The sequence below is a fragment of the Leuresthes tenuis genome, unplaced genomic scaffold, assembly GCF_036924035.1.
Source record: "Leuresthes tenuis unplaced genomic scaffold, fLeuTen1.0.hap1 SCAF_12, whole genome shotgun sequence".
NCBI lineage: Eukaryota > Metazoa > Chordata > Actinopteri > Atheriniformes > Atherinopsidae > Leuresthes > Leuresthes tenuis.
The window spans coordinates 16,541,664-16,685,842 of NW_027325366.1; the positions used below are offsets into that span (position 1 = coordinate 16,541,664).

Genomic DNA, 144,179 nt, shown 5'->3' on the forward strand with positions numbered 1-144,179 from the left:
GCGCCTATCAGGCTTTCACACAGGAGTGTCGTGGCAAAGCCCCCATACATTCACATATAGTGATGTACACTTATGCCCAAACATGTGCACGGCCTGTTCGCCGTGGTCTTTCCATTCCACATGTTAAAAAGCACACATATGCAGCACCTGGCTTCCAATCTTTCGACCCACTCAACAGGCTGTAACATTACGGTGTATAACCCGGGACTATCTGCTGATGACATCACTGCTCCCAGAGAGATGGGTTTACAAGGTTTAAGGTTGATTGGTGGGTCAGAAGTGATTCAAGAGTTTTTCTTTTTTATTGTTGGTCACAGAAAAAATCTATCTATCTATCTATCTATCTATCTATCTATCTATCTATCTATCTATCTATCTATCTATCTATCTATCTATCTATCTATCTATCTATCTATCTATCTATCTATCTATCTATCTATCTATCTATCTATCTATCTATCTATCTATCTATCTATCTATCTATCTATCATTTATAAAATGAAGCTCACAATAAGCTGACCAGCAGGGGGCAACATATTTGATTGTAAAAAGAAGGCAGTTTGCATAGGAGTCTTTGCAATATTAAGCCTTCTTATTGCCCGATGTCTTACCCCAGTAAAAATGTACCTTTGGTCCATGTTGCCAGTTTCATAATTTCCTCAACGCAACATTGGTGGTCATTTTTTGAATAATGTCACTACAAGCACTACCCAATGAGCATTCTTCTTGTGTCAGGTATCACAGTATAAAGAAGATGATGGCCAAATTCAAGGCTTTAAAAATGGGAATCCACAAACTAATGGCTGACATCATTGTGGCTATGCCTATCTTTTACATGTAGCCAATTATTTATGAAAACATCCAGTTTTGTTAGGTACAGAAGTTTTTAAGCTTGCTTGGCATCCCATTTATTCTTAGTGAGCTAGTTCTACCTTAAAGGGGAACTCCGGTATTTTTAAACCTAGAGCTTATTTCTGGCATGAAATACTTTTATCTACTCACCGAGAACAGTTTGGCGAAAGTCGGCGTCCTTCGGAAGATATTTAGATAACTCGCGATCCATTTAATGGAGTGAACGGGGCTTAGACGATGCAGCCTCTAAATAAGGCATTATCTGTCTTTATTTCACCAATACTTTAAGACGACTGAATGAAAGAACATGTACTATAGCTCTGTTAGCTCATTGGTGCTGTTATGTGGCTACTTGCGGCTATAGGAGAGCTAACGGAGGGATTTCTACACAGGCATTCTACTGGGACCACTTCATCCACACGACCCCCTGGAGCACAGTTTATTTACTCCTTGCTCTGTGACGTTGACTTTCGTCAAACTGTTCTTGGTGAGTAGATAAACGTATTTCATGCCAGAAATAAGGTCTAGGTTTAAAAATACCGAAGTTCCCCTATAAGAATAAACACTTAGTCTTCCAGCTCTTCTAAAACTGATGACAGAAATGTAATTCATTTTGTCAGTTTCACAGTGAAATGTAAAAATCAGTTTAATTTGCTTACCAAAAAAAGACCCAACAACCCAAAACTGTCAGCTAGCAACAATTAGTGTGTCAACAATGAACTATTGTTTTTCTATGTTAACTGGAAATACATCTATTGCAGCCTCACACATATGAAACAAATCAATTAAAGAAGGGAACAATGATATATTTTTTTAAAACGTTGAACCATTCATTTTACCCTTTTCTGCCATTGTGGCCAATGTAAACATGTTTTGTCACTTCAAGAAATTATTATGGGGATGTAAAGTCACATGTTCTGGATAATCTTAAAGACCTCTCAGTCAAAGTTATGTACATCCTTCATACTCCCTCCTCACACCATGGTATGACTGTCTTGTCTCTATTTACTAGCATGCACAACTGGGCAAACAGACATCATTCTATGAGTGATAGGACATGTCAGATGGAGACAGGCAGTCTGTTGATTCCTGCCATGTGTGATTTTATTTTTGTCAGATTTTAGGTAAGTGGGAGAAACAAGTGAATGATAGATGAACATATTTATGGCTGTCGTGGAGGGTTGAGCAGGTTGACGAGGTCAGACAGAAAAGCAAATACATGTTTTGAGCCCAAGGCACAACTTGTTAGGTCTGTTTTCTTTAACCTTTTTTTTTTACTATGTAAGATACATATCTTGTAAGATACATATTTACATACTAACATGTCCACTGGTGTCTCAAAAAACCATATTAAGTACTGTAAACCAGTTATTTTCTGTAATCATCTGACTTAGAATTCAGAAATTGCATGTTAAACTGATTCATGACACAGTGGAGTCAGACACGAGCACACCAGCACAAATGGGCTTCACAAATCTATTTTTTCCATGCTGGTCTTGTGTGAAAAATAGTTTTCATAGCTTTGTGCTGATTCTTACACACTGTTTTTAGCTCCAACCGCCCACACTCGGATATAGAAACTATTTCCCTGAGTTCATTTCTCCTGTCAAAGGTGAATTTAAAGGCAGGAGGTTGTTCAGTCTTTAAGGTGCCTTTTTGTGTCAAAAAAGGTTAAAAAATTTGGACTTATTACTTTTTACCGTGCAATTTTACCTGGAAAGCTAAATTGTAAAGAAGTAAACATATAATATTTTATATAGAAAGCAGAAAATATGACTCTTTGTGTATGGCACAAATACGTCATGTTAATTTAAGTCTAGTGTAAAGTAAGTGTATTTATATGCACTCCATTTAATTTCACACCACATTATGTATTATGGTCCAAATGTTTCACAATAAGGTCTTAAAGACAGTACAATGACTGCGATCTGCTGACTTCTTTTTCTGAATACGGAGCAGCTTACAGCTTGCTTTGTGATAATGTGGACATTCAGCATCTCTCCACTTCATGACTTTGACGCTCCTCGTCTCCCTATGCCTGCAATGACGTCCATGTCTGATGTCTCGCTATGTGATAGTGGAAATGTTCTGTCATGCAGTGTGGCGTGTTGAGAGGGAATGCAGCACCCAAATGCAGCCATAAATTTGGAGGCAGGTGGGAGCAAATAAAATAACCTTACTTAGTTATACAAAAGACACTGCCGTGACAGAAAATCCAAACCGGGGGCAGAAAGCAAAACTACCGGACACAAATCATGGAAGAGACTATGGAAATAACACAAGAGCACAGAGAACAAAAACAGAAGGTAATAAAGTAGAAAACCAAGGTGAACTTAACAAAACCCAATGCATGAACCAAGAGAGACAAAACATGAAAATCAGGGCAGCAAGATCACACAAAACCAAAAGAATAACAAAAACCCATTCATCACACATTCATCATTGCTGATATGGCCACAAATTAGGCCCCCAGATTCCATGTAAGACACCCAGTTCAAGACCCATCGCGCAGTACATTTTCTTCAGCCCTTTCACTTTTCTACTTCACTCTCACTCGTGAATCGTTAAAACATTAAGAACATATAGTAAGGGATAGAATGAAGAAACATGGGTAGATTTAGATGTTTTAGATGATACAAAATACATGGTTAGGGTTAGAAAAAATCATACAAGGCTAGGGGTTACCGTTATGTTACACTGACACCACCCTACACTAAGCAACATGCCAGGAATGTGTTGCCATGTCACAATTTCAGCCCATGGATTGCGACACTATTACATTTGAGAGATGTGGACAAATTACGCATTTTCTTGTGAGACTGGGCTGGGACTATAAACTGGTTTTATAAGAGGGCGTATTTACCAAACAGTAAAGGTCTGTGTTGCATCATGGGAAATGTGGGACGTATTTATTCAGGTGTACAGTTGATCTTTAGCTGTTTGACTTTATTTATAGTATTTTCAGTGATTATTAGACTCAACTCAACCAAGTTTAAACATAACAAATAATTCTAGGAAGCTAGTGGTCTCAGTCTTGGCACACCTTTTCTTTTCTCCCATTCTACATTCATTCTAGCTCAAGCTGTGTGAATGGGGAGCATTAGTGCAGAGCCTTTTTAATGTTTAGACAAAAATTTCCAACTGATTTTAGGTTCTGATTTTAGACTGATTTCAAATTTCTACCTTAATGCTAATCTAAACTTTTGTCAAGCTTGAGTGCGAGCATCCTATCTCCAAGACCTGGCTACAGTGATGCATGCCCACAACGATACTACCATCATGAGGTTTGCACTGACGGCGGTCCCTTTGTAAGGTTCTCCCATTTCCACTTAGAAACTCTTCATCCATCATCCATTGTGGCCATTGGCCCGCTGGTTACCAGTGTGCCCAAGGCCTTCTGTCTTCAGTCACTCAGTTGGGCTTGGCAGCCAGGTCTTGGAAGAGCAGGTCTTAGAGTTCAGTTTAAGACAAGGCTGGAAAGCAAAAAAATTAAATATTAAAAAAAAAAATTTACATTTATTAAAAAAAGGCTCTATCTTTTCATTTGATTCAACTGGTGCCTTTCTTTGCCTTTGCATGTTCTACTTTTGCCTCCAGTGTCCTCCTCCAGTCAACATGCATGAAAGGCACTTTAGGGTAACTGGTTAATTCAGATTGACCCTAGGAGTTAATGTAAGTGTGCATTTTTCTTTATATTGGCTTTGTGATGGATTGGCAACCTTCCCAGGGTGTACCCTGCCTTGAGTCCCTACTGCCCCCCACCTTGAGGCAGCGTGGGCTTCACATTGCATCTCGTTGCACACATCTCGCAATTTTTAGGCTGACTTTCTTCTCGTTACCTCATTTTGCGATCATAATAATACATAGTGTGTGAATACAGCTGTAGTTTAAAGGGTACGGTATTGAGCCATACAGGTGCTTGCAGACATGCATTATAAGTAGGGTATTCAGCAAAGAGGTGATAATATGTGTGGAATGCTCTTAGGACTCCGTATTGACCAGAGACAAACAGATAGCACTCTGGGATACAGCACGTGGGACGAAGACGGCTCTGACTTCATCAGTTAGCTAGGCCCACTGGATGTTAATCCCTGGTTAAAAGCGTCACTAAAAAAAAAACATGAAATAAAATACTTCAATAAACAGAAAAATATCTGTGTATGTGCATCTGTGCCCTAAAATAAGAGAAACACCCTGTAAAATAATGCAAAAAAGTTTCCCAGAAACTAAATGCATTCTTTTTTTTTTTGGACAAAAGTCAGGAATCGTTATTGCAACAAAGCTGCAAATGGAAAAAGGAATTTACTCTCTGCTCCACTATAATAATGCATGTAATACTGTGAAATCATAGTAAACAGGGACTTTTGCTTACACAAAATAGCTACTTAACATCTACTGTACCCTCTGATTAAAAACACATTAAAACTTTGTGTGTAGTGAGTGCAGATGTTGGGGCTCCTGGCAGTCTGGCAGAACAGTTCGTGTACAGTCCAGAGTCCCAAATGGCCCATATATAGTATTACGCAGTCTATGTTATTCCTTCATACAGCCACCAACTTTAAATGTCACTTCTCCAACATGACACTCAGGCATGTCTTTGAAATATGCTTGAAAGAAAATTAACCATGACATTAGATAAAAGTTAAATAAAAGGATAGTTTCTTTGTCTAAACTCAGCATGAACTATACTGTAGTTAATGACTGTGGTGTATACAATAATTTCCCCCTGGACCACATATTGTCCACACAAATCCCACACAAGCTATCATTATCTGATTTTTTTTCCATTGTATGCTCACGTCAGTTAGAAGCAAAACAACATTAAATCCATAAAGCAATGTCATGGCCCAAATAAAGTAGCTGCAGAATGGTGGTTAAAGTAACAGTATTCGACGATCATATTTAGCATTAAACAATGACATCGAATGTTTAAGTTGGAGAAAGCAATAACACAAAATATGGTCCACCCACTTCCGAGCAATAAACTGCATCTATATCAGTAGTAGAAAGCAAGAGTGACACTTCTCTGACCTTTGTTTTTCTTCAAGAATTTCCATCTCGGAAAGGTCACACCAATTTTTATTCATATTAATTGCCTTTGCCTATCTAGAATTTGGTTTGCATCTTCATATTTTTTGCTTCTGTGATGGGGTCTATGGCTGATAAGTATGATCTCTCAACTGCGTTCACTCAAACTTCTCACAAAGCTGTATCTTCAGCTGATTCCTCCTCTTCGTTCTCTTTTGTCCTCTTCTGAACAATACTCTTCTTTGAAGTGCCTTTCTATTGCTGAGATATGGCCATGGGCCCAAATAGGGAGACCTGCTGCACAAACTGATGCAAAAGGTTCGCTCGAAGGTAATAAACACTTCATTGATTCAGCAAAGCAATAAATAATTATAGAAACAGTCAGCATGGTGACATACACAGTTGAATGAAGGTCCAGTTAAGAGTTTGAACTGGCCATTTAACTGGACCACAGGATTTTGTCCCAGTATACATGCACCATGTGTCTGATGCTGGGATGCTGTGGACTGGAAGAAAAAAAAAACATCTTTCTCTGTGGGAGATTCTCTTCCAGCTGAATTCTGAATTCTCTTTAGTGAGAACCATTGGGCCTCAGATAAGCATTTATTTTACTTTGGATCACTCAAAAGTGAACAATTTCACTCACTAAAGTGACAATTGTATCTTCTCTTTACTGGACAGCTGTAAAATCTAGGATAGTATCAAAAATTATTTAAATGATTCATTGCCTTGTAAAACTTAAACGACCGAACTCCATAGTATCTTAAAGATCTCATAGTTTGGTAGTTTCCCAGGGGAGCACATTGCTCTCAGACTGCAAGTTTAATTGTGGTTCGTAGAGTTACTAAAATGGGAGACAGAGCCCTCATGTTATCAAGCTCCTGTCTGATGGAATGGAATTTGCTCTCAGTTGGGTTTAGAAGGCAGACCCCCTCTCTTGCTTTAAGATTAGGCTTAAACGCTTCCTTGTTGATAAAGCTTATAATTCTGGCTCACTCGGGTGACTCAGAGCCGTCCTTTTGGTTGCTATGTGTATAAACTGCTGGGACATGCACTGATGATCTCTTTTCATACTGAGTCTCTTCACTCTTTGCTCCCCATGTATGTAACACAAGTAACTCATGTTTCTCTGTTTTCCTTCTCAGCGGGTATCCCTGGCCTGGTGTAATGGTGCTTGTTGATGTCACTGCCCATCCCGCTTGAGTCTGGTCCTGCTGGAGGTCTCCTCCTATTAAAAAGGACTTTTCCTCTCCAAATGATGCTCACTGACTGAAGTGAAGATTTGATGAGATGCGCTTTTTTTCCAGAGCTTGGCAATTTTTTATGAATTGGCATAATTTGAGTGCAATTATCGTGAAGTGGAATCATTCAGACTTCGCTGGCCTTTCTTTTTAAATATCAATCAAATATTAATGGATCTTACCCTGTTCTAATTAGTCTGCACCAGCATCAAATCTGAAGTTTGGGAGTTTTAGGCAGAATAGCTCAGCAGGATCAGAAGGCTACTGCTTCATTCCCCTTTGTCTTATACTTCCTTAGGTTTTCTTACTTTCAATGCATTGCAATGAAAAATACCTGTGAACAATGAATACTGGAGCAAACAGAAGCATTTTGCAAATAGAAGACCACACACTTTGCATACATACACATGCAAACATGGGCCATGTACAGTTCAAGGAAGTTGAGGGAGGCCGAGGGGACCTCCTACAAGTTGACCTGTGAACCTCAGAAAATACAGATATTGCAGTTTATTTGCTCTGTCCTGGAAGATGAAACACCCATAAAATATACTTCTTTTCCCTCATTAAAAACTAGCACCAGAACAACCTATACACACTAAAAATGTCAGCTTTGTCTAAGTTTAAATAAAGTAGTCTCCTGCTGTTGTCTGTAAAAAAAAAGAAAAAGAGAAACATTTTCCTGTTCTTGATGCATTTTATTCTTCCTCTGAAGCCGGTTAAATGAGTGGATGATTTCACCGGAATATCTTAAGTCCAGAGTCTAAGTCTCGGGCTGGTTGCCTGAGAGATGAAACCTTTTATTGTGTGTTTGAATAATGAATGACTTTTGTCGGGGAACGTTTATATGGATGGGGCTCATGCAGAATGAAAAGAAAATATACAGCATCTGGACAAGGAATGTGTCAACACAGCCTGGAAAAGGATAGTCGGCCATCGGGCAGCTACAGCCCAGTTCAGGCCCAAGTACTGTAGCTCAGCCACAAGAAAAGCTCCAGGCCTTCAACCAAGACGAGATATTACTGAACACTTAGAAAGATTCAGTTTTAAACAAACTGTTCCAGTTCCAGAAGCTTCAAACTCAACTACTGTCCCTGATCCAAACCAGAGCCACAGCTTGTGAAACTCTTATGTGCTGAAAGACCAGAAAAATGGAAGCATCCGTTACAACGCCGCAAGCCTCAACCTAAATGATTGACAACAAACTCAGACATATGTGCTCATTTATGCAGCTTAAAATGTCCACTTCTAATCTTATAGCAGAGTTTACGTAAGATATAAACAGGGACACAAAGGCAAATTAGTTTATTGGCTTACAGTGCCATTCATTTGTTATCGCTTACAGTTAAAAGCTGTAAGAGTAAAAAACATATACTCACTCGATGATGAGAAAATGATCAAATTTGCAACTGTGTAAAAGTTAGTTCCAGTTTAACTGACGTTTCCCTTCAGTGAGAGAAATGAAAGGTCATGCAGGACCTACGTAGCCTGAGCACCAGTGCCAATGGTAAAATCTTTCTTACGGGATAAACTGTTACTTGAATGTATCTTTTTTTTTTTTTTTTAAAGCTGCAGGTAAACAGAGTTTTTTTTTTTCAAAATGTTGTGGATAGTTGCTATTAAGTGATCTTCTCCAAAATGAGCTTTGGTGCTGGAAAGGCACCGCTATAAACACGGTAACCCAGCTGAACAAACAAACTCATGCATGCTAGTGGTAGCCAACTTATTCCTGTGAGGTTGTAGCATAATGCTAACTACATACATTTATGTTAATGTGAATTGTCATCAATCAGCTGACAACTGAATCCGAACACTTTAGTCTCTCTTCTTTGTTCCGGAGACCCGTCTGCTACTGCATCCTGAGAGGAACAGAAAACATAAAGAAAGCTGTACTATCATTCTGAAAACAAGAATCTTGATTTATTGTGTCTCTGTTTACTGCCTTCTATAAGTTTGCATCTCTAATGTTGACCTAAATGGGAATATCTTTATATATGCTCTCTGAATATAACGAATAAGATGTTTGTTGAGAATCATGCAGTCTCTGATTTACTTTTATGGAAATAACTGCAATATGAGGAATTACTGAGGGACTAAAAGTGACCTTGACTTTGGATGAAGGTACGCAGAAACTGGAGGTAATGGTAAATTAGTAAAAAAACTAATGAGTAACTTATCGATATGATGCATCACTGACGGTACAGAAAAAGAGTGTTGAATGAACAGAGGATTATTCAGTACTCTGTAACCTTTATTCAACTTTATTCATCTTTATTAAAGAGATTCCAGTGCTGGTTCAAGGCTGGTGCTAAGTTGGTTCTACAAAGAACCATCTAGAGAACGTTACGTTAGGCTACTTCAAAGGTCTCTTCCGATACATGTTTAAACTCTCCGATATTATCATAATACTCTAAATTCCTTTAGAGGACAATTTATCCTCATAGTTCACAGTGTTTGATTCTTTTTTCTGAAAACTGACGTCTTCATATCACCAGTCTAGTTTATAAATGCTGTTTTAAAGATAGTCATCAATGTAAAAGCTCTTTGCATTGCTGGCAGGTGTCTCCAAATGCAGTCCGGTACACATAAATGGTGCGTCAAACAGGATTTCTGCACGTCTCAAGCAGGATCTTTACATCCCAGCTGACAATGTTTGTAAATGCAGCTGCAAAATTTGGGAATTAGGCTGAAAACTGGGACTGATAACGTTGCTCTGTGTGGCACACTGGTGTTCAAATACGCAACCGCCGATACTGGAACATAAACGGTGGGGAAAAAAACAGAAGAAGACAGTATCTGGAGGACACTCAAACTAAGAAACTTAAAGGTGTTCATGACTGAGAATTAACTCCACACTGGTAGTCTAACACTCACCACACTGAGCATAATGAGCAGAATTGAGATATTTGAAAGTGAAAGTGAATAATTTTTATTGATGTACATGAGAAAACAAACATATATGCAACGTGTACATCTAATGAAACCCATAAAAGTCCTGATGTTTCCCTGCACAGCAGAAAGCATTAAACTTTAAAGTCCCGATTGACGTCTCATTCACTGATGTAGTTTAACAAGCAGCAAGCTCTTGTGAGACTAAGTTAAGGTGTTAGTCTAATCACATGTAGTATAGAAAGAAAATCAGTACAGATTGTTGTTAGAAATTAAGGCTAAAAGCTGCTGAGACACATTTTAGTTACTTGAAAAGAATGGAAAGTTATTGACTGGTCAAGTTACCATGAGACCCTCGATCAAAGCGGTTTTATCTGTAAATATGTTTTACACATCTGTTCAAATGATTCATTCTAAGATTAGAGCAGGAGGTCTCTGAACTTGCTCGATTTTAGTTGAAGATTTATTTTGCACGCTACCATACAGAACACCGTTAATCATTCTAACATGTAGTCTTTTTTTACGCGCACATCTTCGTGCATGCACAACGATGAATGACCTCCTTGTTCGGCTTATGAGTTTGCGCTCCCAGCGAAGATGGAAACCCGGTTGAGTCAAACTGACACCCATCATTTACAGTCCCCCTTGGTATGGAGGGTCACCTTCTGATTATTTAGTCTTCAGATAAAAAAAAAAGGGGCTTGTTCCCAAGTCTGCTTGTGAAAACTGCAGCAAACTCTGTAAGTTAAAAGACAACCATCTGTGCACACTGGGTCTGATTATGCCTTCCATATATTGTCTATTTGTATGAGGAGATATGTAGTTAGCCAGTGTATGTATTCATGTTGACTGTCTCACTGGAGGGTGCAGTGGTGTGAAAAAACACCGTGGTTAACGGTTGTACAGTTGTGGACCACCAGCCACGTTCTCCCACAAGGCCATTTGGAGGATACTGAGTCATCAAGTCTCATAGTTTACCTAACGGAATAAGAAATATGGAGGAAACTGGTAGCTACAGACCGCTGTTTCCTTCCACATCCTTAAAACCGCAGACTCTCAGATACTTAGGCTGTTTTGTTCCATTGCTCAACATCTGTAACGATGGATGAAGGAGAACACATATAACTCACACGTCCTCATGTACACACTCGGACACGTGCACACAAACAAAGGTACGTACTGACTGATTTGCTCACATGGAGCTTCTGCTGTCTGTCAAAGCTACATTGATTGTGTTAAACATGAATAAGGCAGGGGGGAAAAAAAACAATCTGAGGGGATTGGATCCCAATAGAAATAAAAACACTCAGTGCTGCTATGAATGGCAGTTGATGTGCTCTTATATATTAACACTTATATATCAACTTATACTTTATACTTTATACAGCCTGTAAAATATCATCTGACAGCATTCTAAAGAAATCTTGAATTAATCTAAATGTGTCACGGTCAATCAAGTTTTTTTGTAATGTTCTGTGATTGTGGAATGGCATTATCACGTAAATTTTCCATGTTTTGTGTTCTAGTTTACTTCTGCACCTTGGTTAGACTGGCCTTCTGTCTTGTTTAATCAGTGCATTGTGTTTTGCTCGTCGTTCTTCTTTCACACCAGGTTTAAATTGCTGAAAGCCACACACCTGTGCTACATCAGTCATTACCTTCCCCCGATATTTACTGAATTTAGCTGAATAATACTTTAATCCAAAGGAAAATTCTATTAATGCAGTGTAAATTACTGTGGAAAGATAACTAAATAAACACTGAAAATGACAAAAATCAGTCTACAAACTGCTGGAGAGTTTAATGCAGCCGACTCAGCAATCACTGCCAGATCCTTGTCTTTTCAACCGATGTGTTTTCTGCCTTTTTTTTCTGAGCTTGGTTTCTGGTACAGCTCTTTGTCTGGATGTGTTTTGGGTATTTGTTTGGATTGTTTGAGCAAAGTATTCTACAGCCTCCTAATCTAACTCGGGGTCGCTGGAGCCGCCATCATAAGGCAAAAGGCAGGGCACAACCCAGGCATATATATGTATATATACATCAATTTAGTGGGTCAATTTAGAATAACCAATTAACCCAATATAAATGTGACAGTGGAAGGAAGACGGAGCACCCACGCATGCACAAGGAGAACATGCAAACTCCACACAGAAGGGCCCCAACTGAGAGTCAAACCAGGAACCTTTTTGCTGTGAGGTGAGGTGTGTGTCTCCCTATCCAACCACTACCTGGCCTACTTCTCAAATACAAATATAGATGAAAAGAGAGCTAATGAACAGCACAGTTGCACACTTCACTGCTGAACACTTTACTGACACTACTTCAATGCAACTTTATTACCGTACACACACACACACACACACACACACACATGCACGCTTCTGTTCTCATGTTGTTCACAGACAGTAGTTTGTTTTGATCAGTCATTTCATGTCTCATCCAAACTTTTTGAAAATACAACTGATTGAATCCCCCAAATATTCCTCATCGTGCCCTGAGCCTAATTTTAATGCTGATTGATGATTTAGGAAACAGTTTTTAAGATTCTGTGAAAATATCCTGGAATCATCACACAATTAAGAAATAACTCATTTTGTTATGATGCATGATGATGCATCAACACACACACATGCTTGTCTCACATACCAGACAGTATTCAATACCTGGTAGCCTATAAAATGACCTACACTATGGTATAATTTTATATGTTGACCGATTAGATTATGCTGAATATTTATGGCCTAATATCGTAACATTTGGGTTAATTGGGAAATAGTTCTCGGTCTGACTCTAATCGATGATATAAAACATTAAACAATAGACAGAGTTTGCTTCCTATTTTAAAATAACACAGCTCAAGACAACTGACAAACTTGAAGCCTGTCTCAGGACTTATTGTGATTTTGGGAGCCGTGTATCATCGTAAATCAATGAGGAAAGAAAACACGGCAGGCAAGGTTGCAGTTCTCTGTGCCCTTCTCTGTACTGACTCCCAGTGGAGATACTATGCAGTGCTCTTTTTTCGTTTATTTATGAATAAATCATTAACCGTTGTTTCTGGGGATAAAAGGTCATGTGTAAAAAGTTTGTGTAAAAAAGAAATGAAAGAATACATTTTGATTTTGTACTGTTGTTTACATTATTTTGATCTTGAGGTTAATTATTTTTGATCCATCGATTATGAGCTCACTGAGAGAGTCCAGCTCTCAAAACACTGTCATGAGAGAGTCACCGTGGAAACATGTGGAACTGTGATCACTGTCAGGTCCTTGTTCATTGAAGTCAACATTCCCTGCAAAAGAGAATGTGTTAGAATGTCATCAGGCTTGCTTTGCTACATGAAGAGCGTTAGAATGTCTGCAGGAAGTGGCCACAACAAAAGATCAATATCGTTTATAAAGATCTCCAGCGTACCACCTGTGAAGGTTGTATTGTTCTATTTCCACTTACAAGAGAGGAGCTTTAGATCATAATTTAATCTAGCTCAGACCTTACATTGTTTTGTTTTTATTTGCTAATCATTATTTGTTGTTAACCACGGTGCTCTTATTATTTCTTTCCCATCCCATCACTGAGCACTTTATGATTAGACTGATACGAACACGCACTGACATAAGAAAGAAAATACTTCCCACATATCTTTTTGCGTGGAGTTTGAGCATTCAATGTAATTCATGTCGATGTATTGAATTGCAATATTCTGACGGCGTTCCTGTACAAGGACTTAGTTTGTTTTCTGTAAGCAGATGGCCTGTTGCAGCCTGTCACGGACAAACTGACTGAATATTCGTGTGTCTGTGTGAGTGTGTTGGCGCTTGCTTTTGATTACTCTCTGTGGGACTGTGAACTGCTGATGAAACTCCCATGTCCTCCTTTCATCTTTTCCTCAGCCCTTCTCCTTGACCTCAATCGAAAACATCTCGGGGTTAAGGAAAAAAAAGTTAAATATATCCGTGTCACAAGCTGCTCACTCTCACCCTCCCTCTCTCATATTTATCCACATGAATCACAGTATTTATGGATGAAAATAGGATTGTAGCACGGAATTATCTCCTTTCTTTCGTAAAGGATGGTATCCTATGCTAAATGAGATAATAATGAAAGCGTTGCAGCTCCTTTTCTTAGCATTTGGAGAATTTAAACAGCTCTTCTGTTGGCTGCTGCTTGGATACTTCCATGTCATTTCACTCAGTTAGGAAAGCTCCTACACAAAATAGACTGTTTGACTGGACCCTCTGGCTATTCCTCTTGCAATTCTTATCCACATACGATAAAGATAGATGGAAGTTAGAGATCAGAAAGTCCAGTGTCTTTTAAACTTTTAATCATGTCAATTCTAAGACTAGCACTGAACATCATGTGCCAGTGTAAAACAGACTAATACAAAAAAAATAAAGATAGATAGATAGATAGATAGATAGATAGATAGATAGATAGATAGATAGATAGATAGATAGATAGATAGATAGATAGATAGATAGATAGATAGATAGATAGATAGATAGATAGATAGATAGATAGATAGATAGATAGATAGATAGATAGATAGATAGATAGAAATTAATCTTTGATAAAATGCCAAAAATAATCTGTTAATTAAAATTTCTGGTCCAAATCTACAAAGTTCAGCATCCATGAAATATATGCAGCAGAAATAAAACTACAGAATGTGAAAGTGTCCCCTCATAACAAATGGCTTTACCAAATGAAATACCTCAAAATTTTACTTCAGTTGGCAGCAAGTATCTCCGATCTTTCCATCTGAAATGGTCTTTAGTTTTTTCAAGCTTGTGATTTAGCAATAAAGGGAAAGCGCAAAGTTAAACCTCTTGACACCACATTGAGTAATAGCAATCAAACCGCACTTCCTATGAGTATTATTACACAGATCTCATCATTTGTGGTGGTTGCGTTTAATATTAAAACCTTCAGACATTGGTGTTGGTGAGTCTGACAAGACTGAACCAGCCAGATTTAGTTGTTTCTTTGGTTAATCTGATATTTCATGTGCTGGTTCCTGTGTCGACTGTTTTGCAGAACTGGAGCGACTGGTACAGACATAAGACTGGCATGTCATGACTAATCTCCTGTTTACTTTCTTTTTTTTTTCTCCCCCAAAAGACTGCCAAGCCCTCATCAAGCCGTCTGACATGTGAAAAGAAAGGAAACTGATTTTCTGACTGATTGTCTGATGGTTGTCAGCATCAAACCCAAACACACACAACTCTGGAAACATAAATAGATGGTTTGGCTCAAATTGAATTGACATATATTTCAAAATGAATCTCAGCTCAGATAAAATATGTAGGTAGTAGATACTGCATAATATCACGTGGAAGTATACATTATATATACAAAAAAAGGAATCAGTCCAATTTGTTGTTCTAAGACGGCGGTCAATCATCATTCCCACACCCCAGAATTTTAACATAAAAATGTTCAGAACCCGTCATGATGCCGAGCGACCACATAGTGGCGCTGTCTGATCTCACCGCCGTAGTCTGAGCAGCACTTGCTCACAGAACATGAAGGTTCCAGCAGAGTTATCACAGTCTGTTTCGTGACAATTGGCTGATAAGTGACATGAATGTGTCTTCACAAACTTCACAAACAAAACACAAGAACACACAGTGGGCTAATAATGGCAAAAATCTAGATGCTGTTAGTCAAAATCACAAACGCACAAATGCATAAAACGCATCTAAAGAAATTAAGTGAAGTAAAATCGTTACAGTATATATAATATTACAGCATCTCTGGGAAATAATGGTGAAGATGCAGCATGTCCAGACAGCATTTCTAACCAATAAGTGTTGGATATTTGTTGTAATCAGTGTATGATTAAAGCATTTGTCACATTGCACAGTGCAATAGAATCAAATACAAATCCCCCTTAAGCTGTGGTCACTATAGTCAAGTCATGTTAATATGAATCAACTCACGTCTGACACGTCTGTAATTGTCCTTTTTTCGATTCATTATGACTCCTCTTAATCTCATAGAAATAAGAATGATTTTGAACAGATAATGCCTGGTGGAAGAGAGTTTTTTTTTAACAGGCAAGTGTCTAGGTGTGTCTGACCAAGTTACTACTGTTTTCTTTTCTGTTTTTTTAATCTGAATCAAATCCAACATAACAAACCGTAATGGTAGAATTTCAACATATTGGACAGTTTTAATGTGTTTATTCTTTCACGTACAGCCAATTTAAGGTGTGAACGGATGTGCGATTATCTTGTTTTGTGTTGTAAAAATGCCTTCAGCTCAATTACCAAACCTGGGTTAATCAGAGCTGAGTAAGCAGCGAAGGTCAGGGTCACAACTTCAAATCGGGATGGCGATAGATAAGACAGCTGCTGCTGGGTTAAGTTAGAATAAGCCTCTGTTTATAATTTTTCAAATCTTCCGCATACCATGTTATCTGCATTGGGCTTTTGTGGGGGGAATTTGTAAGAATGTCCCTTTGAGTAGCACCTCGATAAGCCTGCCACTGGGAAAATATTGTGAATTCCCTTTCTGCAAATGTTTCACAGAGGTACAGATGGACAATGGAAAAGAGAAAGGCAGGGTGTGCATAGAAGAGAATGAAAAAGTGGACAGTTACAGCATGAGTGACAGTCTGGCTATGTATTCTTTCTTACACCCTCTCTGGCATCTGCCTGTAGACTGCACACACACACAAGCTGCCCCATGTATCCAGAGAGGTAAAAAAGAAACTAGATCCCGAATCCTCTGACATATTACTCAGACGCTACAGGCTAAAAACTGTGTTTGTTGCTGCATGTTACTAATGGTTACTCCTACAGTTGCATCACTTTCGAGCTCTTTGCCAGGCGAGGGTGTATTACAGAACAATAATGAGTAGATGTTTCTTAAGTCTCCGCTGAGATGTTCTGAAATGTCCAGCCAAAACCTGCACGGACGATGTGTGCCACCCTGTCATTAATCAGCCACAGTCAACAACTGGTGTCTTCTGTTGGATTCCGGTGAACACACAACTCATTAATGGCTTAACAAAGAGGGGGGCAGCTTGGGAGAAGAAAACAAATTGTATTAGCTCAAAAAGATCTTTGTGCTGAATGAGTTCCAGTGACATATTTTCAGCAACTCCCAGAAAGTCCAGAGGCGACAAAGCTACAGGATCGTTTTACTACTCTAGTACAGTGTGTGTCAATCACTTTTGCTCTTGTGCTCGCCTAGATTATAAAAGACAATGCAAGTCTTCAAATGCATCCTCTAATAGCTTTCACTTGTTGGTCACTTTAAAGCCTTTACTTTCTTACATCTTATTTTACATCTTATTTACAAGACAGATAAGGTGAGGTTCCCTTTAGTGGATATACATTTAAATTACACACATATTCAAGCCGTCCACGCCATGGTCCCAGATTCCCTCTCACAACACCACAGAGGCTGTCTTTTGCACCTTTCCCTGATAACACCCCGGGTGGTCTTCGTCATCTTTGGCGCATAGACAGCCAGATATCCCTGTTTCCCCGAAAGCAGCTGAAACATGGACTCATCTGACCACAGAACATGTGTCCACCGTCATTTTTGACCATGTGAGATGAGCCCGTAAAGTTCACATTTAAAGCTGCTCCCAAGCCCATGTGTCTGTATTGATCACAGGGGGCACGAGGGCTCAAAGGTCATCGGACTGTTGTTTCTGTCCTTTGGCTTAATGCACTGAGATTTTCCCAGGCTCCTCGAATCTTTTCAAAATATTATGCACTGTAGATATTGAAAAACATCACGGTAGGTGTGGCGGTTAGCACTGTCGCCTCACAGCAAGAGGGTTTCTGGTTCCTGGTTCGAAAGGGGTCCTTTCTGTGTGAAGTTTGTTTGTTCTCCCTGTGTGTGCGTGGGTACTTCGGCTTCCTCCCAAATCATGCATATTCGGCTAGTTGGTGTCTAAATTGTCCCTAGGAGTGAGTGTGAGTGTGCTTGGATGTTTGTCTCTGTGTGGCCCTGTGATGGACTGGACAGGTGTACCCCCGCCTCTCGCCCAATGACAGCTGGGATAGGCTCCAGCCATTCAACTTTTTTAAATGCTTCGCAGGCATCAAATTATAGATTTGTTTCATTTGTTTATTCAATAAAGTTTCAAATTGATCAATAAATGACAAATTTAGGTGATTGTTGGGTTTTGAAAAAAAAAAAAAGCACCAACCTTTCTGGAAATAAGGTTTGAGTAATCGTTGTAAATCTCAGCTGCAGTTAGCATTGAGGGCTAACTGGTTAATGTTGTAAACTAGCAAACCATACTGGTGTAAAACCTTTTTTCTGTTAGCCTTTTCAATAGGAGCACACAGATGTAGGCAGTGCATCAACATCAGTGGGATGGATTGTGGCTAATTGTTTAATCTTGACATTTTCTCACTCTGATGACAGTACTAACACAAACAGTAACAGTATTGTGACTTTAAATACAGTAACTATGCAACTGTGTGTCAATTGAAAATATTCCAATAGTTTTGTAAGGGAACAAACAGTCATAGTAATAACTGTGAAGCTTTTTACAGTATCTTACTGGCATCCAGGAACCAATAATTTACTGTAAATTTGCAGCAACCTTTTCACAGTATCACCGTTAGAAGAACCTCAATGACGAACACTTATCAGAAGGGGACAAAACGTATTTATTGGGTCCGTAAGACCGTAGCAGGCACTGATCTGAATGGGCTGCTTGCTGGTAAATCTTAATCAATCAGAGAACTTGGGGGGACTCGTGTATCCCTTTTCCAGGTCTGAAGGAGGAGCCTCGGTGGAGGAAGTAGCTGCACAGATTGGCTGTGAGAGTGTGGAACAGTTACCTCCTCCATAGTGAGCGTGTCGCAAACCACTGGATCGTTAAACGACAAGTAAAAAAAAAAAAGAAAAAAAGAGAGAATCATCCTCAGGAGGAAAGCACGCGTGAATTCGCTCTCAACGAGTCGAGGATTTCTGCTTCTTTTTGTTTCCTCGGTCCAGGTTGAAGCGGTGCAGCCGGTCCAGAAGCGAGCATTATGCATTCAGACTGCAGGCTGCTATGGGCAGAGCGGTAATGGTGGGCAGGGGACCGACAGGGGCCGGGGTTCTCGTCCTGTCGATTCTCATCATTCTCACCACGGAAGACTGTCGAGCGCAGACAGGTTTGTGCCACACAGCTGCGGTGACAACGGGAAGGGAGCCCGGTGTGACCACGAAAACACGCAGCCATGCTGGTTTAAAGTGTAACTCCAAACGTTTAGACGTTTTATAAGATGCCGAAGTGTACTGTTATTGTCCGGCTAACTTAAACCTGCCTTACATGGCCGTGTGTACGTGGAGTTCACGCTTGGTTTACACCGCTCGCCGCCGCCCGTCATGGTGTTTTAGGAGAAAGACTGTTGAAGGAAAACCAGACAGACCGGTACCTAAAACTTAGTTTATGAAGAAATACGTGCTGCTTGGTGGATTACGTGGTTGCCGAATTAACGTGCGGCCTTACATGATTAATTTTATGTTCTGAGTAACAATGTGTTGCTTCTTTGCGTTTCCCAGTAAGCTTGTTAAATTTAAATGGCCAGTATGGCTACCCAGGTCTGTGTTTACTAAAGGGCAGCTCATTTCAGAGCTCGTGGCCTTGTTTCTGGTTTCAGGTAGCCCAATTTCACTATTAAAAAAAGACTAACCCACAGCGAATGCAAACTTTTTTCATTCAATTTAGTATTTTAGACAGTTTGTTTTATCACTCACATAAATAATTGGTAGTTATTTTATAAGCTGTGCATTAAACTCAGGTAGCTATAGTTGGGGGTGGGGTGGGGTTTCAGTTGGTGGGGGTGTACGGTCCTAAACACGTGGGCAGAGATTGTTATGTCTTTTAAATTGTCCTGTAACATGAAAAGGTGGCATGTTAAAAGTTTGAGGATCATTTCTGATTGTACTAAAGTATTCTCTGACTCGTTTGTATAAGTATCGGAGTCAACTTGAGGAGAGTAATGTGGGCTCCTGTTGTGAAACCGTGCAGTTGTTCAGTAACATTTGTGAGTCAGTGTGAGGGAGGCAGTTTTGTTTTTGTCCTGTTCATCTGGATAATGTCCACTGAGGAGCTCTTGCATAACTCCAGGCATACAGAACATCCACTTAGCACCATGAAGCGTGACTGGCTGAATGTTATCTGAGAGCCATGAGTCCACAACATCAACAGGCACAATTCAGCTCTGACAGGTCAGAGCTCACCGGTCACAAAAACCGGAATTTTTACGTGGAATATTAGAGTCTTAGAATAGTCTCATTTGACAAGAATAATACAATTAGTTTTTCTGTGTTTTTACCATTTAAAAAGATAGTCAACACCACTCAGCTGAACCCATTCACTTTGGCAGTTATTCAAAGTAAGGCAGCTACAAACAGCTACTTTCACTATTGATTCCCCTGTCGTACAGCTGTAAAGCCTCTGAAAATGGTGAAATACCATTACTGTGGCTCACAATTTACCAATTGCCTTCAAACTTGTTTGACTGTCAGCCTGAAACCCAAAGAAATTCAGTTTGGCATCACAGTGACTAAAACAAAGCTGTAGCTCCTTACTTCTGATGTTCTGTAGTCAACGTTGCTTTTGCTTGAATAATTGAAGTGCCTATTTAGTGAATGCCAAATGTATCAGTAACAGTATGTGAGCAAAACATTTAAAGAGACACAAGAGAATTGGGCAACTTTGTACTCTTTGGCTCCCCCTACAGTTGTGGGATTTAACACCACTCTTATAGATAAAAATCTCTTTGAGCCCTCCACATGTACAGCCAAAAACATGAGTTTGTTGTCATGGTGAAGAGGTCACAAAGACACTATTAAAAGCCCACAAAAAATGTCAAGCGACCATATAACAAAACTGCGTGGAGCGGGGTTAGCAACCAAAGTCGTGAGCTCCTATCTTAGCTCCTAGGAGCTTTAGGGCAGTTTCAGGCTGGGGAATGTGCATAATCGAAGTTGGTGTACTTTAAAAACTAGTCTGAAGTACGTAGTTTCAAGGTCCACAAAGTTCTCTGGTGTTGCTTTAAGGCCATTTAATGTCATTTTAAAGAATTGCTCGAACGTTAAATCGATAACATTGGAGTAAAGCTGAAACATGACTGAAAAACGTGTAACGACGCACTCAAAACGAATATGAGACTAAAACTGTCACACGGCACGTTGTGATAGAGGCTGGGGGAAGTCTCCGCTGAGGAAGCTGTTAGCCTGACCTCAGATCAGCTCAAACGGGTCGCGCTAAAAGAGCAAAAGAGACTGAACTGTTTTTGTTTTAGCTGAACCACACTAATTGGATGTGAAACCACAAATCCGCCAACATATTTTGATCACCTTCCAGCTGTGGACAGAGTTACCAGCGTTCTTAAACTGCTTATCATGCAGTCACTGGCAGACGAGTCCTGCCAAACGATGCAGCAACAGATGTCCACATGACGGGAAGGTGTTAGCACAGTTTACTGCTCATAAAATGAATCCAAGTCTTCTTCATGTCATGAAGGGCTGCAGTTTATGTTGGCAGCCCATATTCGGGCATGAAACTTCCAAAGGAAGTTTGGGAAAATGCAAGATGATTTGCACAATAAATCCTTTTTATTTGTAATGCAAACATTGAAAAAGTAGCAGGTTCAAACGGGCTTTTTTGAATCTGGGTACATTAGTTTTGCTGTATCTTACTTACAGGATCAGTATACCACTAACTCCCAGGGGACGAGCCTGCGATTCTGACCATGTGACATCACACTGCATCCTGCAGGCTGTGTCGCATTAAGAGTTTCTGATCAGCTCGACTCTTTGAGATATTAAGGCTTATTTAATATTTTTTTGCATGGACGTCAGCCCCGCACTGAGTTGCCGTCAGGTAAGACTGATTAAACCGACGTTGCGGATGGTAAACGCGTATTTATGCAAACAAAGAGTGAGCTACGTCCACATTTTTTTTGTCCCGGCTGCCTCATCCAAAGTGAGAAATGGCTCGTTTCCCCACGTGTTTTGTTCCAATCAATCCCGAGCTGAGCCAAAGCCGATTTTTAAAAATAAAACAAATAAATAAATGTGATGTTTTGCGGGACTGATGCTGATTAAACGCCTTCACACTGCTCTCAAAAGCCAGATGTTAGCATGTGTAAAAATCAGCCGATGCTGTCGTGGCTATTATCGCATCCCTTGATAAAGTTAAACTAGTCACACTTCAGTCTGTCTCTGTTTTCTTTCAGTATCTGTTGTGTATCGATGCTTTTCAGATGTTGACTATACAGTTTCCTCTTTTTAAGAACTGGCTTAAGTCCATTTACAAGACGGTGGTCTATAGTGTGTTTCAGCAAACCGATGGAAGCACTTTTCGGGGGATTAGTTTTGAGAATTTATGAGATTGTGACTATTCACAATACACTTAACAGATGGAAAGTGGTTTTGACTCATGCTAAACCTCAGAGTTCATGCTTATTTTGATGTTTCAGTGAGACTCGGGAAGCTTGATCTTAACTGTTTGAAAACCTATGAAGCAGGCGTCGAATATAAGAATATTCCAGCGGGCTTCCAGCGTGAAACTTACAGGAATGTTGCTGAGGTATGGCAGTTAAGGAGAACTGCAGGAGTCGAGACAAAATTTGGAAAGGAAGGGATTAAACTGCATGTGTCCGGTACAGAAAAGAAAGGACAAACTACCACTTGACTGCACAGAGCCGCAGGAAGGCTCAGTCGCCATAGGAGCGCTTTTACACAGCCAGGGTCTACATGGAGGAGTCATCAGGTGTCTTATCTGCAACCTGATCACAAAAGGTATCATCCGCAGGGTAAAGAGCAACATCTGGAAAGATGAGGTTTAATTTGAGCTCTTTTCGGCAACTCAGGTGGTTTTAGAGAAAAAGAGGAGCAGCAGCTTTTGATGAAAAGAACACCTTCCCAGCTGTTCCGAGTAGAGACTGAAATATTCTGCAGGGGAGCAGTCAGCGGTGCAGGGAACACTGGATGGATCAAGGCAGTATTGGCTTCCCCTAAATATTATCAGATGTCGTGCAGCGAGGCAAGAGACGGAATGAGGAAGCGGACTGCTGCGACGAAACAGTGACCTGAAGCAGGCCTGATAAACTGCTGCCGACCGCTTTGAGAAACTCAAGCTGAAGCTTTCAAGATGGCCCTGACTTTAGGGCTTTTGGATCGTGCTGGAGTTTTAACTCGTTTTCCATTCTTAACCCCCCCCCCCCAAAAAAGCAATTCTTGCATTGTACTTGTTCTTTTTGTCTCTAACTATATAAATATATATATATTTATTTTTTTGTCTCGTCCCGCAGGAGATGGCTGTGGCCCCAGTGTGCTCGGCCCCAGCAGCGGGACTCTGTCCTCTCTGGGGTACCCGAGGACATACCCAAACGACTCGGTGTGCGAGTGGGAGATCGGCGTGCCTCGCGGAAAGCGGATCCACTTCCGGTTCGCTTTGTTGGACGTAGAAGACAGCGACTGCCAGGTCAACTACCTCCGCCTCTACAATGGCGTCGGACCCGAGAGGAGTGAGATCGGTGAGAGTGGCGAGCAGACCCCCAGAGGCCGAGCTCGGAATGTTTTTGAAGCCCAAATTGAGGTTGTGTGTCTTTGCAAAATCAAAACGTGGTCATCTGTTTGCTGAGGTTGGTGTTTGTTAGCACCAGCCACTTTGTTTCAGTGTAAGACAGCAGCGTCATACCCATATTTAAATGCTGTTTAATCGTCCTCCTTAGTGACAAACAGCATTTTACTGTCGGAATTAGCCAGACGGCATGTAGCATGAGCTAGTTTGGTTCGAACACGACTTAGCTCTGAGCTCTCTCCAAATCTTTTGACGCAGGTGTTCATTAACTTTCCATGTTTATACACAAATAAGAAACTTGGTCCTGTAGAAACAGGCTGTCAAGCATTTCTGAGGCCATTTTAAACCATTTTCTTGCAAATCTGGTGCAATTTGCATTTGATGGAGAAAACTAGTAATCAGATTCCTCTGTAATGCAGTACGTCAGCAGGACTTGAGTGTTGTGTTCATTTGTTGTGCTCTACTGATCCCCTGGAACAAAGTTCACGTGGGTGCTATGATAGGTTCACATTCAGCCATTTAGCAGGAAAGTAACTTCCAAGTGAGGCACAAAATTCCAGCTTAACTACAGTAGGAAACGTTGGCCTAATTATTAAGTAGTGGCTGCATTGATTGAGTTTGGATAGTTGGGTGCAGAGGTCACTCAGTATGCAAGCATTAGTGACCTGGATTTGAATAATAGGAGCCATTATGGATCTAATTGGATGCAGTTGCTGATGTGTGCATTTACAACCAGGAAAAAAAAAGAGTCCTTCAGGGAGAGGTTGCTACAAATCAATACATAGTTGTCCTCCAAACGTTTGTGCCCTGATGGGAGAGGTTTCCTCTAGGATGATTACACAGGGTTTACAAGGAGGTCTACAGTTGTTTGAGCAGTATAAAAACGAATGAATATGCTATGGCGCTATCAACTTCGTCAATTCATCAAGACTCAAACGTGACGCACTGGAGAGCAATTGATTATAGAGACTACATTAGAGTTTCAGAGACTCGTCGTATCACTGCAGTAAATTTGGTCCATTTAGTCATGTTAGTGTTTAAAGCACAGTCAAATAAGAGAGGAAAAAAAGCTTTGGGGTTTAAGTTAACATTCTGAAAAAGACCGAAACATCAAGCCGGTTTGTGTCTCTCAGCGGATTTCTCTTGTTTTCTCGTCTTTTTCCCCTCTGCTGCTGTGGAACAGTGAAGTACTGCGGTTTGGACCTGAAGATCGACGAGCTGATTGAGTCCTCGGCCAACCAAGTCACTGTCCAGTTCATGAGCGGGACACACCGCACCGGCCGTGGATTCTACCTGTCGTACTCCACCACCGAGCATGCAGGTAGGCGCTCTGAGCTCACTGTTGATCATCTGCTCGGCCTGCAGGGGATGTTATTTAATTAGGAGAGCTCGGTTTTGAGTGTGGTTGCGTTCCTGTTTTGGCCCTGGAGGGGGATAAGGGTTGCTTCAGAGGTGGCAAGCCATTGTGTTTGTCGTGGCTGTTTCTTTCTGCTCCCCTGTCCTTTTTTTTTTTTTTTTTGATTCTGGAGTAATTCTATCGTCCTGGAAAGACGGAACACAGATCTTTAACGCTTTTGGCTTGTCTAAAAGCTGGCAGCTGGTCACCGTTTCTTCGCATCTCACTTCATATCTCAGTATCAGCTTCGTGTGCTATCAAATAGATTGAGCAACGTGCGTGCCTGGGTCTTTATAAGGCTGAAACTGTTGATACCAGCCAGGTTTCTCCTTGTGCAAGGATGTTTTTTTTCTTTTTTCTTCATGTTGAAACATGAACTTGTGAAAGCTGGAGATCTCAAAGTGACTTTACAAAGTGATAGTTGGATGATTCGGTGACTGGCAGGCTTTAGAAGACGTCTTGTCCATCCATCCGTCTAGTTGTTGTCTGAACAAAAAACGCAGCGACTAACCCTCAAACCTTTCCGTCGCCCTTAGAGCTGCGTTGATGTTACGTGTGAGGATCGGGTTTTTTGTAGCATGTGCTTCTCTTTTTAGCTCATAGGTGGCTCATGCCATGTTATTGTTTAATACATTCAGCTAAGGTCAGACTGTTCTCTGTTTGCTTCACCCTATGCATGTTGGTTTTTGGTAGGTTTTCTCCGGTTTTGAAATGAACTGAGAAGAATCCTTAAGAACATACACTCCTTCTAAAATGCATTGATCTTCCATGCTGTGACAATATCCTTTTCAGTTGACTTCATGGCCAACTTGTGGTATAAATTTCCCGTTTTCCTGCAAGCCTACAGTTAATAAAAAGGAAAAATAAGCGCGCGTTAAGGATGACTGGAGTTGAACGGGTCTGAAGCTGTGTGTGGCAGCTGCGCTTGAAGCCAAATGTGTTTGCTTACCATTGAGAATGCATTAAAACAAAAAGCAGAGATAAGGAGCCGCTCTGCTGCGAATGCTGTATTCTCATCGGCCACATATCAGGAATTCCATCTGCAGGCTGATCATGGTTGTAGGCATCGGTTCAAATGATTAGTTTTACCCCCCCCAAACTCACAGTTCTGAAGACAGCTGGGACGCCAGAAGACCAGGAAGAAGTGAGTAAATCAAAGTCCTGTTTGTAGATGAAAATAGTCTTAACTTTAAAAACTCATCATCACTTTGAATTATTACGTCAGGCCTGAATGGCGTTCGTCTTTTACACTCAGTGCCTCCTATTGGAGCAGTTTTATGTCTGAACGACGGAAAAGCCTCCAGCGGCGCGTCCCAGCTGGAACTGTCAACGCCAGAAGAAGCCGAAGGGACTCAAAACAAAACTGTTGTGTGGCGTGGTCGCTCATCTGTTCAGAGCGAGCGAAACACCCGTTTGACACAGACCTCACCTTCTGTGAGCCACGTGCAAACCTGCACCGTCGCTTTGCGTTCAGTTCACGATATCTGCAGCTTGCTTTTCGTGCACACGGTGTGCAAGACTGCAGCGCTGCCGCAGAGACGCTTTGTTACGCCCGCAGGTGAGAATCCTCCGTCAGGTCAGTGGCCTGCGGTGTTTTCACACCACTGTTTGGTAACGGCTGGTTTGGGCAGCGCTGAGCTTTTCTTCATTAAAAGCTTTCCTCCTGTGAAAAGCAAAAGGAGAAAAGGAGACGAGTTGATAGTTACGGAAGTTTACCGTTTTTAAATGGGACTTTTTTTTTTTTCAAGGACCCTAAAGCTCCCTTTTATACCGCTGGTTATATGCACTTCCACCACAGTCTAAAGAAATGTAAACGTTTGGCAAATGTGTGAAATGATGCCTCAGAAACCTTTGAGATATTTGCACATGCTCGACTCTGACTGCGGTAACGTCAGAGTTTCCAAATAGATGCACTACTTCAGAGAGCTTTCAGGTTTAGAAACCTTACCTGGATTTGGATTTTGACCCAGTTCTCATTGTGGGAACGTAGCCTCTCAGCAATTTTGGTGTGTGTGCGGTTATTATTTTTTAGTGTTAGTCTGATCTTTGGCCTTTTGCCTTTACCTCAAAGGAATATGGGTAAATTAATATAAAGTGTAAACGCCCTCCCCTTTGATGCCGTTGACAATGATGTTTTATCAGCAGTTAAATCTGTAATTTGTGTTGCATCACAGCTGCTTGGTTAATATGGATAAAGTCTTAACATGTTGTCATGATAAGCTAAAGTTCCCACAATGCAATTTTTGAGCAGATCTTTATTTGTAAGAGTGATCTTGATGTTAAAGTAGTGTACTTTAGGCAAATCATAGTCATAGAATAAAAAGAAAAAGCTGACCTAGTGCTTTGTCTTGTTACAAATGAGCCACTCTAACTGATTTTGAAGTCTTTTAAAATAGCTTAATTGGGTCATTAATAAGAATGTCATTGCTCAGTTTGAGGAGGTTCTCTTTTGTGAGCATGATTGAGAAAAACTGACGGGTGAGGAGCAGAGCAGTCATTTTGTAACGCCGGCTGAACTGAATCACACCGGGAAGCAAACCAAGTCATCGCTGCTCTCAGCTCCCCTTTCCCACAACTGAGTGGATGCATGTGCTCGCTTGTCATGTAGCCGATCGCACAGGTGAGCGTGGGCGGAAAGTCTTCGCCGCAAAGTCAATCGGTAACCATGGCGACTTGAGGTGGTTTGGGGGTATTATTCAGCCTGACTCACTGGTTGGTTTTCAAGATAAATGTTTTTGTAAATGTTCATGTGGGAAAGACTCGGAGAGACTGACCATCACCACAGAGGTTTACATGAAGCACTTGGCAGGCCTCATCCTCCAGGGAGACGCGAGCGGTGTGTGTCATCGCTAAAGCGCTCACGTCATCGCCCAACGCACACCCGGAGACACGCGGTTTCATGCAATGGGGCTTTGATGTGTTTCAGAGTTGCCTTGGAAAGACTTATTCAGTCACGATGCTCAAAAATCACTGATTCGGGCTCCTTAAATGTGAAAGCTAGCTGTATTTATTGTCTCTTGTTTGTTTTTTTTGTGGTGGACTGAATATCTGAGTGATTTGGGGGAAAAACCTTTGGGGCTTGTGTGATTGCTTCAAAGCCAAAATAGCAGCAGGAATTCAGAAAAGGTTGCAGTCGAGTGGTGCCACCGGCCTCTTTTGTCCAGGCCAAAAACCCTTCTATTTTCCTTGTGCTCAGAGGAGGAATGCTAACATCTTTGGTGATTCCCAGACTTTCCCTCTGATGTCACGAATAACCTTGACGTTTCAATATTATTGATGATTTATTTCACTGTGACGCCATTTTGCTTGACTGTGTTTTAAGTGTCTAGCGGGAAAGGTGAAGAATTGTTGCCTCTATGGCCAATAGTTTATGTTCTATGTTATAATGTGTTCCATGTTTTTTTTTCTTCTTCTTCTTGTAATGGCAGCGCTGTTCTGATGGTGCATTCATGACAAATGGGAAATTGGAATTTCCACCTTCAGACTGGTGAAAAGTTGAAGAACGCCAATTAGAAGTCAGATTGTCAGACTGGAACATGAACATGCTCCTCCCACACAGGCGAATGCAGCGTGATTTAAGCTTAAGTTGGGTGGAGATGCAGCGGGAGGAGACTGGGTGTCTTTGTCTTTGCCCAGAAAACGTTTTGTCACGAAATACTTAATTGATTAATCAACAGTTGACAGAAAATGAGACTCGCCCTCCATAAATGTGAATTTCCTGTGTGTCCAGCCTGATATTTTGGTATATTTAACTATTTGATGACATTCTTGAGTTAACCAAAGAAGTTCCAGTCTTGTGCAAGCGTCTGGTTTGTTTTGAGGGTCGTTCCTTGTCTTTTAAAAGCCGGATGGAAGGCAGAGGAACGCCGAGGAAAAAAAGGGGGGGTGACTGTTTTTGCAGAAACGTGCAGAGAAACCAGTTCTGATTCTTTTTTTCCTTTTTTTTTGGTGTGTGTGTGTGTTTTGCTCCACAGATCTGATCACCTGCCTGGACAAAGGAACGGATTTCCCTGAGGCGGAGTTCAGGTAAACAACGCTTGCTTTGTGTCAGTTTTTGTGCACCGACTGTCAGGTATTCATCGCGTGTCTTTCCCTCCTTAGTAAGTACTGTCCCGCGGGCTGCTTGACTTCCATGGAGGAGATTTCTGGAACTGTACCTAATGGGTATAGAGAGGTGAGTTGTGGTCATTCTCTGCCGTGTTGCACTCTGAGGCGAGTCATGGCCTCCGGCGGTCTCTTTGTGTCTGGTCCTCGTTTTTAACCCACACAAGCCACCACATCGTCAGCGTTTGCTTACACATGATTTCATGCCCTTTATCTATTATTTCGTTTTTTGTTTTTTTTGCTGCCATTCCGTTCCCATGCAAAGCTCCCCCCCCCCTCCCTGTCTGCGGTGCGCGTGTCTTGGACCGATGACCTCACAGCACCCCCTGCTGTGCGTGAGGTCACGGGTGCGCTGAGTCTCTCGCCGATGACCTCCTCTTCCGAGCTGGAGGATTGGTGGGAGGAAGGAGGGAGTGGAGGGGTGTTGCTGGCAGATGGGAGGACAGGGAGGAGCGTGGGGGTGTGCTTCGGGGAGTGAGGCGCCTCACAGGAACAGAGGAGGGGCAGGGTCAGTGGGTGAAAGGGAGGTGAGATAATAGTTTGGCTGAAAATAATAACCCGGTAATCCAATCCAGCTGCGAGAGGGTGAGCGGAGCCGTGTGTTTTTTGGAGAGGTAGAAAGCTCGAGAGTGAGTCAGTGGGATTGAGACGTTGGAGAAAACCTTTGTGTGCAATGCTCCTCATTCATGTTTGTCTGTTGGAGTGTGTAACTGTTGGAGCTCACGGATGCAGCGTTTCATCTGGATCTGTTGCCCTGCCCAGATCTTTTTCCTTTTCTTCTTAGTCCACCTCAGTATCTTATACTTTGTTCGGCCTTTATCTTTTAAAATTTTTTTTTATTATCTCCACATCCGTCTCTTCGCGTGTGTGTGAGTGCGGTTTCCTCTGTTGGAGGCAGGGTGCTGTGGTTTGGAGCAGTGCTTTGTGTTAGTGGTTTGCTAAGGCTCTCTTCAGGATGTGGCGTGTTTTTTTTGTTTTTTGGCGGGGGGGCGTTTAAGAGTCACCGGGTGAGTGTTGATCGCTTGCGGCAGCCTTTTACTGCCGTGCAAGTGCACGTGCATGAATGCATGTGCATTGTCACTCCGCGGGTCACCAGTATTCCCACAATTTCTAAGCTGGGGATTCCAGTGTGGGCCTTCTTTCCCGGTAATAAAGTCTCGCGTCTCTCCACCAGCTGCTCATCGGAGGGAGCGCGTCGTCAGAGTGGAACCAGGTTTTGTCAGCTTTTTTTTTTCGGTGATGCGGTTGCAAGTTGGGACAGGAATGTGGCTGACAGTGAGTCATTCCCATCAGTGCCTCTCAGCTTTCTCTGTGCAGCAGAGGTGACATCATCCTGACTCATCGGCTTTTATCTGCTGGAGTCTGAAGGTTGAAACGATCGGACTGTAAAACAGCCCCCCCACCCCCCTCGTTTTCAAATAAATTGAATTTACAGTGGCGCAGTACCAGCTGCACCATTTATGAAGATTACCACTTACTGGCTGGTTTTCCATCACAGGAACTTCCCTTGATAATGTTTTTAGGAACAGAGCTCTTCCTGTGCCAAATATCTCAACCTCAGCAGTCCCTGGTCCTGATGCACAGCTGTGTTCATGGCAGGGTTTAAAGCGATTGATCAGGGATCAATCATTTAATCAGAGAACGCACCTCTTGACGCAATAATAAATACAGATGAGGCCTTTTCTGGAAAGTCATTTTGGAAATGGGAGTTTGACCCCACGTGCACTATGTCAGCAAACATGCTCTTTGTTGTTTTTTGGGGTTTTTTTTGTGTGCAAAAATGCAATCAACAGCATAAAAACACACTGTCCAAAGTCACAAGACTGCCGTGAGTCAGGTCCTGAAGCATATCAGCGGCGAAGTGGCAGCAGTACAAATGATTAACGCTCAAACTTACCCGCCGAGTTTGGTCATTCCCAAATCTAATTTAAAACATGCAGATTTGTTCCAGTTTAAATTGTGGTCGATGAGTCTCCCGAGTTTCCAGCTCTGCCCGGAGCACGACAGCCACACACAGCGGTCGGCTCGGATCTATCAAACCCCAGGCAGAGGATGTCATATATCACACTCTGCCCGTATAAATAAATCGAGGGTATTTATCCTGAAAATAGCTTTTTAATTTAATTCGAAATGTTCTTGGGCACGATCTGCTGTTTCTGACACTTTCGCACTTTTTCTGGCAGAGACTCGTTTATTCGTTTAATCAGAGTAGTTAAGAAGCTTCAACCATTTGCCTCTTCTTTAATTCACTTGGCTATAAATTACACTCTGAGGAGAACTGTTGATGCCATCACGCAAGAGCTGTAGCCCTGGCCATGTTGTTAGATATTTTTTTGTCTTTTCAACTTTTTGCTAGAAGTGTGCCTTAGATCCATCTTGTTCTCTCTTAATTTAGGTAATTTTGGGGCGTTTAAGGTTTTAAAAGGCAGTATTAGAGGCAGAAAACACACTTAAAAGGGCCTTTTTGTATTGAACAAGTGACTGAAGAAATGATATTTTCCGAATTATTGGTGTGATTTTTAAAAAAAAAAAAAAAATGTTCTCAGATTTCTTATCACTCAATCGGCTGACAGTGAGATTCAATTGAATTCAGTTGATCTATAAAGCGCTAAATCGCAACAAATGCGGCTGGGGTTTGAGAGGACAGAAAAAAGGGGACAACTAACACCGTAACACCGTTCAAAAGTTCCCTGCTGTGAAAGAGAAACACAAGTTAATGACAAATGTCATGTCATATGAGGGGAAAAAAAGAGAACAAAGTGAAGAAAAAGGTGTGTCATAGGAGCCCCCCAGCAATCTAGGCCTATAGCAGAATCACTATGGGATGTTTCAGGGTCACCTGAGCCACCCCTAACTATAAGCTTTGTCAAAAAGGAAAGTTCTAAGCCTAATCTTCAAAGTTAGAGAGGGTGTCTACTTCCCGGACATATACTGACAGCTGGTTCCACAACAGAGGGGCCTGATAACCGAAGGTCTGCCTCCGCCTCCCATTCTGCTTTTAGAAACTCTGGGAACCACCAGTTAACCTGCAGTCTGGGAGCAAAGTGCTCTGTTGGGGAAAAATATCGAACAATGAGATCTTTAAGATATGCTGGAGCTCGGTCATTAAGAGCTTTACATGTGAGAATTTTAAATTCTATTCAGAATTTAACTGGGAGCCAATGAAGAGAAGCAGTAGGGACACATTACTATGACGTGCCTCACCAACTGTTTTTTGGTCTGAACCGGCAAACGATAAACTTCTTCGCAGATATGTTCAAAAATGAAAATAATTGCTGAAAAGTCACTTTGACCATTTTCACGTGGATGTCCACCGCAGTTGTTGTTTTTTCCCCAGTTTGTTACAACCACGAGCAAAATAGCCTAGACCGATCCCCTCTGTCGTCACTACACAGCCAAGTTTATTCACCTCAAAAACAGTCACAGTCAAATCTCTCTTTTGCTTCTTTGCGGCTTTTTAAAGATCATTTGAGATTCGCTTGGTCAGGGAGTGGAAACCCAGCTGGTCCAATATATCACAGAGGTGTGTGCAGCGTTGTGCAGCGAGTATTGGCAGAAAATGCCATTATCACAACTTTAGGACCTCCTTATTAGTCTGAGAAGAGAGAGTGTGTGGGTCTGCGAGTTGTTTCCAGGTACAGCACAAGAAAGCCATAGTTTGTCCATTTTGTTTCCAGGAAAATAGTCAAAACCCACATTGTTTTCTACTCCGAGAATAGGTTTCAGACAAAGGATTGCTTCCAGTCTGTTGTCGGCCTTAATTTGCGTGCTCGTCACAGCTCATCACGCGTGGTTCCTGGTACCGATTGTTTGTGGAACTACAAAGGTACAAAACCACAGTCTCTCAGTTCAGTCTCTCCCTTCTTATCCTGCAGTCGTCTTCTCTGTGTGTGGCAGCTGTCCACGCAGGTGTCCTGTCCAACGCTGTGGGAGGGAGGATCAGCGTGGTCAGCAGTAAAGGCATCCATCACTACGATGGCACACTGGCTAACAACGTCACTTCCACTGGGTGAGAGATTCAGACAATGCAGCACAAAGAAACCAGCTCCACTCGGGTCAATTTGCCGATGTTTACTCAGTCATTTGAACTTTCTTTTTTTTTTTTTTCTTTAGAGGAACTTTGTCAAACAGCCTCTTCACCTTCAAGACAAACGGTGAGTTTTTGAACTGATATTGATGAAAGTTATGCCTTTGGAAGTCCTGTAGAATTAACTACTTTATCATTTTTTATAGGCACATTTCAAAACCCTAGAATTAATTGCTAGCTATTTCAGCTAATGTTGAATTCTATTGTATATAAATTGTACTTCTGGACTGAGTTAGGAATTTGTGAGTCTCCCTTAAAATGTAATTGTGGGCCAGTACCTAAAGTTCAGTTTAATCTCATTTGGGTTCAAAAGCATTTTTGTATTTCTGCTCTGTGTGCTCGCAGGCTGTTACGGGACGCTGGGCTTGGAGTCCGGTGTCGTTGCAGACACTCAGCTCAGTGCTTCGTCCGTGTGGGATTGGAACGTCCACACTGGTCAGCACAGTGTGTGGGGGCCATCAGGGGCCCGGCTTAAACGGTCGGGGCGACCCTGGGCACCTGCGCAGAGCGACCGGCAGCAGTGGCTGCAGGTCGATTTCAAGAGGGAGAAGAGGATCACAGGTATACAATCCTGAGATTATTATTTACCACTTACTGATGTTAAACTACAACCCCCATCTATAACCTGGATAGTCGGACTATGAAATCTCATGACTGGGGTGCCTCCCCCATAGTGCAACTGGGATACAGCTTTTTTTTCTTTTCTTTTTTTTAACAACTTCTGTGAGGGCATCATAAGTGCAAAAGAGTTTTTCCTTTATTCAAGGCTGGTGTTGGAAGTTATTAGCCTATTTAGCAAAGAGGCAGAACAAGGGGTCAAAGTTGATCTGCCGCTGATACGCTTCTGAGCCAGGAAGTGAGGTCACTCGTACCAACGGTGCTGTCATCACTGAGCTCGACGTATGTCAGGACACAGTGACGCGGGGCTGAGCCGCTTTCTGTCTGGCATGGGTGAGGAGAAACGAGGGCGTCAGGTTTTCTTCGCCAAAAAAGCACAACAGATCGTTGAAAGGGGCTATTTTAAAACTCCATTTGAATTTTTGAGAGAATTCACGTAGATGGGCAACAGCAACAATCATTGTTGTCAAAATTTTGACTACTAGTTTATGCACATAAATATCATAAAATCATATTTCTGGAGTTCCAGTCTCTAATTTCTATATTTGTGGAGCCTTCAGGTATTTCCTAACCTATTTTTAAGCGTCTTGTTGTTGAATACCATTTAGACTTCTGCTGATCCTTGCTGAAGACTCGACACCGTCACTGTAACCAATTAAATTTCATGTTTATGTAGCGGACAGTGTGTGGATAGCTCTGAGCTTGTTTGAGGTCAGAATTGAGAGGACTGCTGGCTTAAAACACGTTTGCTTTAGAGTCGCTGGTGAAGACGATGTTACCTTGAAGAATCGGAGCTCAGCATCTTCACTCAAGCAAAAAAAAAGAAGAAGAAACAGTTTCGGACACAACTGTAGCTGTGTTTGAGCTTTCAGTCGAGGCGGATTGTCATGATGTTGTCGTTTCCTCTCTCTATCCATCCAGGCATCGTCACTACAGGTTCTACCCTGAGGGAGTACCAGTACTATGTTTCTGCCTACCAGGTCCTGCACAGCAATGACTTGAAGCAGTGGTACGTCTACAGGGAAGCCAATTCCACACAAGACAAGGTAAAACAAACACCAAATCAATAAACCTGACTTTCTCAAGAATTCTGTCACTAGCTTTCGAGTGTGGACGGATAAAAATGCCACTTCATAGAGCCGTTGGGACACTCGGATTGTCTCCATAGCAACTGGTATTGACTAATAGATGTTTATGGCAGGAAGCGAGAGCAGTCAGTGGTTTCAGTTAAGTGCTGTGGTAGGCAAGTCAGGACACTTGGGCATTAATAATGAATGGATATGGATTGAATGACTGAGCTGTTAGGCTTGAGCTGCTCTCTGCTGGGAGTGTCGTGCTCTCCGATTGTGTGGAGGAAAGCAGTCAGGAGCTCGCCAGATTGAGCAAGTGGTTCCTGTAGAACCAGAGGCTGTCATTTCAGAATCCCAGCTTTTCAAAAATAGCTACCTAGGAGTACGAATTCGCAAGAGTCGAGTTTCATTTGAAAGACCTTCTTTGAGCTTCCTTTTCACATCATTTATTGACTAACTGTCGCTAGGCTACATCCCGATCTGGCAGTGTTTTTTTTTTTTTTTTTTTTTTTTTTTTTTGGACCCAATCCAGCCCTCTACTCTGCAGCTATCAGATGGCGAGTGCTTGATGCGAATAAAGTTTTATTTGCTGACATTAAAAGTCAATTATGTATCGAATTGAACGGCAAACTTAATGGTAGCTATCAGAAGTACGAGCGGGCCTCACTTTATTCTCGAATAAACTGATGTCCTTTTTGTTTAACTTGACCACACCCTTTCTAAATTAAATAAATAAATAGTAACTTCTTTGTTCGTTTGATCGTGAAAAGTGAGGGTCCTCAAACTGTGGTCCAGCCACTGTGTCCTCCAGTATTACTATTAGTATTGCCCTTTCTGGTTTATAGTTTGGTTTAAATCTGGCATAAATAATCTGGCACAAATAAGACTATTTGTGCTCATTTTCTGGTAGGTTTTTCAAGGTAACATCAACTACTTACATGAGGTGAGGAATAACTTCATTCCTCCAATTGAGGCCCGGTTTGTAAGGATAAATCCCATCTCGTGGCACCAGAGAATAGCGCTGAAGATGGAGCTGCTTGGCTGCCAGCCTCCCTCAGGTAAATGAAGTCTGTGTATCGACAGCTTAAATGACCGGTTGAAATTTCAAGGATCACAACATTTTTTTTTTTTGTCCTTATTTCCTTTGGGGACAGTGCCGAGGCTGAGGACCTTTCCCCCGTCTCGCTACACCCCACCTCCTGGAGGCACAGATCTCCCTCCTCATCTTGGCCAAACCACACATACCCCAGACATCAGAAACACCACTATGCCTCCTCACACTGGCCAAGGTACATCAGAGAGAAAAGGAAGCGGTTTGATCCCAAATGGAGACGTCCGTCATTTGGTGTTGACTGTAATATTTCTGCTTTCAGCTGTGGTGCTGGCAGCGGTTCTGGTACCTGTATTGGTTATGGTTCTGACAGTTCTGATCTTGATTGTGGTTTGTGCCTGGCACTGTAGGAACAAGTATGCACTCTTTTCACACCACAACACTGGAAAAAAACAAAAGGTAAAACGTTACTTGGCACCATCGTCACTCAACTTTCCTCTCCTCACAGAAAAAAGAGCTCGGAAGGGACGTACGATCTTCCTCACTGGGATCGCACAGGTACGTCATCTCACTGCAGTATACGCCAGCTTGTCTGAATGCGTTCTGAGTTTCCTTTTTGCCGTTGTGCGCACGGCTCTGTTCAAATGCCGCAGATTGGTGGAAGAGCATGAAGCAGCTGCTGCCCTCCAAGATGGTGGAGACGGAGGACTCGGTGCGGTACAGCAGGAGTGAAGTCGGTCGGCTGACGGGGAGAGGCGCTGTGCCAAGCCTGCATGCTGAACCTGCAGGTACGAGCTGTTGGAGTGAGCAGGTGCTCTAAGTGAGCAGTAAAAAACACCCACTTGACTTGAAACTTAAAGGCGTTTGTTAGATGGTTAGCTGTGGTTCAGCAGAATTTCTGAAGACTTCTAAATTAAAGGTAAGAGCATGAGTTGTGAAGATTACTGTGATTTTAAAGATGTCCAAATAAACTCCCCATTTGTAAGAACAGGCAAAAATGATGAATTTCTGTCCTTATAAAACACTAACAGAGGCATTTCTACTGTGATAATGTTCAGTCATCTTTACTACTCCCGCACCTCATTTGTTGGCACAAATAGTCATTTTCTCATAGACCTCTCTCTCTCTAACCCCAGGAGATGCCCCCTGCTGGTCATGACGTAGAATTCGGGTCCTATCGTAACAGCGATGTTTGTCTTTCTCATATCGTTTGTTTCTTTGTACATTGCGTCTGCCAACTTTTGATCAGTGGAATAGCATGAAACAGTTCAAAGACTGATGGTAGTCAGATACTCCACAGGCCTTCTAATTATACAGAACAAAAAGGCCAACAAAGGCAAGCCGCTCAGATCAGACCCCTGAATGACCGTTCAGCTGTGCTGTTAAAGGCAGGTGGATGAATCATCAGTTTTTCCTGATTGGATAAAAGGGGCTGGGACACGCAGGGAAGGAAGCACCCTGGACGAGAAAGAATTCCTCATCCTCTGTGTGCTCCAAAAGCATTTATTCCTACTGAAACTGTACTTAGCATGTATACAGTAATTTCCCCATCGCAGCTGGATGCAGATGTTTTTTTGGTGTATTTGTCAGGGCATGTTTACGGCTGTGGATGAACCCCAGTTCACACACAACCAGCCCCACCTGTGTGGCACCTTTGTACAACAATGGAGCTCTGTTTGACACAGGCTGCATTGATGACATTCCATTCATTTGTGTGATGGTGTACAATTATAGTATAACTAGGGTTTGAGGCGACTTCCCTGCTGGTTCTGTACAGGTAAGGCCGTTTGGGAGTTGTGCGTTTAAGCCAGATGAAAGAAAAACAATGAAATGTTCTCAAATGTGCCAAATTAGAGACCATGGCTATGCTTGTTTGTTGTATTTGTTGAGGTAGAATTACAAGGCAGGTGTCACGAAGACCAAATTAAATTATAAATCAAAGAACGTTTTTACAATTGGGGTCTTTTTATTAACAATGCCATGATTTAATGTACAGCTCTATTTGTCACACCTGGGTGGAGCAGATTTAGCCTTTTAATGACTAACTTGAGTGAAAAGAATGCCCAGTGACAGCAGTAGGAACCTTACTAGTTGCGGGTATGGTTTCTTTCCAGAATATGCCCAGCCTCTGGTGAGTGGAGTGACGACATTAGGCGCACGGTCGACCTTCAAACCGGATGAGAGGCCCGGCCCAGGATACTCTGATCCGGACTTGTACGACGCCCCCATCTCACCGGACGTATACCACGCCTATGCCGAGCCGCTGCCATCTTCAGGATCCGAGTACGCTACTCCGATCGTGGTCGACATGGGCTGCCACCAGTCGGGCGGCTCCGCTTTGAACCAGCCCTCCGCCGTGTGTAGCTTCTTGAACGCTGGCGCCAGCCCGCTGCTCACACAGACGGACGGCGGCCGGTCTGGGAGGTCGGCGTATGACACGCCTAAAAATGCCACTGGACAGGTCACGCCTACAGAGGATCTGACCTATCAGGTACCTCAGAGGAGCACTCAAATGCAAGCCGGACAGAGCTGAAGAGTCCAGATGCACATGGCTTTAATCTGCCCTTCACTACCAACACAACCCGGTGGACAAAGAGAGAGAGGGTTGCTGGACGAGGAGTGAGCCTGGGCTCAAGTCTTGAATGAACACTGCCTTTAGCTTTAGATTCGTCTGGAGATGTCTGTATTGCCTGAACGCTTCTGCCGGGCCGCAAACTGCTCGTGTAGTGCCATTACAGTCCTAATCACTGAAACCCCAAAGATGAATGTGTTGGTGCCAGGTTGTGAGATGAAACGGAGAAAGCTGACTACTATTTGATAAAAGACTTTTGTTCCCGTTCTGTGATTTGTAGGTCTTACATCCTGTGAAGCTGTGATTTCCATTCTACCGTCGTTACTGTTACATTCTGAACCATACCAGATGATTTCCGCTCATCATCACGCCAAAGGGTTTTTTTTCTTCTTCTTTTTTTTCTTACTGAATTTGCCATCAAAAGGTTCCTCGTTTAAGAAAACTCTTGCCACGGTACGTTATGGTCTTAGGTGGATTTTAAAGAAGCAAGACTTGAAATTTTGTATAGTTCTAGTAATTCCACCTCTGCGATCCTGAAAAACTCAAAAAATGATTTACTGATATATTTATTTTTTATTTCACATCCTGCTGATTAAGGAGCGACCCCACCTCCGCCCCCCCCTCCGTTAGCGGATCAACAGAAAGGCGGGGGCATGCACTGTCATGGCTGACGTTAAGCTTTTGAACTGCAAGTTGCATTTGAAGTGGTCGGAGCCGATCGGGACAGTCAAAAAGAGAAAACATCTGATAGCATTGGAGACCAAAAGGTTCTGTTGATTCACGACAGATCCAAGTGAACATCAAAGCAGTCTTAATTTAGGAAAAGCAGTTTTATTTTATTCTAATTTTTTCAAAGTCTCTCATAAGAAAGGTACAACGTGGTAGGTGCGTAAATGTTACAGCTGTGATGATGGTTGTCCCGATCATGGTGGTTTGTCTCGTGTCCCAAAATGGGTGTTTGAATCTGTTCTCATGCATTTAGATGTGACTCGTTCCTTATTCCTTAATTGTATCCATGTGCATAAATGTCTGTATGTGCGTTAAGCTGTTTCGATATTTCAGTCTTGGTGTGTTTTGACCGCGGCTTAATTAGTTGTAGGACAGCGTCTGTAGCGCCGGTAACCCGCGTTTCCCTCCCGCGCACCCGTGGTACTGATCTGACCAAACACTGGGGTGGCAGGAGTGCGGGTGGCGGACGGACCGGGCGTCGACCTCACCCGCAGCCCGGGGGCGCGCGTTCAAACGGCTGCGCCGCCGGGCGCGTTCAGTCGCCGAGGAGACGGATGTACCGAGGTCTGATGCTTCGTGGCTGGGTGTGCCTCGCTGATTGTACAAAGAGAAATAAAGATTCTTTCTAAAGGAAAGGGTTTTATTGCAGTCTGCAGCCCTTTTTTCTGAACAATTACACCGCAAATTCAGCTGGATCATGCCAGAAAGTCAATTACAAAAATAAATAACATCACACGAACAAACCCAAAAACAGTACCTTAAATCCTTCAGGAATCAGTGCTTTTGCTATGAAGTGGCGAATCTCTGCCAAACTTTCCCTCGTTAAACAGACAATGTTCTTTAGCTGAAAAGATGCCAATAAAAACCAGATCCGACCTGTTTGGAGGCTTAGTTTTGGTTTCAGAGCTGTTTGTTTTTCACCAAGATTCTGTTGCGACACCCGGCGGTTTTTACTGCGGACTGGACCTTTAAGTGGGTCCTACGCTGGGTTTTGGTTGGAAAAAAAGGAAACCAACAGAGCTGGTTAAATAATCAAAAGAAATCGGCCCCATGTAGCCGTGAGATTGAGGGGAAAACAGATAATCAGATGAATCTTAGGAAAAGAGAATCGTGCTGCAACAAGAATCGAACGCCACTCGCACTAAGCTGCGATGTGGGTCTGCAGCATCAAAATAATAGTTAGCAAAAAAGTGCTTTCGGTATTTTGCTACAAATGGATGAAAACTCTCGTTCTGAAAGTTGCAATCGCAAGGAATTAGGAAATTCCTTAAGGACAGTGCAGTGTCTCCTAAGCTAAAGGAGACGATAAAGGAGGCACCGAAGCACCTTTCCCTGAATCCTGGAACATTAGACCAGTTCTTTTGGCTGTTACTTCGATACTTTTGGGTGATTTCATTCAGTTTAGAACCTTGTTAAGCTGAGAGGGGGTTGAAGTTGGAAAAGGACGTATCTCAGATCTGACTGGGGTCAGATTCAAATGCAGCACAGCACACACAGATTTCACAAACGGCTGTTCTGAGCATCATTGTCAATAAAAGCCATCACACGTGGGTCATTAGAATAAGTTTTCCTCCACTCTCTGTTACAATTGTCCCAAATTAACAATTTTTTCCCTCTTTTTAAAATCATTCTACTTCATTTACTCACATCAGTGTTCTTGTCATTCGGGATTATTTTTTTGTTTGTCTCCTAATTAGCAGGACAGTTGGTGCTTTCCACGAGTCGTTTTCTCCGACTCACTCCCTAGCGTCACAACAGCTCTTTCATTCCTCCATGTTCTTCCCATTCTTTCCAAACTTCCACCAGACCGCCGTGAGGACCACGGCTGACACGAGGATCAGGCTGCTGGTCACCAGGTAAGCAATGGGCAGGAAATGGTTCTGACCTCCGAACCAGCTCAGGGTGGTCAGCACCACTCCCTTTCTGCCTCGGAAGTACTGCACGGGAAAGTCTGAAGGGGCAGGAGGTCAAGGCAATTGAAAATGGTCAGTCTGTCCCTTTCAGACGTTGATGTGCAACTGCTTAGACACTATGACACCCGTAAGCTACTTCAATCACACTCCCTAACACAGTATTTCTCAAATCCGGTCCTCATGACCCACTGCCCTGCATGTTTGAGATGTTTCCCTCCTCCACCACACCTGATTCAAATGATCAGCTCCTCATCAAGCTCTGCAGTGGCCTGATAAGGAGCCATTCATTTGAATCAGGTGTGGTGGAGGAGGGAAACATCTAAAACATGCAGGGCAGTGGGTCATGAGGACCGGAATAGAGAAACACTGCCCTAACAGCAGTGAAAGGATACTGTATGATATCTGGACGGTGTAGTTTCCTGCTGGAAGCCCATTTATGAAGGGTTCGTCGGCTCTGTGTAAAATCCCATAGAGCTTCTTGAAATTGGGGAACGCTGCCTCCCTCATCCAAACGATCAAATCGTCGTTGATGAAGCCATTGTTGGCCGGGTCGGAGGGATCGAGCTCGTACGCGGCCTTCTGCCAGTACGGAGGTCGCGCTGTGCCTGCGGAGAAGGCGTGCAAAGCTGGGACCTCTGGGCCTCGGATCGTGACAGAATGGAAAAACACATGCAGATGCGATGCGATGGAGGCAACGGCCCGCTTTACCTTCAAACACCTGGGCCAGAGTCAAGTTGTCCGTCTTCGGGTTGCGGTATTTGATGTTCTTGTCGGTGTACCACGTGAGGCCTTTCCGTAACAGAGGGACATTGAACACACGGCCGTTGGAACGTCTGTACGTCAGCGTGAAGGAGTCTGAGAGGGAAACGTGAGTTAATAATCCGACTAGAGGGGAGGATGTGAAGACGGATCGTGTGTGTGCGCGCGTGCGTGTGTGTTTACCATTGAAGATACTGTTGGCGACGGCGCCACAGGGAGCGATGGGGAGTCCATTCTCGTCTTTCACAAAAGGCTCACAATATGAACTGGGGTTCTAGTGAAGGAAATGACAGATAATTAGATTTATTATTATTATTTAGGCTCTCAAACCATCCAACGGTACTTATCATGCGCACTTAATGGGAATTTCGGCGTCATCGGGGTGCGTCTTATCTCAGTGCGATGTCCACGCGTCCCTTGTGAATGAAAATGTTTTGTTTTTTTTTACCTTTAATCTGTTTTTCCTGCCAACCATCTGCCCGTCGTCTCTGGAGCCCATGTATCTGCGGAGGTTCTGGTGGAAGTTTTTCAGACCGTAGTAGAAAAAGACATCTCCCTGAGATGAGAAAGGTGTGAAATAAAAGGCCATCAGCATTCTAACCTGGACGGGAGCCAAAGGGTATGAAATGGGGCTTTTTCTTTTTTAAAGTGTGAAAGCTAATGTTGATCGCTGCACAAAGTAATCTCAGCTGGGGTCGGGCCACGAGGTGCCCTCAGCTCGTTACCTTAAATGCTTTCTTGATGGAGAACTCCACCTTGCAGCTGCAGGGCAGTGCCGCGTTGCTCGCGTTTTTACGCATTTCGAAACATCTGACGCAGTCCCCGGCCTCCGTGTAGTCCAGCTGAACACACAGGGGCAGAATCAACACTTTTCAACCCTTGTCAGACTCAACCTTGGAAACTTTCTCCATCCGTCACTCCTTTTTTTTTCTTTTATTGCACACAAGGGCATTTGATCCGTTCCACTCTCCAGCACACACGCCCTGGTTGATTTTTATTTTTTTTTTACCATTTGCATACAATCAAGACTCGAACTGAGAAAGTTTCGCTCACCTTCATTTCTTGTGTGCTTTGCACAGTGAGAAGCAGCCACACTCCCAGCAGCATGCAGATCGAAGCCAGAATGTAGAAGAAGGGCAGCACAGTATTAGCCGTTAGCATCGGAGACCAGGCAGGCAGCCGCTGCTGTTTGAAGGCAGAGTTGTCTGGCCTCCGAGCCAAGGGCCCAGACTTTTTTTCTTTATCTCTGCCCATGAGTGGCACCTTCCGCCGGAGGAAAGAAGAAGAACTTGATGGATGGTTGGAGTATTAAAAACAACCCTAAAAACAGTAAAAGTGTAAAAGAAGACGCCGCTTGATCTTCTCTTCCTGTTTTCTCTTTATTGTCAACGATATCTCTGTTACACACACACAAATACTACTCTGCTTGCCAAGAGATTTTCCCAGCAGGCTTTGCAGGGTGGGGGAGACCGTTGGCCTGTTACTTATTAACCACAACCTTTTACTCAACTGCCTCTTTCCGTTTTGTCTCTTCCATTCGTCCAAGCGACTTTGTTTTGTTCTTCTTTTCCACTTCCTTCCTGCAACAGACGTCTCCAGAACAGATGAATTTCATCTGCGTCGTTTGTGTTTTTGTCATATTTAAACAGAAAAGCCATTATTTTTCTGACATTTTGATTTGCTACGGGAGATAATTTATCGGTTTTGGAGCTTCACACAATGCTTTATCAAAAGGACGCAGTGACTCCTGGGACTTCCTGGTGTGTAAGTAAACTCATGATGACCTCACGCGGTCAGGAGGACGGCCTTCCAAAAGTCAGAGTAAACAAACAAAAAGGGATGTGGGTTTCACACAGAGTCCGTTTATTCAATCCGTCAAAACTGCAACACGACGTGGGCCAACAAACAACCACGCATTTCACACAGCCTCAGAAAATATGAAAGGGTGAGCTTCATGCTGAGACAAAGGGGAAACAAACAGGATGAGGCCACCTCTGGATGTTCTAAGGAAGGTCGGCGTGTCGCCGTAGAACAATAAGCGGCCGCGCGGATTACCGACACGCCAAATCCACCGTGTCCAGTTAAAACAGTCCTATTTTGACTTTGTCTTCTTTGCAAGCAGCCAGGATTCCGCCGTCCAGCAGCTTCATGAAGTCCAGTTTGATCTGAGAAGAACAAGCAAACATGAAGTGAAACGTACAATCAAACAAACACAATGAGTGGTGTTAAATAAAAAGGAAATAAAAAAAAACAACTGAAGGTTCATTTCTTTCCACAAAACAAAAGCGAACGAACGTCATATGACCTCCAGAACACTGATCAGACTGCGGCCAAGTTGGAATCGTTGATCTGTGCACTATGCAGTGATGTCAGCCATTTTGAAGTGCTCAACCATTAACCTGTCAAATCAGCTCCCAATTTCAGTTCCTCCCCTGGCACTACTGTTTCAGTTTGAAGGATGAAGTATGCATGCAGCGCCTGACTACCTCTGTGCCCTTTCTTCTATGTTGCAAACACTAAATAGTGGGTAAGTAAATGCCCTCTGCAAACAGAGGGAATCTGGTTTAAGGCACCAAGAGGACTACAGGCACAAAAAAAAAAAGACTTAGTGGAGTCACAAATAGAAAAGAAGATGATTATTTTTGGTGAGGAAACCACGTCCCTTCAGTTATTTTGGCTGCAGCAGATGAGGCAGCAGTTCACTGAAATCAGGGGGCCACAGTCCTGCAGGTTTCAGATGTTTCCCTGCTTCAACACCTGATTCAGATGAAATGGAACTCTTCAAAAGATTAAGTTCTGCACAAGCCTGCTAATGATGCCTTGATCTGAAGCACGTGTGCAGAAGCAGGGAAACATCTAAAACCTGCAGGACAGCGGCCCTCGATGACCGGCTTTGGACATCCCTGCCTTTAGTCATTTATTATTTTCAATGTACAACGTCCCTAATAGATCATCATAAGATGCCTTTAACTTCAATAAAAATTAAAAGCAAAATGCCGCCATTTCCAAGAGGATATGGTGGCATCCTCCTGATTTATCAGCTGAATTAGTCAAAGCGAAGGAACAATAATTCAAAAACACTTCCTCTCAGATAAAAAAAACAAAACTGGTTGATTATCTTTTCAGTCCAGCAGGGGGCAGCAGCTCACCTCAGGAATGTCGACCATCCGCCTGAGCTTCTGGTCCCTCCAGTTCCAGTCCAGAACCAGGTACCTCAAAGCTTGCAGGTTCAAAGCCTCTGCGGGAACAAAGACAGAATGGGAACCTTTCGAAGGCTTTGAAGTCAAACGGGGCGACTATCACGTCCACACACCTTTCTCGATGAGAGCGCTGATCCGGCCTGGTGTCCCCACGCCGATGTGTGTGACGCCTTTCTGCAGCAGCTTGGCCTGCTCCTCTATCTGTGCGGAGGAAACAAACGCAGATGTTCAGCTGGAACCCGAGTGGGCCTCGCTATGACCTCAACCCATCTCTACTACCTTGATGTGCTTTGCAAAAAGTTTCGCCGCTTTGGCTTCGCCTTTGAAAGAGGTCAGCTGCCTGCAAATGAAGCAAAAAGCCATTAGAATTCAAATGTTAGGTGGAAGTAAAGACAGCCAACTAACACTCACTTGATAAGCTCGATGGTTCGGAGCGCAGAGCTACAGACGATGAGGACAACCACCGAACTCTTCTCTGTGTGCTGCTTTTGGATCTTTGCCCACTTCGGACAAACTTGGAATGCGAGAACGAAAGCGGTTGGTGTGAAACCCGAGTTTAGGCGCCCACAGAAAAATGTTCCTGAAAAGGTCAGAATACCACTCACCCTGCTTCAGGTAGGAGGAGAGACTGTGCGTCAAGTCGTTACTGGACAGGAAGCTGGAACCTGAAGAAGCGAGAGGACACACGGTGACTCTGAGGCAAACGGTCAGCGGATACCGGCCCAACTTGAGGGAGAATCGCTGCCGCTCACCCTGCAATTTAAGCTCCTCCAGCTCGATCACGGAGCGCTTGTCTGAGAAGTACCGCAGAAGCAGATCCTGCAGGTCGGCGGCGCAGCCCGGTTTAGGCTCGGAGGTGGCCAACACATCTGTAATCGTCTTCTTCTTCTTCTGAAAAACATCCACAGACGCAGCCCGGTGACTGTTGGGCCTCTTTGTGCTCACCTCTTACTCTGCTCTTCATCCAGATGTATCTCGACATCTCTTGCACCTTCTTCTGCACACCATGTGTTCAAAACTGCAGTATAACATGTAGCCAGATCTCTAAGTGAAGTAGTACTTGGTGTATTGAGCTTGTGGACCTAACATATGTAGCTTTCTCTGCTCTCAAGTCTAACTGAAACGTGCCATCGGACTGTACAGCTGCTGTAACAAGTTCATTTCCCAGATGCAAGATCAATCGTGTGTTTTATCTCGTCCGACAGCTCGTCTCCGTAACAGTTGTCGGTGCCGTTCGACACCAGCAGATGTCGCCACAATCACCTTTCTCTTCTTTTTGGGTTGAGCCGGCTGTTCGCCCTCCGTCTCTTTCCCTTGAGGGGTGACACTTTCTCTCTGTGAAAACAGGAAGAGCAGGAGAACATAAATCAATAAATAAATTGGGAAAAAGGCCAGAGATAGACACTTCACCCCTGATCTAACTGTTAGTTAGATTAGTTTAAAAGTTTTGAGGTTCTGGTAGCCAATTAAAACAAATTGAGAGAGAGAGAGAGAGAGAGCTTAAAATGAATGAGGCTCAAAGCAGTGAAAAGCTGGCATCTTTTTTCTCCTCGGCTGACTTTACAGAAACCGTTTCTGGGTTTCTAGTGCACCAGATGACAAAAATGGCCGATTTATAACCCCTCCCCCCAAAAATTAAATGCCACAGCTTCACATCACATTCGACAAAGAATGGCTGGACATTCGTTTCATAACACGATGTCCACACTGTCTGCTTAATGAAGATGGAAGTGTGCAGGCTGATTTTGAACAGATGGACGCGTGCTCCAATAAATGGAACCGAAGACCTGCTGTGGAAAAACAGCCCCTCTGTGTCTGCTCTCATCACAGATGAGCTGACCTTGTGAAAAAATAAAAATAAAAATCAGCTGACGCTTATTATCTGAAAAGAGTTGAGGAAATAGTTCCTGATATCACAGTTGCGCACCAGCAGGTTTTAAGATCTATCCATTTGATACATTTTCTTCTGTCTAACATGTCGGCATCACGTGAAAACAGTGACTGGGCAGCATCTACACAGAGAGGACAGGACCTGCTCGTTATTTTTATTCTTCTTTGCTTTGACGGTTTTCTCCGTTGCCCTCTTCCTCTTCTCTGGTTTCTTCTGTGTTATTTCTGCTGGCTGCGTCTCTTGCTCCGCCCCCCCCTCCTTCTCCTCAGATGCATCTGTACAAGAGAAGGAGCATTTGTTCATTAAAACCCTCAGAGAGAAATGGAGTGTGCACATCCCAAACTGTATTTAGGTCAGTTCGGGGGAGAGGGGAGGCGATGAAGGAAAAATAAGGGAGTGAATTTTGCATTCGACTGCCTGCCTCTCTGAGGAAAAGTGTGAAAATGAGGCATGTGATGCTTACTTAGTCTGACCCCTTACATCAACAGGTGAGATAAGTCTCAGACTGTTCGTGTTTGAGTGCCCTACTCAGTCAGAAAAACAGGAATGTTACCCGAGGTAACAACAATACAGCAGATCCTAAACCAAGGACCTGGTTATATTTAGCCTCCCCGTTGCTACCACTTCTTGTCGTGTTCCTTGTGTTTCACGCAGTGAGGTCACGCACAGACCCTTTGGCACATCAGGATTCTTGCTCCACAGCTTTTTAAACAGACTCCAGGCCTAACCTGATAAATCTTTAGCTTTTACTGTGCGCGTTTTCCCGTTCACCTTCGATATCAACGGACAGACCGGCAGACATGTCCAGATGTTTGTTCTCAGAAAAAAAAACAAAAAACAATCTGCTTCTGCTTGGCTGTGTGAGGTGCAATTTCAAGCATGTTTGCTCCTTTTGCCAAATCCCAATCAGGAGAGGCAACTGGGTCTCATTTCATCAGACGATAAGAGAAAGCTGCTGTGACCTCACACCGATTTTACCTTCAACTTCAACTTCAACTCACAAATTAAACTCTTTTTTCCCCCTTTGGTTTCATCTCTGATCTGCATTTTCCACAAATGTTCCGTTTCTGTTGATGCACGTTAGACGCACACGGTCTGATAGAACTCATTCTAATTGATTTCTAGTTCATTGTTCTGTCTCCTAACTGCTGCTGGAGGGCTTTCCCTGTAAAGCAACCCCAACGTACACAAGGCGGAAATCACCCATCTTAGTGATCCTAAGCATCCAATTTTGATCTATATCGCTCTTTTAACCCCGCACACAACTGCCTGCTGCGCTCATGTAATGCGGTTGAGGAAACCGAACGCGCCTCATCTGCTCCAGGCTGAGATGGCGCCCAAGAGACAGACAAACACACACACACACACACAGCATCTGACGCAAATTTTCTGCCTTGTCCTTCAATTTACCGTCTCTCAATCAATTTTGCAGCGGTTACTCTCATACACTTCCTCTCGAGTGCTGCTCTGTACCACTGTTGCTTGCGGCCACTCTAGTTGAGCGCCATGTGAAGACTATACAGAAGATGGATGGGGATTCACTTTGTGCCTCGTGGGCGTTCGTCCTTCTTTGCTTAACCCCACCCTCTGTCTGATTCAGTATGAATCACTCTTGCTTGTTAGATCCGTCTGCGAGGCGGACACCCCTCCCTCTGCTAAAAGACCACCCCTGCTATCGATGGGCCAAGCCTGCCATGTCTCCCTCGCTGCCTTTTGGGCGTCTCGACACCTCCACCGTGGACAGCTGCAGGGAAATATGCCAAAGATCAAAGGGGACAGGATGAGTGGAAAGTGAATGCAATTACTGAGGTGAGTTTGGACTTCATGACATAATGCAGACCATAAATGGCTCATAATCTAAGTCCGGGCCTGTGGGGCACCGGTCCAGATATAGGTAAGACTTTTGTTTCTCGTTGGCATTGGTAACAGCCATTTGAACCTTGCCTTGGGTTAAACTGATAACCTTGTGTTGTCAAAATCATTAAGCAGGCAGCTTTGGGTATGAAAGGGATCGATATGGAAGCCGATTACTGTGCATATTACAACAGAACGTCACTTATATAGCACGGCTTCATTTGGTTACAATCAGCAAGGTAATATGTTGAGAATGTGAACATAAATCTCTCAGTTGTTTGACCTTTATGTGACGTTTGCGCCCATCCACGGGCACAATTTAGACGCTTGTGCCGGCAGCACAAGATGAAACCACCTGACCCTGCTGTTCTGTGTTCAACGAGCTGTGAAGCACTCTAAAACGGGCCTGTGGGCACAGAAGGACGCAACCAAATGTTTAAATAAGTAAAAGGTGCCGACATGGCGCGCGGACTCTTTAAAACACGCTTCCAATTTAACAAACGTCACGATGGCAAATCAAACACGCCGGCTGAAGAATTATCCGGCGCCACTCGGCCTGCGAGAGGTTGGTTCTTCATTAATTTGCCTTTCTGTTCGATAACCGGGGAGAATTTATCTGCGTTTCCATGTACTTTAAACAGTGAAAGTGCACGTTCGCTTAGGACACGGATCAGCAACTTTGCTAATGACACAGTGAAAATGCAATCCCATTTTCTTATGACCGCAATCAATTCTAGCTGTTGCATTTAGGAAGGTCTGTATTGAATTTACAGCTCTACATTTATTGAAACGTGCAAACAAATAAAATTAAAAAATACTGCGTATAAGACAAAAACAGAGTTTGTACAATTCTAACAAGCTAGATACTTCAACATTTAGCAAGACTCCATTTATGCTTCATCAACCTGATCCCTCTGAGAGAAGCTTTCATTCCATTTCTTTATGTAGGCCTCAGGAACAGTTCTCCAGGCTTCTTGAAGGACATTTCAAAGCTCTTCTTTGGGGGTTGGCTGCCTTTTGTTCAGTTCTCTCTCTCTCTCTCTCTCTCGATGATGTCATACTGCTTCAATAATGTTGAGGTGCGGGCTCCGGGGAGGATTAATCACTCCATATGACCATAATTGGACCCTGCCTGATAACATTTCAGTGGATCCAAGATGGATCAACTGAAGGGCCAGATGCATCTTTCAGGTCCTCTGTCAGGTAATCTCTGGATTTGTTTCCAATTTTCTAATGTTTCCAAGGACATCACTCTTAGGTACAGACTCTTATTCTGTCCTCCACTTGTCCAGTTTCCTGTTTTCTAAAGGACACACTGCACAGCATGCGGAGATGTGCCACATTTTCAGCTAATAAGGTTTGGGAATCAACTTGTTTGTGCAAAAAATAAAAAATAAAATAAATACTATGTCATGTAGGTCAAACTGTGCTATTTTGACACTTTTCACAGATGAAACTAAAGTAATGGGAACCAATTATGTGTCTTTGCAACAGGCAGCTAGTTACAAAGTGCCTGAAGATAATTGTCTCTTTGCCAAGCTGCTGGTTGTGTGTGGAGCGCGACGTGTTCATCTCTTGAGTTAGCTGCTTATCTCACACCTGGATGACTCATAGGTCAGTGTTAAATGGCTAACAAAGAAGACATTCCTCTGGAAACGGCCTGCTAAAAGGACTGGACTGAGAGGCCTTCAGAAAGCCTCGAGAACTGATTCCTTGGGTTCATTATAAGTTACTTTGTCTCACGGGAAATGAACAGTGACTGAATGAAAGTTGTAACAAAGATGAGTTATACAACTCGGAAGTAGAATAGAAAACTATTTCCTTTTTACAGAGGAAGGGAGGCAAACAAACTTGTCTGAAGAGAGCAGCATCCCTCAACTCTCACCACCCTCTTTGCCACAGATGGTTCCAGATGGTGCAGTCAGTGAAAAGGAAATATATATGCTTTCAGACTCATGAGGGGCATTGAAGTTAAGGCTCAGATAACCGTAGATCAATGAAAGTCAATGGCTGTGGAGAGAAGTTGCATGCGGGGGATATAGGGCAGCCCGGCAATCTTTAATGGGCGATCAATGGACTGGCTGGTTTTAATGGATGGTCAATGGTGCTGAAGGGATGTAATGAGGATCAATCGACTTTCTGTTCCAGACTAACGGCACCCAGATTTGGTCATTGGTGTTTAAGGCTGATGTGCTTACTTGAGCAATCTGGCGCTATACTGATACAACTACATTAAAAAGTGCCGTCATGAGCCCCGAGAAGCTCAGTGAGGTTTCTATGTGTCTCAGTTGGGATAACCAAAGATCTCTTTAATCCTCCTGCAATGCAAATATGTGCCTTTTTTTCTTCTCCCTCCCTTTAAATACAAGCACAGCTATCACGATAAGCATGTTCTGTTGATGGATGTTGAGAGCGTTGGTGGTGGGAGAGTTAATGTCGAGGTTTATTAGTTTTGGAGATATACAGCTTCCTCTCTTAAGCCACAATGAATTATTGCTAAATCAATAGCGACTTAAGGCTACATGCTCGAAATCAACAAGCAGGAAAGACAGAAGGCAGTCGATAGGACTAAGACATAAATCTCAGATTACAACTTCTGTTGTCTTTGCTTTGACGTTCAGTCCGTTATCCTAATATTTCAACTCAGTTTCGAGCGACTTGTAGCCCTACGGATTGTGATACGAGTACATGAAACGCAAATAGGATTAAAAATATAACGATAATAGCAGGGAAGGCTTGAGTCAACAGTGACAACCCAAAGATTCGTATCCATCCGACTGTGGGTAAACACATTTGGCTGCAAAACCCTGGCAACAGACATTTATACTGTATGCACTCTCCTCTAAACTTTACGGAATAGGCTTCTACCTTAAAAACAGCATCATACAACCATGTATGATGTTCAGAGACCTCGGTCCTCCACTCCCTTATCTTCAGGGGTATTTGTCATCTTGACTGATCTCCGTCACGATCGCAGCCGCAGCCCCGTGTCTGATTTATGCGACGATCCCAAATCTGTCCTCCGCAGTCTGCCGCCTCAAACGAGTGGCCTATCAGAGAGAGATTGCACTGCCTCGTCTTAGTGACAGCGTTCATTTTCCGCGCCATTGACCAATTGATCCACGTGGTTTTATCTCCAACGTTAGATTGGAACACCAGCATCCACGTGTTTAGCAGTAGGTTGTGATAGCTGCTCCTAAAGACGTCGCACAGGAGGTGCTAATCAGAGAGACAAGGCTATGTAAATAACCCAAATGCACTGATTTAAGTTCAGTAGTAACACAAAAAGCCATTTTTTTCCAACTTCAACAGATAGTGTCATGCTCTGCACTGTAAAATCTGAACTTAAGAAGATGTCCCAACCAGTTTGGAAGCTCGTCGTGGTCCCAATAAACAAGTTCCATAAAGGTGATGTGGAAACACAACAGCCCAGACCGTTAAGTGAAGACTCTTTCCATCTTTTACAGAGCAGTTTGAGCATGTCTGGGGGAGCGGAGGGGCTCTTTAAAAAGTACGTCCACTCCTCATTTACCATAACTTCAGCTCCGCATCCCTCCTCGTCTTTTGCTTGATAATCCTCACATCTACTCCTTTCATATTATCCATCTGATACCTGGGGGCGGTTCAAAACCATCTCCGTTACAACTATGTGATGCAACACATGTGTAATCCAACATCTGGTCTCGGAGTGAGCGTGGGGGCTAAATATATTTGTGTGAAAAGGGCCCGTCTGTTCATAAGTATTTAGTGCTCACAAATGAGCGGTAAATTGTGGAATTTTCACATGGTCGTTTTTCAGCGAGCGATGTTCTGCCACAGAGTAACTACTTCAGGACACAGCTTGTGTCACGACAGAACAATGTGGGCCGCCAAATGGTTGTCGTTTGCTTTCCACAAAGATGGTCACCATTTGATTTATAGAACTGTTGATGTAATGGAGGAGAGACCACCTACAAGGTTTCAGCCATACAAAACACGTCACCCAACACAACAACTTGGAAAGAACACTAAAACAAACATCATTTACGATGTCACGTCAAAAAGTGTAGACTCAGCACGCCATTACTTCACCTCATACCATCGCGGTGTTCAGTTGGCCCTAACGGAGGTCAAACCAACACAAAGACGGACAGTTAACTGATGTTGATGTGTGAACCATTTCACATGGAGTTTCGAATGGCTTAAAAAAGACAGATTGGTTCAAATCAACTGGAAAAAAATGAGGTAAGTATGACCTCAGGTCCACAGCAACACATGACACATTATACTGCGGTGTCATTTATTTCACAAAAACAAAGCAAAAGTGCAGACACAGCGTGTTAAAACCCAATTTCACCCTGACCGCTTCCATAGAAATTTGGAGTTACGAGGAGCAGCCAGGTGCTGCCGATCAAACAAACTCGATTAAGCGATTATCAGCAACTGTGACGCTGTTTCTGCACAGACCAGTTGCTGGTCCGGAGCTTTCAGGCCAAGGAGGAAAGACGTCAGCTAAATGGCCTTAGAGAGGCAATTGTTGCCATCGAAACAATCTGGGAAGATGGATATCTAGTTATACGGCCATTTCAAAAACAGTTTAGAGGCCATCGTGCTGCAGTGAGAGATTACACAAAGGAGTGGATGAACCAGAAAGTTCATCCCAAGGTCAGACTGTACAATGCTCTGGCAATATGAAAACAGAGAGCTGCACCTCAGACTCAATAGGCCTCATTAAATGTTAACGTTAGCGACAGTGTGACTGAATCAGTGTGACTTGTTAAAGGTTGCCGAGGAAAGCCTCTTCTCTCTGGACCCGGGCACCCTGGCGTCACTGAGTTGACTGTGAACTCCTCTGTAAAAGACAGAATTCTAACGTCAAATGAAAGGCCATCTGTCCGACAGCAAAAGCTCGGTTTCGGTTTGGTCATGCCACCAGAAAATGATCCCAGAAACACCAGCAAACAGAATGGCTGGAAATGGCCCAAAAGGAAAGTGATTGAAATGGTGTGCGAAGGACCTTAACCGAGCTGTGCATAAATGAATGCTAACAGACGTCGAGAAACGGAGGCAGTGCTGCGAAGAAGAAACACCCACGATGATGTGAGAGACTGATAACGTCATACAGAAAACAACGGCTCCGAGTAAAAGGTGGTCCTAGAAAGTGTTGAATCATGGGGTGGACCTAGTTTTTCCACACACTGCTCCTGCAGTTTGGCTCCGTTTTGTTAAATAACGGCAGCGTAACGTGTCACGTACTGCTGACTCTGAGGTGAAGACTTGGCAGGGACCAGATGATTTTTGCTATATATTCTGATTAATTAAACTTCAGAATTCAAAGAGCGTGGGCCTTTTTTTTTCTTTTCCCCACATAACTGTATAAAACACCTGCAATGAATGTTATCTAATACACCTTCTTTATGCTATACATTGTTCAGTATGTGCAGTCCAACCGCAGCCATAATAATGACAACAGCAGCACTGCTGCTGCCAAAATTAATCGATATACTATTCAAAATCTCCCGGCTCCTCCGGATGGCTTGAAAACCGGACGAGTGCTCCACTGTGCCACTCTAACCAAACACATCTAAATCGTGGTAAATCTTTAGTCTTCTTTAGAGTAGAAAGGGGCAGATGGGCGGGATGCAGGCTTGCTGCCCTAAGCGGCGCTCAATTTAATTCAATTCAAAGTCATTTATGTAGCGCCAAATCACAACAAAAGTCATCTCAAGGCACTTCAGATACAATCCAATTCAAGTCAATTAGAATCCAGTTGATTGTAACACAATCATAATCCCATCAATTAGTCCAATTCATACACAGAAAGCCAATTAAAAAAATAATAATAAAAAAGGGGGGGGGGCAACAGATTGCACTTCTCTTGGACCCGTCCTAAGGATGCACGAGGCGACTGTGGAAAGAAGGGAAAAAACCCAAAAAGAAACTCCTGGCAGAACCAGACTCGGGAAGGGTCGCCATCCGATCCCCATCCGACCAGCTGGGGTTCGTTTGTTCTGAGGAATAAAGGAGACATCCAGTCACATGTTAGGCAGCTGCCAACCCGCCTGCCAGCTGATGGTCAGCTGACTCCGGCTCTGCGTTTTGAGGTATTTTCACATTGTGTCTTTAGGAGTGGGCCTAAACATCAGCAACACCTGGATGCTGCGCACACTGGAAAACAGAACACAGCGCGACCCGTGTCTTCTGTCTGTGCGCTGTGTGATTTGTCAGCTTTTAGGCCTTTTCACTGCGAGTCAATTGAGGGCGAAAGGCGAGGAAACGGGACGCAGTCGTCTCACGGTTTGTCTGCACACATTACATGAAAAGAGGGAGAAAAGAGAAATACATTTACCCTCTTTTCTCAGCACCATCGGCCGTGTGCCGCCACAGAAAATACGTGCCAAAGCTCACTAATCTCAACCCTCCTGCATGGCGCCATCTTGATCTCAAAACCTTCCCTGTGGTAAACCTGTTTAAGTTGAGTGATAAGTTCCTCTTTGGGCCAAAAGTCTGAGAGAGATTTGATATTGTTGTGGTGTAGCTCTGCGTCATAAATATGATTCCTAAGCGAGCCTCACATAAAGAAAACTCCTTAACAGTTGTGTTAAGGGGGGGGGGCTTTAAAAATGTCCTCCTCCTTTTCGTACAGAAGCCAAGAGAAACAGTTAAACATCTTGCTTTGTTTGGTTTGCTCCTTTTTTCTTGTTTCTTCCTCACATCTCGTGTTCAGACTCAAGGTTGCTCTTGGGCCTTGATGGCAACAAGTAGATGCCATTTGCAGAGAAAAAGTCCCACTGTTTTTCTTGTCAGTTACCAGTTATCTAAGAAGGTTTTATTTAACGCATACCTATTGATTTCCAAAAGCCTTCAGTTGTGCCCCCCCCCCCCCCCAAAAAAAAAGATAAAATCTTGACCAACAGCTTGGAAATAAAAGGCGTTCTTGGCCACTGAGGGAGCTTGGACCAGACCAGCAAAGCTGAGGAGCAGAGAGATGACATCATCTTTCGCTAATACAAACCTGCTTTCTGGAGTGAGAACATTAACTCAGGCTTAAAACTGGCTCGCGGACGGTGTTTAGCTGATGAGATTTGCTTCAATTACACACACATACACATGCTTGACACATGTCACACACACATACTGTGTAAGTAATCTGGTGAACTTGCTGGAAGCCTTTAGTCCATTTATTCAGCCAAACTAATAGCGATTGCTGTAAATGTGCCGAGAGCAGAACTATGAGATGACATAAGCCGCTCTCAAAGCAATGCCAGCCGCAGGCCTATCCATTTCAGTAACACTAACTGTTATGACAAGAGGCCTTCTGACTTTGGATTAGCCCATAAAGGCTTATATAATCTGCATCACTTATGAAAAGCCACACAATACTCACTTGTGCTGTAAAGATCCAACGCATGACCTTGTTTAACCCGATTATTCACAAGCATACATGTCCATTTGTCTCTAATGTGCAACTGCCACAACCAATCTCTTTTCCTTCTCCAGCTCCTCCTAAAAGGACTTTGTGCACCCCCCCACCTTGGTAACAGCAAGATAGGATCTTGGAATCTAAATAATACAAAAGAAATACAACACAAAGACTCCTTCTATCCTGTACATCAACCCCAAAAACATGCAAGGCAAGAGTGAGGATCAGAGGGGCAAATGCTCACGAGAAGACTTGTCCTGTGACGACTTGCTGTTTCTCCTCAGTATTCTGGAGGGAGAATTACAGGTAGGATTTTGCTCACTTTTCGTCTTGTAGCTGATGTGAAGTCTGGGTATTGTGACTGCAGCCCAAGGTTGTGGAATTAAAGCTGTTAAAAATGTTTCGTCACGCCAGGCCAGAGATGAGGTGATAGCCATTCTGAAATCAGAGAAGACAGACTCCTGTCTGCTGACAGCCCACTACGGTCTCGGCGGAAAGGAGCTGGTGCTCCGTGCCCTGCGGAGAGACTCGATTTGGGCCCAGCGGGACACCTTGCAAGATGCGCACGACCAATCAATCTCTGAGGTACCAGCAGAGGCAGGGAAGCAGACGACATAAGGAGTGCAAAATCAATTGTGTTGAGACAGCAGCAGAAATTGTCACGTTTTGAATCTGAAAAACTCCCCAAATCAAACTTAGAAAGGCAAGAGATTTGAATCGCCCGTACTATATTATTACATAACCGCCCTTTTCTCACACACCCAAAGCAGACCTGTAACAAGCCAGCGGACCGCTGACGTTTCCCCCTCACAGCCCCACGTTTTGTGTTCTTTGTCCATCAGCTCAGTCGCTTGGTGGAAGCCCGGAAGAGCTCCACCAAACAGATGATGGAGCGGCTCGAGGAGGTGTGCCGCTCTCACAGAGGGGCTCTACGTGAGCTGGAGGAGCAAGAGAGAAACCACAAGGCTTTCATCCATAGGAGCAACTGGCTTGTCACGCTACAGGAGGAAGACAGAGAGAGGTTTGTGCACCAAAACCCAGAGGTTCAAATGAATGTTCAAAGTAAGAAAAAATAAAAAAATAAAAAAAACACACTGATATTTTATTGTTCCCACAAAATTAGCAGCTTGTAATGAAGCTAAGCTTGTAGAAATATCCATCCATGATTATCTGAATCCCTCTTGATGTAAAAGAGATGAGGATTTACAGCTCAAGGAGGAGCGGCAAGAGGATTTAAGTATTCCAGCACACTGGAACAAGCCAGACCCGAGCTCTGTGATGAGCGCTTGTGCAGGCTTAGATTCTTTTAGTCTATGTTGGTCTGCAAATCTCTTTATGCCCGAGCGAGCAGAGGCAGCGTTGGCTGCTGCACCTCTACGAGACGGTGCATGCGACCTCAAGACGTTCCTCCACTCAGACACAGTCCATTACATCCTTGGACTTGGTTAGTCTATGCGGGCAGCCTGGCACTGTTCGCTCTCCCTTGTAAACACACAAACACGCACTCGCCTGCAATTACACGTACAGTCGAAATTGGCACTTTCCACCACGGTTCAACAATACCACACAGTGCAGGGAAGAAGCCATCTTCTAATCTCAGTGAACGGGGACTGAGGGTTTTGCTGGTGGGCAGAAATGATCCCCTTCCCAAATAGGGAGCACATTTAGATGTGGCCTAAAATACGGCCAAGTCTGACATGAAGGTGATCGCTGGTTCTTCTATGCAATTTTAGGCCAGCGTTGGAGTTGTTTTTGTTGAAGTCCCTGGTTGTTTTGGCTGGTGTACCGACAGAATCCGCTCTGTAATCTGGGCATGTAGAGGCCGGACCCGTACTGGGCTCGCAGCCTTGGACGGAGACTAGTTGTCTGCAACTGCGTGCCAAACTGAAAGAGCTTTACTGATCCACCACAGCAACACATGCAATTAAAGACCAAAAATAGCCATGTCAGTAGAGTGATTAAGTCTACTCGAATTCGGCCTATCCAAATAGAATGCAGAGACCTTGGACACTCACGCAGGGAGAGCGCACGCTTCAGCTCGACCTAATGATGATAAACACACGAGCAGACAGCGCGTCTGATGTGGGGTGAACCCTGTGTGGACGGTGCACTCCTGGAAAAAACAAAAGCTTTTTCACCTCCAAGCCTTTTTTTTTGTGTGTGTTTGTCTGTTTGTTTTACATCAACTGAGGTATTAGTTCACCAAGGATGAGATTAGCTCGCTTTCCATTTGCTTAGAGGAGTAAATCTGAAATAATCGTTTGAAAAGCTGCAAAAAGAAGAAAGAAATGGGAATCGGACACATTTCCAATAATTGGTTTGAAGAGAATAAACTCGGCCGTGTGGGCAGTACAGGCTAAAAAAAAACAAAAAAAAAAAACAAACTGATGTGGATTTCAACAAGAGGGAAATGGAGAAAGCTCCTCTTTGGGAATGATTGCTTTCTGGAAATCTTTGGGATATTACGTATAATAAACAGAAGATCCAGTCAGAGCTCATCGATTGTCGGCTCAAACGGGCGAAGCCACTTCATTGGCTTTTCGTTGAGTAGTAGAAATGTATGTAGTTGGTTTTTTTTTTATTTATATTTCTATTATTACACTTTCCATTGACCTTTTCTTATCAATGCACTTCAATCTCATTTCAGGTCTTGTTGGCAAGACCTGACATGAGATTGTGTCCCGTTGCTTGGTTCGACTAGACCAGCCCTATACGCCGGATCCCTTTCATCCCCCACTCCATCCTTTTCCTCTCTTCATCCGTCTGCAGTCGCCTACATTTTTCAACTGAAAGGATTTCCAACTCCTCCTTCAAATAGCTTTCAACCAGCTTCTGTTTCTTTCCAAAGCACACGCTCCGAGCCAAAAGAAGCACTCGGTCCGGTGTGAAAGTCAGGACCCGTTTCTTCTTATTTTCTCTGACGAGGCAGCCTCACCGGGTGCCATGTGCGCAGCAGATGACAGCACATTCCAGCCGTGACTTATAATCACTTCATCTATAGTATCCCTATAGCGTGTCAAAGGGTGATTACACACTGCACATCACAATACATGTGCAGAAATGTGGTTATTCCAACCTCAGCTATCAGAACATGCTCTAAGCCGGCGTGTTTCATACGATTAGCCTCCAGACTCTCAACGGTAACCACACACACACGTTAAACTCACAAAAGACGTCCACGCTGATCTGTCCATGTGAGTCCTGCATCACAACCTCCTGAGAGGCTTAACTCAACCCCCACAAAGCACTTTGAAATCCATCATGCTGTCATTTCCCAACTGATGTGGCCTATCTTTAATACATCATCAGTAAGTGTCACAGTAATGCATACCATCAAAAAGGGTGTGTGTGGGGGGGGGGAAACTGTTCTACACAGCTTCGCACAGCAGGGCTTTATGATTCATTTGCACTCTATTTGCAATTAGCTATAAAACTAACTTGCATGCGAACAGGATCCAACGAAGTTCACGCAGAGACCGTATATAAAAGAGGTGTTGAGACATTTCAGTCTGGATCAAGTTAGGGAAACGCAAAGCAGATACATTTACATTCTTAAACATACAATGAAACCATGACAGTTGATAGAAAAAAAAAAAAAAAAAAAAAAAACAAATCTTGCTTGGATAAAACCCACTGGAAACGGTCTCCGGGCTCTGCTCAGGACACAGTAAACTTGATTGTGCCTTCACAGAAATGCACATCTGTTCTGTCCATCCTTCACACTAACACTCATCCACCATTCGACTGCTCGGCCAGTAAAGTGTCAGAGAAGACGTCCATAATTTACCATGGGAGTCTGGCAGCCCATCAGTTCAGAGCTGAGCAGCAGCTCCGATCGCAAGCTGCCGAGTCCATTTATCAGCTGCGCTGAGGTCAGTTTACTCGTACCGTCGCTTTTGTTAAACAAGTTGATAAATGAGTAGAATAACGCCAGGGCGCACTGCCTGCTTTTTCCTTCCTGCCATTTCTATGACCCCCTATGCAGCGATCACTCTCAGATCTCTTTAATTTATCTTTCTTTTTTTTTTTTAAACAAGAGGTTTGAGAATCAAATGATGTTTGTAACTGAAGACAAATGAACAGATGCCAGAGCCTCCCGAAAGGGAGATATGACCACATAAACTCTAGTTTGGGAGTAGTGCATAAGAAGGAATGAGGAGGGTTTTCGTCTCTCGCATTCCACAATGAGAGAAACATCTCACAATATCTCTCCATCTTCATAAGACTTTTCCTGGAAGAAAAACAAAAATCAAGGAAAAAAAATCCAACTGATTTACTCACTAATGGATTTTTGTGTTATGCAAAGTTTTGTCATCTACAACAGTGTGGACGGGTTGCTCTGCGGTTGATCGTGTTCGGCCAAAACAGGCGTCTGGATCAACCTCCACTCAGGGGGAAAAAAAAGAAAAGAAAATAACTGAACCAAACAGAGAAGATGAGAAGCAGACGAATCCCAGATGCTTATTTCTGAGGACTTCGCAGGAGCATCCCCGCCATCAACACCTCCACAGCGTACAGCAAACCGATGACACGCTCATGTGTGGAAAGCTTCAGCACGGCAGACACAAACGGCGGCATGAATAGAAATGCATCAACATCTGCCGAATCAGTTTGCACACGCAGACCTGGAGACGATGTACCGAGTCTGATCTACACAAAGCAGATTAGCACGCCATCAAGAGCAGGAGGAACGCCACTTCAGACACAACTCAGCAACTTTTGAGAACGTTTTTCCTTTTTTTTTTTTTTTTTTAGAATCTTTTCAACAGAGCATCCAACAAAACAAAATGGAGCCAATCTTAATTCTCATTCCGTGCACGACAGCCCATCCTGCTGCAGGCTCAGAGGAGGGACAACCCCGTATGCTCTTAGGCAGCTGACAAACATAAATAATAGGGGATGAGTCGCAAATGAAGACCGCCGCTCGCTTCTATCGTGATGTCAATAACAAGCGATCACCAGAGGGAGTTTGAGTTTGTACTAACATAAAACACTGACTTTGTTGCCGCTTTATGGTCACATCTCAGCGAAACTAAAAGAGCCCACTGAAGACCTGAGGAAACACTGAAAACACCTCTTCAGACAACATGTTAACACTTCAACAACACATGTTCAGCTTTATAATCACAAACCGCCAGCAATTAGCGATCAAATGTCATTAGCAGCAATCTGTTTTTGAAACAAGCAGCCAAAGTTACCCTAAATCAATTAAGGGATTAAAGGGAATGCCAACCACTCTTACATCACCAGCTTGTGTAACGGACACGCTACATAACAAGGCAGCAGGTTTGGGATCGAGCACTCCGTGGTGTGAGAGCAGAGCTGCTGATCACTTACGGAAACTTTCGCTTTGATGATGCTGCTGCTGCTGCTTCGCTATGTGAGCCGCGACCGTCCGAGCGGCTCCTCGCTCCCGTCTGCGGCGCGTGTCGACGATTTTAACGAGGAAGTCTGCCGTTCGGGATGAGATATTCCGCAGCTTTTAATGGCGTTTGCTCTGTTCTGCTCCGCGCTTTCGGCACCGTTTCAGAAGCTTTCCATGCACATCAGAAATGGGAACAATCTGCGTAGGTATTCAAACTAAAGACTAAAATTCAAACTAAAGAACATAAATGTGAAAAAGAAGGGGAAAAAAAAAAGAAAAAAAGTGGCATTTAAGTGAACCCTTTTGGCCGTTGTGTGGATTTTTTGATTATTGGAAACATGACGCAGGGGAAATGAGGGTTTTTGTCCGTTTGCCTGACTGAAAGAAATGCCACAGGAGGTTTATTTCCCAGTCAAAGCAGGGCCTTCGGGCTGCAGCGCAAATAAGCGCTCGCAGAGGGGAACATGGCCAAGCCTGTGTTCTCCTCCAACTGCAATTCCAATGCACTCCTCTAACAAGCGAAAATATTCTGACCCAATTACAATTTTTTGGATTCCTCCCGTGACATGAAAAGACCGGTTGTGAGAGTAATCGGGAGTAGAGTCACTTCTCTCTGTTCCACTGAGCGCACAGAATTCATTCAAGCAATACCACAAAAGAGGCGACTTTGTCCAACCCGTGAACGGAGAAAAAGAAAAGCCGACGGCAGCGAGAGAAAGTCACATTGTTTTGCAGTCGCAAAGGGGGAAACTGGGACATTTTCTGAAGCAAAAGCAGAACGTTACGGCGAGGAGAGTAATGACAGAGATAGAGAAACGTTGGGAGGGAGGAGAGAGCAAAAGAGACATATGGATGTAATTGAAGGCCGATGAACTGATGATGTCATCTCCCAGTCAGATTATCAGGCCCAAGGCAGAGCAGCTCCGACTCACAAAACATGTCTTTCTTCTCCAAACATATGAGCATAAACACACAACACTAATGCAGTTCACATGCTTCTCGAGGAGCCACGTTTCCCAGGACACGCCGAGTCGGGTCTGGCACTTCTGTGGCACGGTTAACATGTTTGCTCAAACTAATCTGCAAACAGAGAGCGTTCTCCTTTTGACTTTAACTCGTGATTGAAGATTTTCTTTGCGTGCACACACACACACAAACCCCCATTCTGTCCTTCCCATTAGCTTCTTTGGCATGGCTACACAATGACCTCATAAGCAATGGGCTGAAGTCCAGAAAACACACACACACACACACACACACTCGCAGGAGTAGAGCCTGTACAGTCCCATATAAGGATTTGCTGATGATGTAATGGGCGCCACTGACTGCGAGTGAGACTCTGTGTGCAGAGCGCTTCTCATAATGTTTGGCTTTCCGGATGGAATGTCCACATCACTGGGATCTCAGGGAAAGGTGAAAGAGTAGAGACTATATATTATCTGAGGATTTAATTGGGAAAAAAAAAAAAGAGGACAGAGGCCAGCTGAACTGCACAGGTAGGAACCAAATGCTGCTTGATAATGAAAAGATGCAAACTTTTGCATGCACTCATATGTGACTGAAAAAGTTGTTTTAAGTGCAAGGTGAGCCGACCGGGACCGTTTACAAGTAAACCGTTCGCTAATTCTGCAAAGATCAGATAAAGAGATCGTCTTACAAAGCCAAACTGACACCATGTCATCAAACGGTATCCAAGCTATGCATTTAAAGAGGTCTTTAGGTAAATTAGGCCCTCTGTAAATCCTTCATACTAGATTTTGCCGGTTTTTTTGCAGTTCTTTGCTTTTAACAGGGAATTTGCGTGCTTTAAAGCACGATTAAAACCACACACAAAAAAAACAAAACAGCCCATACTGAGGTTACGCTGCGTAGTCTATTTCAAGGATTCGTGTCTTATTTTCCGAGGAGCACCGCATTCCTTTTAAAAACAAAGAAATTTTCATAATCTAGCCACCCACACGCAGTACAACTGCGGATGACAGCCCACACATCACACCGAAGGACAGCTGCTTTAAACATGGCATTCAGCTAGATTTTTCGGACAAGAAAATCTCAGATTTGTCTGCATCGATAGGAACTTTTCTGATAGAAAAAGTGAACTCTTTAAATTAGAAAAAGTATAAAGCTAAATCTAAGCACTCTGTATTCTCCTGGCATGCAACATGAGCCGCATTTTGTCCAAACTCAGTGATTTTAGACAGGATAAAAGCATTGGTGAAAGATCCCACTGATGTGCCTTATGATAAAACACTCATTTAATATTTGTTCACTTCACGTATACGTCCAGGGAAACGTTGGGGAGTGACCACACTTCAAAGAACGGGGGAGGAATTCCTGCGACTCCAAGCTGGAAATTCGGTAGCATTCGAGGTGCTCAGAGGGAGGGTGACTGGATGCAGTGTTGAGGGTACTCGAGGGTAGATGAACTTCTTAATTAACAAACACTCCCTGCCAGGGGACCATCTGCCGAGCAAGTCAAAACATCGTACGGACGGCGTGCTGCCTGAGAAAAGCGTTTACACACTTACACAGATGCATTATGGGCATACAGATGTATAATGAAGGCAGGAAAGATGACAAGCTTCTGTACAAATGTCATCAATCAGCAAAACATCTGAGGCTCCTCAGAGACAACACGTTCGTGCTGGAACTGAGGACAACTTAAGGTACAATTTTTGTAAAAAGGGGCTCAGGAGAAACACGTTGGAGGCGTCTTTGGAGAATGACAAAAAAAAAAAGGGCAGTTGCACTTTAATACCTGGACAAATTAGTCTGACATGAGTGTATTTCTGTTTTTTTCTCCCAACTTTGCAGACTTAAGCTCCTGTTAACCAAGGAAAGAAAATACCATGAAATAAAGGAGGGGAAGAACGAAAGAGAATTATCTATTCTAAAGGAGGAGCTGACAAAGCTGAAGGCTTTTGCACTGCTGCTAGTGAAGGAGCAGCGGTGTCTGAGCGAGCTGGTGGAGGAACAGAGGCGGAACATCAAAGACCTGACGACCATCACCGACGTTATAGAGCAGGGGGTCTGTGCTGCTAAACCCACTGCAAAAAAGGAGGAGCGGCTTGGATCCACGCATCTTAGGGAGGAGCGCCGCAATCGGGTTTCAAACCTCCACCTGAACAAGAGCACGATGGCGGCGTCGAGCCTGCTGACAGAGGTGGAGGTGCTCAGGAGGAGGGTGGTGGAAATGGAGGGCAAGGACGAGGAGCTGATACGCATGGCGGACCAATGTCGAGACTTGGACCGCAGACTCGTGAAAGAAACCAGCCAGTGCCGAAGTCTGAAGGTTGAGGTGGACGAGCTCAATGATAGAATCAGTGGCCTCGACAGACTGGAGGAGGCTTTAGGCAAAAGCAAACAGGACTGCAGCCTACTGAAAAGCAGCTTGGAGCGAGAGAAAGAGGAGAGCAAGATGCTGTCCGGTGAGCTTGATGCTCTAAGACTGAGGGTGAGAGAGCTGGAGGCTGCTGAGGGCCGACTGGAAAAGAGTGAAATGCTCGTCAGACAGGACCTGGGAAAGCTCAGGTCACTGACTGTGGCCCTGGTGGAGGACAGGAAGAGTATGGCCGAGAAACTTCGGCAGGCAGAGGAAAAGATCAACAGGAAGGAAAGCAAAAGAAACGAGCAAGGCAGCAATTTGGCAACAATGACAGAGAGACTGAGAGAGGAGAGGCAGCTGGCACTGAGGTCTAAGGCGGATTTAGAAGAACAGATTAAGGACATAGTAAAAGAAAAGGAGGAGTTCCAAGACAGACTAAAAACAGAGGAGGAGAGGAATAGAGAGCTACAGAGTAAAATAACCATAATGAAGAAAAAGCTAAACGTCTTTGACAACAGGAAAGAAAAGGAGGAGAAGTACACATACAGCTCCATTCCAAACAACACCACCTACCACTTCCAAACAGAAGACAACAAGGTTAAAGAACTGACCCAGGAGCGCGACACGCTGCAGAAGAGACTCAAGGACAAGGAGGAGTTAGAGGGAGAACTGATGAAAGCAAAAGATGATTTCGAGTCCTTGGAAAGGAGGCTCAAAGATGAACAGAGGAGGTCACAAGCTCTAACAGAGGAGCTCGAGGTGGCAAAGAAGGAGCTTTCCAGGTACGAGCAGGCAGAGAAGCAGGAGGTCAACCAGGAGCACCTTCTCCTCTGCTACCTTCAGAAGGAGCAGGTTAAATCCAGGCTGCTAACCAAAGAAGTAGATACCCTGAAGGAGAAGCTCCAGAAGCTGATGGGGACACAGAAGTCTATCTGCAGGGTGCAGATGGATCAATCCACAATGCAGAGAAAACTGACCCAGCAGGAAGCCAAGAACAAAGTGCTGACCAGAGAGATGGAGGAACTGAAGAGTGAGGTCGATGGGTACAGAAAAAGCAAGAATCTGACACCCGATGCCAATAAACACTATTCAGATCACCACCCGACGACCAAAGAAGTACAAACTGAACCTGCAGAGAGCATTCTTCCCGACTACAGCGGGCGCAGTGAGAGACTGAATAAAGAAAACAGCGATAAGGAAACGAACCAGAGCAAAGAGGTCACAAACCGAAGCGCTCTGGTCAACAGCCTCAACAGCTTGAACGCGGCAAACAACAACATAAGCCCGCAAAAAAGCCTCTCAGAAATAGATCTGCACCAAACGGTTAACGGAGAAGTGATGACGTTAACGCACACCCCCGGGCAGCCCCTGCACATCAAAGTAACACCACATCATACGCTCAACACAGCCATGCTGGAGATCAGCAGCCCCTCTGGGGACACAGCCACGTCTTACACCAGCACAGCTGTCATCCCGACAAGCGGAGCCTCGCCCAAACAGAGAATTACCATCATCCAGAACTCAGGTCAGCCTGCCGTTAGTCACAAACCCCCCACTGCAAGCCCCGACCGCGCCGTCTCCCCACTTAATGGAACGCCCGCCTCTCGGATGTTGAGTCCAAATTCGTCGCGCTCCGTCACGCCCGACAACAACAACTCCCCGATTCAGATCGTCACAGTCAGGACCTGCTCCCCCGAGCCCACAGAGGTTCAAAATCAGGCCGCGTTCTGCAAGACTCCCGAGCAGCCGAACAGCTGGAAAAGCCAGAAGTCCAACAGCAGCGACACGAGTCCCAGCATAATCACCACGGAAGATAGTAAGATCCATATCCATCTGGGGAGCCCGTATATTCAGTCTCTGAATGGTATGACCCACAGCATCCCGCCACCCGCTGGGCCGTACTACCTGCGACACGAACAGAGGACTCAAGTGATCGCAAACGGCTGTCACGTGAAAGGAGTTGGAAAGATTACAAGTAGCATCACCATATCCCCGGCTAATGCTTCCGCATCACACTCGTCAAATATCACAGTAAGTGGCCTTTGTGATTAGGTTCCAAAGTTCCGACACCTAAAGCGATTCGCTTCCTCTGAGAAAACCCAGCCTGGAGAAACCGCCGCTGAACAAGGCTGCCTGGTGTCCCAGAGAAGACTTTACTCAGCCTGCTAACCATTATTTACCAACTTTAAACACACTTTAAGTGTAATGTGCCTGTGGGACAGACGTCACCGGCTAGATGTGTTATGTACGATCATCATTTTGTCTTTCATAAATGCTTTTCTTCCTGCTCATTAAAAGTGTTTTTTTATTTTATTTCCCCTTATGCAGTCATCCCGAGTACTTTTTAAAGAGGATGCTTTGCTAATTTGCCAATTTGAATGTGCAATCGATGCTTAAATAGAAAAGCTTTGCGTTTGGGTTACATTCAAAGTTGGGAGACTGGGCTTTGAGTAGAACTTCCAATTGTAATTATCTGAGCCCAACTCGCTTGAAACTTACAATCGACACCCGATCAACGCATCCTTCAACTCACCTCCTCTACGTCGCTTAATCTACTTTGGACATAGAACCCAAGGTTTTCGGGCACTTGAAAAACAGAACCGAAAGACAGAAAAAAGAAGCATTGTGCTGCATTTTATGAACACTCCCCATTTTGTTGATTAGATTGTACAACTGTCCCTTATATAAGAATCCAAACACTATATTCATACTTTATATTGAACGTTTTTGTGAGTAAAGTGGTCATTTGACTTTCTACTGCCCAAACTGAACACAGGGGAATATTGAACAGTACGGACAGAGCTGAAAAACACAACAGAAAGTCATTTCTGGAAGCAGAACATAGAGGTGACCACAAAAAAAACCAGAAACATACCGTTTATTATGGAGTAATGCAGCATAACGTCTCGGCTTCCAAAATCAAATGAGTAACTGGAAAGCAAAATTAACAACACACGGTATCTGTATATCTGATATCTGCATTTAGGGCAGCCAGTTCCTTTTAATAAACTAGAGACCAGCAGCAACCCTAAAACCACAATGACAGCCTTCGTAGTTTTAAGGGAATCCAAAAAGCTAGAACCTTTTCAAACAAGTACAAGACCAGAAATTGCCCAGCTGCATTGTGTTGAGAAAAAAAATAAATCAATCGAATAGCTCAAGTTGACAAGTGGCTGTTAAATTGCTCTAATTGATAAGATCTAGTTACCGCCACATGAAGCTACGTCTTCCAAATAAGAACCCGACAGGGCACAAACGGATTCCATAACATCTCCTTACAAAGCGACGGAGAGCCAACCTATCGGCAACGAAATGTGGAGCAGCACAAACAATCCTGACATCAACGGCTGGCAAGGTGAGACGAGGCATCTGTCGACACTTTTGGGCAGCAGAACATGGATCGACAGAGGCTCTCACGAGAAGATTTGTTATCTGCGTGAACATTTGGCCACGAGACACATCCCCATAAGTCACCGCTGCCTCTTGCAAATCTCTGCTTCATTCTTAAGACTTCAAAGTCGATCTCGTGGCCGAACAGACCTCATCCCTCCTTTTCTGCCTCGTCAGCTTTCCTCCAGGCTCATAAGCTTTTCTGTCAAGCAGCTCTGTGAGATAAGTGTGGGGTGTCCGTTCAGGTAACGGGGTTAACCAATGATAAAATAACACGCAAAAAAAAAGCAGCTGCACACATCTCTAGATGTTTAAAAGTACATACGTCCATTTAAGCAACATTTCTTCTTGCCAAAGACAGACGGCTACACTGCCAATAATGCTGCAGATGAGCACTTATTACACTGTGGTGCAATGAGCCACAATGTACAGCATGCAATATCAGCCCTGTGGAAAAGGCCATATATCCCTCTGTCAAAGTGCGATGCCATTTCATCTCTACGGGACCGAATGCGCTTTGCAAGAAGTAACGAAATCTGGTAGGGGGAAAATCTTGGCCAAACCTCCAGCTCACTAAGCATGGACAGGTTTTCCGGTTTCAAAGTATACCACAAGAAGTAGTAAACATAATCTTTCCCAGACCGGGCCTTGGAGGAGGAAGGCAATGTTACATGTGAGATGTGCTCGCAATGAGCGGCTGCCAGAGGAAGCCACACCTCATATACGATTTCCCACCTACGGGAGCACCGTCCATCACTTCTAGCAAGGCAACGGTGTCTTTACAGTGATGTTTAACAGAATAACAGACTAACACACTTTTACTATACATATATGCACACAAGTATGCCGTTTAAAAGTCAAATTCTTTTGACGTCACATCAGAAGCACGATCGAATACGGCTTCATAAAACCAAACATTTACATCCACTTATGAATTAAAATGATAATTTTAAAAAAATGCAGTGAAGTAGACATGTGGATGACTTTTATTCCACAAGCACTATATTTATTGATGTGTTGACTGGTGATGAGCTGCTGCCAGTCCCATATCACAAGAGTCCCATTCTTGTGATAATACATTAATCATCTTACAGTGACAATGCCAGAAGGAATTAAAAACCTTTCCTTGATTTCCTTTCACTTTAATGTGTCAGTTTCCCTTTTTTGTCGCTCGTTTTTTTGTGTAAACAAAAGGCAAAAAAACTAACAAAAAAAACCCAAAGCGTGAATATGTCTTTGTGTTTTAAAATCCCAGATATTAACATTTATTTTGATATCTCATGGGCCTACGAGTCCTCTTACACCACAACGCATCTTTAAACTGCGTGACTGCCCTCTATCGGAATGCAGCGTGCATGGAGTGACGCAAAAAGGGAGCAGAAGGAAACTTCCACTGATCATACATGAAGTTTAACATGAGCACAACTGAATCAGTGCACATAGTTAATGCGAAAAAGACTCAAGGGGAGGCATAGGCCACGTTCGTTGATGATGGAGCAGGTTAAATAATTTGGTTAACCTTTTATGATGTGACTCACAGACAAGCGCACACACGTGCTTACACTCTCCCTGCTCACAAGACCTCGTGCTAAGGAGGTTTACTTTACTTGCTACCCCCCCAAAAAACTACACAAACTGGTAAACTACACAAAACGCTGTTTGTGTTTCACAATTGTTGCTAAAACAACAACTCGCGTTATAAGTACTGACACGGTAGCTACAGTTGGCAATTGGAGGGCCGTTGTTTGCTAGTTAGCAAGCTAGCCTTAGCTTCGGCACAACAGAGATTTCTCTCGACAGGGTAAATTAATTAGGATACTACAACACCGAGCAAAGACATTAGAAATCAAACGCGTGAGACTGACGCGAAATACCTGAACCACCTTCTTGTTTCCACCACTCATCACCTAAATCGTCTCCCATCTTCCTGAGCTCGTAATCTGTCCAATCCAAATAGACCGCTAACAGGCTATGTCTCGAGTGTGTTCAAATGCAGTAGGTCTAAAACTATGACATTGGGTTTAGAACCTCGAAATCACTAAGTGATGTCATATTTTCGTGATCTAACCATTAGATATAACTCTAAATATTATATTGTTACAGTGATGCCATAGAAACGAATTTTAATTTTCAGAAAATTTAAAACAGTATCTGTACAACGTTGGGACCATAAACGTTACACATGTTGTTTTGTTTTTTTCTTCGAATAAAGTTTTATTTAAACAACATTTACAAAACGGTACAAAAATTAACAGGTAGACTAAAGGTGATAACAAAGCTCAAAATAAAACTAACAATCGGTAAAGATTAAGATTTTGATATAATTTTGATGTTTTAGAGTTACAAGACATTTTCAGACTGTGAAACATGGTAATAGATATATACATACGTACACAGACTGTGACCTTGTACTTATGCATATATTTCTTACGCATACATATTTTGGAATTTCTCCCACTGGGGGATGAATAAAGTATTTTTCTATTCTATTCTATTCTATTCTATTCTATTCTATTCTATTCTATTATGCATTTATGAACAAAGTATGTGAAGGAAACCATAAAACACTGAAATTGGGGTTGTGATGACTGATCATAAATCAAAATCATAAACAGATTTTTTTATAGGTTGCTCTTCTATATGCCAAACAATATACATCTGACAAATATTTTCTTGGTAACCACCTTAACCATCTAAAATTGATGTTTACAAAAAGTTGGACTAGAAGAAAACATGGGATGTTAGAGACACAGTTTATTGCAGTGACACATTATATTACACGTTTGCCTTAAAACACAAACAATTCCAACATTGTACTATGTCTATTTGTGATGGGCTAAAGAGTCTGCGTCACATCACACAATTACAAAGAGCCGTAGTAATAAAAGAACATGTCTGGAACTATATAAATGGAATAGAACAGTAAAGATAGAAGATAAACAGTAAAATCTCTACAGAAACAAAGGGCTCATATAACTAGACTTTATTCAGGAAACAGAGACAGTTAAGTGGTCCCAGGGTGATGATCTAGGTATAAGTGAGGACTCAAAAACCTAGCGCTGCTATGCTAAAATGTATTCTAATAAAACAGTAAAAGTATATCCACATAGACCCTAAGCATTGCTGTGTGTCACAAGTACATACAGTACTGCCACCGCTGTAAGTGCAATGTCAAAGCTTTTCTAAGTTAGCTTGGAGGGAAAATAAAAAACAAAAACAATTTATGATACAGCATTCTTCAAAAGATCATTCTTAAATAACACGTAGAAACAAAAAGAAAACTTCTGATCGACCCCATCTGCAGCATGAAAAAAAGACCATACAGCAAGATAAATTAGAACTATCTATAAAGCAAATGATAAACACACAGTGAGTGCAAAAGTAAAAACCATTTGGCAGAAGTTGCCTGAGCACAGTGCTCTGTTTGTGTACTTTGTGTATCAATTATCCAGATAAATGCTTTGCCTGCCTTTATGTTTTTGCGAAAAAAAAGAAAGAAGATATTTCCATTTTTTGCTAGAGGCTTCCAATCATCTTTGCCACTTTACCCTGAAGGTCAGTTGGAAAATAATGGCCAATAATGGCCAAATACAATTATTTTCTTTTTAGCACATGGAGATGCTCGACACAGCTTTTTGGATGGGGATACAGCACAGAGCAGGGCCGGCAGTTATCTATTGGCAGTGCAATTGCCATTTTTACATCAAATCATGTACTGTACATTACTTTGCTTCAGTTACCTTTGTTCATCTAACATTTAATTGGATCACAAAATTATTTCTCGGTCATAACCCTTAAACGCTAGGCTTCACACAAATGACTACGTAAGTTAAGGCAACCACAGGATAAACCCTCATTAATCTTAAGGTGAATTGTATATCGGAAGTGAACACCAACCCGTTTTTGTAGACTTTTGTGCTTTTATGTGTCTAGATTGTATATTTATAAACATATACTCATTATGGCCATTACGTCATTATGGTCTGAGCTGGTGGATCTTATGTTCAACACACAGAAGAAAGGGCAAAAGAAGGAGGACGATGCGTTTGGAATGCTGCCCTCCATCCTGCAGCTGTGGCAGAGAGGAGGGACAGATCTTGCTGGAGTAATTGCATGCTGTTTTGTCTCTCTGTCGGAATGATACACTTCTGGCTGAAAGAGGGTATGTTTGATTAAAGCTTAAACACACACAAAAAAAAGAGACAGATTACTGAGGAAATTATAAAGGGAGCAGAATGCTTGTGCTGCCTGTGCCTAACCCTCATATTGGGAGAATAAAAACAAATAAAGAAAGAGAGAGAAAGAAAGGATGTAGTCAACGCATTGTGCCAAGGTCTGCCAACTATCAGGAAGGACAATGGGTTCTAAATGGCAGCTTTGTACATAATTAAGAAACATCCCAGTAAAATTCAAGGCTCATTTGTCATTTTCTTTTAGTTCATTGTTAGGCTATGTTTTCTTTTTTTTTTTAGGAAGAATGTGCTGTAGAAAGAGCAATCCTTTTATTTAGTCCTCAGGTAAACTTGTTAAACTTGCCAAACTGTGTGTAGAACACAAATCGCTTTTGTGAGAGTTAACCCACGATGTTTAAAAAGAAAAAGAAAGGCTTTAACCTGAAAGGCTTTAGGCTAACTCGGTGCAGACTCACACCTACAGCCAGTTTAGAATTTGGAATGAAGCTAATGCTTGAGTCTCAGGGCTATTAGAGGAAACCAGATAACTGAGAAAACAAATGCAGGCACGGGATAACTCCACACAGAAAGGCAGCAGTGTTAACCACTGCACCTCGTTGTCGCCCCCTTTTTTAAATTCAAAACTGATTTGAAACAGGAGCCAAGAGGCTTTTGTTGTTGTTGGACTTAGGGCCTGTCCAAGGTGCTGCCTGCCTTTCAGCTGATGAGTTTCCCCCTCAACCTTGAGTAAGTTAAAGCAGGTATTGTAAAGAAGATGTAAAAGAATCTTCTTAAAGTAGATAAAGCAAAAGAAGACAAGAAGAGTAAAAGTGAAGATAAACGTTACTGTAATTAAAAGCAGGCAGCTGCCTCGTCGAGCTTCTCTGATTGCATGCTTTGGAGCATTGATGTTAATGTGCTTATTTTGTTGTACGCAGCTGTTCCTCCACTTTCTCATTTTAATGATCACAACAAGATGTGTTATTTTTGGTTGCTGTTCTCCTCTGTTTTACTGAGGGATATTTTTCTGCTGAACATAAGGGAAGAAAGGAAGACAAAGCAAGGCAGCACGGGTACAGGCTAATTATGGCTTTGAAAAGTTCACCGCTAATTTCTACATATCCACAAAGACATTATTCCATACCTGTTCTCTATGCCACTGATGAAAATAAAACCATTCGTCTTCACAAAAGATTTGTTCGGATGAATTCTTCTCTTTTGTTTGCATTGAAAAGCATCTATTTCAGTTTGAATCATTTACTGTTGACTTGGGGAGTCGCTGAGACCTTTTCTGTTGACGGTAACGGTTGATTGATACAAGTTTCAAAAATCCAAGGACAATATAGGAAAAAAAAAAACAATATCCTTCTCAATTTGAAAAACAAAAATGATGAGTCAAACGAATACATAATCAAATGCAATACTGTCGCGTCGGCCACAGCGAGGACAGGAGGGTCAACAAAGTAAGCGGGCTTGACAGCAAGTGTGATGCCAAGAACAAATAAACAACAAGTGACCTTGAGCTTTTCAAAACTTCACCACACGTAACCCAGTTACAACTGTATTCATGAGCATCTGTCTGGGCCTGACTTATATGGAGATGTGCTGCATTCTAAACAATTTTCAAATATTAATTTGTTGATGTTGCTCTTTGTTCCGCTTTGTGTGATATGCATGCGCTTGTGTATTGGAAGCATTGAAACATAAAACCTATTCACAGGACTTAATTAAAAATGTTAGAAAAATCTCATGTTGAGCAACCTCTATAGTCTTCATTATACTGCTTATCTATATGACTGAAGAGGTCTGTCAGCGTTTGGTCCCACGTGTGTGTCTGTGGCCACAGATGGGATTAACAACTGAATGCCCTCCTGTAGATGTGTCAGGGGGTTAGAGGTAAGACAGAAGGTACCTCTGTGCAGGCATCGTTATCGCAAAGGTCCCATTTACTGTCAACCTCACCAACTGTCAGACCACATGGATCAGGCTGCACCTGATGGAAGTTTTAAGGCTACACACTGCAAAGTGTACTGGAGAGGAAACAACAACTCAGAGGTTACAGGATGACATGTCTAACTGAATTCTCAGCTGACATGCTGGCATTTCAACACACCACAGGGTCAAAAAGACTTCACAGACTGCATAAGTTATGTAATATTCAGCAAAAACTCAGAAATAAATCCCCCATATTTGTGTTGCTTAACCTCTGATAGGAGAGCTGCACTGATTACCTACATGATATTCACTCTGCATGTGTGAAAGAACACTGCTGGTATGCAAAAAAAAGTGAGTGCTTCAAGGTTTGTCACTCGATTGAGATTCTGTAGAGCTTACGTATTTGAAGTTTGATGATAAGAGAAATCAGCTAAACTCTAATTAGAAAAAGGCAGCCTGCCTAATATCATCTCAGCTTGAGGTGGTGACATTCTCTGTAAATATCGTCTTCCCGAACTTCTGTTTAATTGTTGTTTTGATGCATGTACAGACATAGCTTTGTCTGCGGTGTGTCATCAACAGGTACGTCCTTGAGCTGGGGGAAATGCCTCTTAGTTTATTCAGCTGTTATCTAAAATAAAGTAACTGAATCACCCCTAATTTGCGGTACAGTGTATGCACATACTTTCCACCATACAGTACCACAGCAGAATTTGTGAGCATGCCAAGTATGTCGTTTGATATAAAGCATAGCAAATCTGCTAATTCCTATTAAAAAAAAACTTATGAAGGAAGAAGAAAGGAAGAGAAGAAGAAATGGAGAATACAAAACTGTCAGAACTTCCAACAGTTTTGTGAAACTGTCATTGGACCTTTGCCATCAAGATATTATACGCTATGTATATATATATATACATTTTTTTTCTTGGTAATCCGCAGATGGCACAGAATATAGATTCCCATGAGCTTTCTGACACCTGCTTGTTGACATCTGAGATCACAGGACTCCTAATCATCTATGCCAAAGAGGTTATGTAGGTTTGTTTGTGTGTTTGTCCATTTATCATCAGGATCACTCGAGAACCTCTGTTGTTTTATAACAAAATATTGCCAGAAGTGGGGCATGGCATTACTTGGAGGTAATTGATGTTTGACGTTGACCTGGATTCAGGCTTTTCTTTTCATTTAGCCCTAGTTGGAGGAGTCTAGTCTGGGGTACTCTTGTTTTGACGAGTGGCTACATGAAAATTTCACCAAGTCTCGGGACATGGGGATCATGTTTGATCTTGGCCATTTGCCTGTTTGTCTTATTTGGAATCTGGTGGAGAGTAGGAGCATGCAGTAAATTAAGAATCCCTTACATTTTACGTGGACTGGGATCATGTTAGTCGCAATTGACAAATATTCAGTTTCAATTTAATACAGTTTATTTATATAGAGCCAAATTACAACAAATGTCATCTCAAGGCACTTAAATAATATAGTCCAATTCAAGCCAATTGGAATTCAATTCAGTGTAATCATAATCCAATGAAATCCAATTAATTCATTTCAAAATGATCCAATACATTCATATAGAGCCAATTCAAAAACAATATCCTAGCTAAAGAAGCCAACAGATTGCACCGAAACTTGTCTTCAGGCCAATCTGCCGTCCTGAGCGTGCCTGAGGCGACTCTGGAAAGGAACGACTCCCTTTTAACAGGAAGAAACCTCTGGCAGAACCAGACTCAGGAAGGGTGGCCATCTGCCTCGACCAGCTAGGGTTTGAGAAGACAGAAAAGAGGGGGAAAAAACACTATGACACCATTCAAAGGATACCTGTTGGAACAGGGCAACACAAGTTAATGACCACAATAATGTCACATGTACATAATATCATTTGAGAAATTAAACAAGGGCGAAAAGAGAGAAAAGTGAGGAAAGGTGTGACAAATATGACCTTGGGTTAGGTGGAGCATGCGCTCTCTTCGCATCCTTTAGCTGCAGAAGTCACGGTGTTAAACGTTGAGGGGTCCCAGCCACACAGCTGGGAGAGAAGAAACATCAACAGGACATATTTATGCACCAACACGTACACGTAGAAGGACACAGCGGATCAAAACAAGGTGAGAGGGGGCTTCGGGGGTATGCTGCACGGGTCAGATAGGACCTCGCTCCCTATGCAGCTTCATGTGACCCAGCAGGCACTTATACTTGAAGTCACTATCAAGGAGATCTCTTATGGTGTGGGTACACCTTGGCTCATAAAGGATGTGCAGCTGTAAAAACCTTGCTCAAGCAGGTTTTAAACTCCCATTTTGTTACAAACGCACTCACGCATGTTTTTTTAATCTTATTTTAAAATTTCAGAACTGAAATCTCCTGCTACAAATTTCCCCTAACATAGCTCCAGCTCAAAAAAGACTTTGTCTGAAACAACTTTGGATAAAAGGGAAAAAAAAGTCAACTTTTTGCGAGATGGGACCAAGGTTAAGCCAGAGGAAACTGAATCCAGGCAACTGGATTACTGTATTACCATCATACTACACAACCCAACAAGTAACTTTTAAGCGCGCTAACCCGCACTGATAAATCGACCAAAAAGCCCCAATAAATTCTAACAGCATTCCTCAATGCACCTCAAAAAGCAGAAAATCCAGAGAGCAATTTGTGCAAGCTCACTGTCAGGCTCTCAGTAGTCATCAATAGCAATTGCTCTGGAACTCAGTGTGAATGTTATTGAATTAAACTTAGACCTTGAGAAGACCAACTGCCTTAAACGCCTGCCTCTATTGATTGTTTGTCAACAACTGAGACTTGACATTTACACAAATCTGATTCGCTCCTTTTGTTACAGACCGCTGAATTGGTGTTCTCCGTTGTGAAGCAATTCATCCATGAATTGTAGCAGCACAGCTGGGGTGCGCTACGGTGGCTTGGGGAGTTTTCATCAAACGAATGAATAAACGGAGAAACAGGGGCACCACGAGGGCACGATTGTGGCGTCGCTTTTTCGCCTTGAATGGTGACGTTGCTGGTTCATACGGATAACTTTCTGATTCGTGTGCATTTCTCGTAAAAAGTTTAAAGCTAAATGTTGCCAACACTAGTTGAGAAACCTTCAAGGAAAATAAAACTCTTGAAATCATCAATGAAAAAAACCTACTCCTGCCTTGATGGATAATGCACCCTGTGCATCCTGCATGTTTAGACGCATTCCCACTGTAGGAACCTTTTGCAGTTCCTATAACCTTTTCAGGAATAGGGCAGTTTTTTCGTGCATTCGGACATACAGGAACTAGGGACCGGCCCTCAGTTCCTGTAACCATTTTCGCTCCTTCTCCGAGGCAGGGTCTTTTCTGGGTTCCTTAGGAACACATATGACGTAGGTGTTTGGTAGCTACACCCCTTGTCTGAAATGTTTACTCATACGACACAGACACAACCGGCGCATGTTTGACGAGTTAAACTTAGACGTCGTCTCCTTTGTCTGCGGCGCTCTGCTCTCCTTCTTTCTTTCATGAAACGAAGAAGTATCGCCCGCTGCTCGATTCTTCGTCTCCTGACTCTCGCTGTGTGCTCTTCCAGCCTCGATCTTAGATGCCTGATGTGATCGTCCATGATTAATATTACCTCCATGCAGACCATGAACACGGTGGCCTCTTCGCTCTCCACATTAGCTTCTTGGTGGTGTTGTTTTCTTCTCTCCTTGCTTTTCACGCTAAAGTAACACGTCTGTCGCAGACGGTTGCGTCACATCAGTCCCTGTCAAGGTTCCTGACTGCGAATGCAAAATGAAACAGTTTCCCTGGGGAAGGGCGGTTCTTATAACTAAATTAGAGGTGGACAGTTCTTAGAACTGCGTTCTTAGAACGTCTCTGTCCGATTTTTGGACTTTGTTGGACTTTGGACTTCTGTTGTGTGATCCTTTGGTTCCCAAAAGTTAAATCTCTTCCCTGACCAACTATGAAAAGGAAATATAATCTCCGGCTTGTTGGATTAACATCAACATTGAGTGCATGTTATGCGATACAATTAGTCATTTAGGACACCCAAATCAAACCATAAAAACTTATTACTGCAAATATGTTGCAATTAACCAGCATCAGCTTTGTCAACAGGTGACTGTATTTCTTACTCCCAACTCTTAAGATGCATAAAACAGTGAAACATGGCCATAAATAGCACTAGAAGCAAAGGTCAGAAAGCAGACCAGAGACCAGAAACAACAACAACACCTATCTATTACATGAACTGATATTAAATTAAGTGACAGTATGTTTATAGTATAACTGTATATTACCGTGTATAGTATAACTTTATACTGTATAACTGCTCCAGCCTTTAGCACCCTGTGCCCTGTGCTTTGTGTCTTTGAAAGAATGCTGCTGCAATTAATACAAACTGCAACCTTAACATCTGTTTATCCCCGCTGAATCTGGGTGAGAAGCGACTACTTGTCCTGGACAGATCACACACAGACAGACACCTTTCCACCTTCCCCTCATGCACGCTCAGGATGGGAGTGGGGGGCCGAAGAGAAGAGAAGTTTCTATGCAATCTGTTGGATTTCTTGGCAGGGCAACTTTTTAAAATGGGAAGTGAATGAACTGGACTAATTTTATTTAATTTGAATTTATTATATTATTATTCTAAAACATTAGAAATTGCATTATAACTAGCTTGAATTGGACTATATCAATGCAGAGACTTGAGATATTTGTTGTGATTTGCTGCTGTATATATATAGATAGATAGATAGATAGATAGATAGATAGATAGATAGATAGATAGATAGATAGATAGATAGATAGATAGATAGATAGATAGATAGATAGATAGATAGATAGATAGATAGATAGATAGATAGATAGATAGATAGATAGATAGATAGATAGATAGATAGATACATGCACACTCACAACCACCTGCAGCTGTAAAGCTGTTCAAGATGATTAATATAGCCAAAAGCTACATTTGCACTGTGTCTGTACCTTCACCTCATGGCCTGAATTAGAAACAAAACAGTAATACCACCACATTGTGGCAAATGAAACATTTCTGTTTCTTCAGTTCTTTACAAAATCCGTCCATTATTCAACGTTAATTATGTTGCGATAACATTTTAATAAAGCTTGCTTCAACGGTGAATCCGTTTTTAGCCCGTTGTGGTCAGTTTGTAAATAGTATCATACCACGTTCTGAGTAATTTCTCTGACAAAATCAATTAATAATAAGCTTAAGTTTTGAAAATCAAACCTTAAGCGAATTGTTCCTGAAACAACGGAAAGCCATTTGCTAATCTTAAGGATTTTTACATAATTAGCCTACATTCTCGAATACAGATGTCTTCCTTCAACGCATAATTATGGTAGATCACAATCACAGACACAAATACATGCTAACGCTTTTAGTGCCCCCCATCCCCCTGCACTCTATGCTTTATGCAAATATGTAATCACTCATGAATGCACAAGTTGAGTGAGATATCACATATGGCACAATAATAAGGGGAAATGAAAGAGTGGAGAAAATGCAGCGAAGAGGAGGGAGTTTGACTCGGGGCAAAGCAGCGAGAGGGCAAGTCGGGATGTCCCACAGGTCATGAATAAAAAACGAAAAGAATAATTTGGGGTTGTTCTCAGTCTGGGACAGAATGTCATAGCGTGGGTATCAAAGAGATTTACTACACCGAAACACATCTCCATCCCTTTCTCCTTTGGTTTTTCTTCCTCCCTCTCTCCGTGCACACTCTCCCGCTGTCACAGCGGGCAACATGCACACATGGAAAGGTTTTCCCGTGCAATCACAGACGAACACTGACTGGGCGTTAACATGGGGGTTATGTAGGTGCTGGCACCACAGGGGATTTGTTTGGTACAAATTAGTTTGGATCTCATCCTTCGAGAGGCTATTAGACCCTCGTTGCCGCCCTCTGTAAATCTGTATGATTCTAGACTGAGACGTTATGAACTTCTCCACCACAGCATCACGTTCCCTTCATTGGACCAGGAACACCACTGGATCTAGCTGTGTCAGGCTTTGTGCTCATTTAGAATAAACGTGTGACCTTATACATTGTTAAATGACAGCATGACGGCCTGTAGGTCGAAGGAGGAAGTCCTTTATACACACAGAAGCTTTTCCTTTTCTGACCAGGGTGCTGGTAATGACCATAGGGGACCTTGCTGTGGAGCTTGTTGCGGAAGACTTGCCTTGTCACTGCTCTCAGCAGGTCCTTAGCTTATTAGCATTTTACAGTCAGTCCTTCGGCATCTTTTTTCCATCGATAACAAATTGATGTATTTGTCTGTAACCGTGGGTAGATGGGGAAGCCTTACACCTGCTTTGCGGTTATCTAGTCCTCACTTATGCTATATTGAAATATTGCCCATAAAAATGTTCCCACATAAAGCACAAACGTAATCTCGGGAAATGTCCCACAAGCTGTTGCAATTTGGAGGAGAATTTTACAAGTAGCTGCACAAAAGGTTTTATTATTTGGCTGTTCTGCTGCCGGCGCTGATAAGAAAATTAAAAGCACGGCGCCAGGAGAATCTTATCAGAAAGAGAGCCACATCAACATATTTTAGGCAAAAAATAATACCAGCTTCGTGCCTTCCACACATGTTCAGTAGAGCTGTTTCATAAGTATTTACACCATTGATCGAATAAAAAGATAACCTCAGATTTGAAGGTCTCTTATAAAGACTTAATCTCAAAGACAATACTACCATTAGGAGCAGATTCACTGTGGGATCAGCTGATGATATAATACTGCCATGTTGGCAAGGCTTAAAGCTACCTTTGATGTATAGATGAACAAAGTGAAACCAGAGCAAAAATAACTTTGTGGACTGTGATGGTTCTTTTCTCGGTCGTTTGATTTGTTTGCTCATATTCCCAATTTCTTCATCCCACAATTAATTCCACAATTAATTTGATTTTACCGTTGCCATAGTGTGAGCGTGCACATCCACAGTGTATCCTGCCTCTCACCAAATGGCTGCTGGGATTGGCTCTAGACCTCCAAAAACCTGAACAGGGAATAGACAGAAGCTTGGAATGTGCCAGTCATGCATGCTGTTGAGTTCACTTGTAACAGGTCTGACATGTTCTCTGAAAACGGTTGTTGCTTTATTCTGTCGGAACTGAGGTTGAGCTCCAAAGAAAAAAAATTGACAAGATTGTATCTTATTAGAAAACTGTTAAACTGAGTTAAAAAATATTTTCCCTCACTTTCCCAACACAGTTTTTTATCGACCATTCCAATTCCAATAGTGCTTCCGAAAAGAAAAAAACAAGAAATACGAACCGACTACAATCCCCCCCAAAAAATTCTCATCCCTCACAGCATTTCTTTAACAACAGAAAAAAAACAGCAGTTTTTGTAAGCATACAAAATGTGTAACCCATACTGCAGTTTGGACTCATCCATGTAAATGAAACTCATTGACACAGTCTTCTTAAATCTATTATTTTAGATTTTGTAACTTAATTTCAACGTCATTGCTAATTACATATGTTGTAACAGACCCATCAGAACTTCAGCCACTCAACTCACTCATAAACTGCTGCTGTGTTGTTTTGTTTAAGCAGGTAAAGGCTGATATAAGAGAACTAATAAAGGATCAATGTTAGATAACCTCCTAATTACTACCCGTACTGTATCTAGACTGACAGAGTAAAGTGAAGAACATACTGTTGAGAACAGTTAAGTCCCAAATAGGACTTATAAAAAGAACTTTTTTCCATATTCACTCTCTATTTACCAGACAACGGGTCTCTAATCAAAGAGCCATTATTGCAAATTAGAAAATAAGGTTCCCATTTGATTGGCTTGTCTTGCATTTTAAAGTCTGGGTATTTCGGCCTGCCTGTGATGGATTGGCAACCAGTCCAGGCAACCCGTCTTCTTGCCCAATGGCAGCTGAGATCGGCTCCAGCTCCCGTTTGACCCTGAATTAGATTAAGCGGGTGAAGTGTATGGATGTCTGGCTGGGTGGGCATTTCAGTCTTTATTGTTCCAAGGGGCTGTCTTAAAAGTCTCTCACAAATCTTTGAATCATAGAAAAGCAATGCCTTTTTAAACGTCCTTTAAGCACAAAAACGTAGAATGTAGAAGAAACTCAAGTCTGTGCAGTGCTTCTCGAATGCAAGGAAAATAACAACTGTGATAACCCATTAAGTGCTCCTTTATTACACAGAAAGATAATTCATTTTCACTGAGATTTAGATTTTTTTCAACTATCTCTTAGGAACAGGCACAGCTATATGTAATGCTTGATATCTTATTTTCATCAAAAGTACCTTCCCCTCTCTTGATGGATGATAAAAGATAGCACACTGCTGCACTGGCAAACTGTAACTAATCAAGTCAGATTAGTTTCTTGGCTTGAAGGAGGTGCTAAATGGAAAGAGGCAGCCTTGGCAAAGACGGTGGAGAAAATGATTTTAGGGAACTGATTTGTTTATTTCCCCTCAGCTGCCGTGGAGCAGCTTGTTAACAAAGTCACCAGTAGATGGTGCTGAGATCCTCTCAAAGCTCTGGGACTCTGCTGAAGGCCTACATTCGTGCGTCTGTGTGGGCATGTCTGCTTTCAGTCTGTGACTGCGACGTTTCCAAAGGTTCATATGGAAGTTTTGATATAGGTGTTCAGGTGTCACTGAAGCTTTTCTGATTTCCTTTCAGGAGGGTAGTCTTGTCGCAGCCAGATAAGTTTTCTTCTTTCAGCTTTTTACTTGGGGCCTAATAGTCAAAGGCTGACTTCTTCAGGAAACACCTTTGCAAGACCCTGAACTAACACTTCAGAAGCTGAGTTCAGGTCCCGCGTTTGTGGGTTTCTTCTGAACTGTGGCTCAGAGTACATGCCTTTCAGTTCTCTTTGCCTTTAGCCTCACATTCTATCTTTTTCCTCTTGCAACCACGCCTCCTCTTCCCTCTCTGTGTCCTTCTTAAATTTGCTTGCCAGCCCTCTGGCCCTGGGAAGCATCTGTGCCCCTGCTCTTTCCCCATATGCCCCGTGCCTTTAAGCCTGGCCCCCAACACTAGAGCTGATAATTTTTTCAACAGTAGCATGAATTAACAATTGTATATTTTCCATCACTCCAAGAATATAGTGGTTGATTTCACTTCTGACCTGCTTCTGGTTCTGCTTGTTAATCTTTCCAACACATAGATGGTACCAATAAGAGTGTAATCCTCAACACCTCAACACAGCAAAAGCCTCTTCAGTGGCTGGATGCATATTGGAATTTCAACCAAAGTGATCCCCGCCCCATTTAACAACTCTTTTGACTCCATGCTCCCACTACGGCTTAGTCATTTTTGAGTAATCCTGCTATGGAACAAACAAAAGTAATGATCACATACCTCCCGCTGGTGAAAGAGTAACAACATGCAATGAAAATGGATGTCAACAGACAGGACAATGACACTGTGGGGCTGCCTCTACAAGTTATTCAAAAGGAAAGTCATTCATAGTATTAACGTTTAGCTTACCTGGGCACAAAGACTGGAACTGGAAGGAGCTCTTCAAATCAACACACTATAGAGTGTTTGTTAAACAGAACAAAAGGCATAAATGTCAGAGTTTCTCCCGTTGGATACTTGACACTTTCGACCGCACGGATTATGGATCTGAAATACATTGCAGGGAGATGATTTTACCACTCAAAAAATTCCTGATCGTTCAGGAACTATTGTGGTGTGCTTTACAGCGTTGAACGTTTCTTATTTTTATGCACCTGCAGGACTTTATTTCAGCCAACCTGCCCCAAGAATAGCTCATAAAATCCACTTGCTTACTTGAAGTCTAGTATTCAGGGTGTTTTGTTTCTGTTTTGCCAGTGCTTAGCTCTTCCAGCAAAAACGATAGACATAGAAATGATCCACCCATCATTGCTTGTGAAACTACAATTTTAGCTATTTTGTGTAAAACAAATTAATTTAATAAGAAGTTAAGCTGGCTTAAAATCATTTGGACGAAATGGTATTAATCTTCTCTTCTTTGCAAAAAATAAAATTATTCCTTTAAAGTTGACTTCCTACGTATTAGAAGTATTTGACAGAAGCATCATAGGTGGAGGAGCCTATAGGTTGATCAACCTTTAGCCCAGAAAACCGCAATGCACTGCATGGCAATTGACTGATCTGTATCTTCATGATTTTGCAGAAAACAACATGTTACAAGTGTTGTTAGAGGTAAGAGCTCAATGGTATGACCGTAAGATCCTTGTTAGACTACTTTCTGACGGCAGTCTTAGCGGACAGTTGTGTTTTTGTAGGTTTAAGGGTGAGGTGATGTTGACATGTTGACTATGTGAATGTCTGTCTTTATACATGCTATTTGTAAGTGTGTGATTAAAGGGAGTGTCTGTCTTTCCACACGTCAGTCCAAGGACATAGTTCAAAGCTTTACAGGGTGTCAATCGAGCCCTTTGAAGCCTCTTGTCTCATCCCCCTCAAAGGGTAGATGGAGGAGAAAACATGGAGCTACTGCAGCTTTGGTGTTTTCAGTTTGCCATCCTCCGAGCAAGTTTTTGCTGGGAGTTGCAGGGGCTTCTCTCTATTAGACGAGGAAATGCTTCCTTGATATGAATTATCTGAAGAGCCCTGCATTGTGCTTTCTAACCTCCCTAAGCACCTCCCTGAAATGAAACACACCACGCACCTCTATTACAGTATTTCAAGGAGAGGCCAGTGTTGCTTACAGCCACATTAACATGGCAAACTCGGTGTGACAGCAGTTTTGCTACAGTGCTGTTTTGATGGAGTGAATATGCTCACAGTTTGGGCTGCTCTGGGGGAGAGCGGTTTCCTCCAAAGTGTGTTATCATGTACCCCCAAGTGAAGCTTGAGGGAAGGAGGGGGAGTCATACGATAGGGAGGAGAGAGGGAATGGGGAAGTGGAATTGGGGCTGTGGGATAGAGACTGGAGGTGAACTAAATTCCAAAGTTCAAAGCTGCTGAATGTGACTGTGAGCATAGAGTGAGCTTGGGAGGAGCTGTGATACAGACTGAGCCTAGATGCAGACAGAGACGGAGCCTGGATGTGGTGTGTGCTGGAGTAAATGGGCCTTGGCGGGTTGACAGTCACTCCACACATGTGTTTGACTCAAAGAGGACACGACAGAGCTGGGCTTATTGAAAAAGACAGTGAGAGCACTGCAATCAGTTCTTCCCTCCTGTGAGGGGGGGAGTGCAAAATTACATGAATTAAATGGAGAGTACAGCAAGCGTTGCCTCAGCAGTGCACAGTCACATAATGCCTGATATATTGTTTTAATTCTCTCTGGTTAAATCACAATCTGCTACCGCTTACAATAGATTTTTAGAGAATCTATTGTATTAGTTAATGAGATGCACCACAGGCAGAAACAAGAATAATTAAAAAAAAAATCTTAAGAGTAGCTGACATAAATAAATCAAATTTTAAATTTCAAAGTCTCACTCACAAGGTTAAATGAAAAAAACCTTGTTTAACCATGTTAGCATGTTGTAACATCCATATTGTGTTTATATATATATATATATATATATATATATATATATATATATGTGTGTGTGTGGAAAATTAAACAAATAACAAGTTGGCCTGAGCTATGTGGAGAAGTTAGAGTGAGCAAAAAGTTAGTAGAAGTTAAGTGGAGAAGACAGCAGTAGCAACGAGGAGATGTTACATGCTGAGTTTTGCTCTTGTTGCAAAGATGGCAAACAGTGAAAGCACATAATCAGATTCTGTAAGCCTTCATGTCTTACTTTAAGATGTTAGAACTACAACAGAAGATCAAAATGTTTATTTGGAAGCACCCAGCTTGTTTTACGTGACACTAAGAAAAAACAACAAAAAAAAAATCATTGTCAGTCAGACCTAGACTGGACTTTTAAAATGCATATAAACATGTTAGTCCTACATGAGTCATATGAAGTAGAAACCCTCAAAGCTGTACCAACACTCCAAGATAATAAGGTTGGGAATTCAATCCCTCCTGCATGTATTTGCCCAGCAAGACTCTAGGACCTAGGCGCCATGTACACACTCCAGAGTTCCATCTTTTATAAAACAACATCATAAACATCATTCTAATCGCTTGGAAACACAGTTTTTAAAGCATTTTCTCAATGCTAGATTTGGCGTCTTGCTGCTGGAATGATTTCTGCTTGTAACTATGGCACATTTCAATATCTCTTATGATGGGTAACTTGCCAGCAGGAAGGTTATTGAAAAGTGGAGGCAGCTGATTGAGTTTACCAAAGATCAAGTAATGCTTGGAATAAGCACCCAAATCCAGATTAGTTGAAATCAGATGTGTAGGATGTACGACTACAGCAAAACAGAGAGAAAGGAAGAGGATGTTAAAGCCTTTTATTCCCTATGGAAGATAAAATGGAAGCACTTGAGTCATTGACAAGGAAACAGCAGGAATATAGAGGCATAGCTGCAGTGGCTCCAATGCCTCTCTTATCAGCTCTCAGACTCCATGAGCAGACAGAGACTGCAGACAGAGCAGTAACAGTAAAGGAGTACTTGCAGTGATTAATAACAACAGAAGTTTGTAAACCTGGAAATGTTAAGAGAATATACATTACTGCACTTTGTATGTCTAACTGTTGGCTGGGAATTTTACTTGGCAACAATATAAGTTTACCCTCATTCACTGAAGCTATCAGAGTTTTCTTTTTAAGCATAGTTTTTTTGTTATTCTTTAAGAACACGGAACAGCTCTTAAATAATAAAAAACTGCTTGAGTGGGACTAGCCATTTTAGAATATGACTAATTGGATGCCATCCTTGGGAAACATCCTGGAATATCACAATAACGCCTACTTTCTCCAGGTAATTTCTTCCTCATTAAAGCAAGGCTGAAAATAGAGTAGAAATTACTGTTGGAAGTGTAGCTCAGGAACTAAAAAAAGAGTGTGATGAAGACAAGTTCCCACTATATTGTGCAGATGATGTTGGGTTATATTTAAATATAACTGAATATGCAAAACAAATCTTGACTTGAAGCTGCTTATTTGATTTTTCCCTCCAAAGAATAGAAGTTTCAAAATTTAACTCAAAGTCTGTGTCTTGGTGTGTGATGCTCTTTTGTATGTAGACACCAAAATCATCACTTGGATTTTTCTTATCCCATTGGCACTGAAATGTGTAAAACACACATATAAACACATAAATAAACAGTAAATGCTCATTATATTGTAATTTAACATGGAGGTAGAATACTCTTCTGTATCCTTGGTTTGTCATAAAGGCTGTATATAAAAAATAAATCTTTTTTAGGTAATTCATACACATACAGAAGCTTATAAAGATTCTACCAAAGAGACTAACTTACAATTAAGAATAGTGTGGCAACTTTGATCCAATGTGCTCTTTGTCACCTACTTACCTGCACTAACTAGTCTTGTATACTGTTACGTTTAACTCACATGGTTGTTCCAACCCTCAGTAACGATATTTCTCCCATATTTTAGCATTTATTTAGATTTCACATCCCTCTTTTGTGTGATTATTCTCTCAGTGGAAAAGTGTGGTAAAGAAAATTACATCTTTTCACAGATAGGAGAAAGGAAAGGAGACACACCCGATAAAGTGTCAAATCAATTTCAGCATAGCCTGTAGGAAATATTTATTAATTTAGGTGCTAACTGCAAGTATAGCACAGCTGCAGTCTTTTTTTTCCTCCGTCATTATTATAGCAACAAGCCAAGAGCCAGGTGTTCATTTTGGCAGGGAATAGAAGTACAAGTCGTCATAGAGAACAATTACTTGCAACTCCACTTAACTTCAAAGTCCTCTCTGCGTCATTAAAAACAGGGACTGCAACCTGTTTCTAATATTGTCAGCTACCCAGCTGAGGACGAACATTACTCTGTCAAAGTATTAAAAAAACAACAGTCAGTTGTGGTAGTTCATTGTAGATGATAATAACTTTTTTAAAAAGAGGGTGCATTGCTCAGCATATAAGCAGAGTTTTGAGTGATGGCTGTGACGGGGAGGCTAGTATGTACCTCACAGAAAACAGTAAGGACTGCACCAAGTCCACTTAATTGTATTTTTAGCAGAAAAACAGCTCCTTCTGACTGAGGGAAAACACACTTCATGGATTTTTTCACATTTTGTGCTTCAGTGCAGGTGATTATTTGAATGTCAACAAACCTGTTCTCCACAGCTTGTAGGTTTTGCTGCTCACTTCCTCTTTTACAGCATAATGCCATGTCAATTTGGGAAGATGAATTTGCTCACCCAATCCCAGTTTTGCTGTTGACTAGATGACTCCGGCTGCTTTCATGTTTACTAATCCTCTCAGAGAGATTCTCTTGACCATGAAAGTCTGCTCTTGATCAGGTGCAATTCCTTTTGAATTCCACAGAACGAAGGCAAAAAAACCCCCCTTGTTTAACAAAATCAACAATTAACAATGTTTTCCTTGAGAACTATTGGGTGTTCAAGGATAGTCCTGGTTCATTTGAAGCTACGTTTCCCATTAATGTGGCTGCTCAACAAACTGTGTGCATTAATATTTCAGTGATTAGGTCAGTCTATAATGTATCCCTAATGGAGACAATTTGCTGTAAGTGTTGCATAGCCTTGCGAAAGAAACAACCCTATGAGTAAAATGTGGTTCAAATCCTGTCCAATAGACATACATCCTGTCCAAAAGGATGCAATTTCGGGTTCTTACGAAGGCGTCATCAGAAGAACCAGAATGAAAGTTCCTAATACGTGGTTTCTGGATGTCGCACAGACCGTCAGTGAAAAACCAGGATAAAGAAAGCTCTAATGATGTCATGATGAGAGTTTAAATTGCACTGACTTCGGTCACTTCGCAAACATTCATTGTGAAACGTTGCTTAAATTATTGTTGGAAATGGGCATTGAGCATAGTGCTTAATTTTTGCTGAATGGATAGTTTGTTTGCACCTCCCTCCACTCTCCTGGGGGCATGTTTCAGATGGATGTCAGCTGCTCTTGTGATTTTGGACAGAGATATACGATGTCATAACAGCTGCTGTGACAACCAAAAAAAAAAAAAATGAGTGAATACAACAAACATTACATTTGAGTCCTCATCTTTTCTGCTTATTTCTGCTATGTCCGTCGTGTGCTGAAAGATACTCCCATGGTTGTCCATTTCTAAATATTTCTGTCTCCTCTTTGTTGGTTGAACAGAGTCTTAATGTTTGGAAGGTGCACAGTGACCATTGAAATTAAAGCAACAACTCTCTTTTGACACCTCTACTGGACTAGAAATGAAGAGCAGCATAACAAAGACTTGAGAAAATACATGTAGCCTGAATCAAGGTTACTACCTTCTGCTCTCTTCTCCGTCATGTTGTTCTGCTTGGAGACTGAATCAAATGCCTTGCAAGCCTCACTGACAAGAACTTCCAGCTTTACACATTGAAAACGATCTGCAGCATATGCACATATTTCACCCTTTTTGAATTTGCACAGTACCTTAAAGCCATCCCAACCCAAGGGTGACTAAAGTTTTTGAATCCACTCTCTTTCTTCAACTTTTTGCTGTAGTACGCCTGCAATTATAAGCCAAACTTTTTAAAAATATTTTGAAAATACAAAAATCATAACTCTAACCCTTAAGCTGCCAAGAACTCCATAATCCAAAGGTAATTTAGAGACCTAAACAAACAAATAACTTGAAACATTAAGTTTAAACTGAGATTATTCATTTTCTTTTTTTTTTGAACCAGGGGTATATCCATAACTAGTAGCTTGGTGATTGCCAAAATGTGAAATTTAAAAACATTTTCAATAGTTTGTGGTGCTCTTTTCAGTACTTGGCAAAGAGTTAATAAAAATGCAGTGGGGCAATAGGAAATCAGACCCACTTGGCATCAAATTCGCACCATCTGCTTCTATTTCCAAGCCCCTCGGGGAGAGTGACAGTGTGAGTGTGATGCTATCAGCACACAGTGGTGTTTCAAGCTGAGAGAACTGGTCAGTAAAGTCACTGACCTTAAACCGAAGAAAACTGATGAATATCAGGAGCAATTGTTTTATGTTTTTGTCATGAATTCTATTCATTCCATTTCTATCAATACACTTACAATGTTACCTTTTTGTATCTAACACATATAGAGGTACAACTATCCACACGTAGTGTTGCAGCTACAGGCATTTCAAGACTTCCAGGTATTCTAACCTGCATATCTTTGGACTTTGGAGGGAAACTGTAGTATCTACAAAGCACCTACACAGAGAAATGCTTCAGTTCTGGGTGCCTATACACATATGTTATACAGTGCCCTCAAAATATCCACAATAATCATCCAAATGTCATTTACACTACTGGTACTTCATACTAACACCATTTTGCCACAGTGCAGTTTAAAAAAGCTAACCATGTCCCTTTTTTTATGTGGTGAGGTTGGATATTATAGGATGACGCTGTATGATTGCTGATAAAGATCAGCGTTGCGTGTGTCATCTCTTTCCGCCTTGGACTCATAACACACTCTGACTACACCACAGTTATGAAGTGGCCCTCAGGGGGTCACATCATCTGTCCTTCAAAATATCTTCTTTGTTTATTGCTTTTGACACAAAATAAATATGTGGTCATAAAAATACCAGACGCACAGATGGAAAGCGAAATATATATATATATATATATATGGACTGGCTTAAAATCTAGGACTTCAATCCTTTCTTTTTCTGTCACCACCTTTAATGAAGTCCTCTCAGATGGGAACAAGCAGCGAGACTTGCATTATTAAAGCGCAGCCGCTAAAGGCCCCCTATGGACCCACATAACAAAGTGTGCCATTAAAAATGAACTTTGGTAGTAGGAGACTTTGTCACAGAGGAGGGCAGAGGTACTGGATCATCCGGGCCTGAAGCTCCGAGGCCAGGGCAGTGACCACTGAGTGTCAGAGGCAAGGCCCATGTTCTCACAGGTCTTTCTTTGACACAGATGACCCTGGATGCAGAGGAAAAAACATGGAATTTCTAAACTTTCTACAACAGACTGATTAACATTAACACTGGAGTCTGGTATGAATAAAAAAAGAACAGAAGACATTTTTTTCCTTCTTTCTTTCTGGCTCAGTTTGAAGCTCTGTCTTGTCAAATTGTCCTTGAGAAATAGAGATAGTTTGGTCAGTACCTTCAATGATTCTGTTCCTTGTTGTTAGGCAAATAGAGAGTTTTCCTCGCTGCATTTGATTGCCAAAATAATTTGCTGTGTTGACATGTCTTCCTCAATTTTTGGTAGACTGTAAGAGTGCACATAAGGCTGTGAGTAAGACTGTAACCCGGATCTGAATGGTCCCAGAGAAAAGTATGTGGGAGCTGGTATTCAGCAGAACCATACAGACTGTATAAATTAGTTTTAGAGCAACTTCCCTCCTTGCAGTCTGCTCCCTGTGCCTTTACACATTCCCACCAAAGCTCAGGCCTTACTAATCCATCACCTTAAGTCTCTTCAGCTACAGGCGTCCAGCCTGAGGCGGAAACATGCCCTCCTGTGGCTCACTCACTGTAGGTACAAGGTTACCCACAACCACATGTGTGGGATCAGGTGTTTCTAATCCTGCTGCAGGATTGTCTGTCAATAGAAGAGAAAACTCTCCAAAGAGTTGGACTTTGAATTTCGCAATTGTCATCCTATACTATCAAATGAATTCATATTCTGTCATAAAAACAAAATGCATTTAAAAAAAAAGAAAAAAAGGATAGTATAAAAAAAGTAATGCAGGTGCAACATACAGCATGTGCATATATTTCTGTGACTTTTGCTGATTTTTTTATTAACCTAAATTGGTCATTCACCAAAAAATGACTAACGAATAGACTATTTTGTATTGGAACCTTCCTAACTGAGTAAAATGAAATGGATGTCTCTCAGCTGCATGATAGGAGCTGTTCGAATTCTCTAAATGCTATGGAAGGGAGCTCCAAAGCTTCCTTTATCTCCTTAAGCACAGGATACAGACCATCATCTGTGAAAGAAAGGAAGTAATTCTGTCCCACAGTTCCTTGCGGGCACAACTTTCATAATGACGTTTGATTATTTTCAGCCAGTCATACTAACTGTGATTCACTGTGAGGGTAAATATGAAGACAGGAGGATGAGAGTGAGCAACATATTTTTCACTTTTTCAGAGGTTTTCTTTCTTTTTTTTAAACAAAAATTACAAACCTTGATGAAAAAGTGATATTCTATGTAATATGATATATATTGAATAACCTTCATGTAATAGTATGATGTGATTGTGATAGATGAAGTAACTAAAATGATTTTTTCTAGAATATTTATAGAACATATTCAGTTCTATAGGTTCCAATGCAATTCACACCTGAGTGTGATTGTGGTAGAATTCCCATTGTAACATGGTCGTCTTAAGAGTTTTCCATTCCATCTTTCTCTAACCCCCATGACGTCTTCCATTGAGGTAAAGGAAAAGAGCTAAGGAAAACTATCGTCCACTCGATCTGACCCTGTGCTTCTGTTTGACTGACCCAAAGTTGTGAGTCCTAAATGTTGCAGTTCCACAACGATTTGCCACCGCCATTTATGCTCCTAGCTTCAAAATGTATGATTTGAAAGGCAATTTGTAGGTCAGAACCAGCCCAAATCGATACCAACAGGGGACATTTTCCTGCTCTTAAAAATATACAGACTAAAAGTGCACACTGCCAAGCTGGCCGGCTCTCGTGTCTCCTCCAACACATCCCTGAAAACTTCTCATTCTGTCATTTTAAACAGACCTCAAACGTCGGCAGAGGACAAGTAAAGGGCTGCTCTGCTCGATTGAGGCCATGTAGAGGTAAAGGATGATTATATTCTGCTTGCTCTCTCTGCTGTCAGCTTTCTACATTTCTCTTCCACACAATGACCATGAAGGGAATGGGTTAGAACACCCGTCACCCTGATGTCTTTCTGCCATATCATGAGGCGCTCATAAAGATCCACTCTCTTCACCTCAAGTAGGCCAATCTTTGTGGCATCCACAAGAGGGAATGACACAGCACACATACAAAGTGCTAGACTTATGGGTGGATCACCCAAACCGAGTGGTATTATACCTCTAAAAACTTTTACTGTGATGAATAGAAATCGTACTGCCAGAGGGTAATTTTCATGCCTGATTACATGCATATTCATTAAGTTTATATGGTTTTTCTCTTGTCTGTTCTTAAATGCCATCTGAGCAAGATTAAGTGAGTGGTTTCGATGATGAGTTTCTAAACAACATTTGAATTTCTAAACGAACTGCTGTATTAAACCATCCCTGAGCCCTGTGGTTGTAGCAGAGTTAAAAAGGTCATCCACTGTGTCATCCAAAGTAACAGGGTCACATTTTCAATAGCATTTCTGTATGATGCACTCCTCTGGTGATCCACAATTCCTTTGATATTTTAGTTGAAATTCAGGAAAATTTGAAACACAATGCTACTGGCTGAATAGTTTGCACATTCGAACATAGTAGAAATCGGATCCCTCAAGGATGTTTATAGTGTTCCAGCATTATTAGTGACAAATCTACTACTTACCAAAAGAAAATAGAATAAGAACAAATAAAAGGGGTTCAGATGATGATTTCAATCAAAGAGGTGAAGTCATTGTATAAGGCTACAACAGAAGGGGGCATGATCTCCCATACTGGAGGTAGCCTCTGACTGAAGACACTTTGTCATCTTATCAGTGTGATATGTCGAGGGTGTGCAGTGTTGTCCATCTACTGAGATTTTTCGTTGTATTTTAATTTGTTTCTGTATTTTTCCCCAGCTCAAAACCAGAGTTTTTTTCTGTTTTAACTACATAAAGCTAAGATATTTCCTTTGGTCCTCCACCTGGACTAACCGTGGCTCAACTTTTCCGTTTTTTCGGTCTTTAACGGGCAGAGACAGCACTGTCTTGTTACAAACACATGATGTGGACAGGAGAGAAAGGCAATTTGGATTCTCATTAAATTTTCAAAAGTCCTGATGGTCCTCTGAAAATTGAACCAACTGTTCCAATGCAACCTTAATTTTATGCTACAGTAAGTGCAAATTAGTTTGACAAAAATATTTTTAATCACACTCTGCCGAGTTAATTTGCTATGTAGTAATTTCCCTTGCTTTTTCTTAGAATCACACTCAGTCATGAACCATGATGACTTATATGATCAGTGCTCAATACATTCTTTCCCCTGGGCCTCACTCACTTTTTCTTGCTCCCAATGTATCTCCCCACTTCATAATTATAGTTGAAGTTGTCCATCTTGCATCACACTTTCACAGTAATACGATATTTTAAACCACCATTTATCTAAACAGTGGAACTTTTTTCTTTGCTCTGCACACCTTTAGTTTAACTTGATTTTAAATCACAGTTAACTCCTTATGTAGCACCTCGTGCCCACCTAATGTAAAGAACAGATTTACGAGATATAAAGTATTGCTTGACTGCTTACATTGTTTTCTGTTTTCCAAAATCGAAGAGTAAATTTCTCGATCATTCCCACATTTATTCTGCAACGTGACAACCACCCAAAGCATAAAGAGGAAGAAAGGATTACAAAAAGAGGCAAAGTCACAGAAGACTGGTTGAATTCATTGTTGAACTGTGACAAGTCCTCCAACGTACATGAAAAAACCCACCCACGGCATACCTCGAATAACCAAGATCCCCACATTTGTCAACAACACATAAAATAAGGTATGCGTCACTGTACTTGTGAAAGATGCGTCAGGATCCATTCACTTGTCATTACCATTGGTTCAAGGAAACTATTCAACAGATTTTGAAGGGTTTCATCATCAAGTTTGTTAGAACTGAATTCCGGAGTGATAACTGCCAATAATACGAGTAATAAATGAAGCAAAAAAGTTCACATTTACCCACATGGCCATGTAAGTGTGATGAAAATAGTAGATGGAATAAAATGAAATGAAATGAAAATTAAATTAAATCTTACTCTTACTAGATGAAATAGCTTACCTTGACTCATAATCGAGTCCATTTTACATTAAAAAAAGCTAAATTCAGCTGCGGTTGTTAGATGTGCCTGAAATATTTCAGGGCATCCTTTCCCTTGATATGTTGTAATGTAAGTCAAAGCTTTATTTTTTTTACTGAAGACTTTTACAGACCCTGAACATCTCATGAATTACACATTATTTACATTTCACATTCCACTGGTAAAGTAAAACTGAACATGGTACATGAAGTCATCGTCTCAATTCATGTAATGTTTCATATGAAATGTTATATAAATATGGAAATATTTCGGAAATGTGCTGCCAACGAGGGCCTTCCAGGACCATGTAATGGGAGAGGTTGCGTACATAAATAAAGAATAAGAAACTGCCCTCGCTGCTGGGATGTGAATGCAGAAGTAGGCTACTGGGAAGCAAGGCTTTGACTAGTCCAAAAGCAGAATGTCTCTTTTTCTACAGTATATGGAGGCCTTTTGAACAATTGCAGCTCAGTAGGTTACAGAATACACAGAAAAAAGAAACAGTTGTACTGACTTGTTTCAGCGGGTTGTAAGTCAGAAAGGAGAAACCAAACCAAAAGAAATAAAACTAAATAAGTTTCATGTTAAAAAAGTACTCGATATAAACTCTTTTTACGGTGCCAAATGAAAGATCATCTGTTAATTTCCTAGCTTGATACTCTTTTCTCCTACAGCCGGTTCCATTGGAATGTGGACAGACAAAAGAAGTTATCACTCATTTCTTTAAATAGCAAGTGGGAAAAAAAAAAGGATTGTGCCAATTCTGGATATCTTTTGAGCTTTTTTTAAACCTTTTTTCCTTAAATGATCTTTTAAATTGAGAAGTGCTCTCTGGAGCATTTAATAAGTAATGTGTCTCATGAAGATTTGTCTGAATGTCTCAAAATATTCATGAATGGGCAAATTTGAAATGCTGTGCTATGGAGTTCAGCAATAATCAACTTAAATCCATCAAACGTAGAGATGCACAAATAAAGTGATGCTGAGTTGTAATTTTCTGCTCTGGATTAAAGGGCAGAGCTTATTGGAGTCACTATTGAACTATTTCATCATCCTTCTGCCATCATATTTGATAACGACATGTAATAACGGGCCATTATGATTGCAATAATAATTTGATCAGCACTTCTTCAGCTGGCACACAGACTGACATTGGATATAATGTTATTGCTGCTTGAATGAAGACAAAAAAGTTCAAGGCCATTTATTTCAGAAAAGTTTCATGAATAAAGCGAAAATAAAGCATGATGAAAACTACGCAGTAACAGCGACTCCTGGGTTAACTTCATTATACCTTTGCAAGAGCTCCTCTGTAATTTCGCAGTTTCAGTTCTTTTCACTTCCTCCATAGAAATATTTAATGAAGAGGTTGATTGTAGAGTGGCAGAGGTGGGTCCATTTAATTGCCCACTACCTGCAGGAGAAAAGCTTTTAATTTTTCACAGCAGTGGTTGAAGTGGAAGGAATATTGGATGAGGTCATTTCATCCTGAAAAGGCCAACAATTTGCACAAAGTTCATTTTAAATGCTGACAGACAGTTTATGTTGAACTAATCCTTCGGTTTGGCGTGCAAGACTGTACCAATGTACACTTTGAACTAAAAGTGGGCACAGTTACATACGCACTGAATCTAAGTCTGCATGTCCATCAAGACAAAAGTCCAACAGAACAATAAAATAGCCACTTAGGAAGAATGCCAGATCTCAAAGTTGGCCCTTATGGGAGATTTTGCTCTTCTCCCTTGAAGCATCACATATGTTCCCCGGGGCAGGATGAACAGCTCCGCCTGGGATAATAGAGGGAGGAGTAGGAAGAGGAGGAGAAAAGATGAGTGTCTCCATCTGTCTGTCGATCCGAAGGGCTAACAGACCGTTACGTCTGTCCCTGGAAAAGAAGGGAGTCTTGGGCAGATACCATCAAACACGGACTAGCCTTGCCTCGATGGCAGCCGTGTTACGGCCAACGCTTGCCAATGATGGGGTGGACAACAAAGCTGCATATGGTCTCAGAAAACACATATGGCTTTAATGTGGCTGTGTCTTTTGCTGGCATAGTGTTTCCATTACTTTTTACTTCAGTGCTGGCTTAACTGATATGATGCTTCAAATTAGCAAATAGTTTGCCAATAGAGTATGAATTTTCCTACTCTGTATTTTTGTAAATATCTTGGAATAAAAGAGAGAAATTTAGAGAAATAAGGCAAATTACAGAGATATAAATGTTTAATGTGGGTTTGTGTGAACTCGAGGGACTGGCTATCTCCCTGGCATTCAGTGGCCATCTGGCTGAGGGGTTTAGAGACAGACATTGTCTGTGGAGACCTATAACCCTTAAATTCATGCCATGTCTCAGATGCCCCTGCCACTCTCTCAGGTCTCACTTCACACTGCAACAGACGCTCCGAAAAGGATGAGAGACGACAGATGGGACGTCTGACATGAAGTGGACTAAGGAGACTGCAAGAGCAGAGTTGAAAAAATAAAAAAATAAATCACTGTTGTCTGTTGGCCAAACCAAACAGATGCATACTGTCATTATGTGGAGAAAAGATCCAAAGCGGTATCTTGTTACTGACAAAGCTTGAAGGTTAGACGTATTGTGCCGACAAGTCCTCACCAGGTAGAGGCATTACTTTACTTGGGTTCATGTGAAGCAGGAAGTCATTGTTGTGGTTGGTGGTTAGTTCACTAACAGTGGGTCGTGACAGACTTTCATATTTGTCTCGACTTTGTTCCTCATAGATAGGAAGCCTCTCATGTTTAAATCATGTCATGCAGTGGATTCCCCTTTGTTGTTAGAGCAGAGCAGCCCATGTTAAAGATGTGAAGTATGGACGTGGAGAGACTATCATATTATATTGCTGCATGAAATTAATACGAATTCACAGGCATATATTTGTCAATGGTATGACTTACTATCCCACCGTTTGCCGTTTCTACACTCAGTATTTACTTTCACTTCCATTTACTGTTTCACCCACCGGTCAGGTTAAGTAATGCTAGGTCAGGTTTAAGAAAAATCATAGTTTGATTTTTTTTGCCACCTAGAATAATGATACACAAATGCAAAGCTTCACAAGACCTAAAAGAGAAACTGACATTGGTAGTCTTGTGGTTTACAGGGAGGTGAATTGGGCCTGGATTGTTGTGAGACTGTCCTACACTACATGGATGATACAATACATCCTCATAGGGCATTTGTTCATACAGGCTGAAATGTAGTCAAGTAGGTTATTTGAAAACTCCAACTACAACTTGACAGAGTTTAATTGTAACATGTTGTTTTTCATATGTAACCAAGACGACAAGCAAACTGACCTCAATGAGGGTGACAGTGACAAAGCAAAAGCAATGATTTCCTAACCAAATAATGTTATGCCTAAACGTCACCAGGAAGTGACAGTGGTGTTGTGTTCAGTTAGTAACGCAACTCAGAAGTGAAAAAGCCATTGTCATTTATTGGTCTTGAACTTGTGTCATGAACGCATGAATAATTCAAAGTGCTGTGCTTTGCCACATCATCCAAACTGAACCACTTCCCTCCTGGTGAGAACTTTTTCGCTTCTTTAAAGAAACAATTGACACTGATGTCTGCTTCGATGCGGAAATGCTCATGAATCATATTTCCCACCCTCTGCTTGTAAGGGCTGTACGTTTTGGGGTTGTACTTAATGGTATGATCAAACAACCTTATTTAGTGTATCAGCTGGTGGACTTGAAGTATATTGTATACTGTGTATGCTAAGTGTTGATGCTTTGAAAACTAGGTCAGTACCTTGGTTGTTGTATTTAGCTCCCCAAGTCGATCCTAAGCAGCTTTTGCTGTGGGATGTGGCGCATTATCAGGTCATTAAGTTGTGCTGTTGCCATGAAGGTTGTGCATCATCTTTAACAATGCCTTGGAACTTGGTATGTGTCAGATTAGCATTCACATTAATGTAAAGACCCATAGGTTCATAGTAAAACATTAGGTCCATAAGAATAATTTTTCTGAGCTCTTCCTTATTCCTGAGCTGAAGAATAGATTTCTGCATACAGTAATTAATGTTATTCTGTTCTTTTGACACTGAGTCTACTTTACAACACAACTTTATTTCTAAAGGTCATGCAAGTTGCCAGTGCCTGACATTTTTTTTTGACATTCCCTACATATTCTTTTCCTCTCTCTTTCTCTCACCTTCTCTTTCTGTCTTGAGTAGTGCAAAAGATCAGACATTGCCCAGAGTCCACCTACACATTATCACCCACCTTATTTTATGCTAAAAATCTAATAAAATGGCAGCTGAGCTGGACTTAAACACACAGCCCGAGTAAAAGGAGTGATGAAATTAAAGCCAGATGGAAGATATCAGGGTGGATACGGGAATCAGGAAATAACAGGGATGTCATCTCCTTCCTCTTGAATCACACATTTCATCTGCAGCGCTGTGTTGGACGTGATCCCCCGGCCCTGACTGCGACAGAATTCATAAACCTCAGGCATCTCTGTACTTTTAATTTGGACAGCACTGCTTGGAATGAGACATCGCTGCAGTGTCAGCCAGTGAGAGCTGAGAGCATAAGCATTGAGAGCACACTCTTATTAATAACTCATATGCACAAGCATGGTGTTATTGAGCTGTGCCGCTTACAAACACTGAAAGTCACTTGCTTGAAACAGATGTAACGAGCGAGAAAGTGATTTTAGCTATTATACTGAACCACAAATCGATGAGTAAGAACGTAGGTTCTCATGTTAGTCCTCTCAATAGGGCACCACCCTGTGTAATGAGATATTATAAAGTAAATACTGGAGACTGACTTCTACTAAACATGTATGCATTGTTGATATAGACAGTGTTACATTGGCTAATTGATTGTTTGGGAATACACCACAGACTAACACACACACTCATAAATAGTTTGTTATTATCAGTGCGGTGTCAGTAGGCTCTCTATGTATATCCAGTATTGATATCAACTGCATGCCTGGAGTTCTTTACCATAAGAATCTCAGAAGAAATACAGCAAAGCATTTTCGTTGGAGTTTTACATTTGTCTCAACACTATGTCCACTGTTGCTAAACACCATAGCAGTAGTGCTATGTGTGTTAAACTTTATCATTGCTTCGACAAATAATACATTCAATCACAATTTCCTCCAAATTTGTGAATACCTCTCTGTCAATTTAGGCCACCGGCAACTACAGCTAATTTCATAGAGATTAAACTATCTTGCTCGAAACAGTTAACTTTTAATGTCAGTACCTATTGAAATTACAGATGTGCACAACAGATTGAATTACGCTGCATTTTGACAGACAAATCTAATCACGCATTTGTCCTGATGGAAATTGTTATGATTTTTGCAGAAATGTTTTGAACTTTTTTGCAACATTATTACCTTTGATACATATATGGCCATATTTGCTTTGAAATGTGTATATACAGGCAACATGTCAATATGAATACAATTATAGTGATATGTACACTATTGTGATTGGTAGAGGATACAGAGGATACCTTTAATCATTATTACTTAGGGCTACAAAAGCCTTTTTTTGCCCTCTGAACACAAAGCCATTGTGTTCGGAAACAGTATGTAGCATATGGGAACCTCTCTGTGATTTGGCATTGAATGCCTTCCTGTTTTTTAGTGCAACATGAAAGAAAATTGTGCCACAGCGGAAGATAGAAGTTAACTTTTAATATGTTTAAAGTTATTAGTGGTTTTTTTCTTTTTTTCTTTCTTTCTTTTAGCTCAGTGAACGTTCAGTGCTCCCGTAGTATTTCTAGATGAAAGCATGTATCATTGTTGTGACACAATAGGTCAGTTTTTGTTGAATGGTAATACTGTGGCCCTTAGACAATTGCAGCAATTTATTTTTTTAAACGGATGTGATTGTTTGAGTGTGTATAATGATCCAATAATATTGCAAGCCCCCCCCCCCCCCCCTCCTTAAATCTTAATAAAGATTTAAGATGAATAGATTATAATGTTGAAAATATTAAATGGCAAAACAAATTAATGAAAACAGAAAAGGTGCTTCTTGGCTCTGCATATACAAGTATTAATATGGCACTGCTATTCAAATGCTGATAATATGTGTAGTGCATTTTCTAATAGACATAGCTTGTATGCTGGTGAAGCACAATCATCTGTAATGTGTGTTTGTTGGAAAATGCAGTATAGTTTGAGTGTGTGAGTTTGTGAGTGTTTGGAGAGATGTATCCTTGTTTAAGAGTTGTACAGCTTGAGAGTAGAATCTCCTCTTGAGTTGCTGTGTATTGGCCATGATGCTTCTTAGCTGTTTGCCTGATTTCAGCTGTTGAAACAGACAGTAACTGGGATGGAACATATCCTTGAACACATCCTGACTTCTCTGATCTACATCATCTCCTGCAGATGTCGTGCAGAGATGGGAGAGCTGTACTCCAGCATCATTCTGGAGCACTGACAACTCTCTGTAAAGCTTTACAGTCACTGTGTTAGGAGGCTTCCTGCAGAGCCAGAGTGGAAAGAGGGTAGGGTTGGTAAAGCTTGCTTAATTGCCTTTTTGGCTTAGACATATGCATGTTGTAACACTACTGCTTCCTCCTGAAGTCTACTACCAGTTCCTTTATTCTGCTGAAGTTCAGTTACTGTATAGGCAGTGAATCTTATACGATAATGCAAAATTCTCTATCTCTCTTGAATAGATTGTCTTCTTGTTGTTTGAAATGAAATCCAGTACCACTGTGCCTTCAGCAAATGGAACAATAGTGCTGGAGCTGTGAGTGACTGTGCAGAAATAGGCGCACAGGGAGTACAACAGCACCCTCAACACCCTGTGATGGAGTTGGAGAGGCATCTACCTGCTCTCACCACTTGTGAGCTCCCTGTCAGGGAGCCGAAAACCCATGCACACAAGCAGCTATTAAGTCCTGAGTCTTTCAGTTTAATAAACAATGTCTGGGCTTCAGTTGTGTTGAAGGCTGAACTGTTAGGTTTCGAAGAACTTCTGTGACGTTAGTTGATGAGATTAAATTGATGTTCAGCTTGGAAAACACAGGGCATATACTGTTACACAGATGTCACTATATTTTCCAATTCTAATTTAAAAGAAATGCTGTGTAAAATTAGAATTAAAACAGAATGCAATGATTTTCATATCCCTTAAACTGATTTTATATTCACAGCATAACATAGAAGAGGTATAGCTCATCTTTACCCCAAGTGATACCAGCAACAAATGTGGAGAAATCGAGCAACATTCCTCCCCTAACAACCCAGCAGCCGGTCTCTTCACTTGCCAATTGTTTACAGACTGTTGTTAAAGAAGAGGTGATGCTAGCCAGTGGTAAACCTGACTGTCTGAACTATTTGGGACATGTTGCTGCCGGGTTAAAATTGAGGTAATATCTGTCATGTACGATTTTCTGTGAATGACATTGTCCATCAATCTATCCATTTTCTAGACCCGCTTAATCCAACTCAGGGTCTTGGGCAAGAGGCAGGTGCACCCTGGACAGGTCACCATTCCATTGCAGGGCCACACAGAGACAAACGAGACAAACAACCATCCATGCTCACACTCCTAGGGTCATGTTAGAGTCAGCAATTAACTACACATGCATGTTTTTTGGCCAGTGGGAGGAAGCAAAGGTACCGGGATAGAGAACCCACACATACACGGGGAGAACAGCTGGGAATCGAACCAGGAACCCTCTTGCTGTGAAGCGACGGTATTTGAATGAAATGTTGTTCAATGTAAATGACAAATTACTGTATTTACTGAGTTAAGTCATTTTGGTTAACTTGAAGTTTGTGTGTTCTGAAGTGCCAAAATATAATCTGAATCACACAACTAAACATACGCAATGAAAACGGCTCATTACTTGAACGAAAGACAAATGTCATGGTTTTTACACACCGGGATATATGGTTTAATTAAACAACTGATGCGAGAAAACTGTAAATATCTTATACTAGTGCCTGCAAACCACAGTCACATTCTTACGTAATTATTTCAGTTTTGAAGGATTAATAAACTTAATGCAGAAATTAGATAATGATTGCATTTTCTCCTGCAAACCACTGCAAACCGTGAGACTAAAAGAAAGGATAATGGTAAAGTATATGAGTTGTAATAACACTAGGCTGGTATGAACTTTTTGCTCCTCATTACTCAACATGATAACAAAATGCTGGCTCATAAGGTCTAATTGACTTTTCTCCTCTTTTATTCATTTTTAATTACTCAGAACAAACAAAGCAGTAAAAATGTTCAGAGACTCTATCCCATGTGTGCAGTACCAAGTATTTACAGATATTACAGATATCTCTTTTTCTTTTTTATTAACAGCCCCTAATGTGATTAGACAACAGAATTAAAATGTTTATTTTTGTTATTCAACAAACAAGCAATTAGTCTGTGTACTTTTACAATACGATTAATCAAATGATACTTAATCAATGGATTGCGAGCCTATATTCAATCAGGAGATAATACTAACTTGAGATTTGAAATGTCTTTTACATAAGTGTCAATGTACATATGTGCTTTATATGTGTGCACATCACATCAAACAAACAAAAAAGCTATCAAAACTATTAATATTAAACATAATAAAAAGGCATCGGACCACTTAATTGTCAAGTGATCGCAATAGTCACCATAAACGGGGGCATGATTGGTCATAACATTCACAACCAGATGTTCCAGCATTAAGAATTTAAAAGATTTTTTGGAAATATTTAGTGAGATCAGCTCTTTGAGATTCAAGCATTTTTTTTGCTTGTGTAGAGGGCACCAAATCTGAACCATTTCCCCCAGCTCAATGGAGCTTTAATGGAGCAAATCTTTGGAGCGAAAGCGCTAACTTTTTGTTTAAATTTTGGAGGACATTGGTCTGTGGATACGATGGGCCAAGAATAGGTGTGTAAATGAGAATAGAGCAGCGTTTGAGTCTCCGGTCAGACAAGACAGGCCATCCAACTTTAATCGAACTTTAACTAATCATCTCCCGTTCACCTGGATTTCCACTCTGGCTCTCCAAACCACCTTTTATTAATAAACCTGGTCTTAACTCAAGCTCGGTTGTTTCGGCATCTGCTCTTGGGTCCTTTTGTGAGTCGGCAAGGCACTAGCCATGACAGGCAGAGGTTGAAGAAGTTTGATACATCAGCTTTGATATCAACGACAGAATTCTTGGAAGTAATGATGGTGGGATGGTTAGCACCCTCCGGCGGATGTCGCGACCTTTCTGTGTAGAGTTTGCATGTTCTCTTCGGCTTCCTCCCAAGGTCCAAAAACATAGATGTCGGGTTAATTGGTGACTCTAAATTAACACCAGGAGTGAGTGTGAGCGTACATGGTTGTTTTTCTTGTTTGTCTCCGTGTGGCACTGTGATGGACTGGCGACCTGTCCAGACTGTACCCCGACCCTTGCCCAGTGACAGCATAAGCTCCATCTGCCCTGCCACTCTGAATTGGATTTGGCCAGTAGATTTGGCTAAAGATAACAGATGGATGCGATGTTACCAGAATTATTCAATCTCAACTCAATCTCGTTTCATGCCACACACTCAACCTTCTGAAAGCTGAAGCCAAAGGAGCAACCAGTTTCACAACAGACACGTATGGGATATACCGTAAATCCTTTTCTGATGGATTTTATTTGCACAAATACCTTTGTCCAGATATCAGGAGTATTTTATTTTCAGATATCAAGTGATAGAGACAGAAGCAACCTGTAGTTTTTGGGGAAAATAAAATTTTGACCATAGTAAGAAATAACAGGTCTGTCTTAGAAAAAATCTGTTACTGGCCAAGAGATTCAGAATACGTGCATCTTTAACTTTAGGTGGAAATAAAAGAATAAAAGATAAAGGCTTGCATTCAAAGACCCTTTCACAATGAATCTGTGCTGTAATGCTGATCCTGTATTTTCCATTTTTCTCAGTTGTCACTGACAAATTCTGCCTCATGACAATGCCTAAAAAACTGCAGATATCTTTTTTTAAACCTTTGAAACCATTTTGCACCGTGGACCACCATATAAGACATACTGATGTGAAGCTGTGGTGGAAAACAAACCAGTTTGCTGTTAAAAGCTCACCGAACGACTCCTGTCTTCCATAATTACTTCGACACACAGTTCATTGGAGATGCACTTAACTCACAAACTCCTTTTGCAGTGAAGCACTTTTGCAGCTGTTTTGCTAGCTCGCCTCTTGCTTTGTCTATTTAATACTGACAGCATAACTCTGTACCTTTACATGAGAGGAAACTGCCTTTCCTACAGTGAGGCGTTACATTCTAGTGTGAAATTCAATTCATGGTGTGTATGTGGGGGTGGATTAAGTTGAGGTTAAAAGCAAGAACAAGATTCAGGTGCGACAATGTGGTTTTGATTAAATGCCCACGATGTGATAAATCCTGTCTTGTGCTCCAAGCCACTGATTATCTTCTAAATATCAAACAAGGTGTTTTCTTTTCGCCTAAGTGTGTGTGTGTATAAAACTGACAACATATTTTGCAGAGAGATTCTTTAAGAATATTTTCCAGTTTTGGTCATTGAAGCTCCCCTAACTGGACCACTATAAGTGTCCTTTAAAATGTATTTGGTGTTGCAAACAGTAACTCCAGTGTACTGTGAAGAGCTGCAATGCAGTGTAGACGCCCTACCTCCTTGTTCAATCGCAATTAATTATTAGTGGATCTGGGTCCTTTGGGTGAAGACACTATCAATACTGCATCTACTTGCCACAATCAATGAACAAGTTATTTAGGGAACTGGCCACCCCCCTTTTGCACACATTAACTCACTCCTTCTCACAGACTCGCAAGTTTAAGTTTTTCTTCATCGCAGTCTCCTCAAATAACATTTTAAGACACATACACTGTCTGTCCCCTTTTCATTCTTGCTCTTCATAGCCTGTGGCCTCACCAGTGTCTACAGATGCTCCCCTTCTAGTCTCCATTGCAACAAGCAGTCCATTAGCAAATGCCAATAAGCCCTCTGTAGCGTGACAGCATGTTCTCAAACAAATTAGAGCCCTAAAGACAACAGGAATATTATTATTTTCAATCCTCCATCATGTGTTCATTAATCTTCATTTGGGCTTGATGAGTGTGGCAATCAAATGAAATTATATCTCTGTTTTAGCCTCTTGTGGATACCCCCCCCACACACAAAGTCCTATCTAATGCATTCCCGCCAGCAATTGAAATGCAACAAAATTTCCAAACGACTTCAGATTAATTTTGTCTGATTAGCAGCTAAATATATCACCGAGCTCCTTCAAAGTCATTAGCAGCGACAACAGCAGCAGAAAGAAACACATCACTGAGTAAATCCAATATCAAGTGCACGCAAGTTTAGGACCTTTTAAATATTGAGAAACAAACATCGCACAGCAGTCTTTGTTTTATTATGCAAACACGCCAAATCTGTCAAGCTTGCTGTGAGATTTTGCCTGGTAATTAGAAGGTGTGCGTTCATGGCCCGGCTTTAAATCACTGTAATTGCCCCCGATCTCCTCTTAAAACATCACTATTCATTCCCCCATAATTACCGGCACATCTGTGGCTGCACATGTGCCTCTGTCCTCTCTGACATCATCGTGCTGTCTGCCAGGGCAGTGAGCTGCTCTCTTCGGGTGGCCTGCCTGAAGAGCAGCAATGAAGTCAATTTACTCTGACATGATAACTTTGCTCTACAAAACTGTAAAAAAATTCCCCTCCTTCCTATTCACCCCATCATTGTTCTGCAGTCACATTACTTTTTTTCCTAAAATCCAATGGGCATTGTGCTGCAATGTGTCTGCAGGCAAATTCCTAAACATGCTTGATATATAAATGAGTCGAAACACATAGAGAGGCAGCCCATTGGTGCATCCATGTTGTCCTTTTTTTCAATACATATTTTAGACTATTCTCTAGGGACTTTGCAAAACTGTCAGTCAAGGTAGATTGCCCACTTGAAGGATATATGAGGTGTAAAGTCACATCCATGGGTCTTCTCTTTTTTGATTAACAAATTAGCTTTTTTTGTGCCATCTGCATGACTCGCCTTTCTCCTCTTAACTCCTGTTGTTGTGGTGCATTTTTCTGCCTTCTCAACGACCCATTCATTTTCTGTACACCTAAAAAAGAGGCTCTCAGGCTAGAAAAAGGCCTACACTGCAAAAACCATTGCACCAAATAAGATTTCCTTTCACAGTGCCAGTTTTTTTTTTGTATTTATCTCTCTGTTGCTGAGTTTGAACTCATGGATCCACAGTTTAACTGGAAGATTACAGTGTCTTTAATTGGTTAAATGTGTGGAAACACAAGTTGCAGATAATATTTTTTCATCATCCTGACATCTTTCTCAATTATTAAATTCATAAGCAAAGCACAATGCTGTAACTGAGATGTCAGTCGTCATGTTACTCTCTTATTACTTTTAGTCAAGTCATTATAATCAAATAATAACCCATAAACACCTTCTGTTCGGTGTCTTTGTGTTTTTTTTTGTTGCTTGTTTGGTACTTTCTATTAAAGCTTTGCACTGCTGTTCTGGCAGGTTGTATAAGTGTAAAAGAAATCACATTTTAGGTTTTTTTGGAAAAATTATTGATAACTCAACTTGAGTTAGAGGCATATATTAAACTTCATGCAACTGTTTTTACCAAACTTAAAAAAAATGGAGCTTTTGAGCATCTACGACATATTTCTCAGTTGTTGAGCATTCACGTAATGCCTACCCCCACTCCTCTCTGGGCCTCAGTAGTTTGACTGGTGTATACAGCACATTATAATCGTACCACACTCACTCAATCTGTTGTTTTTCAAAACTTGTTTCAATGCCATGAAACCAAGAATTCAGCCTAGGAAGAAGCAATGGAGAAATTCAGCCACACATTTTGAGACCCACTAAGACACCAAACTCAACTGACCACATTTTGCAAAATGCAATTACGTTCTAAGACACTCGTGAAATAGCCCACAACCAGTAGAAATGTGTACAGTTTAAATCTGTCCTGCCTGGTGTAAGTTTGAATGTCAGATTTTAGGGCTATTCTCAGACGTCTTCTCCTTTACAAGAGGAACGCATCATAAAAACATCTGGGTTCTCTCAAACCTTGGACATTAATGTGTCGTTATGGTAACGCTTAGACATTTCAGATGATGTAAGTGTGAAGATTTTTAAGGATAAAGAGTAACTCTGATGAAATTATTATTGCTTGGTAAAGATCTAATAGGATTTTTATAAATATATATATATATATTTATATGCATTCATGGTCTTTATGTTTTCAGTACACACCAGATGCCGACAGCAGTTAATAGGCTGTTACTTTAAATCACTGTAATATCCTTTAAGTTGGCATGCTGCCATGCTATTGAGAAAGTGCTGCATAATATACAGGACATGTCATTTTCTATGATATCACCTTGACACTTGGCTGGACATATGAATCCATTCTGCCAAGTCACTGTTGACAAACTTTAGCACAGGGAAGGGAGACAATCATGGGGAAACTTTGAGGTGTTGGCCATGTGGGCCTGGGGCAGCAGAAATCACGTGTGACCCAATTCTCAGCTGTCCTAGATATAAACACTTGGCTTCCAGTAAGATTACTGTCCTCAGCTCATGATCAAAGATAGCCTAAAACAAACGGCTGCAACAGGAAAAGATGGAGAGACATGAGAAGGAATGTCATGAGGAGAAGAGGGTATGCTAAGAAGAAAGGATTTACAGAAAGGACATGAAAGAGCAAGATGCTGCCAGCATACACATGGAGGAAGAAGTAATCTGACATGCAAGCAGATAATTACATACGTTATTATCTGTTGATGAATGTTTCAAGATTATTTTCAGTCCTTTACAACTTTCTAATTCAATGTTGTTGACATCCATAGTGCAAAATAAGTTTAAATTTCAAGTTTCAAGAAGTTTAGGTGGCAAAAACCTACATTTTCATTTTATTCATGTTTCTAATCTACAGTTGTGCTTGAAAGTTTGAGAATGTTTTAGATTTCTGCATCAACGTGACTTTAAAAGAAATTGGAAATTGGAAAGTTCCATGGAAGGTTAAAGACAACCCAACTAAACAAATGACAAAATATAATTCTGCCATTTATTAATTGAGGGAGGCTAAGTGTATAAAGCTCCGTGGTTAGCAGTTAACATGAAAATGAAAACTAAAGTAGATGCATTTATCTCTTTATCCCAAGAAAAAAACCCTCTTTCCGGGATAAAGATGTTATCTTCTTCTTTTACTTCCTAGTTCACATTTAATAGTAAACCAGATGAATAGTATATAGTGTGTTAAAAGTATTTGCGTTGATTACAGACTCAAAGTCATTTAAGGTTTTGAAAATGTTTTATTCCTTCTCCTGTGTCTCACAATGGTTCAGCCCACCTGAAAGGCTCTAATTCTACATTGACTTTACCGTGCAAGTGGGATGTTTCAGATCAATATTACATCGTCTCTCTCTCTCTGATGTACAAAGTGAGGAAATGAACATAGCCTCCAGGCTTGTTTCAGTTGCTTTGCTATTATCAACAAATACCCTTCAGCAGATAGAAGATTAGAAATTAGCTGATGGTTTAAAAGTGCTTAATGTCTAATGTCTGTATTATGTCGATGAACTACATGAAACATTTATGTGTACAAGCTAAGCTGCCGTTTAAGGAAATGAATAACAATGCAGAAGTCAAGGTTGAATAAACTTACCTGTGTTACTGACTCAGAGTTCGGACCTCAACTGTTTCCTTTGATTTGTTTTAGTCAGACGAAGCGGCTTCCCATTTTTCAGAGGCGCAAAATTGTAAAATGAGTAAACTGTAAACTGTAAAATGAGTATACTTGACATGACTTATGTATCAGTCATGTTACCTTACACAGCAGAAAAAAGCAAGGATTCAATTTTAGCCAGACTTTTTTTTTTTCCTTTATGTGTTTTTGTTTCATTACCACACAGTGAGTGCAGAGAGTCTATTCACAATTTCAATCATAACTTTATGACACAGGATGCTTCAAGGCATTTCTTCCAATTCACTCATGTGTCAGTGTGTGGATCTATCAAAGTCTTATCCTTACACTTCTGGAAGTTTATGGGACAAAGACAGAAAATATCTGAAAACCCCAGAGAAAGGGGTTGATGCTAATCAGACAGGAAAAGGTTCAAAAACCATCTGTAAAGAGTTTGGACTATGCCAGGCTACAGACAGGAAATTCAACACCATAATCACACATAGAGCAAAGTGTATAATCATTCTTGAAGCCACAATAGTAGAGCTGAGTGGGGTGCAAATACAACCTATCAAGTTAAAGATGCCAGAACAGAGGATGGATTAGATTCTGTAAAAGCTTTAGAATGGCCAAGTCAAACTCCTGACCCAAGAGAAATGCTGTGGACCTGAACCCACCAACATCCCATTGTTGAGGTTAGCTTGGATGGGCTATATCTTTTTTAAACAAAGGTGCAAAAGAGGATCACACCAGGATACTAAAGGCTTATAAAATATAAAATGAAATTCTCAGATCATTTTCTTCCCCCAACAAGTAAAACATAATCAGTAGTTTAACATATGCTACAACCCACTTTAGATTTGATTTCTTACTTTATACGGTCACACTTTCATATGATAGATTGGTGTAGCAATGCCTGCCTTGCAGCAATTTAAGTTAATAAAGAATTACAGATAATAAATTTTCACATTCTCAAAATGAAGAAGACTCAGAATCAGGTTTCTTTGCAAATGACATCTGCCATGGGACTGAAATAAGCTCAGTCAGAAAGGTTGCAAAAGCATTCAGAACCAAAATAATGACGCTTCTTACACAGGCAAAAACACTCAAATTTCTCGTAATGTTGGATGTTGTTCCTCCTGGTGAGCACTGTTTTATGACTTTTGATACATTTTTAGAATCATTACTCTAAATGTAGGGATTTATGGAGGTCACAGGGGAAAAGGGGGTACAAAAAAATGCTACTGTCACACCTGGTCCTTGACTCACCTATGTTCCATCTTCCCTTAATTTCGCTAGTGTGTTCATGTTTGGCTAATAACCCTGGACCTTGACCTTTAGTGTTTGTGGGGATAATTTTCAGTTCTTGGAGTAGCACGGTTTTTGTCCTGCTGGCCGACGTCTCAGCTCACCAGGCCAGGTTTCTCTCTGTGAGAGTTTTGTTCACAAAAAAACTTTGATTGAACTAAAAATTTGCTTCTCCTGACTCTGTGGCCGCACCGGGGTCCGCACTTCAATAGGGTGTGACAGCTAATACAGAGTCAGCTTTTATTTAATCCTCTGTTCATTAATACAACCAGGCTGTTCAGTTGTTTATGTAAGTAGAAAAAACATGGGTTGAAACGATGGATTTCACTTTTTGCAGTGCAAGAATGAATCCTCTTAACAGCTGCATTTAAAGGTGCAGAATACAGTATCTAATACGAATCAGAAGGGAGAACCTGGACAGCAACAAGCTGAAGGACTCTATTAGCCCATTTATATTCACTCTCTGCATCAACCTGCATAGCTGTATAGTTAACCAGGGCCAACAAGCAGTGGAGTATTCACGTCTTGTCCTTGTCTGTCTGTTTCCCAAGTTCCATCACTCAGGCTCACACAGAGGCAATATTAATCATCATAACCTCCCAGCATGCACAAACTGCAGCAATGAAAATAAAATACACTCTGATGCTCGTTCACTGGAGCAAAATCAATCAATGGCTGTCGTTCATTTGTTCCAGTGAGAATCAGATTCCTTGAGCCTTGAATTTTCTCTGTCGGTAGGCCTTAATAGATCATCATAGGGTAAATAAATAAACACATATCAAATTAATGAACGCAGATATGCCTACATGCCTCTGAGGAGCTGGAAATGACATTACATTAACCATGACGACGTTCACTATTGGCAGCGATGCAAGTTTATAACAACACTTGGATTTAGAGATCAAGGCTAGTGAGGTTCCTCCAACTTCCCCAATAGAATACATACGACTTCGAAATTTACTGTCTTTAATTTCTCATAGATATTGTATCTATTGTATGGCTACAATCATTTGACAGCTGTAGTTACCAGTTATGGATTAGCGTAACTGAGTGGACAATTTTTTTACTATTGAATGTCTTTTAAAATTTCTATGTTCAAGTTTCACTTCTTTAAGGATCTGCAGGTTTTTTTTAACTTTTTATCATGGATTACACTTTACATTCCAGCTCGCTTATAGCATATGTTGGGGTGATCGGTAGATAATAAAGGGGCTATTATCATGTAAAACCATGTTATGACCAGAGTTATCTCCAACTACTAGTGCTGAATTGAACGGATTTGTCATGTTGATATATGAATGATATTTCTATAACATGGTAGAAGGAGGGCAAAAACCCAGAGTGATGATGCTGAGGCATATGTAGAAATAGCTCTTCGGCAAAACTGTTTGGTTTCATCATGATAACTGGACACCTATTGAATTGTTATATCATCGCAATGTTTTGATTTAATGGATGATGATAGCAGAGGCGTTAAAGGTAAGTATGAGGTAACATAGATTGAAAAATTGATAATGTTCCAGTGCTGAAATGATTCCTCCCTGATGTTCCAAACTTGTCTTTTTCATTTTGCTGTTGTAGCAAAAGTGATCATCTCTAATGCTGTACCATGTTCGTTGTCCCTTGTGCCTTGAATAATTCGTGAACTTCAGCATGAAAACAGTAACGCAAGGATGCAGAATTGTGCTATTCTTGGTGGCATTAGATAAAAGCAATGTTCAAGAAGAGCAGCGATTACCTGGAAACACATGTGGTAGAAAGAAAATACTAAACTACCTGTAAAATTGAAAACCAAGTGCCACAGAACCATACATAGCACTTGTTGATTGAATAAGCATGAATCGAGCTAGGCTGTTAGTACTGTTCCAACTGTAACTCTATTAAAATGTTTAATATGATATCAAGCATAAAGGCTGTATTGCTTGTCATGGTACTGGAGCTCTGTAAACACACTGTGATCATACTGCAAGTGCATTGTTGGAAAACAAGAGCAAAATATCAATTTAACATCCCAACCACACAACATTATAGCCCAGCTGCTTTATAGGAGTTCACAATTCCACTTGTATCATAGAATTGTGAAATGCAACAGTTTATGTTCCAGTATAACAAAAAGACACTTTAAACACCCACCTTACTTCTTAATGATAATAACCCAGGTCCAGTGGTATAGAGTTTATTGAATGCAACAGGGAATATTAAATTAGTCACAGTTATTATGCTTAGACCATAGTGCAAAAAATGACCAGGGTGTGGTAGCCACTTGCAAAGTACAATGGAAGTTTAGTCATTTAGCCTAAAACAGGAGAACCATTAGATAAATGATTAGAGAAACTTGCACATTTCTAATATTTTCCTCGAATGGGGCTGTTTGCAACAAGTTTTATGCTTTTTGTGTGTTTTGTTTAAAAAACAAAATGACAAGACAAAATTAAAGTAATATAACTAGCACTAAGAAAATACCTGTGAAATGAGCAGACGTGAAAAAAAGAGAAATATTCAAGTGTGCAAGAATGGCTAAAGGTCATTTAAATTGTAGTAACATGAAATCTAATAGAGACAGATGGTTCATCCCTTTACAGTCCTGACAAGTGATACTTGGACAGAAATCAGTGTTTTCAGATAAAAAGTAATTGAAAATCACATTTTATTCAGCATTAATCAACATAAAAACAAAGTATAAGTAAGTATCAGCTTGAAACAAAAGGAAATTTCTACACTATTGTGAACAAATGACCAGTTTGGACTTATGGCCCTTGTGATGGACTGGCAACCCATCCAGGTTACATCCTGCCATTGGCTACGTCCGGTAACGATAATACCAGGCAATCTATATATATATAATACCAGGTTATATAGTACCTTGTTACTACATTGGAAATTAAATGCTGTTGCTTAGTCGTTATATCTTTATGATCAAAGTATCACCCACTATTCCTGTGCCTTTACTGAGCTGTAATGGCAAATATTGACATGTGATGCAAAATAAACCCTTGGTTTACATTTCATAACATTATCAAATACATAACACCTTTTTATCTCAAGAACGTCTTTACATTATTATTTTGTATCTTCAAAATCATTTTTGAATACGGCACTTTTGCTTGATTTTCTCCAGTGCAGTCACAGCTGCAGCAGATTCACCGGCTCATTACCACCGGACAAATGCGTAAAATAACGTGAAGCTGTTTCTTTTCTCTTCTGGGGGTTGCTTTGGGTAATCCTCCCCTTAGTCAGTTTAAAGGTTAAAGGTCAGAGTCAGCTGCAGTGCTGGACTTGTTGTTGTTCAGCAGCATGCAGGCAAACACATAAGATGTGTTTCACTGTTGCAAGGGCAAACATGAGGAATATCCTCTATAGTGAAAAAAAATAGCAAAATTTGACATACAAGTGCTCATGCTGTCAACTTCCAAGTTTGCCCAAAGGTGACTAAAGAATCCCTTTGAAAAGGGGACGTTTCTGTACACGGAGCATCTGCAACAGAAGTATGGAATGAATCGGATTGTGTGAGCTCCCTGGTGAAACAGAAGAGTATTTCTGCTTGGTGTCATCATACTCATAATGAGGTACCCATTTATAGATCTGAGAAGGTGCTTTCAGATCCTCAGAATAGCCATGAGGTCAAACCGAGAAGAGCTTTACTTTAAACATGCAGAAGTGTGCCAGGCTAAGTCTGAGGAATTTCACAGAGACTGTTCTCCTTACTTTGTAGTGCACTGACATTTGTGTCTTGAATGAAACATGTCTTTAATTTGCCATCCTGCTGTACACTCACTTGCTGAAGGTATTTGGAAGGCATTTTGCTTGATGCCACCCCTTGCTGCTATGAAGCCCAGCCACAAACAGCACAAAACTGTGAATACCATGATTTTACTGTGTTTTACTATTTGTTATTTTGTTATAACTTATTCAAACTTTCTGGGTGAAGACGAGTTATTAACACTCATTAACACACTGACACTAATGGTCAAACGTTTATTCAAATGCAAAGATTTTGCCCAAGTGAGTTTTCATCCAGTGCATTTATGCAAATATTAGGAGGTGGAAGCTTGAAGAGGAACAACAGTTGGCCCAAATTTGTTTCCAACGCTGGGAAGTGTAAAAACTCGCTGTCATTTTGTATTTTGTCTATTTCATTTGTCTGTGTTTGTGCTCATTTTGGAAATTGGCATTAAAGGAAGTGTTTCATGACAGAATCATAAAATGTAAAACGTAGATTAGTCATAGTCCTGTACTCAGGTAGATGTGCTTTGTTAATCTTTACAACAGACTTTTGGTGCATATTGATTAAATTATATTCAATTGTATCATTTCAGGAGCTCGGTCAAACCATAGATCCAACCACAGAATGAACCGCAGTGTTGCAACGTATCAGCTTTATACTCCAAGCCCTTGCAAATTATCTATATATTATGGGTGAATTTGATTCAGATGAGTGATAAAGTATTGATTTTCTCTGAGGTGATAAAACAACAGCTTTGTTGAAACCCTAAAGAAAACTGAACACTAAAAAGATTGCCTGGTGAAACGGTGTCTGCATAAAGAATTTCCATCCTCCTCTGGAGTGTCTGCATTTCTGCCATGAGAATAATAAGACTCCACATTCAAACGCTGTGGAGCAACCCATAACAATACATGTTTGAAATAACTATCAGAGGGTCCATTCACACAACCTTTGGTTAATCATCCAACTGCCTCTGTCCATTCTCTGCATCCTTTTCTCTCCGCCCTCACACGTAATACACCTCCACATAATTCTGTAATCTCATTTATCAATGCCAGACCAGAGTGGATATTAGTAACTCTGCAACATTGTGCACAAGTGCATTATCTCCCTGCCACTTGTCTCCTGACTTCATCACAGAGTTACCCATGTAATGGAGGTAATTTCAAGAGTGCCTGAAAAATGATTAGAGTTTGTTGTTGGTCTGGTCTCGTTTCCTTGACCTTTTAGCCATTGTTTCTGTGGACACTGAGACTCTTTTTGTAGGCATTACATAATATGTGATAAGCTTAGAGAATACATTATTGATGATTAAATGAGTTCCTAACCTTTTGGGCATGTGACCTCTCACACATGCACACACACACAAAAAGATGTGTGGGCTTTTCTTTGTCTTGTTTCAGATGCCCTTGCTTTCAGCAGTTGGATAAAAGAGATGGTTTCAGATGGTTTTGTGTGCTGTAACTAATCTTATTTTTTTTTTTAATTTTCACAAATAATTAGAGAAAACCTCAAAGAACAAATAAAAATTCTTACAGGAGAAATATTTTTCTCTTTTCTATCCTCACAAATCATCTTTTTATAACCCCAGAAGAATGTAACCCCAGAAGTAGTTGGTAATTACGATACATTGATTCACTGAGGAAATTGCTTCAAAAATTGCAGATCTGTGAGTGGCAAACATATTTAGTATTTAGGATTGGTAGTTAACTGGAAAGTGACAATAAATGGGACAACAATCAGGTGGACGTGAATGCTTTGTTTTATCTAAGAAGGGGGATCAATCAAAGTCTTATCTTTACAACACATGCTTCCAGAGGTGCACCATGACATGACTGATTTGTAATTACTTCAGAGATTTTATTTCTCAAAATGCTGGAACATCTGAAATCTGAAACATGCCCACGGAACCATTTTTAAAGAATTTGGTTTTATTAACAGTCACAGTAAGACAATTTGTTAAAACAGTTGCTGCCATTCAAGACCACATTCACCCTCTCCAGTGGTCAAAATACAAAGATTACTCCAAGGAAGGTGTGTAATATACCATTTAAACCTGTTAAACTGGCTATTCAACCACTGAAATAAGTCGACGAAATTCATTAGCAGCAGGTGTATCCTCAGTGCTCTGAGGACTACAACATGTTCAGTTGAGGTAGAGGTAGTCCAGTAACTACCACTACTTTCCAAGGGAAAAGCCAGTAACTATGGGAATGTAAAGAAATGGCATTACACTGTATCCTACAGGCTGTGTTTCACAACAGTCTCTGATGAACTCCTCTTTCTGAGGTAATCAGATGAATTTGTTGTTTCTGACTGGACCACAGACATCAGCATACACAGTGGGACCGAGAGTGAGCTGCAGTTGTCTTCTTCTTTTTCTTTCGGCCTCTCCCTCTATCAATTTGGCACATTTTACGTCGGATGCCCTTCCTGACGTAACCCACACCATTTATCCCCGCTTTGGACCGGCACTAGAAATACACTGGCTCGTGCTCCCCAGTATCTGGGCGCTAGTAAGCTGCAGTTGTATTGTGTTCAAATCAGTGCTGATCTGAGGCCGAACCGATGAATACCCATGCTAGTGCCAGTTAAACACTTTGCCACTGGACTCAAAAGCCAGAGGTTAGTGGGTTGTCAGTGGGTTATTTGACGAGTGTTAAAAGGGCTTTGAGATCCCAGAGCAACAGTAATCCTCCCTTGCATTGGCTAATCTTAATGTTCATGAGTTCACCACCAGGAGAACGCAGAGTAAAAAATGATGAGCACAGCAAGCCTGCGAGGAGAAAGCTGATTCTATTAAGAATGATCATTGCTGTCCATCTGCAGTTTTCTAAAGATCACTTAGACAAAAACCATCTTATGAACCTTTTAGTCTGAATTAGAAGCCTTATGTATGGAGAAAGTAAAGCAGCACATTGCAACATTTGAGCCTTATTCCATCTGTGAAAGATGGTGGATGTTTTATTTTTGTATTTCTGCTGCTTCTGGATTAGCAAATGATTATTGATGTATCGCTAAATTCTGAATCATACAACTGAATGCTAAAAGACAATGTAAGGACATTTGTCTGAGTCTCAGGAGAAACGGTGCCAGAGTTCTGTCCCACAGTTGCCAGAAACATTAAGTTGCAGTTACCGTTGCACATGAGGTCAGATTAGATGCTGCACAACGTTTTTTATTGTCTCAGTTATTTTTCTTGTGGGAAAATCTGATTATGTTTTAAATCATACATGTTACGAAATCTGAACAATTCCAAAGGGTTTACAAACTTTCAACCATTAGTGTAAAGGTGTTGTACACTTTAACCACTGGTACATGTTCACTCAAGTAATCAAGCATTTTGATTTCAGGAGAAAAAAAAGCAAAAGATCTATCGTTCAAATTATTACGGATACATGAATATGTTCCTTGTGCTGGGACTCAAAGCTTGTAAAAAGAGGACTTTTCTAAAGCATGGAAGTATCTATTCATGGTGTGAATATCCTGCTTATGGTAAAAAGAGCAGGCGTTAAATGGCTTACTGAGCATATGGTAACCCTCAGAAGACTCTCTTTGAAAATCCCTTCCCTCCATTTTCTCTGTTACCCACTGAAGTCTTGCCTAGTTTATATTCTCAGAGCAGAGCCATGCGCGTCTCCCTTTGCCCTCTGTCTAAGGGTGGTATTATAGACTCAGCAGGGTGATCGGTGAGGGTCAGAGCCAGCATTTAACCCTCTGTAGACCCAGCAGTTGCTCTCCCTCCTAGACACCTGTTCTTTATTCACATGGGAAAAGAACAGTTGTTTTTGTTGACTCAGAGATGAGACCAGCGACATAAGTTGGCATGGCTGTAGAAGGAAAAATAGTAGAGACACATTATCACATTATGGAATGACAGGAGAGAAGCATGCAAAGGTAAAAAACGCTTTTGTATAGAATTGGTCAGGGGCACAAGGAGGAATTTGGCTGTCAAGTCTTCCTATGAAGAGCCTCTCTGTCTGCAGACACACACAACTCAAATCTTCTTTCCATACATAAATAAAGTTGCCATTTCAGTCACATTGACAGGCATATCCACTTGAAGAGATGTAAAAGACATTCATTATTGAGAATTGGATGTGCTCGTGTCTCTGTTCATGTAAAATTTAAACTGATTAGAAAAAAAGTAACTGTATGTATGAGGTCCTCATCCTTTGCCAGAAAGACAGACTGAGAGAAAAAGATGTGCAGGAGCCAAGAGGGAGGGTTAATGGAGGATTTGGGTCATAGATCGCCAAAAGGGATTGCATTTTGTGCGTGTGTGTCAGGGTCTGTGAATGAAATGTTTCCATGCTCTTTTCCTATCCATGTGAACTGTTTGTGCTCCTGTAAGATTTTCGGATGTTTTTGGTATTGTCCTTTTCATACAGAGCCATTCTCTGAACAGACAATACAAATAAATAGGTGCATGTGGTAGATAGTATGATTTTCATGCATTAAAGTATTAGACAACTATGATGTCTGCATGAAGACTACATGAAGGTTTGGTCATTCGTGTAGTCACCACATAGTGACATGTAAAGTCTTTTGGCAAACCTGTCACTGTTGCTGTGCTGCTATCATAGATACATGAGCAAGTGGAGCAAATGCATCCATCTTATTCAACTAGGAGGAAATTAGGGAGGAAGATTAGCTTTTTCTACTGTTTTTAAACTACATTCAAGCAGTGATTAAGTTAAGTTTCCTTGAACTCACTGCAGAATATCTTGACTATATTGTCTGGTGTAAGCCGTTAAGCAAGAAATAAGCACTTGTTTGGGAAAGGAGGGTTGGCAGGAGATCTAAAACATCCTACTTTAACCTGAGAGAGCAGAGCTGTATTCCCACGAGAAACTATTGTTGTCCTCTTTTACCTTGGACAACGCTTTGAACTGTTCTTTGGTTATTCATACATACTAAAGACACACCGGGTTAGGTTTAGAAAAAAATCAAACGTAGTTTACCATTATATATAGCATTTACCTAACATACATGTTCCTTTTGGCTTTGGCTGACGAATAAACATATGATACATCATTGTACCATCTTGAAAACAAGGATCCCTGCTTCAAGTCCAAAATATATGCTCTTGATTAATACAGTAATTAGTCATATAATCCCATAGTAAACAGGGATGAACACAGAGTATTTGTTTTAACTTTTTTCTGGTTGAATACATCCAGACCCTCCATTAATTCTCTATCTTTCCAGGTGTAGTTACCATCTTAAAGGATGAGCATGAACCCAATAAAATTAAACATTTACAGTTTCATTGACATTAATGGTGTCCCCTCCTCTCCTATGAAATCATTAAAAAATGACAATGGTTTGTGAAATAGCTACCTTAATTTCCAAAACAAATTCCCCCTTATGCTCTTATTCATAACATATTTAAGTGAAATGAGTGGAAAGAATCTGTGATATCGTTGTTGTTGTTTTTTTCCACCATTCAAAGCTTTGCACACACATGGACACATGCGTACTATCAGTCCTCTATCCCAGGGTCACAATACTCTGGGTCAGCCAAAAACCACAATGTCTGGAGCACTGATCTGTAGCTGTTAAGGGTCTTGCGCAAAGGCATACTTTTGGCTGTGATGTTAGGCGCTTTGGGTGAAATGCCAGCCTGTCTCTCAGTGCTGGCCTGCATCCAACCGTCATCCTCCCATGAGTCTAAGGGGTGACTAGAGCACTGACCTGCAGAGTGATGGTGTATAAGGGCAGGGATAATGAGGCATCATCTATCTGCAAATGATGTAACTATATTGTACTGGATAAATAAAAGCTCAAAAGTTGTTCAGTTCTCTAGCTTTTTGGCTACATTTTTCAATACCCAGTAGGAGTGCAGGTTTTCTTTCTCCCCACGCAGCTCTCACGAACAGTCATTGTTGCAGGGAGAAGCTGCAGCATCTGTCTGTCACTCACTCCAGAAAGTTGCAGGGATTCATTGAGAATCTCCTCCAGTTTATTGAGCTCAGAGGTCAAGGGGTTATGACCCACTACTCTGGGCTGTCATCACATGACCCCATAGTGACATCACTCAGTGAAACATCCTGTGGACTCAGCACATCTGCACACATTTCCTGTCAATCATATCAGTTAGTAGGGAACCCTTGGTCAGAGGTGATGCTTAAATGCTTTCTCTCTGCCGCACTCTGTCAGCAATGTTTCTAAATGGTCTGAAATATTATTTTGACATGAGAATTTAGCAGTAGCATTCTCACGCTTTAGTTGCTGGGTTCAATCAAAGGATCTGCATTCACTCATAGTTTTCCACAGCAAGACAGATTTACCTCTGATTACAGCCTGTGAAAGAAACAGCAGCCGCTCAAAGAAAGAGTATTCATGACTAATCAGATATTCTTGAGATACTGGAGGCAAAAATGCTGAATGGCTGATAGACAATCTGTCATTGTCAGTTCATTTGTCTTTTTTGATTAGTTTTCATTTAGTCAGTGTTTATCTGTGGAAAATCCTGACCTGAACTTTCCTCTGTCACACCACTAATGTGTCAGAATAATTTAAATTTGTAGATCGTTTGCATGAAATTGCTGTACTGAGTTAGAAAACGGAGGAAAGATTGAGCAAAAGTCTCAGACACAGGCCAGCTTTATCCAGACACTGTAGACTGAGATTTGGTTATGGACATGGTGCGCTTCATTAGCGCAGAATGGAGCTGTTGGGGGTTTCTCAGCTGGCTTGGAAGCACAGTTTAATAGGCTGGAATCAAATCGTGGTGCAGAAAATGGAGTGGAAGCTCTGTGGGAGAGAAGTGTCGTGGAGCAACTTTTACAGCATGAATCAAAGTTTATTCACTACATTTATGTTGCCCTGCTCATGAGACAAATTCGTTTGCTACTTTTTCAACTTTTGGATATGCAGTGTGGACACACAAGCCGTTTACACATGTGCAGTATAATTATGGCACTTGTCTCATTTTCTCTTGATTGCTGTTTTAATTTACATTTTACAGCATATTTGTCACCATTTCCGATTACTATTTTAGCCTTGGGAATCGCTGCTGTAGCTTTGACTTTTCAGTGCTATACGAAGAGCTGCTATGGCTGCATCTGTGAGTGCTCCGATAGTTTAGGCTAATGTTTTAATTGGTTCCTAAGAACAGAGGGCAAGCCAAATTGCTTTAGTGTCCCAAAGGCTTTCTGTCTTAATGAGATATTCTCCCCTCTCAGGATCAGAGGGGTCCTGACCCATGTGTCGTCACTGAGATATTATTGTAGCACAGTCCCCCTACTCTGATAGAGCACACCCAGAGGTTAATGAAAGCAGAAGTCAAGGAGATGACTGTACATGCAAAGAGAACAGCTCTTTTTAGGCACACACTATTCTACAAACGAACCAGAAAAAATATATTTTTTAAAGCTTTTTTTCCCCCAAAACTTATCACAGTTATGATTATATCATGAAAATGGACTTAAAGTGAACTCTTTGCTTTAATTGAGGAGTGTTGAATTACACATCTGCAGCTCTTTAATATGTCGATCACTTTTTCAAATTTCTTTGAACAATTGACTGAAAAACTGTTTGAAAGAAGCATTGAGGGCCATTCCTATATCGTCATTCTTCAATTGAGCAGCTAAAAAAAAAAAATCAGGTGATAATCATAAGTGTAGCATTTGCACTTGAAGGTTGTAAACTATGACATGTGGTCAAAGGAGCTCTCACTGCAAGTGAAACAAGCAAACTTGTCTCACTTATGGCGAAAGAGAAAACAGGAACATTATGAGTGATCTTTTCCAAGGTAGAAGAATTTCTTCACAACATATGGCTAAATTAAAAAGATTAACCAAAAGGAAAAAATATCATCATCCAAGTCTATCATAAAGAAAAGACTTTCATCACAAGGTGCAAACCACTCAAAAGCCAAGAGTGCCAAAAAAACATCTTGTCTTCCTCTCCAATGGGCTGCCTGCTAGTACAACCAGAGACCACTTTTAATTATGTTTGAAGACTATACTACTGCCAGTTGTTTGCGAAAGTAACTGCATGTGATGTGTAAAAATGGAACAAAATTCAGACCTGGATTCAAATGCAGGGCACAAAACTTCAGCAGGTTTATTACTGACTTGGAGGTAAACAGGTTTCACAGATGACCTGGCCTCAAATTTCTCTCCACCCAAAATACCACAGGTTGCTTGTTACAGGATCTCCCTCACTGGGAAAACACTGGCTTCACAGAATAAAACAGAATTGATCCAAGGAAGCGTAAATCTAACCTTGCAAAACCAACTCGAAACATGGGAGCCAAACAACACTACCGCGGTAGCGTTAGCCTTAGGTAAGAGGGTGGTAATGGTGAACTGCACACAGGTGAGCTGATTGCCAACAGCTTCCAGGTGAGTTAGCCCGGAAGACGGAGAAGCACTCACGCATACGCACAGATAGGGGAAAGGGAGAGAGAGAGAGAGAGAGAAAGAAAACAAGACGGGGGAGATAGTTAGAAGATGGCAGGTTGCTACAGGAGGACCAGGGGACCATGACAACATGAGAGTGAAGGTTGTAAAAAAAATGTATCTTAGCCCAAACCACGATCATTTTCTAACTCTAACCAATGGAAGTTACTGGCTTAACCCAACCAGGAAGGGACAAATTTAATCGTAACACACCGTGTTTACATCTAACTGAGGCAAAATGGTGTTCATGAACAATGACAATTGCGTCGTAAGTGTTGGTCATATGTTTGTCTTGAACACGTCATGAATGCATGAATTATTGAAACCATATATAGATGCATATATATATATATATATATATGAGAGAGAGAGAGAGAGAGAGAGAGAGAGAGAGAAATTTAAAAGCATTGCATTGTCTGTTTTCAAAATCTCTCCAAGATTTATCCTCACCATTCATCAGTTAATAAAAGAGAGGAGCAAAAGAACAAGACAAGGCAGAGCAGAACAGCTGATGTCCTTGACCTGTGGTCACACATGACAAAGGCTCTTTAAAAAGGGGCAGACAAATGAGAAAAGATTGGGATCTGTGAGGGCTGTCAGTGTTGAGTGGATACATTTCCTTTTTGGTCTCCTCACCGTGGCATCAGAGAGGAAAGACAGGAAAAGAGAATGCAAAGAAAAGACGACAGGTACATGGCCATACTTGGCCTCAGGCCATTTTCTTCATTGTTCAAAGAGCCTTTTGTTTATAGCGATTATATAAAAAGGAGATATCAGAGATATGGGAAGCAGCCCTACTCTGCTGATAACAGCATATATGACACCTACCTTCTCCCTGGCAGCAAAGCAGAAAAAAAGCATGAGATCCCTAATGCTGAAATCTTATTCTACTTGTCTTATGCCCCACAGCACCACCTTGTCCTTGCTCAATACTCCTCTATAAGCAACTAAATCGATCGTATACACCTTGTTTAACCCCCCGAAGGATCAGTTTGATTAAGAATTAACTGATGATATATTACCTAACAATCCATTTGGACATAAAACTTGACAAAGCGCCTAATGTCATGAGTGAAAAAGGAGAGTACGCTGTTGCTGTTTAAAAGAAGAATCAGGCTTCTAACATGAGGGTAAAGATTTTTTCTTTGTCAAAGTTAAACATCTCATGATTAGAAAATAGATGTATGTGCAGAGTTTGACTCCAGAAAGCTGAGTGAAGTTCAACTGAATTTGAGATAAGACCATTGCAGGCCATCAAATATAGCTGTTTTGTTATTTATGATTTATGCAAAAGTGACGGTGCCCTAGAGCATCAAAAGCAGAGAGCTTACATTTTTATATCAATCTGTGCTGTTTTCTTATGATCAAATGAGAAATGCCTACAAGGAAGCTGAAGGGTGGACTGAATCCTTATTTTCACTGGATGCGTTGGTGCCATTGCTTTATCTTTTTTACATGGCTTCCTTTCACACTGGGAGTGTTTCAGAGGTGAAGCATGCTATTTGTGTGACTGTAAAAGTCATATTCAGATGGGCAATACCATGTACTTCTGTTGCAATTTCTTCTCTAGTATCTAGTTTCTTACACTCATCCAGTCATTGTCCAAACATTGTTCCCTTCATTATTCTGAAGCAGTGATATGATATGTGATTGGAAGGCTGCACAGTGGTTTTTTTTCTTAACAATTGACCACATTCTCTGCCTAGTTTATGCAGCTCGTCTTAACAACAGACAATCTCTGAGCCATTTCTGATTCTTCTGAAATTAATATCTGAATCTCTGATGGAGACACAAGCATTTTATCAAGTGTGATAACCTGAGGGCGACCGTGTTGGATGTGAAACATGTTGCAACCATGTCCAGTGGAAACAAGTAGTTTGAATGATAAGAGCAGGGTTCATGATTATTTACCCCTTCATCTTCATATTGGTTTCCTTTTTGTACTTTCTTTCTCCCTCATTGTTTGGTTAGGTTTAGGCGCAAATGTTACTTGGTTAGGTTTAGGAAAGGATCATAGTTTGGTTTAAATTGTACTACTTCTCAACATTACTTTTGTGCGTTGGAAAAAAGAATAAACTGGAATACTGTTTCACCATATTTACCTGGTGCAATGAAAACTGATGGCAATAAAGGACCCCATGGGGAGTGAGAATGGGCATGTGTTGAATTACATTAATTTGTTTGACTCTTGTCAATAGAACATCTATTTTCTATTCCTGCCTAATACAATTCAGGGTGGTAGGGGCTTGAACCTATCCCAGCTGCCATATGGGGCGAGAAGCAGGGTATACTCTGTACAGGTCGCCAGCCCATCACAGGACAAATGGGACGAACAACCATGCAACCATCCAATTCATAATCAGAATCACCAATCAACCGAACATGTTTTTGGACAGTGGGAGCAAGCTGGGGTACCTGAACAGATCCCACAGATACACTGGGTTCTAACTAGTTTAAAAATATGTTTGACAGTTAATTGTTCACAGCACTCTACTACTACTTTTTAATTTTTTATACATTTTTATAAATCAAAAATAACAAATGGAGTAAGATTACAGTTGTTGCTCTTATTTACCATGTGTTGCTACCACCCTGAAGTCACTAAATTGCAGCAAACAATTGGCACAATTACAACAACATATTCTCTATAATGACTCGTGGATTAACCCTTTCTGCTTCAGCAACACTGATGTACCTGTTGTGCTGCTGTTTTTGTCCTGCTTTTGCGCTGCTTCAGAAATGTGTCCGGGTCCTTGCAGGAGCTGGCCGACCCTTTGACTGACAGGCTGATTTGCTGCATTCTCCATTGCTGTTCCTCTCCACCAAGCTGGGAAAATTAGATCTACAGTCACTGTGCTAATGTCGTTCAATGCTGCTTCCATTATTTGGCCATGGCTGCTTTTGTGTATGTGTTTGCACGTGTTTATGAGCCCAGCATATGTTGGGTAATTAATTGGATATTTGTTGCAGTCCTGTGGCACAATAAGTGCACTGACCCACAAAGGAAAAGTCATATGAAGACATGCTAACTCATAATACATTTTGGAGATGGAGCTCATTTGTGCTGACAACAGAGAAGCTGAGCCTGGTTGTGAGTTGAAACTTTGAGGAGAGAATAAATCAGTATTGCTGCTGACTCTGAGAATAACTCTTGTGGTATTTTAGGAAAAACACATCAAGCAAGCAGAGAGGGAGGGGTGGATTTTTTCCGACAGGAGCCGCCTGCCTCAGCTGGCCTATTCACTGTCTTATAACCTGACATGGCTTCTTGCCTCATTGGCTCTGTATCGCTGCATATCATGACCAGGGCTGAGCAGATGTGAATGCAAGTGTGTGAAACGACATTTTAATTCTGATTGCGTTTGTCTGTTACAGTGGACCGACTATGTGGATAATGTTACTGATCTATTCAGTGATGGTTTACCAAGGAGCTTCACTGCATAGCCTATCTAGAGACAGCCTTTATAGAGCCGCACAGAGCCGTGGAGGAAACACTCACTCTGGGCTGCAACACAGAGCTCTGACCCAGATCTGTGACGAAGAAGGTTTTTCATCTTCTCACTCTCTTTTTAGAACAAAGGCTCATCTAGCCCTCAGATATGTGCCTCCATTCCACTAAAATGTGCATTTCCACCATTTCTGTGTTTTGGATTCTCTGAGATACAATCCTGTTCGTGGGCAAGCAAGTTCTATGGAATCTAACTTATAAAAAGGCTCCGACCAGTTTTAGAAAAATGCAAAATTAACAGAAATCGCATGCTTGATAATTATGCACATTAGTCGGGCTTTAAGGCTGCTGTGCTTTATATGAACTGCCTTCAACAAATTCTGCTCCCTGTAACAAGCTCACACATCCTGTCTAACATTTATTTCCGACTGCTTCAGATCATATCGACCTTGACCAAGGACCTGCACTTCACTCTGTTATTCTCCCAAGATTCTACGAATTTCATGGAAAATTAAATTAACGATAAAATCAATTAATGCATTAATTAGTGTTTTTTAATTACACTAACTGGAGTATAGTTTATACTTTCAATTATTTATTCCATAATTAATAGACTTTAATTAGCACAGCTGATACCAATATTAAACAGCACGATAATCCTACTAAGTGAAGTGGACATCTGAGGCTCATTAACAAGTTGACAGGACCAATAGCAGGTCCGATGACTCCCTAAGCAGCCAGTAGTACAATGGTAGAAGGGTATCTACTTTGACATCTGCTGCTAATGGGAGACATGGCCTCACATTTCACATAAAGTCTGCTGTGAATTGATTGGTAGCATACTAATTATGTCATGTTTTGCCCTACCGCAGAAGGACAAGCTTTGTCATTTTCGCTAATCGTAAGGTATCACACTAATGGTGAATCCATAAATAGGTCATGTTGCAGGATGATTGTTCATCCTTGAATCTGACACAATCTAAAATTCCCACCCAGTATCTATAAGATTACTTACAGATTAAATGTATTCATCCTTTTCTTTCCTGGATAAAAAAACAATAAAAATGCTGCATCATTTTTTCATTAGAAACACAATTAACTTTTTGCAAAGAAGTTGAGAATGTGAAAATAGTTTCTGACATTCAGAAACTTAATTCGGAGTTCAGTAAGATATCAGAATCTTTAAAAGATGACGTAACTTATTGTTGCTTGCGTTAGGTAAATCCAGCATCTGTGGGGCGTTTGTCTCTCTTCTATCCTCTTTCTCTCTTCGACTGTCTCTGTTATCTCGCTGCCGGGACTGCAGCTGAAGGTGATGTGGCAGCTAATTAGCAGAATTATCAGTGACCCCGTTAACAAGCCCGTCATTTAAACCTGTAATTCGCCTCTGAGAGTCCAACACTCCTGCCTGGAGCCCAGAGTGAGAAAGACGAAGAGAGTGAATGGGCAGATAAAAAAGCAAATACACTGAAGACAGATCGAAGGAGGAAACGGACAGAACGGCAGACAACAGGGCACAAAATAATGGGAGAAGTGATGACAGTGAATGTTGAATGGGGTTGAGAAACTAACAGGAGAGGAAATGTGGCACAGTGAAGCAACCGTGAACTGATTTTTGGGGGGTTAAACAGCGCACAAAGAGGACTGAGAGGTGGCACGGCAAAGCAGAGGAAATAGAGCAGTTTGGCACTGATGGCTTAATCTGTTAAAGCATTTTCAAGGGAAAAGAGTAAAGCCGTAATGAATAAAGGAGATGAATTGGCCAAAGTAATGATTTGAGTGTAAATAAGGATGGACAGCCGCGCTCCTCCTGTGCTGTCCTCACCTCTGAGTCTCAAACAGCCCACAGCATACAGATGGCTCAGCTAATTACATACTGCAAAGGGAGAGGGGCAGCTCCCGCTTCCTCACGTCACAAAATCTAAATTCAGATGATGCAATTTTGTGTGTCGATTAGAGCAGTTTCTTCATGTGTCTTGCTGACATGTATCTCTTTAGCTACAAAAGTCTGCTAAAGGTGGTCTCATTCACATTTTGCTGAAAAAGAAAAGCAATTTTTAAGATAGCTTCTGCAGTTGGACATCTTATCATTGCCCATTCAGACATTTTAATCTCTTCATGCATGACACAGCACTTGTGTTCTTTGCACATTTGTGGCAGTCAAGCTATAGAAGAAGGAACCATTGTGGGTCTTAAGTTTGCTCACTAGAATTGAGTAATGTTTCTGAAAGCTGGAATCTGATTTTTAGCATCTGATTAGACCAGATTCTTTGTAGTGGAATTTGGAACTTATCCAGAGTCAGTGTGTTCTGTACTACTGTACTGTACTGTAGATCTTGATTGACATGCCCCTGTTTTAAGAACCAGGGTACAGAAGCTGTAAGATGTGGCTGCAACAAGAATTTTAAAACCCCACAAAAACCAACCGAGAAATAATCAATATCATTTTATGTGTACCCTTAAGATTACAGTCATGTTTGATTTGCTGACGCCAGTTGTTGCTGTGGTAACAGGAAATACAGTTTAATTAGATATACTTTTTCAGAAGCTACTTTGTCAGAGACAACAGAGCAAAAAGTTCACCTGGTTACAGAGCAGCCAAACAGGCCTGGGTTGTTTTAATAAAGAAGCAAGTCGATAAAAACTGCAAATGCAATTTGGAGCTGAGCTGTACTGCCTGCAGCTCTCCATATAATGGCTTACAGTGGATGCTGTTTTTTTTTTGTTCAATAACTCTCTAAAATACAAGAAAAATGCCAAAGAAGGGACTTTTTATTTCCTGAACTGATTTTTCATAATCACTTATGGCTGGAATTTGCATCACTGACACCTATGTGTTTGTGACTTCTTGACAATCAAGTCAACTCATGTCCTGCCAGTGCTGTGGCGGCTTATCATTAAATTACTATTCTGTTTTGATACAGTCCTGGTATACGAGACCGAAACAGAGGCTGATGTCAATGAGGTCAAAAACAGTAATGTGCAGATTACTTTGAAATACATGTGTGTTGTTGTTGGGGCTGACATGACATCAGATTGTCAAAAATATTACGATATCTTCAGAAGGTGAAAAAAAAGGGAACACTTTTAGTAAATTTGATATTTAACTATTTCACTTAATATTTAACTTAATATATCATATTGAATATTTCTTCCTTTTGTTTGGTAAAATAATATCACTCATATTATGATTGATAATGAATAATTGAGGTGGAAGAAGACTTAAAGAAAAGTGAAAGAGACAATCAAGTAAACTGCAAAACAAAATAACCACAAAGTTCAAACATCACGGTGTCATCTGAAACAATAACACGTGTATGGTGCACATCTTAGAGCAACTTTTCCTCATAATTTCTTTAAACCATGACATTCTCATCCTCCAACAGGTCATCATATGAAGATGGCTGATGATTAAGCGGTGCTTCACCTAACAAGCACTATGCATGTCTGCTTTTCTGTTCTTATACGTTGTTTAAACATCTCCCGCTTCTTTGCTACTGCTTAATAGATAACCAAAGAGAGGTGGAAGACACAGTATCTTAGATTTGACAAGACAACTAAGACTTGAATGGAAAAATTTAAGGGATTGTAAACTATGTTCAATTCAATTCAATTTTATTTATATAGCGCCAAATTACAACAATTGTCATCTCAAGGCACTTAAATAATATAGTCCAATTCAAGCCAATTGGAATTCAATTCATTGTAATCCTAATCCAATTCATTCATATAGAGCCAATTCAAAAAATAATATCCTAGCAATATCATATGCAACTTACTCTCTCTACCACGGTGAAAGCCGCCGGACGATGTCTGCGAAGGTGGGTGATCAAGTTAGCTGTATTCCAAGCCTGAAGCTAACTGTGGCTCAGCACTCCCTGCAAAACTACAAACACCCCTTTTACGAACCCCAAATAACTCTGGCTTGTAACATAAAACTAGTAAGTAGCTTTTTACTGCTTCTTCCTCTGTCGTACAGTATGATAGCGTTAGTGTGCAATAAACAGTGAAACACAGTTTCTGGCTGAAACAGTGTTGGTTGAAGTCTTATCTGCGCCCACAGACGACACTGTCAGTGCTCAAGAGCAGACATTTATTGAACTCAGAGTTACAAACAGAATTACATATGCATGCCTTCGCTGAATGTTTTAGATCCTCCCCAAGTGCGATGGCTGCAACGATGAATAATGAAATGAAACTGGATATTGACAAAAGAGCCACTCATTTCGGAGCTCATCGTAATTGCCTTGTGATCTTGAGAAATCAAACTGCTTTCTTTTCTCTCTCTCGTGTTCTCAAGAAATCAAATCGCGTTTTTCTCAAGATGACATAAAAGGCCGATTTCTCATTAAATTGAGATCAAGGACATTGTTGTCACGCAAAAACAAGCCGCGTTATCTTGTGATAACAGAATAATCAACTTGCAATCTTGTGATAAAAGCATCAAAATAAATATATTTATAATAGGACCGCTCCTGGCTTCCATACTATTTACCAAAACAATAGAATTGTTTCTTTTCTTTTTTTTTTCTCATTACTGTATATTATAACATCATTGCTGATACATAGAAAGGTCATTATGGAATGCAAATACATTAAATGATTATTTCTGAATACTTTTCTGGTTCATCACAGAGATGAACATTTGACAGTAGATTCTTATGAAATATCTTGCAAGGGTTTGATGATTATTCTCTTCAACCAAAGACCCTCCTATTTAGATCAACAGTTATAATATCTTATAAATTTTACGAAATAAAATGTCAGTTAGCTTCTTATCCAGAACAACCAATAGATTTCTTACATTACAGACTTTCTGTCTTCCATTAATAGACATACTGCACATGCCGATATGTATGCACATGGAATTCTATTAGGGTTTTTATATACTTCCTCATCTGTACACAATGTGGCGTTAAATGTCCTGAAAGTGTGACTTAAGATGCTGAAGACAATGCTGTGAGAACATGTTTTGATGTATTTACTTAAATGTAAGGCAACTGGGTTTCTTAGATCTTGAAGCTTGAGGTTGTCAGAACTGCGGAGGGCTTGAACTTCTCTGAAACCTTTAAGGATTACCATGTCCTCAATGACTAAGAGACCGACACAGACCTTTTTTGATAATAATCAGTTCATCACAAAAGTACAGACAATACCTCAAAAACACCTTGGAATAATAATAAAATGGTGTAGAAATAATGATATGCTGAAACTTTAGAAGTGAGCGTGAAAGAATGGCAGAAAAAGAGAAAACTCCGGAGTTGATGGCTGTGCATCAAATACAAATTATTCATGTGCCAGTAACCCATTTAGTTACATAACACCAGTGATTATGTATGCATAATTGCACTTGTCAGTGATAAGAGGAGTCAAGAATATTTACTGTGAGAGGACTTGTGCTTGGAAGAAAGGAGACCTCCAGTTTATTCCCATTTTCTTCCTCACTGATTGGTTCCACAAATTCTGCCACATTCATAGGGTGTACTTGTGAATGGAAACTTGACACAGTGTCTCTTTGCCTCAGGTGATGTTTGCTTTTTACTGACTGTCCATCGGATTCGTGAAGAACATTTGAGAAAAATAAGCGCAACCACATGAAAACTGACCATGAGGGGAATTCTGAATATAATTGTATGATCACCAAGGCTTAGAATTGAATCTAATATATTGTATCTGCCCATTGAGAATTCTGATATGCACAAGAGCTGCACATAGTTAAAAAATGATTTTTGGTTTGTCATGCTGATTGAAAAAACATGAAGAAGATTAAAGAGGTTTTTTTTTTTAATTAAACATCTTATGTTGCTTACTATCAGATGGTGTTTTTCAGTGGCCATATTTCTGTTGCTATTTTTTTGATGTGTCAAAAGCAGACGTCATGCTTGCAAAGCTCGGATTAGATGGTTTTTCTCTTCAACCAAAGACCATCGTATTCAGATTAACAATTACTAATTTAACGGATGTTTTTGGCCCTGTGGTGGACCAAGACCTGTCCAGACTGACTTTCGCCCAATGGCAGCTGGGATAAACTCCAGTCCCCCTGTGACCCTGAATTGTATTAAGCTGGTATAGCAAATGGATGGCTGGATGGACTTAAAAGCATGGAAACAACATTCAAGCTTCAGTGCAGTCAGAAATGATCATGGTTAGGGGTAAAATATATTCCTCTCATCACATGACCATCACCTTCATGGGCTGCATGTTTAACATTCCCATGCAGCGGCTCTCACAACAATTGAAGGTCTCGTATTCTTCAGTCTTATTCATTGGTCATTCCAGCTGCATGAACGTATACCTCGTGGGGATTGTTTGGGCTAAAGACAGTTTCTAAGCACCAAACTACAACTCTAAGCAAAGTCCAACAACGTTGTGAGTCTGGCAGAAAATACTTGATAGTGAACTGATGCAAAACTGGTTGTGGCTAAATATATACGGCTGCAGTTGAGATTCTTTACAATATCTTCACTGATATAAATGTTTTCTGAATCGTTGTGATCAGGCTGTTATTCACTCTACCATTTCTGGATATGATTAGGCTGAAGAAAACAAAAAATCATGAATTTCAGAATTCTCTCAAGTGTCTCTGATCCATAAAGTCCAAGTATGTTTTTTTTGGTGCTTAAGAGGTTAACTGAGATGTGTCACCATGGCAACCCTTGCTGCCCTGGAGCCGGTGAACATCAGAGGATAGATCAAAACTGTGAACAACACAACTACTGACCGTTAAGGTCACTGGAAATACAGTTATCATTTCCGTTGGAACATACTGTACAAGTCCTCTATGCCGTGACAAATAAAAAAGAGCAAAAGATTTATTTTCCTATAGGGAAGTTACACTGTTTTACTTTTACAGGCTGTCATACACAGACACCAGAGATAATGATATTCAAGTCTAATATTCATGATTATAAATCAATTAATATTGCTGCCATTGGGCATTAAATCCTTTTCTTTTCTCTCTCTGCCAATGTGTCAGATTCATAACTTCTTCATAAAATCTCTACAGAAAAGCCATAAATAATTATCCTCATCTATTTAAAGCCTGGCATTCTTCAGATGATTAGTTATTCACAAGTTCTACAGCTTGTGGAATTGTGCATCTACCATAGTTCAATAGTATGTGGCACATTTTAAATTAGTTGCTATTTTTTTAGTTTAAGCTTCTAGGTGTCTCTATATGGAACGTTAAAGCATTATGACAGTTGGTCATTAAATTCTGAGTTTTCTATCGTTCGACAGCTCAAATCCAAAATGATAGATACTGCCGTACACAAACTACAACAGGACTAAATCAATTTTTAAAATGTTAATGTCACATTAATGTCAGTGCTGCTTGAAATTACACATATTTAACAGACCTTGCTTTAAGTTAGGATTAAATCATAATAAGTAATTTGATACTTGAGAGGTAAATTGTTCGATACGTTGTCAAATTTTGTGCGGCCATCAGAAGGTGAGATAAAACTAAAGACATAATGACAAACTGTTTCTAACTTAACTAGAAAGTACATTCTACATCTATTGTTCAGGCAGAGAAAGAATATGTGAGCTAGAGTATTGATTGAGGGCAAACTACACTGTACAGAACTACTGAAGTAGGCAATAGTGTGTAAGCTGCCAGACGAACTGGTAAGCCTTCCTTTTACAGTCCCCTAATTACCAGGTATTTACCAGGTAAATATATGGTAATTCATAGCATCTTCTTGTGTAATTACCATCAGGATAAGAAGGTAAATACATGGAAACTACTGCTGAAGTACAAAGTGTTTATCTGGTAAAATATATTAAAATTACAGTGTATTATTGGGTAATTACTACTGGTAACAAGTAGGTAAATACTGAGAAACTACAACTGAAACACTAAGAAAAAAATATCCACTACTGCCCATCTTTTCAACTGAGTACTATGTAGTTGAAAGGTTTAGGTTGATAATTACTCAGATATGATTGTATAAAATATGGAAATTGTTTCTATTTAAATTGAAAAATTTTGCCCGTATTTACCTGTTATCATCCTCTGCAGGAACAGTTTTCCTCTGGTGTCATGGCCCAGTATATCTTCTTAAACATTGGGTACGTTCTTGCAAATGGTTTTAGAACTTACCCAACAACGCTGAAAGTGTACTGTAAAAGGAAGCCTTGTTTGTTTCCATGCTATTACTATGTTCTTACTAAATCCTTTGTAATATAATAGTCCATTGTCTATGCAGTTAAATGAATTTGTACCATATAAATTCCACAACATTACCAATTAAAACATATATTTACCTGGTAATTAGGGGACTGTAGAAGGAAGGGTTATAGCAGAAATGAGGTGAAGGAGTGCTCAAGATGATGGTAAGAGGGCCATTACAGGTAAACTGGTGCTAGGCTTCAGCAGTTAAAACCAAACTTGTGCAGTGCTGACACGTAGTCCACCCTGGGAAATTAGACTCAAACTGGCCTCCATTTCCTCTGCTGCCCTCATGAAGTTTCTCCCTACTTTCCTCCAACATTTCCTGTTTCTGTCTTGTTCAGTTTGAGTATGTTTAGAAACAGATGAGCTACAATAAACTTGCTGAGCCTGTTGTTGAGTACTTTTGGAATGAGCCTCACTGTAAAAAGAGTATTGAGCTATAGCTGATTCATAGTACTTTTTCACATGAATATCGTTTAGTAGTATTAGGGTAGTATTTAAGTAGATTCTTTTTACAGTGTAGTTGTCATGCTGCAAGTGAGAGACCCAAATGCAGAGAGATTAATGAGGCAGGCGGATGAAGAACGAAAAAGTGCTTATTAAAACTCAAGAACTGAATGCACATCTACTGCACATATCAAGGCATCTTCTCTGAGGAGAAAACAAAGTTCACAAAAAGATAAAAATAAAAATACCAAAGTGAAATACAAGACGGTGACAAAACCAAGAGGTGAGACACTGGTCTGGCAAAGAAGAATGAAAACTGTGCAGAATATATGCAGAGAGAGGTGATTGATAAACGAAAACAGCTCAGTTGTGACCATGTTGCCCGAATGCCTTAATCTTAATCTTTGAAGGCAGTCATCAAGTGGCATTAACATGATACATGTCAATTATCTCCAGAGAATCTGCATCAAGTTTAAAGAAACTGAAAAGAAACAAATTAATAAAAGTGAAGAAAAAAAATTAGCCTGAGTACATGTACTCATGAATGGGAAAGTCATGGATTTATGATGCAAGTAAGTGATGCAACTAAGTAATGACAAAGCCATAACTCAACCCTCACTGAGCACCTGGTATGATCCATCAGTTTACATGAGGGGACTGAGCAGAAGTGAATAATCATAATATACTCACAAATTACTCAGTATTAGGCTTCACTACTTGGAGTGAACAAAAACAATATGCTTAGGTGATTGTTAAAGTAGCTGCTCCTGAAAAAAAGGTCAGAAATGATTCAGAGTCCCAAATTCATAGACTAATCATTAATAAGTGATTCATTAAAGCGGGTTATATTTATCCATTGTAAATCATTAGAGAAGTACTAATTCATAATTCATCATTAAAGTTGTTGACATTCATTCCTCAACAGTGTTTTTTTGACCAGCTAATCATTAAGTAATTAGCTTTTTTTTAGGGTGATGTTCATTTCTAGTCAGTGTTTTTAATCCAGATCCTTTTTTTCAGCTAAAATTGCAGTTTTCATTGGGAGAATTGATAGTTTTTCTAATCGTCAGCCTAAATGTGTTTCTGCTAAACAAGGGGGGGCTATAAGTAGAGCAAAAGTTAATTCAATTCAGGAGAGCAAACGCACAGTTCGCATCATCCACCTGAGCCACTTAGATTTTCATGAAAATGCAGCAAAACAATAAGCAACCTTACCTGACTAAATGCAAAACAGTCGCAAGAGAGCACATGAAGAAAAAAATAAGATTGCACCTGGTGCATTGTGAATATTTTCATATTGTATTTTTGTACGTTGGTTTGGTGTAAATAGGCCTTTCACCTGATTGGCATCACCCAAGAGGAAAATGATCATTTTGCATTGAAATAGAAATTTCCCTTCACATGTATGAAAAAGCTGATTGAAACAAACAGAAATGCCACACAACCATCGTTATATATCCAAGTGGTTTCAAAAAGTTTAACCGGTCCAGTGATGTCATCTTTTTGTGCCACTTTTTCTTTCTATGGTTTAGCTGCTTACCATTTGTTTAACACATGGCACTTTTAATGTTTAACCAAACTATCTTTGGTGAACTTCCATTGACACCAGCGTCTCAGATTTAGAACTTGAAGAAGGTAATTTGTTCGATGTCTAGCAAGACGGCAGCTGTTAATGGCAACAGTAACACTTACCCAATATAAGCAAGTCAACCAGTTCTCTGTCCATCTCTGTTTGCAAAGCTGGGAAAGAGAGCTGCAGTTGACTTATTCATTTAATTTCTACTGTATTCAGTTTTTATTTACAAAGCTTACAAGGCAAAAGTGAAATGAAATCCTTGTTTATTCGTTTCAGAGTTCAGTGTGAATTAAAAGGCTCTCCTTAAGATTTGTGTACATTTTTAAACTACTGACTTTTAGTACGATAAGAAATTGAATGTAATAAAAAGGAAGTCACCAGAATAACGATCACTCGTATGAAACTGAATTATTCATGATGGTTTTATGAAGATTGCATCCTTTTGGTAACCCCCCTAGGATATTAAAACCTTAAACAAAGCATTGTCATTAGCGTCACTGTAGTCGAGACTGGTCTTTTTTTTTAAACTCCTGGGTGCTTTCAGTAACCTGCATTACCGAAATATAAAGTCGTCTTCTTAAAACACCAAATCTATCAAAGCCGGTCCATATATCCATAAGCGTAAGTGTCCCGTGACCTCTTGTGAGTAACATAGACGTTCTTCAATTTAGAAATTACGTTGCCAAAAAAGAAAAACAACAACCATCTAAGCCAGTGTAAAAATTCACATAGGCTATAACTTTAGTTGTAACTTTTCTAAGTTTACACGGTTTAAGTTGTCATAGAGGGTGAAACTGCTCATGTCCTGCTAATGTTTAGAGCATTTACAGCAACTGTTAGCTTAGATAGCTTAGCATTCTCTATCTGGGCATCACGTTTGTGCTCATGATAAACCAAAAAGAGACAGGCTACTAAAGGAAATGTAGCTGATAAAGAGTTAGTTATCACCAGTGCTAATGTCAAGTCAAGCACAGGCACTGTAGAACCACTGCATGGCTTGGATGAGAAAACTAGAGATGTGACGATAGAATGAAGATCAACTAATGCACCCCCCATTCTATGAAAAAATATCCTTCTCAAGCAGAAACGGTTGCTTGGCCATAAGCAGACTTAATTGAGGAGTGCTCATTTTCATATATGGTTTCCAAGTTGAACTTTTAACTAGTGTGTTGGTCATCTTGACATGTTCTTGAACTCTCAAGGTCTTGGTCTTGGTCTCAAGGCACGCTGGTCTTGGTATCGAAATGGTCTGGAGTTTGGGTGGAAATGACCCGCAGACTAACTGCCAAATCATAGAAAAAAGGCTAAAACATTATCCTATATTATAGCTAGAGTGCATTTGTGTGGGATTGTTTACAACATCCTTACAATGCGCAGTTTTTTCCCCATCATTGCATCTCATGTACCTTACATGTAACTTCACTCTTTGAGGCAAAACCCTCATGACATCCTGCCAAGTGCCGAGCAATATGAAAAAGGGGTAATAACAGGGATTATTGTCTACACTGAGTTCACAGAACAAAAGCTGAAGTGATGGATTAGAAATGAGCGAGCGCCCACCCCTCCCATCTGAGGGCTTCAGATAGAGATGTGAGAAGCTTCCAACTGACCCGGAGTGTTTTGGATCAGATGGCACGAAGTGGCAGTAGATTATCCTCAACTGTCTTTCTGTCTTACAGATACGCAGTGCGTGGTTACACACTGAACATACTGCACAATGCAAATATTGGGGCTACATAGCCCATAGCAGCACCTGATGAAACAATTTGTAATGCCTTGTTTGCTCCACGCTGCTGAGTTTTACCTCATCAAAATGTTCATAGCACCTATTGCAAAAACATGATTTGATCAACCCATAAGATGCGTTTACATAGCAACTCTGCAACCAACACCTTAAGTTAACTTGAAAAGGTGATCGTTTTTTTCTAACACAGCAGCTGGAATAATTTCTGTCTATCTATTGCTTTTGTAGAAATAAAGTTAAATCTCACTTACTATATCCACGCGATTTGATTCCATAGCTTCCATAGCTTTTAGACTCAGCCGGACTCCTGATGATAATCATTATCAGCCTCAGTGAAAAAAAACCACATCATAGCTGAAGACGTTTGTCTCCATTTGTCTCAACTTCTTTCCGATAAAATGAGCAAACTGCTGGGACGAATTCATTAAAAGGTGATGTTCATCTTTTCCACACCACATTGAAGATTGAATACTTTCACAGTATAAGTAAGTTATCCCTGTATGTTTGCACTGAGACAAAAGAGAAGAGAGAAAGAAGTTTATTTGCATCTTTTCGCTTTCTTGGGTCACTAATAATCAGAATCTCTATATTTTTCACTAATGGTTAGAATAATGCTTTATGGTAAAATTACAAAAAATTCTAAAAGCAATGACATCACAAAAACGTTCTTTTAGCAATACTTACAATGGTAGAGATGGTTGAGGAACTCAAATATTCAATAAGATACAATAGCCACCAAACAATGTTTGGTGGTTTTGTGCAAAATGCAAAAGAAAGAGGACAGTGTTTCCCTTTATTGGATTACTTTGATCTATCTATCTCTTATTCTGTGGAATTCTCTTCTTCTTGCAATTCTCTACTTCACACTCACTTGCAATTCTTCACTTTTCTACATTGCGGTTTCTCCTGAGAGGTTAGGGTTTCCATTGGTTGCTAACTGTTCTGGCACAGATGTGACAAAACAGACAACAAACATGATACCACCACCACCACCATGTTTCACAAATGGGATATGGTTCACAGAGCTTTGTGGCTTGGCACTGTGGTGTTTATGTAATTGCAGATGGGTATTCTTCTCTTTGAAGCATAGGGGCTTTTTTGATGCAAGCACAGTAATGGTGTGCATGCAGCTCACTTGTTGTTCCGTGTTGTCCTGATGGAGGACCCTGGAACATTAACATGAAACGAGTTCATAAAACTCGCATCTGCTTGTCATCACATTGAATGCAAACGGCTGACTCTAATTCCACCTTTGAATATACAGCTAATGCTTTAGGTGCACAAGCTTTTTGTCACTCACAGATATTTGATATTTCAGTATTTTCCTGAAAATATCTCACTTGGGTTCTCTTTATCAACTTTTAGAACTTCCGTGGAAAATCTGATCAGAAATATGAAAAAGACTGAAGGGTTCACCCACTTATCGTTCAAGCACCACTGTTACTATCACTTAGAAACAATGTAGTTCTATTGCCTCAGAGATAGATAGTATATGCATATCATTTACCATGCAACAGAGTCTCCTGTGCAGGTAGGGAGATTGTGTGTCCTCTAAACATTTCCAGGTGTAAACATTGTTAAGCATCATGCATGTACTGCTGCTCAGTCTCCCTCTGTCCCTTCTCCGACTCCCCCCAAAACATTACAGATAAGCCTTTAAAACACACAAACATACACACACACACACACACTAATACATATTCTTCTGTGTCTAGAGAGAGGTCACATTTGTATGCTTGTATGAGCATCTTGTCATGCACATACTATCATGTCTAAATATCAGAAGTAGTTTCCCGCACTGCTGCTCAACCAACAGATGGCCATTACCATACTGACACACAGCTGATACACTCTAGTCTAGTGAGAGACCTTTCTCCTTTCAGCAGCAAAACCTCAGTGACATCATAACTAGACGGTGGTAGCTCTGCTTGCCTTAACACCCATAACCAAACACTGTAACTGTTTTGCAAATAATAGTGAAAATATATGCTTAAACAGCTCCACTGTTTATGAGGCGACAAAGCATTAGAGTGAGTTTGTGGCTCCTGCTTCAGCAAAGCAATCAGCTTCAACACTGTCAGGAAATTTTGATTGTCAAGAGGGGACTGAGCCCTCTTTGACCTGATGGGAGCAAAAAAATTAATGGCAGAGCATTACAGAGAGGAGGTGAGAAAGAGAAAAAGGTACATGGAAAGCCTGAATGTGTCGCAGAGGCAGATTGCGATTTGATTTCAAAAGAATATATGCAAATAATGTAAACACAAAGGCTGCACTTGAAGCCCATCAAAATAACCTCATATGATAATGGTGTCTGCTTTTCTTGGGCGGGGGGTGGTACACAATGATTCATAACATGCCCCCAACAATCTCCTTTTAAGAGAGTCACTGGCAAATAAAGAAAAAAAAAGTCTGGGCGGGTGAACAAGCCACAGATGGTGCGACCCACACAACTCACACAAATGTACATGTGAACTGCCAGAGGGGAAAATCACCAGAGGCACCATATGAGTGCCTCTAAAACTTATCCCAACCTTTCAGCTACAAAACACACTGAAATTCTGTGGCTAACAGTCAAATCTCATCAGATCTCATCAGCAATTATTCATCACCTTAACAGTAATCTAATTTGCATGATCAGAACACTGTACAAGGTTACTGACCCCTTTACATAGAGCTTTTCCAATTTTTTTCCTGTAAAAGGTGACATGAAAAAAGAACTTTGACTCCTTTTGAAAGAATACATTTGGGTGGCTGAAGTGACTACCACCTGTCCCTCCACCAATAAATAAATAAATAAATAAAAACACACACACAACCATGGAAGTTTGTTTGGGGTGCCCAAGATCTGAAAATGTCTCGTTCAGATTTGCAGTTGATTTCTATGACATGCTCCCAGCTATCCAGCCTCCCCAGCTTTATCTCCATCCAACTTCATGCTGCATTTTCTGTACCTTGGGAAGCTGAAGTCAAAGCTCTTCCTTTTTCCATTTCTATTAACAGCAAACTCAGCAGCTGTTATATAGTTCACTAAGCTTTAAAAAAGAGATGGTATTATTTTCACACTACCAGTTACAGTTGCTCATTTCGGCATCACAAAAGCACATGTTGGTAGAGATATTTCTTAATGTTAATCTCTAACAGTCTAAACACAAAGGAATCGACCGTAAGTGAAGCTCAGGGTTAATGCTACTCATATGTGAATATTTTTTTCGTGTTGTACTGTGTTGCTGATCATTATTATCTCTCTGCAGTGCAGTGTTTTAACAACCTTGGCGAGTTGAACTCATGACTTGTGACGAGATTGTGCCTGAAAGATGGATTGGCACCAGCTGTTCTTGGCTGAACTGCACACAATTGAAAGTGTTAAGTATGTTTAAATTAAATCACCATTTATGTAATCAGTCTGGTGCATGCTGAAGTGAGCTCTCAGGGCAATAAAGTGCATCAAGGGTTATTGAATACTACTGATCTCGAAAGAGGCAGACCCGGAGGAAGAGAAGGGTTGAGTGGAATTGAATGGGTCACTCCACTTTCGAAAAAAACAGCCTAAGTACAGCCTACAGTAAATTCAGGGCTGAAAAATGTGCAGTGATATTGTTTGTCTGTTGACCAAATTATGTCAACTTTTGAATAAATATATGCCTCTTAGGGACTAGTTTCTCTCTTTTTGTCAGAGAAGTTGTTCATTCACTCTCTTGGCTGTAAAATGTAAGAGTCAGGAGGTGATTATCCTTCCACAAAGACTGAAATCTGGGGAAAAAGCTGGCTATGCTATGTCCAACTTGTTCACTTAAATGCCCCCAGATTTTGTGCGTTCCTCTGGTCCAAGCAACTTTGTCTCCTTTTCTATAAAATGTGTTATTATTGCAATATTAGTTCAAGAGCTTACTCAGTTATGTGATCCTGCACATTCTTAGATTATGGGTTGTTCAGCTCCTCAGTCTAAAATGACATGAAGACGAGTCTGTAAAAAAGTTAAAGGTCATGTCAGCGTGACATAATATTTCAACTGCTTCCTTGCTGCCACTTCCACCACTCCCACCTAGTGGTTTTATTATGTGCTTGGCCATTGGACTTCTGAGTGGCCCCATGCTGTAAAGTGCCATCCACTCTGATTTGGCCATGCTGAGGTCAGGTCGAACATGATCGCCGTGCTGGGAGGCTACTCAGCATCATGAGAGACACAAAGAGTCCAAGTGGCTGCTGCTCTGAGCTTTCAAGCAGATGGGAGGGGACCACAGAGTATTATGGGTTTCCCAGTTTTGTACATTTCACTTGCCAAATTAATCAAAGTTTGACACTGAGTCATGTAGACCACGAACTGAAGTGGCTGCAATATCACTTGTCGGGGCTGTTAGTATTTCATTTCAATTGGAAAAAATGCAAAAGCAATCACTGTCTAAGAGAGAAATATCAGCAAGGAAAATACACTCACAGCTGTTTAATGCAATAATACAGGCATCAAGCTGTACTCCACCATGCGTGGCAACCTAATTTGTGTAGGTCGATTGTTCGGGATTCATACATACTCTAGAAATGTCTTAAATTTCAACTGAGTGCCCCATGCGCTTAAGTCCATGTCAGTATGCATGGGGAGTATGTGTATGTGAAAATGAGGCCTTCGTGCATTTGTAAGATGTGTTTGTGCTTGTGTTTGGGTGAGAGAGTATGTGAGCGAGTGAGTGGATGTGAATGTAAGGGAGATGAAGTATGAAATTAAGTCACCACAGGGCTAAGCTGAATTTAGCCTTGCAATAAAAGGGAGAGGTTACCACTAAGCTACCTTGGGGCCTCTGTGGTGCTTCTCTGCTTGGGTCATCAGCAATTATACAAATACAAATACAAGCGTAAGCAATAGTCCACCACCGTGCAAAGTGACAGAATCAACATAACCAGAGGCAGGTCAGAGAGAAACTGTCACTGATGTCTCAAAAGCTCAGAAACCCATCAGACATATTCCTCCTAGTGTGACAGCATTTTCCTCTACTTTGAAATCCAACCTCTTAATCACATCACCTTTCTCTCTACTGCAGCAACAAGCTGTAATCCATCCCTGAGGAACATGCTCATCATAACAAAATGATCGAATTGTGCAAGTGTTGTATGGGCCAGCGTCTCTGTCACTCTTACAGCCTCTTTCTCTGGATTACATACTGTTTTTCGTTACGTTTCAGTGTTTTTCTCCACATGAGAATTCATGCTGGAAAAAACCTTTAAAGAATGTTTTTTTACCTCCTTGAATCTCAGACAGTCACACAACTGAACCAAGATCTGATCCAAAATA

At 41.1% G+C, this 144,179-nt stretch overlaps 4 protein-coding genes across 6 annotated transcripts; 2 read left to right on the forward strand and 2 right to left on the reverse strand.

Moving 5' to 3' along the window:
* The first annotated feature begins 18,785 nt into the window (after nt 1-18,785).
* On the forward strand, nt 18,786-40,180 carry dcbld2 (discoidin, CUB and LCCL domain containing 2). The gene is made up of 15 exons (XM_072396675.1): nt 18,786-19,138; nt 23,291-23,515; nt 24,746-24,883; nt 28,933-28,984; nt 29,060-29,132; nt 32,938-33,071; nt 33,176-33,216; nt 33,495-33,710; nt 34,689-34,813; nt 35,748-35,895; nt 35,992-36,126; nt 36,211-36,304; nt 36,397-36,446; nt 36,542-36,676; nt 38,003-40,180. The coding sequence occupies exons 1-15, from the start codon at nt 19,036-19,038 to the stop codon at nt 38,419-38,421; spliced, it is 2,088 nt and encodes a 695-aa protein (XP_072252776.1). The 5' UTR covers nt 18,786-19,035; the 3' UTR covers nt 38,422-40,180.
* A 651-nt stretch (nt 40,181-40,831) lies between these two features.
* On the reverse strand, nt 40,832-43,453 carry tmem30c (transmembrane protein 30C). Its single transcript, XM_072396677.1, has 7 exons — nt 42,915-43,453; nt 42,587-42,703; nt 42,310-42,417; nt 42,045-42,135; nt 41,811-41,957; nt 41,495-41,707; nt 40,832-41,140 (listed from the first exon to the last, which is right to left on the reverse strand). Exons 1-7 carry the CDS (start codon nt 43,113-43,115, stop codon nt 40,953-40,955), a joined length of 1,065 nt encoding a protein of 354 aa, XP_072252778.1. The 5' UTR covers nt 43,116-43,453; the 3' UTR covers nt 40,832-40,952.
* A 285-nt stretch (nt 43,454-43,738) lies between these two features.
* On the reverse strand, nt 43,739-70,271 carry cmss1 (cms1 ribosomal small subunit homolog). 3 transcript variants are annotated; one of them, XM_072396682.1, is made up of 10 exons: nt 70,154-70,271; nt 47,094-47,227; nt 46,325-46,396; nt 45,814-45,949; nt 45,667-45,726; nt 45,473-45,575; nt 45,341-45,401; nt 45,175-45,262; nt 45,011-45,099; nt 43,739-44,026 (listed from the first exon to the last, which is right to left on the reverse strand). In XM_072396682.1, the coding sequence occupies exons 1-10, from the start codon at nt 70,209-70,211 to the stop codon at nt 43,943-43,945; spliced, it is 885 nt and encodes a 294-aa protein (XP_072252783.1). In that variant the 5' UTR covers nt 70,212-70,271; the 3' UTR covers nt 43,739-43,942. The 3 variants fall into 3 exon arrangements, with proteins under 3 accessions (XP_072252783.1, XP_072252784.1, XP_072252782.1); XM_072396683.1 differs by having other exon boundaries at nt 43,742-44,026; nt 45,814-45,952; nt 70,163-70,271; XM_072396681.1 differs by having other exon boundaries at nt 43,742-44,026; nt 45,814-45,952.
* LOC140319864 (filamin A-interacting protein 1-like) lies at nt 56,413-67,222 on the forward strand. Its single transcript, XM_072397645.1, has 4 exons — nt 56,413-56,514; nt 56,623-56,793; nt 57,051-57,229; nt 64,388-67,222. Exons 1-4 carry the CDS (start codon nt 56,413-56,415, stop codon nt 66,948-66,950), a joined length of 3,015 nt encoding a protein of 1,004 aa, XP_072253746.1. The 3' UTR covers nt 66,951-67,222.
* Nucleotides 70,272-144,179: the final 73,908 nt, after the last annotated feature.

Excerpts from the sequence above, each read along its gene's own strand:
- dcbld2 (XM_072396675.1), top strand. The coding sequence starts at position 19,036 with ATGGGCAGAGCGGTAATGGTGGGCAGGGGACCGACAGGGGCCGGGGTT. Across the intron at positions 33,072-33,175 it reads AACAACGTCACTTCCACTGG|AGGAACTTTGTCAAACAGCC; the intron begins GTGAGAGATTCA and ends TTTTTTCTTTAG. Across the intron at positions 35,896-35,991 it reads TGGCTGCCAGCCTCCCTCAG|TGCCGAGGCTGAGGACCTTT; the intron begins GTAAATGAAGTC and ends CTTTGGGGACAG.
- tmem30c (XM_072396677.1), bottom strand. The coding sequence starts at position 43,115 with ATGGGCAGAGATAAAGAAAAAAAGTCTGGGCCCTTGGCTCGGAGGCCA. Across the intron at positions 42,418-42,586 it reads CCATCAAGAAAGCATTTAAG|GGAGATGTCTTTTTCTACTA; the intron begins GTAACGAGCTGA and ends TTCTCATCTCAG. Across the intron at positions 42,136-42,309 it reads GCAGGAAAAACAGATTAAAG|AACCCCAGTTCATATTGTGA; the intron begins GTAAAAAAAAAC and ends TTCCTTCACTAG.
- LOC140319864 (XM_072397645.1), top strand. The coding sequence starts at position 56,413 with ATGCAAGGCAAGAGTGAGGATCAGAGGGGCAAATGCTCACGAGAAGAC. Across the intron at positions 56,515-56,622 it reads TTCTGGAGGGAGAATTACAG|GCCAGAGATGAGGTGATAGC; the intron begins GTAGGATTTTGC and ends TCGTCACGCCAG. Across the intron at positions 57,230-64,387 it reads CAGGAGGAAGACAGAGAGAG|ACTTAAGCTCCTGTTAACCA; the intron begins GTTTGTGCACCA and ends CCAACTTTGCAG.
- cmss1 (XM_072396681.1), bottom strand. The coding sequence starts at position 70,211 with ATGGGAGACGATTTAGGTGATGAGTGGTGGAAACAAGAAGGTGGTTCA. Across the intron at positions 45,953-46,324 it reads AACCCAAAAAGAAGAGAAAG|AAGAAGAAGAAGACGATTAC; the intron begins GTGATTGTGGCG and ends GATGTTTTTCAG. Across the intron at positions 45,100-45,174 it reads CAGCGCTCTCATCGAGAAAG|AGGCTTTGAACCTGCAAGCT; the intron begins GTGTGTGGACGT and ends TTGTTCCCGCAG.